At 51.8% G+C, this 140663-nt stretch overlaps 3 protein-coding genes and 3 long non-coding RNA genes across 7 annotated transcripts; 3 read left to right on the top strand and 3 right to left on the bottom strand.

Annotated features, from left to right (window-relative positions):
- Window positions 1–266: 266 nt before the first annotated feature.
- On the top strand, window positions 267–8915 carry ZDHHC22 (zDHHC palmitoyltransferase 22). Its single transcript, XM_045807982.2, has 2 exons — window positions 267–801; window positions 5997–8915. The coding sequence occupies exons 1-2, from the start codon at window positions 276–278 to the stop codon at window positions 6260–6262; spliced, it is 792 nt and encodes a 263-aa protein (XP_045663938.1). The 5' UTR covers window positions 267–275; the 3' UTR covers window positions 6263–8915.
- A 13670-nt stretch (window positions 8916–22585) lies between these two features.
- On the bottom strand, window positions 22586–42628 carry CIPC (CLOCK interacting pacemaker). The gene is made up of 4 exons (XM_045807750.2): window positions 42493–42628; window positions 35798–35985; window positions 29193–29362; window positions 22586–26164 (listed from the first exon to the last, which is right to left on the bottom strand). Exons 2-4 carry the CDS (start codon window positions 35931–35933, stop codon window positions 25271–25273), a joined length of 1200 nt encoding a protein of 399 aa, XP_045663706.1. The 5' UTR covers window positions 35934–35985; window positions 42493–42628; the 3' UTR covers window positions 22586–25270.
- Window positions 42629–62632: 20004 nt separating this feature from the next.
- LOC123798950 (uncharacterized) lies at window positions 62633–73612 on the bottom strand. Of its 2 annotated transcripts, XR_015721829.1 has the most exons (6): window positions 73001–73612; window positions 68985–69218; window positions 68366–68554; window positions 63873–67229; window positions 63501–63726; window positions 62633–62919 (listed from the first exon to the last, which is right to left on the bottom strand). It is a non-coding gene; the product is annotated as an uncharacterized LOC123798950 (long non-coding RNA). The 2 variants fall into 2 exon arrangements; XR_006781459.2 differs by having other exon boundaries at window positions 63501–67229.
- A 17129-nt stretch (window positions 73613–90741) lies between these two features.
- On the bottom strand, window positions 90742–94605 carry LOC148107697 (uncharacterized). Its single transcript, XR_015721828.1, has 2 exons — window positions 93190–94605; window positions 90742–91300 (listed from the first exon to the last, which is right to left on the bottom strand). It is a non-coding gene; the product is annotated as an uncharacterized LOC148107697 (long non-coding RNA).
- A 1795-nt stretch (window positions 94606–96400) lies between these two features.
- Window positions 96401–100713, top strand: IRF2BPL (interferon regulatory factor 2 binding protein like). Its single transcript, XM_045807751.2, has one exon. It carries the CDS (start codon window positions 97507–97509, stop codon window positions 99871–99873), a length of 2367 nt encoding a protein of 788 aa, XP_045663707.1. The 5' UTR covers window positions 96401–97506; the 3' UTR covers window positions 99874–100713.
- An 838-nt stretch (window positions 100714–101551) lies between these two features.
- Window positions 101552–138958, top strand: LOC123798952 (uncharacterized). Its single transcript, XR_006781460.2, has 3 exons — window positions 101552–101773; window positions 132882–133146; window positions 138371–138958. It is a non-coding gene; the product is annotated as an uncharacterized LOC123798952 (long non-coding RNA).
- The last annotated feature ends 1705 nt before the right edge of the window (window positions 138959–140663 follow it).

Below are 140663 nucleotides of genomic sequence, written 5' to 3'. Positions count from 1 at the left end.
CCCTCCTTGTGTCTGACTGCCGGGCTCCAGGGCGTCGAGGTCGCTCAGAAACCGAGGGAGCGGACACCTGGAGGTAGGGCCTGACCCCCAGAGGCCGTTTTGGTCTCAGGGTCTCATACCTGCTTGGTCCTGGTTTAGGGAAGAGAGGAGGGGTGATCCAAGGGACGGGGTGGGGAGCTTGGATTTGGGTGGGCTGGTACCGACGGACGGTGCCCTCCCAACACACGGCAGTGAGTCTTCCTCTCACCCCGGGCCCCTTAGGAATGTAATCGAGGATGCTGGCCCTGAGGCTGCTCAACGTGGTGGCCCCCGCCTACTTCCTGTGCATCTCCCTGGTGACCTTCGCGCTGCAGCTCTTCCTCTTTCTGCCCAGCATGCGCCAGGACCCCGCGGCCGCCCGGCTCTTCCCTCCCGCGCTGCTCCACGGGGCGCTCTTCCTGTTCCTCTCCACCAATGCCCTGGGCAATTACGTCCTGGTCATCCAGAACTCCCCCGACGACCTGGACGCCTGCCAGGGGCCCTCGGCCAGGAGGGCCCTGTGCCCCCCGCCCAGCACGCACTTCTGCCGAGTGTGCGCCAGAGTCACCCTGAGGCACGACCATCACTGTTTCTTCACGGGCAACTGCATTGGCAGCAGAAACATGCGCAACTTCGTCCTCTTTTGCCTCTACACGTCCCTCGCCTGCCTCTACTCCACGGTGGCCGGCCTGGCCTACATCTCGGCGGCCCTTTCCACCTCCTTCGCCCACCCCCTGGCCTTCCTCACGCTCCTTCCCACCTCCATCAGCCAGTTCTTCTCGGGTGAGTGGGCCTTGGCCGGCAGGTTGGGCCCTACATGAGGACCCTCCACCCCCACCCCAAGTTTGTGGGATTTGGCAAAGACAAATACCGGATGCCCAGTTAAATCCTAAGGTATCAGATAAACAACGCGTAACTTTTTAGTAGAAGTCTGTCCTAAATATTGCATGCGGCATGCTTAAATTTTTAAAATCCTGTTCCCGAGGCGCCTGGATGGCTCAGTAGGTTAAGCGGTGGACTCTTGATTTGGCTCAGGTCATGATCTCAGGGTCGTGAAAGCGAGCACCACTTCCTGCTCTGCACTCAGCCTCGATGATCTTCTCCCTCCGCCACCCACCCTCACCCAGCGAGCTCTCTCTAAAATAAATCAATAAAATTTAAAAAATAAATAAATAAAAATTCTGTCATCTGTCTGAAATTCAAGTTAACTGGGCATACTGTATTTTTCCTGGCCGCCTCCCTCTTCACCCCCCATCCTCATTCATCATCTCCTCCTTGCTTGCCACTAACCATTTGTGCATAGAATTTCCTGAGGATCCAGGCAATACACCTGGTCTGTGCCAGGCGGGACCGGGTGCTGACCATGCCTCCACGCAGCTAGTGAGGTACACCCACGCCAAGACCTTCCTCTCCCTGACTCCAGTCCTGCTCACACATTCCCCCAAGGATTTTGTCCTCCAGAGGTCTTGCCAGCCAACCACAGTCAGACCGACCAGGGTGCCAGGCCAGCCCCCGCAGGAGGCGAAGCCCTGCCTTCCTACCCACTATGTTTGCCCCCACCAGGCTGCTCTCTCGCCTGCAGCTGGCTTGGAGCAGGGGGCACCCTGGTTGGAGATGCAGCCGTGTTTAAGGGCGCCATCTTCACATCACAGAGCTGTGGAACTGGCGTGGGATTTGACCCTCCAGGGAGGCTCCGGCACTTGCAGGAGCCAGATATGTGGGCCTTCCCACTGGCACTCAGCTGTGGGGACTGTACTTTATATAGTGTGCCCCAGAGAGAGTTCCTTGGTTCCTGGCCTAGAGGGACCTGGCTCCTGGTGGCAGTTCTTACCACTTTACCTGGACTTGAAATTTCCCGCTACCTCATTTCCTTCCATTCCGTCCCTACCCTGGCCTTGGACTCCAGCTGACTTGGATCTTACAGTTGGCAGCGTCCATGCATGTATGTGTATGTGTGAGATTGTTATCTCCATCTCTCGGATGAAGACAGTGAGGCTCAGATGGGATTAAATGGCTTGCCCAGGATCTTACTACTACTGACCCGCAGCCTCTGTCTGCCCCTCCCAGGTCTTGAAACAACCCAATTCAGCACGTTTCTTTACCTAGTGACCTTTCGGGAACAAAGAAAGACATTGTGGCTACTTCAATTGAGAGCCCAAGATTGTCTTGATGTGCCTAGGCTGGCCACTCACAAAAGTTCTGCTCCACTCTGGGGAAAGCCATCATTTGGGTCTTTGTTGGGACTGCAGCCTGGTTCTTCGCAGGAGTAGAACTGTTGCGCCATCAGACAGTGGGAATTCAGAGGCCCAGGAAAGCCCCAGCTGTAGGGTCGCCTTGAGGGCTGATGTCTAAGCTCGGCCCAGAACTCAGAGCTCTGGGGCCTTTTGGATCCTGGCATGGGCACAGGAGGCTGCTGGGACCAAAATAACCAGGCCGGGGGAGGGTAGGTGGGCGGGCTAGGGGGTGGAGTGTGAGCACAGGCAGGTGGAGGGATGAGGAGAGCCAGAGAGCCTGATTACACTTTCTTTTCCAAGTAGTTTCATCACATCAAAATGAATGGTTCCAAAGGGAGAATCTTGAAATGGTTTGATTTGCGATAAACCTGGGCTTGAGGCCTGTCCATATGTGCTAGGTTTGGGAGACAGGATAGAAAGGAAGAGGGGCTCTTGCTTTGATCTGGGGGAGAAGAGAGCCAGTCAGCGTCTACCTTGGGGCCCAGATCCGTGTTGCAGCAGAAGGATGAGTCCCACCCCTTTTTACCTCCTCCCCATCTCCACCGGAGAAAAGGAGGCCAAGATTTCTAATCTCCAACTTTCCCATCCCATCCATCTTCCTCCTTTGCTGACCTTTCTTCTTCCCCCGGGGCCAGCCCTCCTCACTCCCCACCCACACGTGCACCTCACCCCTTCAGCTTCTCCCTTCCCATCTCCTCTCCCTCTGGTCTCAACCCAAACGCTTGTGGGCATGCCGTCTCTTGTCTGCCCAGGAGTGCAGGTGGACAGGAGGGAATGGGAAGGGACAAGATATTTCGTACGTGGAGCTGTCCACAGCTGCGGGACTGCCCCGAGTCAGATCTGCCAGCAGAGCACAGCATGGCTACAAGCGTGGGCCCGCAGCTCAGGCCACGGAGGCGGGGGATTGGCCAGTTTGATATTGGAAACAGTCTTCTCTTTGGCCTTCAGGGGATTGGTACAGGTTGTGTCACCTCTCTGAGTCTCATTTGTCTCATCTGGGAGACGGAGACACCATCTGACCTGCATCATGGCATTTGGATAAGTGTGTCAGCATGGCGGGTGCCACCAGAATGTCCAGGAAAAGGGAAAGGGGACTAACATTTGCTGAGCACCTATCACGTGCTACCCACCATGCAGGTTTCACTGCATTCAACCCCCTCAACAAGTCTAGGAGGTAAGTATTTCATATCCATTTTAAAGGCTCTGGAACTCAAGGCTCAACAAGGTTAAGTTGCTTCTTTTTTTTTTTTTCTTAAAGATTTTATTTATTTGACAGAGATAGAGACAGCCAGCGAGAGAGGGAACACAAGCAGGGGGAGTGGGAGAGGAAGAAGCAGGCTCATAGCAGAGGAGCCTGATGTTGGGCTCAATCCCATAACGCCGGGATCACGCCCTGAGCCGAAGGCAGATGCCTAACCGCAGTGCCACTCAGGCGCCCCAAGGTTAAGTTGCTTCTAAGCCACACAACTAGTGTGACTCCAACCCGAGATTGAGACTCAGGGCTCAGCCTCTAGAACTCAACCTCCATCCGCTGCACTGCACGGCCTCTCTGGAGCTGCCTCTGAAGCTGCTTTTTGATGAATGAGCCACTTTGGGAGGGAGCGAGGTTCTTGTCCCTGGATGTCTATTAAAGATGCTGGGTGACAATCTGTCAAAGGTGTTACAGATGCTTGGTAGGAAGGAGGGGTGGAAAGATTGGATCGTGTGACCATTCAGGCCTTTTAGGAAAATTCTGTGATTTTCTAAAAGAAGCAGAACTATTATTAAATAATTCAGAGGAGCTGAAGCAGCCAGGCTGAGCAACTTCAAACACTTCAAGAGAAAGCAGGTCCCCAGAATAGCCTTTTGTAGCTGCTGTAAGGGGCCAGGAAAAGGCCACAAGGTCTTTTCCACATGTCTTGATTTGGTGCCAGAAAAAGCCTATGGAAAACAGCTTCCATCAGCCCAGGCTTATCCCTGCGGCTGAGTTGCAAGGCAGGCCCTGAACTTGACAGCTCTGATGTTCTCACATCCCAGCTCGAGGGCCATCTTTGCCGGTCAGCATTCCTGGAGCCCAAAGGGCACCCTGGGCCCAGGATCCTTCATCCTGCACATGGCTGCCTGTGCTGACAAGGAAGAAGTGGGTCAGAGGGATGGAACAGCCCTATGTAAGCCCTGTCCTGCTGCCACCCCCATGCCAGCTGAGGGGCTGCTCAAAATGCCAGCTGGAGTGAGCTTTCCATCCCCTGGGCAGCTGGAATTATTGGTCTCCAACTTTGTAAGGAGAAACTGCTATCCAAGCTCCCAGGGCTGAGGGCAAGAGGAGGCTGCTAATGAGCAAACCTGAATCCGGTCCACATTGTCCTGGCTGCTGAGTCCTCTGCTGCTCAGACTGGACAAGTTTTAAAAGCCCAGACCTTGGGAGTCTGGAAATTGGAGCCTGGGGAGATGAGGGAAGAGGTGGGCTGGAACCAGGGGATGCTGGAGAAGCATGTGGTTGAGATTTGCAGAGGCTGAATAGGTTACAAGGTAGGGTCTCTGGAGTGGGTACCTTCATCTCATTGGAAGGGGTGGTGGTGGGCTTGCCCTACAGGGAGAGAGGGACTGAGGAGGGCTTTTGAGTTCTCTCCTGGACCCACTGCCCTAGCTGCTGGGCAAGTCAAGCTAGGTATCCCTACCATGGCTTTCAAGGCTGCAGCCCATCCAGGACTCCTAGCCCTGGAAAGAAGGAGAAAGCTTGATGGTCTTGGGAGTTAAATGTTAGCCCTTCTTGGATGTAGTCTCCTCATCTGTGAATGACCCTCAGCAAAGAGCATTGCACTGAGTGTGAATCACAATGCTAGTGTACACCATTTCCCTGAATCATGCAGGGATTACTGGAATCCTATGGAATCATTATTGTTATACCAATTTTACAAATGAGCAAACTGCAACTCAGAGAGATTAAGAAACTTGTACAAGACCACAGAGCTGGGAGATTCAAGCTAGCATGGACTAACCATCCCGGATCTGAACAAGAACATGGGATCTCTTACTCAGTGGGTGTTTAAAACCAATAATAGAGAGTGTTGATTTGGAGGGGTATGGAGAGGTCACGCCCAAGGCAAGGAGCTGGACTATGACCTTGGGGGCCTCTTCCAGCCTTAGCAAGCTCTGACTGACAAGACAGCTCTGGCCAAATGCTCTAGTGGACACATTGTCCTCTTGTTAACATTAATGACTGAATTATTCTCTAAGTCAATGGTCTGCACTGCCCTTGGAGCTTGTGCTTTATTCTTCTTGATGACTAGACCCTGTTCTCCATCATGCTGTCACTTTCGGGAGTCCTCCCAGCCAGTGCTCCCAGCTCCATAGGAAGATGGCGCTGCAGTCAAGACAACTGCCCAGGAGCCAGCTCCTTCTCTAGCATCCTCAGCTCACCCCCCTCACCTCCTGAGAAAACTTCTTCTCCCTGGTTCCAGACCACAAAGAGAAGGCAGAGTGAGACGGCATCTCTGACTCTGAGGAAATGTTAGAGTCTAGGCACTGCCCAGAGAAGCTTCCTTTTCTACTGCCCCGTCCCTAGATCCCCTCTCTGGCACTAAGAAAAAGTTAGGTCAACTAGTTCATCCTTCCTCTCTCTCACTGCTGCAGCGCTGAGATTGCTACAAAATAGAGCTTCAGTCTCAATCTCGCTCTCTCCCTAGCGGAAAGCGCCTGCATGGATCGCAGTTCAGTACGTGGCCTGGGTTTAAAGCGAGTCTGGTGTTTCCCCGCCCCCTGCAGGAGCTGTCCTCGGTTCTGAAATGTTCGTCATCCTCATGCTCTACCTCTGGTTCGCCATCGGCCTGGCCTGCGCGGGCTTCTGCTGCCATCAGCTGCTGTTGATCCTCCGGGGGCAGACCCGCCACCAGGTGCGGAAGGGGGTGGCCGTGAGGGCCCGGCCCTGGCGCAAGAACTTACAGGAGGTCTTCGGGAAGAGGTGGCTGCTGGGCCTGCTCATCCCCATGTTCAATGTCGGAGGTGAGAGCTCCAAGCAGCGCGACAAGTAGCAGGCATTCCCGTCCTTTCTCTGTGTGTGTGTCTCGACTCCTCCTGAATATAAGACCATGGCACTCTTGTCTCCACCCATGACCCAGTACAACCTTGAGCTGGTAAGGTCCTAGCATCCACCCCTGGTCTGTGACTCACAGAGAACAGTGTTGGCTGGTGGATCGTGGCAAGAAGGAAAAATGGCCACCCAGGCATTGCTAGGCTCCCAGGAGCCAGCTAACTGTTAGGAGGCCTCTGTTTTTGTTCCTTCCCCTTGGAGCCCCTGCTTCCTCCCTCTGCCTGGTTCATCCATTCTCTCCCATGTCTCATATCATCACTGCTATCAGCTAGAACTCTTGCTCTCAGATCATATTAAGAGTGGAGAATGGATTCTTGCTATTGGTATGATGCTCCCCAGGACCCACAGGCTGGCAAAAATGTTTAAAATTACCATGTGTAAGAGGTAGCCAAGTTGACTCTACCAACTGATTTTGAGATTGAGAAAGGAGGGGTGTGTTCATGTCCTCTCTGTGGAATTGTGAGCAGTGGAAGGGAAACTCAGTAACTTACTGCCCCATCCCCAAACTGCAAGGCCAGGGAGACAGCAGCCAGTGGCCAGGGATGTCCAGGTGCTGTCCCCTGTCCAGCCTGCCCCAGCTGGCCACCCCAATCCAGTCTGGGGCCTGCCTGGATGCTTCCTTTCCCTGACACTCTTCCAGCTTTCCCTGCCTTTCTCTAGCCTCTGGGTCTTTGCTAGGTGCTGGGGAGTCAAGGAAGAAGGAAGAAGGAAAGGAGTAATACTGACAAATGAGAGAAGCATGTGACTACATAACCATACAGACGGGGACGTGTGTGTGTGTGTGTGTGTGTGTGTGTGTGTGTGTGTGCAAGAGAGAGAGAGACAGGGAGAGAGGGGGAAAGATGGTGAGGATTTTTGTTGTGAAATAGATAGAGAATGCTTAGGGGAGGGGAGGAGAGAGGTCACACACAAGTTGGGCACTGGGATATTTGGGGAAAGAGAATGTGAGGAGCAAGTGTGTTCATTTCTGAAGGACATTCTAGCAGCTAAAGCTGTTCAGTGTTTGAATGGCTCCCTGGGGAGGTAAAGAGTGCCCCACCGGAGGTATTCCAGCAGGGACTGGCCAGTCATCTGGCAGGCATGCCATGGAGAGAATTTCTGCACAGAGTCAGGAAAGGGAAGATCCTTTCCCACCCCCAAGATTCTAGCATCCTCTTTGTGATTGCTGGTCTAGAAGCAAGAACTATAGAGATGCCTGTGAATTATTTGGTTTCATGAAGGGGGGAGCAGGCATGGAGGGGTCTGAAAATCATGATGCAAACTTTCAGGACCCTACTAGCTACTAAGGAGGGAATCTCTGAGGAGACAGGACAACCTGGGTATTAATGCTAGTTGAGGGGGTTGGCATTTGAGGAAAGGGAGATGGAGCAGTGTTAGGGGCAGGTGGGGGTAGTGGTGGCGGAGCTGGAAGGTCATGTTCTGCTCTGAGAGGTGGGATTGGGAAAGTTGAAGCTCAGGAATGGGGGAGACCAGAATATAGGGGTGCAGTTGTGAGACCAGCCCTGCTTATCGAATTGGCTCTGGATGGGGACACAGCTGTGCGTTCTGGGACCCAGAGGATCAAATCTCTGGGGCATATTCGGGAGTCTGGACAACACAAGTGCCCCTTCTGACTGGTTCCCAAGGCCAGTCTGCCATCCATGCAGGCAACAGGGCTGAAGCCCACACCCTAGTGTCCAACTGGTGGCCACAGCGACTCCAAGTGTTGCCACACAACACCCCGAGTTCTTGAGCAGAGTTCTGGAGGACTTTACCTTGGTCCTGCCTTCACACCCCCTGTAGGGCTAATGTAGAAATGGCACCCCTGGCTCATACTCCCGTATTCATTCATTCATTCATTCATTCATTCATTCATGCATCCTACATATATTTATTGAATGCCAATTATGTGCCAAGTCTCTTCCAGGCACTGGTATACAATAATGAACAAGACACAATTGTTGTGATGAGCACTGGGTGTTATATGTAAGTGATGAATCACTAAATTCTACACCTGAAACTAATATTACACTATATGTTCACTAACTGGAATTTGAATAAAAACTTGAAACAAATAAACAAAAAATGATGAGCAAGACAACAAGCTCTCTGCCATCAGGGGCATATTGTCACTGCCCCCATGCACTGACTCCCACCCTTTGAAAAATGGTTATTCTGCCATCTTGGTGTCAGCAGGGCAGGTCACTTGGAAGGGAAGGATATTTGCAGAGAAGGCTGAAGAGGAGCCCAGGCTGACTGGACACAAGAGTCATTGGGGAGCATCTTCACCCCCAGTTCTGTCCATATTAAACAGTGGGAGTGGAAGGGACGGGAAGAGAGGCCCTGGGCAATCCAGGCCTTGGCTCTCTCCCAACCCCAGAGCTCAAGCTTGGAAGCTAGCCATGCCATTCCCAGTCTCCTGGAGGCTCAGCACTGTGAGGCTTGACATGGGGAAAGGAAATAAAAGGGAGACCTGCAGGGTTTGACTCCTGGCAGACTGGTCAGTGGGTGGTGATGGTGGGGAGGTTGCCAGGTGTGGGACTGGAGTAGCATTTGTACACATGGCCCTGTATTGTTGATGAAGACATCAATAAAATATGTGGTGTTAAATTGGATTTGATGTGATCACACGGGCACTGTGGTTGGTAGCAGGGCTGGCAAGGCTGGAATGCACCGACGCGGTCCTAATAGCTGTTGAAATACTTTAAGTATTAAAAATACTTCTATTCTAGTAGGTAAATAATCATTGTCCAGACTCCCTGAGTAACCCTGCCCCCCGCTGCCCCAGCTGTTCCTGCCCCTCCCCTCGAACCCCTGGCTCACCTCAGAATCCAGTGATGAAAAAGGCAATGGCTGTTAACCTGCATGGAACCCCCAGGATCCTACTCCAGCCCATCAGCCAGTGTCCTTTGTGACCGAGCAGGGTTGTGCTGTGTCGTTGGTAAATGTGTGGATACTACCCTGGGGCTGGTAGCAGGTCTACATGCTGGGATCTGTGGACCCATGGGGATCAGGGGTAGAATGTGTAATCTGGGAACTTTCCTCCGCTTCCTCCCACTCTTCCTCCTCTCCCACCCCTTCCCAGGTCAGAGGACAGGTGGGGAGAGAATGAAGAGGAGAAGCCACTTGGTTCTCCATCACAGCCGGAGCTGAGCACCCTTGAGGATCAGGCAGGTTCCCTGACCTCTCAGCCCCTACAACACTCGGAGACTCCGGGCTACCCAGTCCTGGGGGCAGCTGAGAGGGGGTTGGGTCCTGCAGGGAGGTAGCAGTCCCTGAGTGGGTGAATGGGCATGACGTCTGATGCATTCTAAAGACAAGCAGGCCTGGACTAATGGAGGACATAATTACAAAGTGCTAGTTCTGCTTGGGCTGGTGAAGAACCTTCAGCCAAGGCCAGTGTTGTACATGGGTCTGCATTCCCTGGACACATGCCAGTGAGCAACCAAGAAGGCAGACCTTAGGTATGATGGACGGGGGGAGGGGGTGGCAGGGAGGGGATAAATGGAGGTGTGGCTAATCTTCAGCACATTCTAGAGCATGGGCTGCTTAAATTCCGCAGGGCAGACACTCTTGCCTTTTCACCATTGTATCCTGAATGCCTAGCAGGGGCGAGGCACATAGTAAGTGCTCAGTAAATATTAACCAAACGAATGCTTAGATTTTTGTGCTCATTTGCTCACTCCACATCTCTTCTGTTCTGTGCACACTGTGGGGCTGGAAGACAGATGAGACAACACTGTCCTCCAGGGGTTCACATCCTGGAGAGGTTCCTGGGAGAGTGCAGAGGAGAAAGAGAGCCTGTCCCAGGGTAGGGACCAGGGAGCTTCCATGTCAACTGCGGAGCCTGAAGAAGTGGATGAGATTTGAGCAGGCAGAGATGGACAAGGGGGCTTTCCAGGAAAAGAGAACAGGACTGGAGCCTTGGAGTGATCATGGGACGGTGAGCATAGGGGACACCACAGAGGGGCAGAAGGAGTTAAATCTAGAGTTGGGACCTGAGCAGAAGGGGCCTTGAACGCCAAACTAAGAGATCTGGAGTGAAGTTGATAAGGGAACCATTGCAGGTTGTGAACAAGGGAGCTATGTGAGTAGAGCTAGATTTCAGGAAGTGAGGCTTTGGTGGGTAGACTGGAAAGGGGAGCACCCAAGAGGAGGCATTTGTTATGAGCCGAGGCTGACTTAATCAGAATTTGGGTAGGAATACTGGCTGTAGGCTGGTAAGGAAGGGAAGTGTCAGAGCCACTTCACAGACATGGAGCATGACTTGGAGGGGTCCAGGGGGAGAAGGCCCAAGATGATCCTCAAGGTTGAGACAGGATGGTCAAGGTGACCTCAAAGAAAAGGCCATCAGGAGCACTGGAGTGGGGAGAAGATCATGACCCTGGGGTTCAGGGTCACCAGGATCACTCACCTCTGTCAATGGCCCATTGTTTTGCGATTGATGGTATCATTCTTAACTAACCGCTCTGTAATCTCGTGTTGGAAGAAAAGATTCAGGACAATCTGCACATCACGGCATCCAGAAGCTCGTGCTGGATGCCAGAGCTGGGGGAAACCATCTGCACGTGGCAATAGGGGTCGTAAGTCCTTGAGAAGACCTGACCCCCCCATCTGCTATAATGAAGAAGCCAGTCTGTAGGTCCCAGCAGCCATCTTTTAGCCAGTGTCCTTTCCCAAGAACATGGTTGTCCTTGTCACTCCATGTGTTGTCACTCCACTCATGCAGCCATGCAGGATACCGTACTCAGTATCCTGCACGGGGCCTCATTGCTCCCCTCATCTCCCTCCTCTGGGAGTGCTCTCCAGGATGTGGGGGGCAGGGGCAGGGAGGCAGCTCCTCCTGCTGGGGAGAAAAGGAGGGGCTGGGCAGGGAGCTAGGATACATTGCCCCTGCCTTATCTGAGATGCTTTAGACATGAGGCAGAACCTTAGACCTGGTCATCAACCAGGGTGAGCCTGTTGGTGGGGTGGGGGTCTGGGGTAGCTCAGTTGCTCCTGATGTTGGTTTCTGCTTCTATCCTCATTCCTCTCTCTGTGGATGGTGCTGGCCCAACTCCTCCATTCATTCCTCAGACATTCATTGATGCCCACTCCATGCCAGGCATGATGCCAGGAACCAGGAATGCAAAGATGAATGAGACCTATTACCTGACCTCAGGGAGCTCACAGGGAAGAGGACCAATTGCAGATAGTTATGAGGAAGAAGGACAGGGTGCTGGAGAAGGAGAGCACTCACTCAGCAGGTAGGCTGGAAGACTTCCCAGAGGAGGCGACGTCAGGGTCATACAGGATGAATGCAAGTTGCCAGACTGGAAAGCGGGGCCATAGGTGGGGGTGAGGGTAGGAGGGACTGTGCAGGGGCAGGGATGCCACGTGATTTCTGAGAATTGGGAGTCTCCATTTAGGAGTGATGGGGGCTTGAGTAAGCATCCTACCATCACAGTCGGAGAAGAGGTTAGTTCTCAAGCCATGTTCCCCGTGGACCGGCCTCTTCCCTTTCATCACTTTACAGGTTGTTCTGCTTGGAAGAGTCGAGCACAAACTGATGTCAGTTTTTCTAATGATTAGCAGGGTCCTCCAGGTTAGAGACCAAAGGCAGAGGGTCACGTTCATTCCCCAGGGGTTCAGTACAAATCTGTTGGAGAACTCAACTGGGAACATCAGAGACCCCTGAGAGGCCATCAAAGAAGAGCCTCTGGGAAGAGCTCCCCATCACTCTTTCCTTCCCACGCAACTCTGGCAAGTGAGTTAGAAGGAAGCTGTTTCTACCAAGATGACTACCAGGGGGCTCATGCAGAGGGGTGAGCGTTCACGACGTACAAGCTCTCATCCTGACTGAAGCGCCTCTGTTCCCTTGGCCCTCTGCAACACCCTCTCTCCACACCGCCACCTAGTGGCCCCCACAGGCCTCTTCCATTAGCCCTGACCAGGTTTGCGGTCCAGCCCCCGCAAACCCTCCCTCTTGTATGGGTTTTGTCTCCCAACTGAACCTTGGAGAGCGGGAATGGATGGTGGAGTCCTCTGGTTCCCCCGGTACCTAGCAGATGGTATAGCGCACTGACACTATTGTTGATGTGTGTGTAATAATAAGTAATAATGGCCAATATTTACTGAGCATCCACTTCGTGCCAGACGCTTGTCGTACACGCTTTACCTACAGCAGCTATTTATTCCTCACAGCAACCCTTCCAGGTATGCTTTATTCATTACCACTATTTTCCAGGTAAAAAAACTGAGGCCAAGGGAGGCCATATCAGATGCCCAAAGCCTTGCAGTTCGTAAGTGCCAGAGCTGGGATTTGAACGTAGGCTATCTACTCCTGAGTTTATCCTTTTACCCCAGGTGCTAGACTGTCTTTGTATTGTGGACTATTGTGGACATCCAATAAATTCCCTGCTGACAAGTAACAGTCAAGTTTTCATTCATGAATTCATTGACTGATTCGTTCATTTAACCATGTACAGAGCTCCTGTTATTCAAGAGGCACTGGCCGACACAGAGAAAGGAATTAGGCTCAGCCTCTGCCTTCACAGAGCCCACAGTCAGCTGCTTAGATGACTCTATGCGAGAGAACAGGCTGGCCGCAGGACCCTGAGAACCTTGAAGAGTATCTGGTCCCTCCCAGACCCATGATTGTGGGCAACTTGCCCAGGATGAAGCAGCTTTTCTAGAGGCTAATCATGGATGTCTGAGGACAGTCCAGGCTGAGGACCCTGCCCCGGGTCTCAAGGATGATGTCTAGACAGGGGGAAAAGGCCTGGGCTATTTCTGGGATGCTGCCCGCCCCCCCCCCCGACAGTGTCAGGGTGCCTGCAGGAGGGGACCAGATACTGCCAGAGGGCTGAGCACAGCCGGCAGGTCTCCACACCCATCCCCTGGAGACCAGGGCAGGGGGGCCACCAAAGACCCGAACATGGAGCAGGCTCTGAGGGGGAAAGCGTCTGCCAAAGCTCATCTATGACCTATGGGAAAAGAGAGGCCTCCGGAGGGGCCGCAGGGAGGGCTGCTGAAGCAGAAGCCTGTGTTAATTCCCCTCCCCCAAATTAGGGCAGCATTAGCACAAAGCTCTGCAGGCAGGAAACAGGGCAGTGACCTGGAACCCTGAGCAGAGAGCCACAGACAACCAGGCTGTGAGGCCTTCCAGGGAGGAAGCCGTCCTGTGTATGGGCTTCTTCCTGAAGTCCCTGTCCCCAAATGCCCCCTTTCTGGCCTGCTTGTGATGCCTGAAATCCCCGCCAGTAATATCTCCTTAAAAATAGCTTTGGTCCCCCAAACTGCTCCTTTCAAATTCTGTGATTTGCTTGAGCTGCCTTCTTTCTCTGCCTGACAGCTAGCTGAGAATTGCAGAAGTGATCTGCATAGGGGATTTTGGATAGAGAGTAGGGGAGCATGGTGTCCCCCCCATACTCTGAGGGGAAGGGGGCCCTGCACCAGCAGTGGGAGGGATGCAGGCCTGGGACACTTCTCTGCAGCACGGGGCAGGAGGAGTGGCAGGAACTAGACCTCCATGGGCGGAACTGAGCAGGGGGCTGCATCTCTCCATACAGGAAGTGGCATCTTAGATCACGGCACCGAGGCCACCTGTTACTCTGAGCAAGTCACTGCCATCGTCGCACACTGGACTCACCCTTAGACTTAACCCAGAATTGGACACTCTTGGCCTTCAGTGGGGCACATTGTTTGAATGACCTCCAAAAGGATAAGCGACTCTATTTTGCCACAGACCCCACCTCTCCCCACTGCCCCACACAGGGCTACCCCACACTCTTCCTTTGCCTGTTTGGCCCCTGGAGGTTTCTGACTTTGTGACTCCTGAGAGGCTCAGCTTCAGGAGAGCGGAGTCTAGTCCCAGCTATCCCCTACACAGGCCGTGTGACCTTCCACGAGTCACTGGGCCGCTGGCCAACCTGCTTAGCGTGTTGTGCTGTGGGCGAGGGGGGAGAAGGCCGGAATAGTACTGAAGAGAAAAAGCAGCGGCGAGAGGTAGGATTCAAAGTCGGAAGGACAAGGGGAGACGGAATGACGCGAAGTAGACTTTGCTGGATTCCCAGCCAGCAGAGGTCACCAGCAGCAGGGGAGGGGCTGTGCCTGCTTTTAAGCAGGCTGCAAGGACGGTTCGCATGGCCCGGGTGGAGAGGGGGTCAGCCGAGCGGGCGGCCAGGTGAGCGAGCATCGAGATCCCTCCACCTGAGCGCCCGCAGCCCAGGCGGAGAATTCCCGCGCTCGGGCTGGGTAGTTTAAGCAGCAGAGGAGCAGGGGAGGGGACGGGCGGCTCGCCGGAGAAAGGATTTATTAGCAACGCTTTCAGGAGAGAAAATTAAATTACAGGAAACAATGGTGCGCTCCGAGGAACACGAAGCCCCTAAACGGATTCCCCGGGACCCCGCGCACGCCGGGGCCCGGGCGGGTGGGCCGGGGCCCAGCGTGAGAGTCGCCGGGCTTCTCGGCACCCGCTGCAGTGACTCAGCGCCTCCGGGAGGGGGCGCCGCCGGGCCGCACGCCCGACTCTCCCGGCGCCCGCTCTCGCACCGCAAAGGTGGGCGCGGGAGCCGACCGGCCAAACTAAGACCGGAACTGGGCCGGCGGCTGGGTGTCTTGCCTCGCCGAGCCGCACAGGGCTTCGGAGAGCAAAAGGGCGAGATCTGGGCTCAGACTCGTCTGCTAACAGTGGTCTGACCCGAGACTCATCCAGGAAAATGGAGTCAGGGAGTACAGGGCAGCCTTGTCCACATGCCGCCCCCTTCCCGGTGCATCAATCCCTGGGAGGTGCTTAGTGCTCACGACCACAATCTCATCCCTGCCGCCCCGTCACCCCACCCCTGCAGGCACAACCTTGGCACCTTGTGCCTCCACCCCACCGCCTCCCTATCACCTGGTGGTATTTTTATTTGTAACAATAGCAACCATTCTTGAGTTCGTGGGTGCCAGATCCAGGCTGGCCGTTGAGTCCTTGGCCTATGGAAATTCGCTTAATCCTGACCACTGCCCCGATCTGCACAGGAGGAAACCGGACCTAAGAGAGGCCCAGCAAGTAGCCGGGGAACACACAGCTGGTAAGTCATGACACTGACATCACACCCCATGGGCCCGTGAGTTGTTGGGCAGCAGGGAAACCCCTGTTCGATCGCCAGCCCCTCGCATGAAGCTTCCTTCACAGGAGGCACTCCGTAAGGATTTGTTGAATGAATGGTGGGCATTTCCTTGTTTGCCAGAGGGGGTGCCCATAGCTGAGGCTGGGAGGCATCAATGAGCTCGCACCACGGTAAGCTTCGGGTGGAAGCTGCTGCCGGTGCTTCTCAGATGTGACTGCCAGCCGGAGCCAGCTGGGGATCTGATCAACACGAAGACCCTGAATCAGCTGGGCCTTCTGACTGGCTCCCCATTACTGGCCACGCTGATCACACTTAGTGCCCCCAAAATGAGCAGCGGGTCAGCTGAGCTGGTCTGGGTCCACGATCAGCCTTTCACTTTCTACTTACGGGCAGTGAGCTGAAAACTGGCCTGCGGCCCCCAGCACAGAGCCCCTCCTTAGCACACACTGGTACACACACTAGTACACACCCTAGTCCCTCCTCCCCCCAGCCCCAGTCTCAACATCAGTCCCATGATAGGAAGTCCCTGAGCAGTCCCAGCCTTGTCTATACTGCACAGGCACCTGAGGAGTTTTACAAATAACTGATGGGGGTGGGGGAGGGTAAGGTCCTACTTCCTGGAGACTACTAGAATTCGGCTGGGGTGTGGCCTGGGCATCTGGATTTGAAAAGCTCCCAGAGGCTGCCCCACACGTGCTGCCAAGGCTAGAGGGCCAGGGCAGTGGGGGTGCCTGAGGGCAGTAGCGGGAGCAAGGCGGTTTCCCGAAGTTTGCTGTTCGCCGGATGCCGGGTGTAAGATTAAGGATCCTGGTGAGGGTGGGGCCGACAGTCAATACTCCAGATTCCTCTCTGGCTCCCCACCCCCTGGCTGTGTGGCTCTGAACAGGGGCGAGGCTTGGGACAGGCTGGGGAGAGCCTGTTTGCCAAATACTCTGCAGGGTGTGTCCTTAGGGAGGGGCTCTGTGCTGGGTGCAGCGGGGCGGGGGCGGCAGCCCGGAGCAGGCCGGTTTGGTACCACTGTTAAGTACAAAGTGAAAGGCTGCCCTTGAACCAGGGCCAGCCCAGCTGGCCCTGTCCTCACTCCTGGAACTGCATGTTTCCCCTGCAGTAACAATCTTACGATTACTGTGTCTCGAGCACCTGCCACGTGGGGCCACTGTACGAGATACTTCATACATCACGGCACGATAATCTTTAAGAGGAGATAGTAACGTAACACATGAGGACACAAAGCCCAGAGAGGTTATCTAACTTGCTAGGATCACACAGAAATCAACTGGATCCAGACCCAAAGCCATGATATTTCCGTCCCACCATGATGCCTCTACTTTTGCTCTGTCCTTCGCTGGCCCTTCTCGGCCCATCCAAGCCCAAGCTGCACCATATGCCAAGGCTGGGCTCAAATCTCAACTCGCCGGAAGTTCCGTTTCTAGTGAGGCCTTGGAGAGCTCCTGGGTCCGCTCTGTAGGCGGCCTCAGGCAGCCGGCCGCACCCCCTGTGCTGCTGCTTTCCCCGGGAGTCCCGTCTCCAGTCTCCTGGCTCAGCTCTGACGGCTCCAGGGCCCGAAGCTCATGTGTCTCTCTGCAGGCCCTGGGCCTTCGTTAGTGTTCGGTGCTGCCGGGGCGGTGCTAGGGTGAGGCAAGGGAGATGCCCACGGTGCAGAACTTCAGAAGGTGCTAGTGCTGGGGGTTGTGCAAACGTTCGCGCCGGCTGCAGCTGGCAGAATGCAGATGCATGTGCTATCGTGGGTGAGCTCAGAAGTCTGGAAATACGGTGACAGATGGTAACCAGACTCATCGTGGGGATCATTTCATAATGTATAAAAATGTTGAATCACTATGATGTACACCTGAAACTAACACTATATGTCAATTATACTTCAATTAAAAAAAAAAAAAAAAAAGCCCAGGGGCGCCTGGGTGGCTCAGTCGGTTAAGCATCTGACTCTTGATTTCTGCCCAGGTCGTGCTCTCAGGGTTGTGAAATCGAGCCCCAGGTTGGGCTCTGCATTCATCCGGGAGTCTGCTTGAGAATCTTTCTCTCCTTCTGCCCTCCCTCATCTTGCTCTCTCAAATAAATAAATAAATAAATAAATAAATAAATAAATAAATAAATAAATCAATCCTAAAAAAATAAAGAAGTCTGGGGTGCCTGGGTGTCTTAGTTAACTGTCTGCCTTCGGCTCAGGTCATGATCTCAGGATCCTGGGATTGAGTCCTGAGTCAGGCTCCCTGCTCAGCACGGAGTCTGCTTCTCTCTCTCCCTCTGCCCCTTCTCCTCACTCGTGCTCTTTCTCTCTCTAATAAATAAATAAAATCTTTACAAAAAAAAAGTGTGGGCACCTGGGTGGCCCAGTTGCTTAAGCGTCTGCCTTCGGCTCAGCTCATGATCCCAGGGTCCTGGAATCAAGCCCCACAGTGGGCTCTCTGCTCAGCAGGGAGCCTGCTTCTCCCCCTGCCTGCTGCTCTGCCTACTTGTGCTCTGTGTGTGTGTCAAATAAATAAATAAAATCTTAAAAAAAAAAAGTCTGAAGGTGAGTCACCAAACAGGTAATCCACTTCTGAGAACTCTCTGCTAGTGTGCCTGGGTGTTGGGGTGAACTTAACTAGTATATATGCCTGTATCAACACTTCTGTTCTCAGCTAGTAGCTTAATATTAAGGACACTTGCCCTACACAAAGGAGGCTAAACCCAAAGATTATCAAAGTGTTAATCTTTAAAATAAAAGTAGGGGGCACCTGGGTGGCTAGGTCGGTTAAGCGTCTGCCTTCAGCTCAGGTCATGATCCCAGGGTCCTGGGATTGAGCCCCGCTATTGCATCGGGCTGCTCAGCGGGGAGGCTGCTGATCCGTCTCCTCCCCCAATCGTGCTCTCTCTCTCTATCTCTGTTGCTATCTCTATCTCTCTCTCTCAAATAAATAAAATATTTTTTAAAAAATAAAGAAGAAAATAAAATAAAAAAGTAGAAGCGAGTAGGACTTATCACCCTGCCCAGACTTACATGCCCAACTTTGGATAAGACCTAGTGAGACCCACGCTACCAAAGGCGTGACTGACTAGTTGATGGTCATTGCTACCCTCCCACGAGAATATCAGCAGAGACCATGTCCGTTTTATTTACCACCCTACAACTAGGTCAGCACCTGGGACATAATTGTTTGTTACTCTGAAGTGACAATGACAATGTCTTGGCTAAGCTTCAGCAGTCATGAAAACTTTTAGGAGAAGTAGAAATGATCAGGCTTTGAGAAGAATACAAATTTGGGGGGAGCGAGGAGGAGGAGTGACAAACGGAGCAGTGAAGACCCCAGGTTTGAGGATTTTTAAAGTTCTCCCAAAGTGGGAACTGCCGTGGGACTGCCGTGTGCTGTCAGTGCCTGTTGGCTCACTTCTGACCCTGGGGGCCCAGAGCCCTTTTCAATTAAGAACAAACAAACAAATGAACTCAGAACATCAGTGTGCCAGACATTTACCACCGAGTGGGAGCTCCCGCGCTGCCTTGGCCCCTGCACCTGGTGGGGCCAGGAAGCCGGTCCCGTCACCGTGGCCCAACCTGCTGGCACAACCAGCGACAGTAGTAGCTCCTAGCTAAAGGCTTCACAGTGGAACCCATGCCCCGAAAACGCTTCACGAATGAAAGCAGCCTAGACTGTGATGCACAACTTCCAAATACATCTCGACTCGACGAGGATCACCTGAAAGGCTTTGGAAAAGGTTTTCTTTCCCCTTCAAGGTGTTCTGGTCCCCAGGTTCGCCGGAGCGTGAAAACTACCAGTGAGAGCCCGCCGTCTACCCCATGCCTGAACTTGGTGGTCAGCGGTGGGAACCCTGGGATGTTTGTTTTGGTGGTTCACTGCCTTTCCTCCGTGTGTTTTGCTTCAGTGAACACTCATTTGCATTTCCTGAGTAGCCCAGTCCCGAGCCAGAAGCCCTGGAGCCTTGCTGGAGAGCAGAGGGGAGCCCGAATGAAACACTGGCTAGGACCCCTAGGCCTCCAGGAACCGTTTGTCAAATTTGATTCACGGCCCATGGACGGTGACACTTTTTTTATTTGTGGGCATCTTTAAGTGTCTTCTCTCCCTGTGACTTTGGGACAGATTATGAATTTGTACAAGGGACGGGGAAAGATGGGTGACTGCCAGCCAGCTGTCGTGGGGTAGTTAGGGTTTTGCCACCCACAGGTAGTCGCGGCTCATGGCTTCTCAGCCTGGACCCAGGAGCTGCCACGCAACCAAAAGCCCCAAAAGGATGGTGGGCTCCAGGCTGAGGGCTCCCATCTGCCCCCGCAGTGGTGAAAGGCTTTTGGGGGGGGTTGAAAAACAGATGCCCACCTGTTACAGAGACCGCTACCAGAAGAAGCGAGCCCACCTCCCAGTCCCTGAAATTCTGAGAGAAGGTGAGTTAGGAACACTGAAGGCCGCTCTTTTCACTCCTGCCCTCCAGCTGCTTGTTGGGAAGGACCGGCTCCCGCACTCAGGCCGCTGCGGGATCCTGCTTCCAGGTTTCAGGCCCCCCTTCCCTTCCTAACGGCTCCCACCCACTCGCTGCGTTAACTTCCTGCTCCACAGGCTTCTCTCGCTCTTGCTCATCTTCTCCAGCTGCCGTAATTTGAGGCAGGAGCCATACAGACTGTTCTTCCAAGCAATTCTCTAATGGCTTGCATAACCATCCTTGGGGCGGGGAGCGGGGAGCCACGTGCTCTAAGAACCAAGCAGGAATTCTGAGTGGAAGAGGCCAGAGTGGTCACAGGACACCAGGGACCCACAGGATGCCTCCTTCCGGGGAACCAAAGGCTGGGTTCATATTTGCTGTCTTCCCTGTAGTTGGAAATGAGATTTTGGTAGAAGATAGTCTTCATTATTCCAAGCAAATGACAACCCCCGGGGGGTTGGTTGCTGGGTGTGTGCGCAAGGGGACTGGCTCGCTGCGTGGAGCAGTTTCAAAACACTGTAGAGGCCTCCCTGTTCCTCACCTCACTGTAATCTCGGGATGCCAAGGGGGCAGCAAGGATCCCTCCCTCCTCTGATAAAGGAAACTGAGGTTGCAGAGATAAAGACTGCTTCCGGCTGCCCCTTTCTCCCGCCCTTCCGCTTGTACTGTATCGTCCAGGCGGACCTCTCTTCCTTCCAGAGCACCTGCTAGTGGTTCCTGGAAGCCTGGGACCAGAACAAAGTCCCCAGAAAGCAGGACCTCGGGGCGCCTGCGTGACTCAGTTGGTTGAGCCTTCGGCTCAGGTCGTGATCCTGGGGTCCTGAGATCGAGCCCCACATTGGGCTCCCTGTTCAGTGGGGAGCCTGCTTCTCCTTCTCCCTCTATCCTTCCCCTTGTTCATGCTCTCTAATAAATAAATAAAATCTTAAAAAAAAAAAAGTAGGACCTCATTTACATGGTTTGTGCCCATGTACCTTAAAAACAATGTTAAGTCAACCAAAAGCCTCCTTCTAACACTCGCAGAAACATCTTCCCTGGTGGGGCGGGGGGAGGAATCTGGACTGGAATGCAAGCTAATTGACATGCCCTCCAACATATACGACCAGTTATCCTTCAGTTCCAATGAAAGGAGGGAGCTGTTTGCAAATGACTGACTAGGAAGGGCGTGATTTGATTTAACCCCAAACGATTCTCCTGTGGGGCTCATAATTCTTTGAGAGCAGGCTTTTATATGGGAATTGGCAAATCCACGTTAGCTGCAGCCAGGAGATCACAAGAAAAGCAAAACCAATATGGACTGGCAAAATGCTTCCCTTCGAGCTACAGAGAAGTTAAAAATCCGACACAACGCTTTCAAATTAAGCACTAGGGACCTACTTTGTAGGTAGACACCCCAGGTTGTTTTAAATCTGCTCACCTGTAACACAGCTAGAGATCTTTCAAATAGTGAGGACTGGGAAGAACCGTGGGAAGAACAAATTCCGATCCTTCGTTATTCAGCCAGGAGTGATGCCTAGAGAGGCTCACTGATTTACCCAAAGCCACCCAGTTTATGAGGAACAGAGAGGACAGGGGCATGCAGGTCTTTAGACCCCGCTGCACCAGGCTACAGTCTGCCGTGATGCCATCCACGGGGTGGATCAAACAGGAGTCCTAGGCGGACAAGGATTTCCCCGTACAGGGATCAGGCCAAGGGGCCGGGGCCACAAACCCAAAAAACCGACTCCCCTTAATCTCTCAAGATCCACTTTGTGTGGTCTGCCTCTCTGGATGCCACTTCTTCTGGGAAGATGGTTCTCGATTTCAGGAGGGGCCCTCCCTAGCTATCTTGACATTTCATTTAAGTAGACTTAGAAAATTGTGTAGGACGGAAATAATGCTGTAAGAATTAGACTCCGACAACCCTCTAGGCCTTTACCTTGGGAAAAGCTTTTATTTTTCCAGTGTCTTAAAAATCGGGGGAGTGGCAGTTGGACTGGCCTTGGGGAGCAGGGAAGAGCAGAGCATTAGGAATCTACTCTAAGAAGCACGGAGGGAGGCCTGGAGTTGCCCTTGCTAAGGACCTCTGTGGTAGGAAGAACTTCATTTAATGTGGCATTAGTTTATCCAGAAGACAACTGTAGTTTCGACATTTGTAAAAGTGTCAGATCTGAAGAAAGAAATCATTGGATTGTATCCGACTCTCAGTCCTCCCAACCTACCCAATGTAAACCTCCAAGACACCAGGGAACACTGGACTATGCGTTTGCCTTAAGATAGCCTGCATTTCAAGTTCATACAGTTCAGTATCTAATCCCAACATTCCCAAGTGACCTGAGTACATATATTCGAAACTTAATTCAAATGCAGCTGAGCCCTGAACAACATGGGGCTTAGGGTTCCCCACTCACCCCCCCACCCCCACCCCCCTGCCGCACTGCCCTCGCAGTCAAAAATCCAAGCATAGGTTTGGACTCCTTAAAACCTTAAATACTAAAAAGCCTATTGTTGACCAGAAGACTTACCAGAACGAAACGGTCGAATAACACCTGTTTTATATGTTCTATGTATGATACACTGCATTCTTAAAATGACCTAAGCTGGAGGAAAGGAAAAGTTATGAAAACCGTAAGGAAGCGACATGTGTAGCACTGTACCGTCCTTCTCAACAGATATCCATGGAGAAGTGGTCCCTTCAGACCCATGCTGTTCAAGGGTCAACTGTCCTACTCTAGATTTCCCTTCGTTTTTTCAAGCACTTATAAAGCAAAAAGGCCGAATAGTTTTCAAGTAAGGGACTTTTATTTTTCTCTGACATTTCACAGTCAATTTCTACAAAACTTCATACTTCCTCAAAAGAATTCACATTTGGTAAATAAATCTCTACCCTAAAGAAGTCATAGCAGGAAAAACACTTCAATATATGCACTAGAGTTACTTTTCTGTTGAAGGAATCATAGTAAAGTCAGACAATACTATAATCAATAAAAAGCCACGTGTAATAAATTACAAATGTTATTAAACTCCGTTCCCATAACCAGTTCCATCAGCAGCTTTTTCTAGACTTGTCTCACCCCCGCCAACAAAATCACAAAAGTTCTCTTTAAGTGTTCGTCTGAACTAAGAATCGCCTCTCACTTCCAGAAAACAGTGGCTCTGCCACGGTACTTCCTACCAGATCGAATCATGCCCGCTAAGACCATCGCTACTTACAGCCTCGTGCAACCCACGGAGCTCCTTCTGGTCTACTCCGAGGTTCCTCCATTTGCCGATCTGGCGTCTGGCCCCGAGTGTCTGGGAGCCTCAGTGGACCTCTTCTTCCAAGAACTAGCTTCCCTATTTGGCTTCATCTGCTCACAGCTCCACGAGGGAAAGAACACCCATGCTAACAGCCTAGAGAGACTTCCAGCACGAAGTCACACGATGAGAGAGGAGCCGGGAGGTGCTGCTTCCCCTGCCACTCAGCAGTGTGGATCAATGGTGGCTTTCATCATCTTTTACCATAACAGGAAGGGAAATGCAAATCTTAATCTAGGAAGAAGAGTCCAAGAGGCTGATAGTTCCACAGAGGGTTTTTCCGATGGAATAAATTTGGTTCTCAGCAAGTATGTTCAGATTTTTGACGCTCAGTAAGACTCATGACTGGCGCCCGGGCTGTTCTGAGTGCACCTGTCTTTGTAGCTTTGCTGCCAAATACTTGCTGCCAAAAAGGAAGCTTCCCAGCATGGTGTGCAGAGCAGAGCTGTCGTAGCACCACACACATTCAGGGCAGGCAGAGGGAGTGGGCCAAGAGGAGAATATTCAAAGGAGCTGAGAGTCTGCTTAAAGACACATTTGCTGGGATTTTGAAACTCCTTCAGAAAGCACATGGCAGATCATCATTCTGCACTGATCAGAGAGTGCAGAGATTTTACCAAGCCAGGTCTGAATTGGTCATATCTAAATCATACATGTTTAATAACAAAGTGGGGGCGATCTGAAGCCCGGAAATCTAAAAACCATGTGACAGTTGTAACTACCAGGTAAATGTGAGCATTAACTTCTGGCCTTGGTGAAACTTCCAGAGCATTTTTCTTTGCAGAAAAGGTGAAACTGGTCATACAGAATTTCTTATTAAGGTAATTTGTACGGAGATTTTCAAGAGGATGACATTGTTTAATGAGATAAAAAGTCTGAAATGGTACTACTCAGAAATCCCATTTACCTTTACCATGAAGCTCAACGAATCGGTATCATCTGGAAATTGGACCACACTCTCCATTTCTAGACGAACTTCAAATAACCAAACCCACACCTCTGGCTTTGCTGCCGACATCCAGTGCACGAAGGAAACGCAGAAGACTCTGCCCCGCCAGTGCTCCATGGCACTGTGACATGCGACAAATGAAAACTTTGGACAGGCAAAGAAAATCAGTACGAAGGATGGTTTCCAACGTTTTGGGCACTTCAACGTCATGACCTCAGGATGATTTTAATTCAAAGTTGATCAAGCTTAGTGATCACTCCTTTCCTCTTTTACAAAAACAAAAGGGGATTAAAAAGGTGGCAGCAGGGTTAACTTACATTCTCAGAAGCCACAAAGCTATCTTTTGAGATTTTCACACATAAAACAGGTTGCATTGTTTCGAGAGAGGGGGGAAAAGCATAAATTTCCAGAATCCTCCAACTCCCAACCAAGAGATGCTGGCCATGTCTACTTTCTTCAGAGTCTAAGTCAAAAAAGCAATTCAGCAATTATAATTCCAGATGGTACTGAATCCATTCCATACTTTACAAATCTGAAGTATTTTGCCTACCAGTTTAAGTGAAGAGAAATCTGGCTTGTGATTAAAGTGTAAGAGTTCAATGGTGCCACCCTCTCCCCTCGACTTTCCAGTTCAGGAAGCCAGAGCGTCACATGATGAAACACTTGCGACCTCGGCCCAACCTGTGCCCGCGGCACTTTAGTGTTTGCCCAGATGGCGCGATGCCTTGTGGAACGAATGCAAGCATGCCTCCTCTCTCTCTGTGACTAAGACATTCAAGGGAAGCTCCACAAAGGGATCCTTCTGTCACCTACTCCCTGGCTTGACAGGTGTCACTCTGCGTGCTCCTCCCTATCACCCACTGTACCCTTGATCACAGTGAGTGTGTGGGATGGTGGGAGGTGACAGCCCCAAGAGCCCCACACAACCATCTCTCCTGCTTCGCCCCGTGACCCATCTAAGCACCTGCAGGCTAAGGAAAGGGGACTCGAGGGCGCTCCGCATCTGAGGTCCTCAGAGGCACGGGGCCATATGTAAACTGTGCACAGACCACAGGTTAAGACAGTGGCCAGGTACTGGCATGTGGCTTCCTAAGTGAACTGCCCAAGAGTTTTAAGTGTGGAAGGAAAAGCTCTTACATAAGCTTTGGGAAACAGGATTTAGAAACAGCCAAAGAGCTAAAAAGAACCACTCAAGTAACAGGAAAATCTGCTCTCTGGGTTACATGTCTGGAGGGTCGGAGAATGCTTCTAGGTCACTGCCCGTATGCCTAGACCCCGAGGTTAAAGACGCCTGCAGCTTGGCCCAGGCCTGAGGAGCCCTGCTCTTGGTGGCCTCGATGAACAGCTGGGTCTGCTCCTTAAGCTGGTCTAGCTCCACCTGAGTCGCCTGGTTCTGGCGAATCAACTCCTTGGTTTTCAGCGTGATCTCCAGCAGACCGGACTTGTGCAGGACGACCAGGGTATTCTGAAAGCGCCTATGCTTGCTCTGCCGCTGCTCTGCGAAGAGCTCGGGGCTGCGGCAGAGGTGCTCGGCGGCCCACAGGGGCGAGCTGTAGCTGGCCGCCAGCGGCGAGAGCGGAGAGCTGCTCTCTAGGCCGTGCAGCGTGCTGTCTGACGCACAGACAGGACTGGCGGGGGAGGCAAAGGTCAGGCTGGGGGCTTTAGCCACGTGGCTGCTGGACACCGGCTGAAGGGACTGTGGACTCCCACCGGCCACCAAGGAGGGCACGCCCTGCAGAGCGGAGTCCTCGGCAAGCTTGGCCCCGGGGGGTGCCGGTGCCGGGGGGCTGGGGGGCACGGCGCCAGGCTTGGTCGGCTCACTGGAAGACAGGCTCGGCTCAAGTCTCTCGGCACAGACTTTCTTCTGCATCCCGCTTTCTCCTCTTTCTTCTGGGCTGAGGGAAAGGCCCCTTTTGCCTGGGTGGGGGGCTATTTTGGTGTAAGAATTTAGAATGGGCAAGTAGTTCCTGGAGTCCGACTTCTTGTCGCCGGCGTGACACGGGCTCACGGGAGACGGCACGGGTGGATGAAGGAACAGGAGCTGCGGCTGCGCCGAGATCACTTCGAAGGAGGGCTGGACGGTCCACGACTGGAGCTGGGATGAGCTGCTGCCCTGCACACAAAGGAGAAGAGCAGCACGCTGCCGTTACCTGCCGAGGAGAGGCGCTGGAAGCTTCTGTCAGGTACAGAGCTTCCCTCACATACGGGTAGTCCTTCTCAAGAACATGACTGGAAAAGTGGCCTGGAAATCCACCTGAGTCTGAAATCAGTGGTTTGGGGTTGTTTTTTGTTTTTAACCTTTCTTAAGGGAAAACTGAAGGAACTCTATTATTTTTATTCAAGTGTTATCTCTCAGAAAGAGAAACTGCAGGAAGGTGAAGTAATGACAGGGTTAAGGTCACAACGGAGGCAATGAAAACATGGACAGTACAACGTCCTGACGTAAGTTGAAATGTGCTCAAGGCTATAAATGTGTCTTTACACCAAAGTCTGTCTTCATTTAGTTGTATCGGGGACCTCCTTCACCTGAAAATGAGGTTCGATCAGAGAGGTACATATTGTCGGGGCCCCTGTTTTTAAGTCGGTGACACCCAGTAACCAGAAAGCCATTCAAGAGAACAGTGCTTACGCGGTGCCCACCACGGGCGGGCACCGGGTGACGGTGCAAGTGCGTGCTCTCACTTCACCTCCCTAACGCCCATGAGGAGATACTGTTTCCTCTCATAAACGAGAAATGGAGGCTCAGTGGAAAGTGGAAATAACCTGCTTTAAGCCTCTAAGCTCCTAAGCGATGGAGCTAGGATTCCATCCTCGGTCTGACTCTCGAACCCATCCTAACCATTCACTATTCTCTGCTTTTGTTACATTACCCCTCGATTACACATTTTTATTCTTAAAGTATTGATTCAGATGGAAGTCTAATAAAGAAGGGCATGGCTACTCGTCTCCAGTATTTAAAAGCCAGTCCAGTTCCAACTCGGTCCCGAAGATATGCACGTAGATGAGGCTAGCAAGAGAGAACCCGACAGAGGTTCTTATCCTCGGTGGGGTCATTTGAGTGACCTGAAGCTAGGGACTCTCTTCCCGCATCTGCACACCATACTGCACACACTTCAGGTTCTTGGATGCCTGGCTAGGAACTTTAGGCCAAGTTCAACTACAGTTCATCTGTACAAAGGCCAGGATGACCCAGAGAGCCCATTCTGGAGGCCGGCTGGTGTTTGAACACACCCTGGGATGTGCATAAGCAGGCAGTGCCCAGCCTCATGACCACACTTCCTTGTCAGAGGCCCCAAATTAGGGGTCTTCTGAAGTAGAGACCAGCCTAGCCCACTCAGTCAGGAGCCAAACTTCGGGCTAGCCCCCTAGTCACTTAGGCCATAACGACAAGACCTACGAGGAAAAAGGATCCAGAAACTATCTAACTCATTGCTCTCCCAAGATGATTTCAGTGGATTGTTCTTAATAATGCTGCTGTATGCCCACTGCCCTCATAGATACTCTGCTTATTTGTTCTAATCATTGGATTTGACAATGTATTATTCACACTGAAATCATGTGAGGGAACACGGGACAGGATTTTCGGCTTGGATAGGCTCTCGGAATCATTTCACATAAAGCCTTCATGTGAAAGATGAGCAAACCGACGTCCACGGTGGTTAAGTAATGATGGGCAAGACCACACGGTTCGGTGGCAGAGAGGGAATCAGACCCTCACAAGAAAACACCTAAAAGCAAGCAGCAATAATCAAGACATCACACAATATGCAGAGATTTTTTTTTTAAGTGTACAATTATTTTAATTTTAGAACGTGCTGGATTCAAGCATGTCTGAAAACACAAAACCAAACTCCTGGACTGCTCCTCTAGGTCAGCCTGCCCCTGAGCCTCCAAGCTCCTGATCGAGCCTAGCAGCCTTCCTTCCCGGAGGTCTTTGTCCTAAAGAACGCCGCTCTGCTGGAAAAGCCTACTCATTCCTCAACTGCGGGCTGCTCAGCCCTCAGGAGCTGCCAGCCTCGCCTCCAACAAAGAAGGCACATAAACACAGACAGACACACAAGAGAGCGAGAAGGGAGCAGGAGACGAAGGCAGGGAGAAAAAGAGCCGGGAGGGAAAAGAAAAAAACCCCAAAACCCAAGAAGCAAGTGGCACCGGGGGGGGGGGGGGGGGACTGGACAATCTCATGTGGGCTCCATCTTGTGTCTTTATTTCCTCTCTTCAACAGGGACAACTATGCTTCCTCTGCCAAGGAAAAATCTTCAAATTCTTTCCCCCAAGTCATTAGGTTGCCTTGGTGAAAATCAGTTTGTGTTCCTCTGTAGTAACGAGGTAAACAGTTCAGACCTTAGGGGTTCCTGTCAGACTTTCGCCAGGTTCTTCTACCTAAGGTGGGAAGGTCAACACCACACAGCCAGATTCCCAACTTCACTAGCTGCAAGCAGCCTCACGCAAGAACCGATATGCTTCAGAGCAAAGAAGGGTAAGGTTCAGTGTTCTTTAGCCAAGTTCGTACGATTGAATTCTCTGTTTCAAATGCTGGGCTGAGCTTACATTTTCATTTCTAAAATCTTCTTTTCTTTCAAATCCAGACAATAATCACATCATATGCATAGTTACATAAAAAAGCCCGAACCAGGGCATTTTTCAATTCCACAACAATGCCGTGTGGACTCTACTGGGATAGCCATACCCAAACCAAAGAGCTGCTTTCTCACTAACAACATGGCTCTGAGAGAACACGGAAGTTGCCTCTGCTGCTCAAATAAATACATCCTACATCTCTCAGTTCAAGGGCAACTCAAAAAGAGATTCTTCTGTTTCTACCCTCGATTCTGTCACATGTTAGAATGTACCATGGAAGTTACATTTCTGCTTCATTCCTTTATACATGACTAAAGAATTCTGGGGTCCCTTTGGACAAACCAGGAATACAGAAATAAAGCAGTCCTACTGTCTGGAAAATGGGAACACGGGTCATGATTACTGCACTCCTTCTGAAAACACTGTACAGAGCATCCATCAGTGTGGTTCCAGTGGTCTGCTTCTAAAATCTCTCCTTGATGGAGAGGGAGAGACACTGCACACAGGGAGCTCAGGAACTTTAACGTGCAGACACATCAGGAGACAGCAGTCCTCCTCACCTGTTTGACCAGTACATTCTTCATGACAACCATCGGGGACAGCGCGGGGAAGGCACTGCCCGCGGTCTTGGAGTTCTGCCTTGGCCTGTCTTCTCGGCTCCAGCCTAAGGCGCTCAGCATGTCCTCGGACTCCATCTGCTCTGCCGAGCTCAGACACTCTGAGCTCCCATCTGCTGGGCAGAAGAACGGTCAGTTTGCATAGGCTCTAGGCTAGGGGCTAAGCAGACCTTCTAAGGAGTTAACGGACTTCTCGAAATGGAATGAACATTTGTGATATATGTTTTTGTGAATTTTTCTGAATGGGTCTTTAGCTTTCACTGTATTCTCAATGGAATCCACCATGACCCCGCCTACCACAAACGATTACAAATCACTGCCCTAGGACAGCAGACTCCCTTTCTACCTCTACTACAGACAAAAGCTTGCATCCATCAGGGTTTATGTGAAAGTGATCATCTTCAGTCTACTGGAAAGACAGGGTGAAGGTTTCAAAGTCAGATCATTACTTTCAAGAATCTGCTGCTGAGAGGGGAGGGGAGCGTGTGTGTGTGTGACCTGCGGCAGGATTTAGACCTCGAGACGCTCTGGGCACCACAAGATATAATAATAAAAACAAAACCAACCTGTAAACTTCAAAACTTATATCCATGCTGAAATTTAAATAGCTCCACCCTATATTTTCTAAGTGCACAATTCTGGGTATGCTCATCAAAGCCGAAATTTAAAATGTGTCTGTTAGCCCCTCCTGCGAAAGAGGTGTTGGTACCCTAAGTGCACGCTGAGGGTGCCTCCTGGGGATCCTACACGATGGGAGATAGAAAGCTACTCTCTGAGGTAAAGAAAATGAGGTTGCCCCATGTGAAATGCATACAAAAAGGACTTAATAAGCCATCTGCTAGAGTAAACTGAGAGACTGCTCTGACCCCGCTGGTGCGGGTCTGGGAGTACACTAAGGGCTCGTCAAGACTCTCAGAGCAGTCTGGCTGAGGCAGAGCGGAAATGGGACTATAACTGAAATGAGGGTAACTGTCAACACTTGCATTTAATCAGAATCTCCAGTGATGTTTTTTAGAATTTACAGATGTGGGCCCCCCCACCTCCATCTACTGAACGACTTATCTGGTGCCCAGGCAAGTGGATTTTTCATAAAGCTCAAGGATTCCGAATATGCACCTCTAGTGAAGAACCAGGGGCAGAGACAAAGGGGCCCAGAAGCAAAATGCGTGTCTAGCGCGTGGATCTTGGTTTCTTTTTTTTTTTAATTTTTTTTTTTAAAGATTTTTTATTTATTTATTCGACAGAGACAGCCAGCGAGAGAGGGAACACAAGCAGGGGGAGTGGGAGAGGAAGAAGCAGGCTCATAGAGGAGGAGCCTGACGTGGGGCTCGATCCCATAACGCCGGGATCACGCCCTGAGCCGAAGGCAGACGCTTAACCGCTGTGCCACCCAGGCGCCCCGGATCTTGGTTTCTAAACGCCACTCTGCACAAAAAGAAAAAACAGGGATCCTTGGAGAACAGGTGAGTTCCAGTCAAGTCCTTGGCAGTGAAAAGTACAAGATGAGCCTGGGCATCTTATTGTCCCAGAAAACAAGGAAGTGCTCAAACACAAATGGGGTCAAGTCGAAAAGACACAGAACTATCTAGAAGGAGCTCCCACTGGCCAAATGTGGGACAATTACATAGGACTGACAAACCGAATTACAAAAGAATTCCATGAATCCACAGTGGTACTCAAGGAGGTACCACAGCGGTACCCTGCTCTACAGAAGTGTCAGCTAATAAAGTGTGCACGGGATGATAAACCAGATCAGCATTTTTAAGCCACGAATGGAGTAACCGATTCAGGTAAGGATCGTCAGTGGTTGCTAAAACCACTGGTCAACAGTTTTTGGGAAACAGGATAGTCACACGGTGTCAAAGTATCATCCCATAAATTATGTACTAATTATAAAGAGAAAAGGGTACTTCTACAATAAAGAAATCCATGCTTACACATTACCTTAACCACGTGATCAGCCAGGGCATCACCAACAACAGACAAATTAGGAGTCTCATTATGTGCTGCGGTGGCAAAGATGTAACATCAAGAGTGTAGTCCTCTGGTCAAAAGAAAATGCTTATCCTGATTCTCGTAATGGGGAAACTACCAGAAAAATCCAGAGTGTGAGACATTCTACAACAGGCCTCATTCATTCAAAAATGTCACCGTCATTAAAGAAAACAAAGGGAAGAAGGGGAGGAAGGAAAAGGCAGGGAGGGATGAGGACACTGTTCTACGGCGTTCTAAACTAAATCAGGCTAAAAAAGGACAATTAAATGAAACGCACAATCCTCAACTGAACAAACTGACAAAAAGACCAACAGTTATAAAGGACATTATGGAGACAAGAGGGGAAATCTGAATATGGACTGTGGCTAATTAGTAACGACATCAATGTGAAAATTCTTGGCTATGACACTGATGTTGTCATTATACAGAAAAATGTTTTTCTTCCAGGAGATTCGTACTGAAGTACATATGTTTATATATAGATCTATAGGTGTGAACAGAAAGAGGTGTGTATGTGTACAGAGAGATGAAGCAATATGGCAAAATGATACCACTCAGTGGGTCTGAATGCAAGACGTCTGTGAAATTCATTCCATCTTGTGTAGATCTGAAATTTCTCAAAACATAAAGTTGGGAAAACAACTCAAGGGGGAAAAACTACCTTGGTTTTACAAACCCCATCACGTTTCAAGGTCGCTGGAATGATAACTCAGGCACTGACGAACGCCCTCCCTGGCCCCTGGCCCAGGAGAGGCCGGAGGCATTCACGGGGGCCGCTTTCTGGGGCAGGACGATGATTTTTAATCCCACCTTATGTGTGAACAACACAGTGCTTCTTAAAGCACTTCGACAGAGAGAATAAGGCACCCGTCAGAAGAACTATCCAGACTTTGGGACATACTACCAAACAAGTGGCCTGACAAGGCTGAGGTCATTGGAAGGCATACCGAAGCGCCAGCATCCTGGCAATAACGGGTGGTAGGATTACGGATAATGTTTAGTTTCTTGTTTACATGTTCCTAAATTTCGAAGCTTCTACAATGAGCACATATTACCTTCGTGATATGAAGAAGAGATGAAAAACAAACATGATATTAAAAGAAAAAAAAGAGACATTAGGCCTACAATGTTTCCCAAACCAGTCTGATCACAGAAATGACCAGACACATGTGTAAAAGGCAACAAAACCCACCTTTCAGGCCCTCCCGGAGACCTTCGCTATCGTAATCTCCAGGAGAGTCTGGTGATCAGTATTTTTTTTTTTTTTTAATTCTCCCTCAGAGAATGAACCCTGCCCCCACCTTGATCTCAGACTTCTAGGCTCCAGAACTGTGGGATGATAAACGCTCTGTGTCAGCCATCCGGTTTGTGATACTGTTATGGCAGTCCTAGCAAACTCATACACCATCCCAACCAATAAAAGTCTGACTACAATAACCTCAGCTTAATCCACGGCAATATTCTTATCATTCAGATAACAGGAACTGCACACGTCTCATGTGCCCCCCTCCCAAATTTCAACCATAATCTTAGCCCAGTCCCTGATGAGTATGGGCCAAAGGTCGGTATATACAGAATGCCAAAGCAAGGGAATCTTGTGGCTGTCTCATAGAAAACACCAGAAAGTGTGGACAGCCACACCAAATGTAGATTTTTTTAAAAAGATTTTATTTATTTATTTAAGAGAGAGAGAGAGCGTGCAAGGGAGCGAGAGCACAAGTGGGGGAGGGACAGAGGGGAGAGGGAGAAGCAAACTCCCCGCTGAGCAGGGAGTCCGACGTGGGCTCGTTCCCAGGACCCTGGGATCATGACCCGAGCTGAAGGCAGACACTTAACCGACTGAGCCACCCAAGCACCCATGTAGATTTATTTTAGTCCCCACACAGAGTATTTTCACTCCAGTGTAACAACTGTGAGTATCTCAGCCAAAGTGTATTCCCCATCACTGACTACTTCTGATAGGTTACTGAACGAATAAATGAGCTGGATCTAAAGAATTTCATCAGAGCTTGCTACTTAAGTACTGGGCTATAGTGTCAACGGTAGGGCCTCTGGAATCACACATCCTGGGCCTCAAATCCCATCTCTACCATTGACCAGTTGCCTGATCGTGGAAATTACGCTTTTTTTTTTTTTTAAGATTTTATTTATTTATTTGACAGAGAGAGACAGTGAGAGAGAGAACACAACCAGGGAGAGCTGGAGAGGGAGAAGCAGGATCCCCGCTGAGCATGGAGCCGGACGCAGGGCTCGATCCCAGGACCCTGGAATTGCGACCTGAGCTGAAGGCAGACGCTTCATGACTGAGCCACCCAGGTGTCCATAATCTTTCTTTTTAAAAAACATTTAAAAAAATTTTTAAAAGATTGTATTTATGTATTTATTAGAGAGAGAGTGTGTGCACGTGCGCGTGAGCAGGGGAAGGAGCAGAGGGAGAGAGACAAGCAGACTGCGCTAAGCGGAGCCTAAGGAGGGGCCTGATGCAGGGTTCAATCCCACGACCCTCAGATCATGACTTGAGCTGAAATCAAGAGTTGGATGCTTAACAGACTGAGCTACCCAGGCCCCCGGAAATCATGTAATATTTCTATGCCTCAATTTCCTCATCTGTAAAATGGGGAACATAATAGTTACTTTCTTACAGGATAGTTGTTATGATTTACTTTCTGTGAACTACTTAGCATGATCCATGCCACGATGTGCTGTGGCTGGTTCCTACCAGCTCATACGGACTAACAGTATACATCTTTTCTAATTCCCTAAATCTTCCCATCCCCACATTTGATAACATGGCATTAGTAGCTTGACATCAATTGGTCCTGGTGAGAGCGTATGCACCACGGAAACGGGCAAACATTATACATCAGGGGCTGGCTTGCCCACCAGCCATTGGTTATGCAGAACTTCTATGGTAACTTCTATATAAATGTTAACATCATTATTATTACTCAGTAGGTACTCCCACTTCCTTGTGAGTTTGAGAAGGCATTCTGCTAATTAAATGAGTAACACTGATGAGATTCCTTTAACAACTGATGACCTCAGGGGAATCAGGACATACCTGGGTGGTGGTGGTTGGTATTTTTTTTTTTTTTAAGATTTTATTTATTTGAGAGACAGAGCACGAGGAGGGGGGAGGAGCAGAGGGAGAGGGAGAAGCAGACTCCCCGCTGAGCGGGGAGCTGATGTGGGGCTTGATTCCAGGACCCTGAGATCATGACCTGAGCCAAAGGCAGATGTTCAACCAACTGAGCCACCCAGGTGCCCCTATTTTTCCCTTTTTATGTCACTTTGCATTTTATTTCTATTGTCAGTTTCCATTGAGAACCTTCTTGGACACTCTTCTAGGTGCCTGGGCTACATCAGTAAACAAAGAGTCCTGCTCTATAGGAGCTTATAAGTCTTTTTTTTTTTTTTTTTTTTTTTTTGGTGATCAGTGTTTTTAACAAGAATCTCAGATGAGCCTTACGATGAGTCAAGCTTGGGGAACAACGCTGAGAGAGAAGAAAAACCCAAAGGGCTAACAAGCTGGCCCTCCTTCCCTGAACTGTCCTTACTCTAATCCTTCGATCAGTTGGTACTCTGTTCCTCTCTGAGCAACAGTCTATTTATAATTTGGCTTCTCATGCAGCATGCCTACAGGGAGAAAACACACCAATCTAGCGAGGAGAGAGTTCTAATTTTCCTAACAGCTGCATTTCTCACTATAAATTAATAAATCAACAAAATGGATTGATTAGTCTCTGTGAAGCAGGATAACATAAATCTTCCTCTAGGAGAGGGGCTCTACTCTCAGGATGCTCACCCAGCCAGAATCCCCTGGCATCATCTCTCTGCATCCTCTTGGCCAAAGACGTTGACACTAGAGCCATATTTAAGCCATTACCCTCAAACCTGGAAATAAAAGCACCCAGCACAAAATTAAAAGATTTGCTGTATAGGCAGCTAGCCCTTTCAGATAAGGTTTAAAATGAGCTAGTGAGGAAACCTGAAAACTGTTCTACTTGCTTGTCTCTAACAGAGCCTCCAGTCTGGAACTGTACTAGGGGTCTCATAGTCCAAATACAAAAATGCACAGATCCTGGCAGGGATGGGTTGTGGGGGGAACTGTTTTTAGACATGGCAAAATTACCTTCTTGGCGAGAACAGTTATCTTAAATGACATGCTACTTTTGTTTCATTTGCTACATGGTGACCCCGCGCAGTCATACTTTTCTTCCAGCAATGTAGCTGGAAAAGGAGCTAAGACAACAGAATGGTGAGTATTTAAGTATTTTTTTCCAGTAACCGCGTGCAACAGTTGAACATGTAAGATTTAAAGCTGAGAGAGTCTGAGTTGAAAAAAGACGGCTGATCATTCCTTCAGAACTAAGCCCCGGTGACTCTGACGGGTAGCCCCCCACATGGCTCCAGAATTACCATTTTGAGAGATCAGGTAGTTATTTATCACGTACATGAAAGCTTCCCACATTTATCACACAAATGAGTTTTAGGGAGGATGTTTTTCAGGCAAATCATTCATTGCAATGTGGAAGGAATAAGGTATCTTTAACCTGAAAATCCAGAGTCCTTATCTGACTCAGCAGCGGCCATGCCGAGTTGACGAGCCACCTTCTTCATCTCTGTGCCTTTGCCCAGCTTGGCCGAGAGTCTTCTGGGGCTCTCTCGGGACAGGTTTTTCCTCTCCATGTTTCACCGGGCTAGAAGTGGCTTCATCGGTCCTCCTTGCATCTGGGTTGCCCTGGGAGAAACAACAATTACGTAAGAAGACAGTGCCTGGAGAGCTGACACGGGTGATCGGCCGGTGAGCAAAGCGAGGGCAGAGAACACTGGCCTCGCCCACTTCCTCCGTATTTTCTCAGAGGCCTCCGCTTACACAGGCTTTAAGTTGGCTACACAGGAGAATGGTTTCCACCCAAAAGGAGGTTCACTGTCCTCTCCTGCCCTCAAATTCCATTACAAATTCAGGGCACACAAACCACGCTCAGTAGAAGCTTTGTAAACTGCTAACAAAGGCACACTTGATTAGGCTTTTTGAAAGGGGTAACTCCCCCCCTCCCCGAGGAAGGGACGAGAGGTGATGTCCATCTTGGACAAGGCTTGCCTTCCCAGCATGCACTGGCAGGCTCCGGACCTGGTACCACCGCCCACAGGAGAGTTGCTCAAACTAACCTTTCACGGCTTCGGATGAGGTACCGAACAGAGTCAACACAGCTCCTCATATGTGCAGGCTACATTTTGGCTTAAAAAGAACTTTTCTGCACAAATAAGATCATGCATAGTAGTGCTTTGATTCTATACAAGTCCACACACAACATGACTGCTGTAAATGTCCTCCTCAGTTGCTATTCCATTTTACAGAGGAGGAAGCTGAGGCTCAGGTTAAGTGACAGTCATTTAGAAATAGTTATCCAAGGGCGCCTGGGTGGCTCACTCATTTGGGCAACTGCCTTCGGCTCAGGTCACAATCCCAGGGTCCTGGGGTCAAGCCCCGCATCAGGCTCCCTGCTCGGCGGGAAGCCTGCTTCTCCCTCTCCCACTCCCCTTCTTGTGTTCCTTCTCTCGCCGTGTCTGTCAAATAAATAAAATCTTAAAAAAAAAAAAAAAAAAAAAAGAGGGGCGCCTGGGTGGCTCAGTCGTTAAGCGTCTGCCTTCGGCTCAGGACGTGATCCTGGCGTTCTGGGATTGAGCCCCACATCAGGCTCCTCCGCTGGGAGCCTGCTTCTTCCTCTCCCACTCCCCCTGCTTGTGTTCCCTCTCTCGCTGGCTGTATCTCTCTCTGTCAAATGAATAAATAAAATCTTTAAATAAATAAATATAAGAAGGAAGGAAGGAAGGAAGGAAGGAAGGAAGGAAGGAAAGAAAGAAAGAAAGAAAGAAAGAAAGAAAGAAAGAAAGAAAGAAAGAAGAAAGAAAGAAAGAAAGAAAGAAAGAAAGAAAGAAAGAAAGAAAGAAAGAAAGAAAGAAAGGAGTGAGTTATACAGTGCCCGCTATGAAGCAGGCATCGTGCTAGGGCCAATACAAAGTGCACAGAAGGGATATGGTCGCTACCCTGCTGGAGCTCATGGTCTAGAAAGCCAGACAGATACTAATCAAGTAATCATACAATTACTTAATCACTATTTTTTTTAAAGATTTTATTTATTTTGAGAGAGAGAGAAAGAATGAGTGGGGTGGGGGAAGGGGCAGAGGGAGAGGGAGAAGCAGGCTCTCTGCTGAGCAGCTGAGCAGGGAGCCAGATGTGGGGGTCAATCCCAGGACCCCAGGATCGTGATCTGAGCTGAAGGTAGACACTGAACCGAATGAGCCACCCAGGCGCCCCACTTAATCACTATTTTTGATAACTGCTATGAAGGGGAGGGGCTAACAGTCTGGGGTGGGGGGTACTGGGCAAGGGAAGGCTTTCCTGAGGAAGTGACATGTAGCTGGGATCCAGAGGAGTTAGCCAGGGGAAGGGGGATGAGTGGGACATGGCCCTGTGAAGGCCCTAAAGGAGCAAAGAATCTGACACATTCAAAGAGTTGAGAGACCAGGGAGGCCAGAGCACAGTGCAGGGGGAGTAGAAGGCCACGCACTTGTGCCTAGAGGGATTGGTGGGGGCCAGATGGGCAGTGCCGTATAACACATGATCGATCACCATTTTCAAAGCATTTTAGATGCTGGACTAAGATTAAAATGCAGAGAGGCAAGAGAGGCACTGGGTTCATTCGGATACTACCACGGTAGCCCAGATGAATTAAAATGGTGGCAGTGGAGGTGGAGAGAAGGGAACAGACTGGAGATATATTTAGAAGGAAGACTTGATGGGGTTGGTGATTGCATGTTGGGAGGTAGATAGTGGGACCATTTCCTAGACTAGGCAGCCCAAGAAGGGCACAGAGGGACTGGGTGGCGTGGTTAGGCCGGTCTAATCTTGGCCATGCAGAGAGAGGTGGCTGTGGTCATCCAAGTGGAGGTGCTGGGGAGGCTGTCACATGTACAAGTCAGGATCCCAGAGAAGCTAAAGAAGCCTAGACTTGCCCCAGTGACACACAACAAGCCCACAGCAGATCCAAAACTTGGCTAACAGTGCAAAGAATGAGACAAATGAACCCTTCAAAGGGCTGGCAGAGGCTGAGAACATTCCAGATATTTTAACAAGGCCATGTGAGTCCCCATGGAATGGCAGTGGCTAAGGATAGCATGATAAGAACACAAAGGCTATTGCAGGGATAAAGAGGACAGGGAAAATGGCAATGACGATGAAAACTGGGTAGGCAATAAGGTCTGAATGTTTGTGTACCCCCAGAATTCATATATTGAAATCCTAACCCCCAGAGAGGATAGTATTAGGAGGTGGGGCCTAATGGGAGGTGCTTAAATCATGACAGTGGAGCCCTTGAGAATGGGATTAGTGCATTACAAGGAGACTCCAGAGAGATCCCGTGCCCCTTCCACCACAGGCGGACAGTGAACACTCTGTGACCTGGAAGATGACTGTGTTGGCCCCGCGACCTTGGACGTCCAGCTTCTAGAACTGTGAGAAATACATTTGTGTTGTTTATAAGCCACCTGGTCTGTGCTGTTTTGTTTCAGGAGCATGAATGGACCAAGATACTCAGTATAAGCAATGCCTGGTAATGTTTTAACTCACAGTCCACTTACGACTCCATCCATTGTCCTTCTGAGTGGAGAGAAACATGAGCGCCCCGCCAAAGGGCACTGTATTTGGAATACCCTGAAATGCCAAGTCTGAACACTTCTCTAGCAGAGGATATAGTGAAGAACATCGACTACTCCAGAAGTAGAGGAGCGATTCAAGATAAAATTAAAGACGAGGATATTTACAAGCATCCTTGAGCAACCCTGTTTTCTTGCTCATACTTTTGCATGCAGAAGTGGACTAAAGGGAACTTATCTGAATGAGATTGAATTTTAAACACAACTCCAAGTAAAAATTACTTGGTAGCCTACCTAACTCATTCAAGGGGACTGGCTTCCCCATTCAATCCATGTCAAACGAAGCACTCTTGGTCACAAGTTAAGTTCTATGTGCATAAAGGATAAACAATGGCACTGCCTCATCTCGCATAGCACAATGGAGAAGCAGTGCCTCTATTGAGTGGCTATGAAATCTGACAGCATGAATAATCCAGTTTAAAAAGGAGACCAAAATGTAGAACTGTATCTCTCATTAAATCAGGATCCTTTTGTATGGAACCCAACAAATGTGCACAGTTTCATCTTCCTGAGTAATACCATCAAAAGGCCACAGGAAGCTTCTTCAAACGGAAGGAGGTGCAGCTGGTGGACGGACAATCAGACTGAGGCAAGTCTGACCCTGCTGTTGACTTAGGTCAGGAAGGTAGCTCTCATGTTCACTGCAACTGATTGAGTGCTTGGCAAAGTTTTCACATTATCTTACTAGATATGAATTATTTTACGGGTATTTTAGATAAAGCATCCCAATTTAGTCTACAGTCCTTTTGATAAGACAACAAAAAAGGTCTTGCTACCGTTACTAAAGTATGGTCAACAGAACTACAGAAGATACACGGGACTTTTCTGGCTCATTGAGAATGTGCATAATTGTGGAATCAAAACACAAACGTTGACTAATAGGTTAAAGGGAGAACAGATGCAAAAATGTTAAACCCTAAATTGGTGGCAGTTGGAAATAAAGAATGCATAATCCACTTTAGAAGAGCAAACAGACTACTTTGGATGTGGAAGTGACTAAAAATATGAAAGCCTCTGTCCGAAGTAAAGTTCTTTTTAAGCAACAGAAAGCCTTAGTGTCTTAGGAAGATGGGATGGACAACGAAGGGCTACATCACCCTGCCTTGACCTCTCTTGTTTGAGAGGAGACACACCGCCTTCCCGGGAGTGGCACTGGGGACATCAATTCAGCAGTGAACAACAGACCCACGCAGGCACAGTGGCATATGAGGCCCAGGACACGAGAAAAGCACACAGTGATGGCATTTACCACCACCGCTCTCAAACCCAGAGCCACGCAAACGGCAGTCTGAAAACCTCAAGATTTTTTTCCTCCTCAATATTATTTGACAATCAAGTTAGATGCTCATAAGCTGACTAGCGGTTGAAAACGGGTTACTAAGCTCTTACCCACCATGCCATCTCCTCCTTCCTGGCACAGACTGGAAACCACTAATGCTGCTTTACAAACATCTGAGATCCTCACATGCCTGACTCTCTGTTGAAAGGACCCCAACTCAGCTCCCCGAGACTGTCAGAATCGACCCTAACTGGGCCTCTTCTACGTGCATATGTGACACATTGTCCAAAACATTCCCAGAGGGAATAGTACACATAAAACTCATAATGGAAAGTGAATCAATAAATAGAGAAGTTTATATAAATAGGTATAACATAAAATTCTAGCAAGTGTTCCACAGCACTTGGCTCTTCTATTTTTACACTCCTTACATGAGAGTCTAGTTATCTATCTCCTCAATCTCAAAAGTTTTTTTTAAATCTTTGCAACCTCAACCCCCAACAACTAATGTGTGACTGCTCAACAGAATAATACATTCCAACAAATCTTCTGTCCTGCTGAGTCTCGCTGACAGCCTAGCAGCTTAGCTGTCACTGAAATACCTGAACAGCTTGAGGTCAAGACTGTGCATTTCCAAACACCATGGTCATCTCAAGATCTAACTTCCAGGTCTGGTCTCTTGCGGGAAACAGGTATCTCATCTACCCCTGATTCTAAGGTGAAACCTCAGGGATAAATCCATCAACCGGAATTAAAGGTTGCTAACCCACAAACAATCTTCATGGAGATTTAGGCTTATGACAAAAGGGAGACCCAAGGTTTACAAGGAAAGGATCTGAAATGCTGCTCTCAGATCTTTCCTTTTATAGACTCTTGGCAACTTTCCCCAGAGCTCAAGTTCCCTTTAAAATGTATCACGTGGATAACATGCGTGCACGGACAGAGGTGTGAGGTGAAAGCCCAAGCAGAGGCTTAAACACAAAAAAGCACAAGGCCATAGAAATTAAGACCTTACCACCCATAAAATCACGAGTAATCCCAGTTAGAATTGGAAATACATTACTAAGTTTTCCTTGAAGCTATTCTGTCTTGGTCTCCATGCGGGAGATACCATTCTGGGGAAATGTCTGTGTGCTTTAACAGAGGGAAGACCCCCCCCCCAAACCTAAATCTCAAATATTCATTTTCCCCTTTGCATCCATTTCCATTCTCCAACTTGGCTGCAAATTTATGCCAAAGATCCTGAACCCCATTTCTATACAATGTCCTCTGTTTGGAACCAGATATGGCTCCCTCCATTTTCCTCTTCCAAAGAGGAGATAAGATTAGAGAAATTCTCCAAATCCCCAGCTTCCAGAAGGGTTCACAGTAACAGTGCCCACCTCCCCATCCGCACTGGCCCACGCTGCATCTGTGCCAGCCAGCAGGAGCACCCTCCAGGCATCCACCAGCCTGCCAGATCAGCAAGGCAGAACTGGGCAGACCCTAGGACCGTGCTGTGACTGGCATACCACCAGACTCCCAGGGCAAACGCCCAGGCAATGGGTAATTGCCAGGACTTGGGCAATAACAAGGAGCCTGACTGCGGCCTGTGCCCCGGGCCTGGAACAGAACTCCCCGAAACGCACCCCCTAACCACTAACTCCTTATTTGGCACTGTGCACACCTTCTCTCCCACCTCCCCACGCCCTGGCACCATACCTGGCAAGCTGGCCACCCAGGAGAAATAACCAGCTAAGTGGGTGACAGCAGGTCTCTACAAAAGACAGCACACCTGCGTCCCGGGCCCAGGACGGGGCACTATGTCCACCTCCAAGCAGGAGGCCCAGGAAGCTCACCGGGTTACCTGCCCCGCCCCCACTCACCTGCCCATTCCCTGCCCCTCTCTCAGAGCCCTGCAGGCCTGCGGGCTCTCCGCCGCTGCCCAGACGCCCAGCAGGGCTAGACCAGGGCTCACCCGCCCTGACTGCGTACCCCACTCGCTCCCCATACAAGTCCCCTCCCCACACACAGCCCCCAGTCTCCCGAGATCCCCTCTCCCACGCAGCCGCGCCCCTCGCAGCAAAAGCAACCAACTAAAAGGGAAACAGACGTACCGCCTCCCGCTCCCACCATTTGGCCCTCTGACCCCCGAAAGTCCTGTCCTCTCTCTTGCCTACGTCGCTTCCCTTCTCTCCCCTACTCCTGCCTCCTTTCTCCACGCTCCCCGCGCGAACCCTCTGCCCACGGGCCCAACCCTCCCTCTCTCACCTAGGGCCGAGGTCGCCTCTCCACGACCGGCCCCGCGGGTCAGGCGGCGCATGCGCGAGCCCGGCCCGGCGGCTCCATGACAACCCGGTCGGCGCCGCGTCTCAAGCTATTCCCTCCGCCAGCTCCCACCTCCCGCCTCCCGCCCCTTTCTCCTCCCTCCGCCTCCGCGGCGGCGGTCTCCGGCCACGTGACTCGGCTCGGATGACCCGGCACCATGGAGACTGTCGACGGTTCTCCTAGAAGGGCCCTCCCCACCGGAAGGCGAGGCAGGCACGCCTCTCAGGGAGGGGCGGACGTCCCTAAGAGGCCTGCGCTCTCTCCGCGGAAGGCGGGCGTCTCTATGGTTGGTTCCCCGGGCTCGCCGCCATTTTGTGCCGGGACCTTGAGCGAAGAGCCGCTGGGGCACGGCTTCGAGGCGGGGTTTTGAGGAGCCACGGGTGGGCGGGCTTCTAGCAGACAGGGTAGGAGGCGTGATTCTGCTGCGGGAGCGGGTGAGGGGTGGCCGGGAATGGCTCTCTCGGTCTGTACGCAGAGACACCCTTAGGGTTGGGGACCGGAACAGGCCTGCTGACGTGCACGTGAGGCCGAGGCGGTGGCGTCCGGCGTGGGACGGCGGGCGGGCACCCTCGCCGCGGTCTGGGCCTGGCGGAGGCGTGCCCCAGCGCCCCGCCGGCAGCTCACGTTTTCGCCACGCCTGCCGCGGCGGTTGGCTGGCATTCCCGGCTACGTCTCCAGACAGCTCTCCACGAGGCAGGGACACAATCAGTATTTCTGTTGGATGGTTTCACGTTCTTTGATGTCTGACTCCCATTGTCCCGTGCGACTGTCCGAGCTGCCTGGTTTAATGTGGATACTGTCTCCCCTGCCAGCTTTTGGTGAAGTGTCACAATGAGCACACCTGTAATAGTTAAAGAAAAAGGGGTTGGGATCAATTCTCTTGCAGCATCGGATGAGTGAGGTTTACTAATTAGGTTAGAAAAACGTCCTTCTCGGGTGAATTTGAAGAGACCGACAGGTGGAGGCAAGTTCTAGAGCTGCCCTGGCCAGTCCGGTAGCCACTAATCACTAGGGGGTATTGAACTAATCAAAATACAGAATTTCAGTTTCTCATTTGCACTAGCCACGTTTTAAACCCTTAATGACCACATATAACTAATGGCTACCTTATTGGACAGCGCAGATTATAGCACATTGTCAGTATACACAGAGTTGTATTCGACCGCGCTGATGTAGATCACGGGATGGGGAAATCGCCCTGTGTTGGTAATCTAAGTCTTTGTAAGCACTGCTAGGTCATGGTTAATCACGTTAGTCCTCTAGACACAGATAATGCTAATGCATTATTGCATATGAATGTATTTATTAGCATAAGCCCCACCAACAAATAATAATCGAATGCCTACAGCTTGTAAAGCTTTTGTTGAGGGGATGGAGGGAATGAAAACAATAGTTAACAATTACCAAGTAATTAAGAGCCAGGCAGCTTTACATGCATTGTCTTAACGATGCTTCTGCAAATTTATGAGGTTGGTGCTAGTATGGTTTGTAGTTGATAGATGAGAGCGCTGAGGTTTATGCTCATGATGACACAAAATACGAAGTCCAAGATCTTAACCATTAACCCTACTGCTTCTTTTGGGGGTGAAATAAAAGAGTTTTTGTCTTCAGATAACCTTAGAATCTGATACGGGAAAGACATGCTCTAATAAACTATATGAGAATGTGGTCAATGCCAGGGGATTCTGAACATAATCTAATTAATAAAATGAAGGAAGAAAAAAATAGCCTTCAGTTTGTTGGAGAAGGAAGAGAGGGTAAAGCTTTAAGAAAAGCTCGTTTTACAATAATGGAAGTAGATGAGGGCATAATGCATACCAGACAAAAGAGAATAAATGAAATAAGCCAAAGCATGAGGACTACTTGAGTCCTATAAAGGTGCAAGTAAGCCGGACTTACCTGATTTTACCTATCTTATGAGCAGAGACCCATGCTGTATCAATAACTTGAACTTCAAAGGCAACTTTGCTAATGGAACCAAGTGCATCAGACCAATTTACTGATAGGTGTGATTTTTATTGAGTATGGTTCTTTATCATTAATGATATAAAATAAGCAATTCATGAAAATGGGTAATTTTTTTAAAATGGGTAATATTTTTATATAGCCATACCAATGTAAAACAATTTTGTTCCTGGCTTTGTTAATTTGCCAGGGTTTGTAAATCAGCATCTTGGTTGATAGTTTCCTGGTGACATGACATCTTTAATCTTTACTGTCGCACCCATGTTCAGGCTAAGGTTCCTATGATGGAGAGTGGGTTTCCAAGCACAGCGTCTTCTTGCTGTAGAGTCTTTTCCATTTGGAGTCCTCAGTACACGTTGTGGTTAAAGACTCATTTTGCCACCACCACTGCCAGCAGGGGGAGACCTGCTCCCTTAAATGGTACACTCAAGGCTTTGCAACTTGGCTTCTTTCCTTTCTCCTGTCACGGAGTGCCACAGTCTGGAGCCAGAAGCTGCGCTTCCACCCAGCCTCTTTCATTAAGTTGTTAACTCCCCCAACCATGCGAGGATTTGCATTTTCAATCCTGCATGAGGGTACCATGAAGAGTCAACCTTGTGCTGAGTTTCATTTGAAGAAATTTTCAAGTATATGATATGGTATATAATTTAAAATACTTATAAATAATTGTATAATACTTATTTTAATATTTAAAGTTGAATTTAAAATTAAAGTTAGTTTAGAACTATTTTAAAGTAATTAAAATAGTGTAATATCAGTGAAAGTATTCAAAAGATCGAGTTTCAAATCCCCGCTTCTTTCAATACCATTTTATAAAAGAAGGGCATTTAAAAAAATTTTTTTTAAACATTTTATTTATTTCTTAGAGTGTGTGCGGGAGAGAGCATGAGCAGTGGAGAGGGGCAGAGAGAGAAGGAGAAGCAGACTCCCCAGTGAGCAGGGGAACCTGATACGGGGCTTGATCCCAGGATCCCAGGACCCTGGGATCATGACCTGAGCTGAAGGCAGACACTTACCTGACCGAGCCACCCAGGCGTCCCTAAAAGAAGGGCATTTTAACGTCTTCCCCCACATATACACAGAAAGGAAGATAGGCCATCACCTCATGACTTGAAAATTAAATAATTTCTCCTTTATGAAAAATTCATTGCATGATTCTTATTTTTCCAGTTTTCCTGAGGACCAGTGAAAACATCACCCTAAGGACTGGCATCAGTTCTTGGACCAGCGTTTGAGAACCATCTGTTTTATTTTTCCAAACCTTAGCCTGGTCATCTGTAAAATAGTTAGCCTCTAGTCTGAATCTGGCAGTATTAGCACTGACCACGTCACAGTGTGTTAAGAGCCTTGCTGGGATGGTAGGTATATGTGCGCTTCGGAGTCCCAGAGCCAGGATTCAGTGAGAGAAGAGGGCAGAGGGATCTACACATCCCAAGCTGGCAGGGGCAGAAGTGGGTGAAAGTGGAATGCATGCTCCTTTTTTCCTTAGCAATCCGGTGACTAGGCCCCCCACAGCCAGCTTGGTTTGGGGCTCACATTCTCAGAGGCTCTGAAAGAGCAGGAGCAGCAAAGGATAACATTTAGGTTGTGATCAGGACAGTAATATATAGGCACGGCTTTGGTTTCAGGGGCAGTGGCAGCCCCTTCCAAATAGCTCTCTAACTTCCCGCCTGTACCTGAAATTCTCATAAGTAAAATTGCTTGACATGCAATTAGTCTAGAACCCAAGACAAATTTTTTTCTCAGGACCACCAACACAGAGTGCTTACTATTTGCCAGACACTGTCTTAAGTGTTTTGCCTAGATTTATTAATTTAATCCTCACAGAGTCCCATGAGGTGGTTGTGGTATCACTAGTTTCATTTTACAGAGGAGTAAACTAAGGTAAAGACGCCATGTCACTTGCCAGGGTGCCTGGTAGTAAAGAGTGGAGCCAGGATTTGAATTCCACAGTCCTTGCTTTTAGCCATCTGCGAGACTGCCTCCATATTACAGTGGAAGTGGTACCACCACACCCTTTCCTGCTGTGCTGAGGAGGAGGCCAGTGGGGAGCCAGAAGGCACTAGGTACAGCCCTTGTGCAGGAAAGGATGCCAGGAATGGAGACTGCACACCACAAAGACAAACTTTGCAGACAACACTTCCATCTGGTCTACTCTGCCCGTGGTAGAGATAGTTGGGGGGTGGGGGCGGAAGGTAATGCTGATTTCAAACCTCTCACCAGCTGTCTTTTACCTGTTAGGTCTACCTAGAATCTTTATAGTGGAAATATTTTATTTTTTAAAGATTTTATTTATTTATTTGAGCGTAAACACACACACACACACACACACGACAGAGAGAGAGAGAGAGAGGAGCAAGGGGAGAGGCAGAAGCAGACTCCCCACTGAGCAGGGAGCCTGACTGGGGGGGGGGGGGCTCAATACGGGACTCTGGGATCATGACCCAGGTGCCCCTACAGTGGAAATATTTTAAAAGTGTCCTCTCCCCACACTGAATATGAAGTTTTTGACATACACTCACAATTTCTCTTTCACTCGATGACCCAGAAAGCTGTTCAATTTCCCCTTTGCGTAAAACCATTTGGTTTTTAACTTGTTGGTTCTCCCGGGCCACATCTCATATCTTGCCTTATGGGCTCCTCTTCCTTCTGTAAATAGCCCTGGGATCTCAGCCGTGTTCCCCAGCATGGGGCTGCCAGCAGGCAGGGAATGCAGGCCAGGGCAGCAGAAAGCCGAAGGGGGCCAGGGCCCTTCAGTGGAACCCGACACTTTAGTGATAGGAAGCTGGCTACAAAGCCCAAGATCAGGACCAGCCTCTACACAGACATTAATTATTCCCCAGATGAAACACGTGCCGTCTCTGGTGGCTTGATCTAGACTGGTTTGCATGGCAATTTCTTGGGTACCTATCTGCCTTCCCCACTGCAGTCTAAACACCTTTAGGGCAGGGATTACATCTGTTTTTCTCCCACAAAGCAAAAAAACACCACACAGTAAGTATTCAACCAAGTTGTCACTAGTGGGACCCCTGCTTCCTGAAAATTTGACCATGCACTCACTCATCACCGACAAGGCTCTAGAAAAGGAAACCTGCACCAGCCTGGGGAGGGGGTCACTTATATGGCCATTGGTGCAAGACGAGACTGGAGAGCTTTTCTTTCGTTAGTTCCCTGACACCCTCTGCTCTGCCCCACCTCCAAACCTTTGGCACAGAACAGTATCTATCACTGCGGCTTGTTCAAAGGCGGGTGAAGGTCGCTGCTGACAGGTTTCCTCAACACTTAGCAATTCTGGCGAAGAAATTCCAGAGCCTCTGTTGTTCTTACCATACCCCCACCCTGCCAGAGTCAAGGTCTCTCCTGTTCTGGGCATTTGCTCAACAATGCCGGTGAATCCTCCTCCCTAACGTTTGATTTGGCTCTATTGGAGTGGCTGACTTTGTTTGGAATTCCGTGAAGAACCTTCTAAAACCCAGTAGTCAAGAGAGGTGACCGATGTAGTGAGTGGCTCTCCTTTGCAGACAGAGACAAGCCCACAACGTCACACATGAGCACTCCTTTTTCCAGCACCGGCTAGGCAGGGCTGGTCCTTGTGACAAGCTTCGCAAAGCACGGTTGGCCAGCTGGGCTAGTTTAAGTCAGCATCACCAGAGGTTGGATAAATGGGCACCAGATGCTCGGTTGAAGCCTTCCCCAACTGCTCATCAAAACTATCTGGTTGATTTCATCTCGATTCAGAATCTGCTCGCTCTCCAGAGTCCAAAATCTCAAAATTCAGTCTCAAACAGGAGACTGAAAAGCAAACAATTTCTGAAGAAGTTTCAAATATATTTATGGGAGTAAGGAGTGGGCAAAAAAAATTTTTTTTTAATCTGGGAGGTGGTCCTTTTAAAACGTCATACGAGAAAGATGAGGACTCTTAGCCTTCCAAATTGGAAGTGGCATTTAAATTTGATTTCCATTTTTCTTAATGTTAGAGAAGCTTTGAGACATTTCCTTTTTCATTCTCCAGCTCTTCGTCGGGTTTTCAGCCTATTTCAAAGACAATGCTGTCAATACCTACAGTTCACTGGAGCCTTTACAAGGCAACTCATTTGCCTAAAATGTCTGGGAAGTCCTGTCCAGACAAAGAAATTACTAAGAGCATTTTCTTCAGGTAGAAAAAAGCGCAGTTTATTCACCCACAACTTTGGTTTCTTTGAGATGTTGAGTGTCCCTTTTAAGACTTAAAAGGCTGCTTTTATCTGGTAAAATCTCATCCCAGCTGGAGTCATGGGACCCGCTGATCTGGAGCCCTTCCTGATCCGCACGCAGAGCTATAGTGCTTCTGGTCTCCTGCTTTCTGGATGGGGATAACAGGATAACCCACAGCATTTACCCACAGGGTAAATCCAAGAGAATTCACCAGGCTGTCTTGAGCTAATAGGTGAACGAAATTCTCCCTCCAGCACTTTCTGACAGGGCATGGGGATTTTCTTGTGTCATCACACTTAAGGAGGGATTGTGTCACCCAGGTGCAGGTGTTCTTGGCTGTCCTTTACCTGTTGTCTCTTCATGTCACACACAGCCAAGAAAGCAGATGACAGGTTCATCTCTATTACACAGGGAATTACCGAGTGGTTGCCTAGCAACGCAGCACAATCAACACGGTGTCTGTTGTGGAATGTAGGGTGGCTGGCTTTCAAGAATGACTGTATTTGCATATTTCTTTTGGGCCTCTAGAAAAATAGGGATGTTTTCCCGGATTTAAGACTATTAGAATGGCCTTTTGTATTGTTTTACCCTAGAATTCCTTTTACAGTAGCCCATTACCGTAAAAAATGACAATTATCTGATCAAATCATTAATACAGCGATTACTTCAATTAAATTCAATTCAGTAAGCATCTTCTGTGCGCTGAATCCTATACTAGAAACTGTCAAGAGTTAAGAGGAAGAACAAGTGTGGTCCCTGTCTCAAGGAACTTCTGTGTTTAGTAGATGTGTATAAATCATTTGTTTACACGTGTGAAACAGACAGCTATGATGTGTATGGAAAATAAAGGTATTTTTATTTGGAAGAGTTCCTTTGTGTTTGATCAAAGGAATTTTTCACTTTTATTTAGATTCCTTCCTTTATAGCTTATAGCCACGATCAGTTCAAAAAGCTGCAATCAGTTCAAAATCACTTCTAAGACATAGCTCTTATTGGAATCTCAGTAATTAGCAGCTCTTACACCGCTCTTGTTGGAGTCTGACACTGCCAGTGTTGTTGGGTGGGGTGATGCTGCCCCGCGTCTATACCACAGGCTTTCTGCATAATTGCTGCCAAGGTGTTCACAGCCTCCCCACCTCTATTCTGCACCTTCCAGTTGAAAAGAAGCCCCTTGCCTTTCTTTGCCTACTTTGCAATAATGTCATCCTCCTCCCTCCACTTCAGGAGGGACTTTAGAATGTTCTAGATCTTGCATTAGGGAGTCTTCCAATCACTTGAGGGGAGTTCTTTCCCAGTGGGGAGATGGTTGCTAGACAGAGCCTGGGGTTTGACTAGCCCCTCTCCCTGGAGTTGATGTGTTTGCTGGATTGGTTTCCCACCTTCCTCGGGAAGGCACCAGGGCATGGTGCAAAGTAACTGTTCCTGACAGCTTTGGCAGACAGTCCCGCGCACACTCATTAGCTACCCCTCCTGAGTGGCCTATATCCGGAATCCACAAAGAAAAGAGGAAGCTCTTGAGGCGCCAGAGTTCTGCCCCACCACCTTCTGTTTGCACGCTTCGGTTTCTCGGCTCACCTTCTCCGGATCCCAGTGCAGGACCTGCGTCTTGCTCATTGCCTCCACCATCTTGTTCCCTCAGATCCTTTGCCATTGTCAAGAAATCATTCAGACCTCTTGTGTTCGCACGGAGCGCCTGACCTTTGCTTTCAGACCCAATGTCAGGCAGAAGAAAGGGGACAGAGGGGACAGGAGGACTGGACAAAGCAGACACTGTGTCGATATTTGCCTTATGCTTCTTTATTCCATCCTCACACCTTCTCCCTAGCTCCTTCTGCCCAGTCCACAGAAGTGTGAATACCTGTCACACTACTGAGTACTAACATATTCTCATCCCAAGGCATCTTGTCACTTATGATCAAACCAACAAACATTGACTATGGGCTATGTGCCTCCTAAGGATTAGAGACACAGTAAAGAATAACACACAGTGTCTACCCCTACACAGGTCACAGATCGGTTCTGTTAAGTGCTGTAATGAGGACTGGGAACACGGACAGAAGAGCAGTGAATTCAGGTAGAGGGGGGGAGTTCAGAACCCAACATGGGGGTTGAACTTAACAACCCGGAGATCAAGAATCCCATGTTCTATCAGCTGAGCCAGCCAGGTGCCCCTGTGTGAATCCATTTATACACAGATTTCTTTTGATAAATGCAATAAAATACTGTAAATATATTTTCTCTTAAGATTTTCTTAATACCATTTTCTTTTCTCTAGCTTATGATATTGTAAGAATACAGTATATAATACATACAATATATAAAATATGTTTTTTTTAAAAGATTTTATTTATTCGACAGAGATAGAGACAGCCAGCAAGAGAGGGAACACAAGCAGGGGGAGTGGGAGAGGAAGAAGCAGGCTCATAGCGGAGGAGCCTGATGTGGGGCTCGATCCCACAACGCCAGGATCACGCCCTGAGCCGAAGGCAGACGCTTAACCATTGTGCCACCCAGGCGCCCCCTATAAAATATGTTTTAATCAACAGTTTATGTTACTGGTAAAGCTTCCAGTCAACAGTACTGCTATTAGTAGTTAAATATGGGGAGAGTCAAAAGTTATACTCATGGGAGCCTGAGTGGCTCAGTCGGTTAAGTGTCTGCCTTTGGCTCAGGTCATGATCCCAGGGTCCTGGGATTGAGCCCTCCGTCGGGCTCCTTGCTCAGCAGGGAGCCTGCTTCTCCCTCTGCCTGCTGCTCCCCCTGCTTGTGCTCTCTCTCTCTCTTTCACAAATAAATAAAAATAAAATCTTTAAAAAATTATATTATACTCAGATACTTTGTGCAGGGGTCAGCGCCCCTAACCCCTCATTGTTCAAGAGTCAAATGTATTTAGGTACAGATAATATAAAAAACAAAAATAGAAATGGGATGGCCCTAAAAGTAGACCTCACTGTGCAGCGGACAGAGCCCAGGGTGTGGCATTAAAGATCTCAGTTGAATCCAGGCCCTGTCACTGACAAGCCAGAGTCCCCTGAGAAAGTCCCTTTACCTCTCCGAGCTGCTATTTCTCATTTATGAAATGGAGTGATGATGATGTCTGCCCTCCTTCCCAGGGTTGTGACAATGGAAGGGGATAAAATAAATATAAATAAAAATGCTTCACAAACTGTAAAGTATCTGTTATTCTCTAGAGGGAAAGCTAGAAGAAATCACAGCTGCTCAGTCCCATCGCTGTGGCTCTCATAGGCTTGTAGCATCTTCCCTGGGAGTGGTTCTGCGCCCACACATCATGACACCTTGTGTCTCCAGCACAAATATGAGGCCTGGGACTGACAGAACCCATCCTGATGTACTACCTTGTCTTAAGTTACAGTGGAAAATTCGGTCTGATGAGACCAGTCCTAGAACCAGAGAGAATGGGCGATGGTGGCTAGATGGATGTGCGTGGGCTCACTGACATCTAGCATCGGTCAAATCCTCTTTGCCATTGGAAGCCAACTCCTCTGAACCACTGCTCATCTTAGAATCATTGCTGAGTTTTCCCCAACAATATCATTCTTCCTACCAAGAGCACTGGTGATGCAGCATATCTTAAAAGAGTGTTTCACTATTATGCCTGGGATTTTTTCCAAGCCATGGACACTTTTCTTCAAGTCTGATGCTGGCACTTTCTTGATCTTACCAGAAGGATCCTTCATATGCAGGGAGTGACAAACAACAGAACTTCTGAAACCAGGAAAAGCAGAGCTCCTGCTCCCGTCTGCAACCCACTCACCATTGGCACAAAAATATATTATGACAACAAAAGGCAGGCTATATTGTGTCATATCCTTGGAAAGTCCAGCGGGTGTCACTAAATGGTCATGACTTTGGCATTAACAATGTTTTGTAGCATGAATGGCCTCCGCCAAAGTCCCAACCTCAGCAGCAAAGACTGCTCTCAGCCTAGGCATCCCTCACCCATCTCCTGAACTTTGGGCCAGATCCATCTAAGTGGGGGAGCTTTAAAGCTCTCTGGGCCGGATGATGATTAGAATTACAGTAGCAGATGGATTGGCTTTCTTTCTTTCTTTCTTTCTTTCTTTCTTTCTTTCTTTCTTTCTTTCTTTCTTTCTTTCTTTCTTCCTTCCTTCCTTCCTTCCTTCCTTCCTTCCTTCCTTTCTTTCTTTCTTTCTTTCTTTCTTTCTTTCTTTCTTTCTTTCTTTCTTTTTTTCAAGATTGGCCTTAAATTGATTTTGATATAAAGGGTCTGTTGACGTGTTGCCATTTCCCACTTAGAACCTTGTCCCTTTTCCTGTTTCAGTATAATATTTATCTCGCACATCTTGTGGCCTATGGCTCACCCATTCATGGCTACCTTGTTGTCCCTCTGTCTCATGGTCTCTCAGCAGCCCCCAAGGTGAAGGTCTTGGCCTCATGGGGGGCAGGGGGCATCACCTCCCATGTTCTGCCAGCTAGCCATACTGTAGCTGTCCTCCATCACACCTCTCCCCTCCCCTCCTGGGCTTTTCTCATCCTCTTCCATTGGCCCTGCCCCGCTGGATGATGTGGACATAAGGGCCTCCGACCTGAAGCACCCAGGGCACTGCGGGAGCAGGGGGCGGGGGAGGGGGGCAGCGAGGACACTCCCCTGCTGCGTGTGCGTGTACACAGGTGTGGCTGGCACAGTGCTCTCTAGGACTGGGGCGAGGGTTGGTGTCTGTAGGCACCTGACCCACACACTGTTGCCTTGGAAAATGGGACTCCTTGGCGATGGGTCCTGCCCAAAGTCTGGAAAACAAGTCAGCAACTCACTTTACATCTTCAAATGGTGACAGAAACTGACTATAGAAACTGACTTTTATGGTCTAAGTATATTTTAAGTTCAAAACCAAATGTTCTGTTACCACTGTTACTTGTTTAAAATCCCTCTTTCGACATTAGCGTTGGCCAGTGAGGGTGCCTGCAGCTGGAAATACATGGAAACTCTATCAAATGAACACAAGACGTCACTTCTACACAATATGCAATTTCCAGAACAGAGAGGAAGCCTCCATAACATCAAGCAATCAACAGTCTGTGACAAAGGCAGGTCAAGGCTGAAGCAGAGCATTGGCATGAGTGTTCTTAAGAGATATGATTAGATGAGGGCCTCAGAGGGGAGGGGGGTGGGGGAATGGGATAGACCGGTGATGTGTAGTAAGGAGGGCATGTATTGCATGGTGCACTGGGTGTTATACGCAACTAATGAATCATCGAGCCTTACATCGGAAACCGGGGATGTACTGTATGGTGACTAACATAATATAATAAAAAATCATTAAAAAAAAATAAAAAATAAAATTACAGGGAAAAAAAAGAGATATGATTAGGTGCTCAGTGTTTAGTCAACGTGATGATACGTTGCTACCGTTTTCTCATAGTGGCTGAGACCAAATTACGAAGAGATGGTTTCTGGGTCTCAACATGAAGAGATGGTGCCCGGCCACAAGGAACCCTCATGTGCATTAATTTAATGAACAATAAACAAACACCTGAGCAGGTCTTCTCTACCCATTATTCTGAATCTTCATTGATAAACCACTATACTGCATATGAACTTATGCATTTTGTAATGCACAGATTCTAAGTTAGTTTGTTATATAGACAGGAGACCCATGACATATTTTCCTGGGGCCTGACTTAAAGTGGTCCCTGATGAGCGCTGTGTATGGCCAACAACATAGTGAATTTCAAAAATATTAGAATATGAAGAAAACTTGATTGTCAAATAGTAGTGACTTAGAAAAGACAGAAACTGTTCTCTCACTTAGGTTACTTGTTCTGGACTGAAGGAGGCTATGCTCCATGCAGTCATTCAGGGATCCAGCTTCCTCACACCCTCCTCTGTCATCTCCTAGGGCATCCTTCTCACTTGTGTGGTCAAAGCTGGGTCTCAGGCAAGTTCATGTTCTGGTTCAAGGGAAGGGGAAACAGTGTTGATCAGGCAGGCCCACCATCTTAAGGCGTAGGTCTGGCCATCCCTTCTATTCATATAGTGCAAACTAAGTCACATGGTCACACCTAGCTGCAACGGAATCCCAGAAATGCTGTCTTCAGCCGGGCAACTGGGGCCCAATTACAACTGTGTTACTGTGGAGGAAGGGGAAGAAGAATCTTGGTGAAACTCTAGTAGTCTCCATTTTAGGAACCCATTTGAATGAACCATATCAGTTGCCACTTTGTCCTAGAGATGTGTAAGAAAGCTTTAGTTTGTCACCTGGAGGTTGATTCCGATGGTTGTGGCACAAGTTTGTACGACCATTCAACAAAGTCCTCCTTACACTGTTACCTCTCACCTTGATGTATTTCACAACAATGAGCTTCTTTTCAGTATGAAGGCTGGTACCTATCTGTTGCTTTTTGCCATCCAGAATCCTTTCTCCTCTCCTCTAGTTGTACCCTGATTCTCCTATCGGGAACTCCCACTTTTCCATCTTCAAGGTCCTATACACAGAGTTGACTCTCTTCCTAGATCCAGAGGCAGGCGCGTGACTATAGCCTGGCCAATTAGGTCATCACCTTCCCCAGTGTATTACTTGGTGATGGACCTGTGACCCACTCAGAGGAATGAAGTGCAATGAAACTTTCACTGGGGATGCATAAAGAAAAACACTTGGCATTTTTTCCCTCCACAAGTCTCAAACCAGAACATACAGGACTGGAGCGCTGGCAGCCATCTTGCCCCTACGCGAAGAGAATGTGAGGAAGAGCAAAGTCAAGAGATAAAGGTACATCCAAGTCCAGATAATATTGTTTGAGTTTCTGGGTCAAACTAGGCCTGATCCAGCACTATGCCTAGGTCCTTGGTCTTCTCAGTTAGGAGAGATGACATCCACCCCCTTTTAAGTCATTTAGAGTTGAATTTTCTGTCACTTAGTGCAACCAAGAGAGCCTTGATACGAGGGCCATGAAGACTTGGTGTAGAGTGAGGAAAATTCTCTTGGGATATGTGTAGCCTAGCTCTGCCCTGGATCCCCTTAGCTGTCTAATTGCCGAATGGACACTGTTCTAGCCAGTGGTTCTCAACCCGGAATGGCTTTGTCCCCCGGAAGGTTTGGCAATGTCTAGAGACAGTTTTGATTGTCACAGTGAGGGGAAGGGGAGGGAGGGGATGCTACTGGCATCCTGTGGGTGGAGGCCGCATCCTAAACATCCTACAAACACAGGGCAGCCCCCACAACAAAGAATCTTCCAGCCCAAAATGTCGTCAGTGCTGAGGTTGAGAAGCCCCGCTAACCCCATGCAGAGTTCAAACACTCTGGAGTTACTCCCCAGTCCAAACACACTTGGGAAACTGAGCTTCCTGAAAGAGCTGTGTTCTCACCAGGGAAGGCCTCACCCTGAGACCCTCCAGGGCTTGTCAGCTCCAGGCAGAGTGAAGCAACTTGGTCCCAATTAAGCTCTTTGGAAAACTGATCCAAGAGGGCAACCATTGCCTAGTGGGGGTTATGAGTGCTTCTTGGCCCCGGGAGAGAGAAAGGGGTGGCCTGTGACAAAGAGATTTATTTAAGGCCTTGGCGTCTTTTAAAGAGTGTTGGAGCTCTCTCTCTAATAGACTGAAAAAACGAGGCTTGTTTAGGTCTGAAATACCACTGTTATCCTTAGCACGATAAATGCTTTTTACTGAAATCTAGAGAACCAGGGGTCCCTCTACTCCCTGTGTCCTCCGTGCTGAGGGAGGCGGGCTTTTCTAGAAGCTCTGACTGTGGAATGCCTCTGCTTCCCAGGCTCCCATCCCCACTTGCATTCCAGCCCACGCCTCAGCTCAGCTGGGTCTTTTCTGAGAGCTTCCTGGTGGGTGTCTGATCTGCAGACCAGTGCTCTGAAGACTCTGGACTTTCTGCAGAACCCCAGCTCCTGCCTGGTCCTGGTACTTTCTCTCCACGGTCTGCCCTCCTCTACAAGCCTGCCTCCTAAAAAGGGACGGAGCTACCCAACCTTTCTGCAAGGACGATGAGAGAGGGGTTGCAGAGGCAACTTGATGATTTTTTTCCCCGATACTAATGAATAAGACCCTTAAAGCACTGATCAGATCACGGCTCCAGCAACCCTGGGGAATTTAGATTTTTTTTTTTTTTTTTTTTTTTTTAGCGGAAATGTCCCCCCTGGTGTTCAGTCTGGCTTTGCCCAGACCCCTCCCCCACTTAGTTGACTGCACAAAGCTTTCGAAAAACAGCTTTTGTTTCTAGGCGGAGCTGTATCCTCCCAGGAACCCGTCCTCCAGCCCATGCAGCCTGCAGACCTCAGGCCTCGCCTCCCCCTCCAAGGGTGAAGTCAGGCCAAGACAGGGTGAAGAATTCAGAGGGTGTGGGTGTTTTGCTGGGGACAAGGAGTCCCTTTTTTTTGTTGTTCTTGGTGTCGCTTCCAGACAGATAGGAAGGAAAAAAGTAGTAAACATTCTTCAATTCTGGACAAAAGCTGAGACAACATTTTCTGCAGGAACCTCCCTGTGGGTCAAGGCTCTGTCATTGGAGGTGGGGGGTGGGAAATGGAAGACCCAACTTCCCTTGAGAAAGTTCGAGTTCAGTGAAGCCAACCCCTTGAATATGGGGTGTAATCAAAATACCACTCAACTCTTGCCTCTCGCCGTCCACGTGAGCTGCTCAGCAAGGGAGACACGCCCCTTCTGTTTAGGCTCAGGTAAGGTCATTTTATGTCACAAAACCCATGATCCATTGAGAGAGGAAAAGCATCCAGTCACAGGGGAGCCTGCCTGGCTCAGCGATTGGAGTCTGCGACTCGATCTCTGTGTTATGAGTTCGAGCCCCACATTGGGTGTAGAGATTACTTAAAAATAAAATCTTTAAAAAAACCCAAAAAAGCATCCAGTCATAGAAATGACACTTGTCTCCCTTCAGAGAGAAGAAATCTTCATCCTCCTGCTCTCAGGTCTGTAGTCAGGGCTGCTGGCCTGCAGGGAGGGGGCTGTGGCAGGCTTTTGTCTTTTCCTTACCTGACCGCTTCCCCTTCCTTGCTGGTTGCTTCCAAGGTCTGAGTGGGAAGGACTGGGGCGGGGGCGGGGGGTATGTGAGAACAGGGGAAAAGGGCAATTCTTTTTTTTTTTTTCTTCTTTTTTTAAGATTTTATTTATTCATTAGAGAGAGAGAGAGCACAAGCAGGAGGAGCGGCAGGCAGAGGGAGAAGCAAGGTCTGCACGGAGCAGGACCCTGGGATCGCAACCTGAGCTGAAGGCAGACGCTTAACTGACTGAGCCACCCAGGGGCCCTGAAAAGGGCAACTCGTATGTCACAGTGGAGCTGCCAGCCCTCTGGGCCCAGCAGATGGTGAAAGCTGTTTCTTGGGCGATCTCCCGATCCCCCCGGCTTCTTCAGAGATCCCCATCTCTGAGGCTCTGTCCCAAGGGTCCCATCTGCATCTCCCTTCCAGGTAAACCGCTGGTAACTACATCTTCGGCCCCTAGGCAATCTGCAACCCCTTCCAGCTTCTTCCTGCTAAGATCTCTTTACTGCTTTTGGAGGCGCTACAGGGCTTAAAATGACCCCACGCTGGACCTCTCTCCCACAGCCTGCATCTCGTCCCTGGGAAGCACTCACAGGGCCCCTGGCCCAGTCCCAGCATAATGCATCCTCTTGGCACAGGCCTGTGGGGGCCCAGGGCTCCGGATGGTTACATGGAAGCCCCCAGCTCGAGGCTGGCGATGACGGTGGTAGGGCGCCCACCCTGTTAAGGGTGGGACTCACAGGACACTTTACTCTTGTAGAAGGTTTCTATGTCCAAACCCTGCTGTTCTCTACACTCTGACTCTTTTCATATCCATGATAGGCTGAGGGGCCCAAGTGCTGTGAGCCGGTTCTCCATTGTTTCCTTTGTAACTGCTGCACATGGGGTCTGCTCTCTGATACGGGGAGAGCCAGCCTCCAAGAGGGCCCCCAATTGTCCTCACCTCCTGATTTTCTCCCCCTTGTGTGGGCTCCTCCCTCCCTGAACAGGGCTGACCCTTGTAACCAAGCACCTGCTATCACAAACACGATGGTCTATGATTCCTAAGCTAGGTCACTGCGTGGGTTTAATTGTGTTCCCCACAAGCACATGTTGGAGCTTTAACTCCCAGTCCCCGTGAATGTGACCTTAGTTGGAAAGTCTTTGCAGGTGTCATCAAGGGCACAGTGGATTAGGACAGGCCCTAAATCCAATGACTGGTGTCCTTCTAGGAAGAGAGACAGAGAGCAGACAGACACAGGGAGAAGGCCATGTGAAGACAGAGGCAGAGTGTGGAGTCATGCAGCCGCAGGCCAAGGAACACCTGGGGTTCCCAGAAGCTGGAAGAGACAAGAAAGGATTCTCTGCTAGGTCCTTTGGTGGGAGAGCTAGAACTAGGATTGAGACTCCCCACTTCTAGTCTTGGATCGTGTTTCCTGCTGACACCCTGATCTCACACTGCTCGCTTCCAGAATCATGAGAGAGAAGATATCTGCTGTGCTAAGCCACCCTGTTGGTGGTACTTTGTCACAGCAACCCTGAGAGACTAAAAAAAAGACGTTGTGATTTCCGCCTTGCTCTCTCTCACCTCACTCATCCTAAGGGAAACAGGCTGCCATGCCGTGAGGACATTCAAGCAGACCCATGGAGTGGTCTGCATGGCAAGGCACCGAGGCCTGTCAACAGCCAGCGCCAACTTGCCACTACAGGAGCGAGGAGCCTTAGAAGCAGGTCCCACAGCCTCAGGCAGGCCTTCGGACAGCGGCAGCCCTGGCTGACATTTGACTGCAGCCTCCCAAGAGACCCAGAGACGGAACACCCAGGGAAGCTATTCTCCAGTTCCTGGCTCCCAGAAACTGTGAGGGGACCAATGTTCATTATTATTTTAAGCTACCAACTATTGAAGTAATCCGTTAAGCAACAATAGATAACTAAGACTGATGTCTATTATACTGGGGCCTTGGGACAACCTGAAACAGGAAGCATGGCACCATGGAAGCCTCATACATTGCTCAGAATGGTCAGGGGCCTCAGTGCCATTCTCTTTGGGGACATTTCCACCCGTGGGCTCTTCAACCATTTGTGGTTAGATGTCCCAGTTATTCCTTTACCAGGGAGCACCTTCCACATGCTGGACACTGTGTTAGGGGCTGGGGCCGTAGGTGGGAACAGTCCTGTTCATGGCCCACCACCATGATGGCCATCCCCCTGCTGGTGGGCAGTTAGGGGCAAGAAAGACTGCCCTCATCTGCAGAGGCCCGAGGAGGAGGGGGCATGGGGACATTAGGGGGAGGAGCCTTCAGCACTGAGATCCTGCCAAGGCAGGAAGAGCACGAAGTTCCAGGGTCCACAGAGTAGTGGGAGGTGAAGCCGGAAGTAGCCTCTCCACCTCCCCCCTCCACTCTCGGTTGTGCTTCCCGAACTGCACAGATGCTGGTTCACAGTACCAGGGTCTCTGCAGACACTTGGAGGCCAGGATTCGAATCCTGCAGGGACCCTGTTGCTTGGATAATAGTGTCTTTGTGGAAAGATGGGAGCCCAAAGTCTCCGGATCTTGTGTCTGCTGTACCAACTTGTCTAAGTCCCTCCCTTTGGGGATCCTTTGAACCATGACACATCAGCCACTCACTCTGAAAAGCCTAAGGGTGAGAAGGCTGGCCCTCCCCTGCCTTAGCCCTCCTTACTGGTATTTTCTAGAACGGTTAGAGCAGATTTTGCCACCTATAGGAGTCAACCGGGCTGGTCCCTCCACAGGTCCACCTGCACACCTTGCAGGTAAGAATAGCCGTCCTTTCTGCAGCATTTACTCAGCAGCAAGTGATTTCTGTAATCTTCACATCACCCTCCGAGGCAGGGGATCAGGGCCCACATTTGGCAGTTCGGGAGAGTGAAATTCAGGACCGAGCTCAAGGTCACAGCGCTAACGACAGGCAGAGCTGGGATTCCAACCCAGGCCTGTCAAACCCTAACACGACTCGTGTCCACTTGCCTCTCCCTGCCCCAGAGGGTGACTCAGGGGGCATTCAGTCTGAGGATTAAAGCCAGGGCCCCAGGAACTGGGGTTTTCTCCAGCCTCAGGGGATTACCATGGTGGGTAGACACAGGCAGTGAGGCTGCAAAGAGTGGTGCAAAGAGAATGGGGTCTGAGGCCCGGCTGCCCAGGTTTGCCCCCTAGCTTCCCCTTATGCTCCTAGCTGCTGATTCCTCATCCAAAAATGGGGATCAGAGCACATACCTCCTTGGGTTGTCGGGAAGATCAGATGAGATAATGCATGGAATTCATGAATGGAGTAAACAGCCCATGATGCTTTTCTTCTCTGAATGTTATTATTGACATCACTGTCCCTCCATGGCCACCAGACTCTTCGATCAGGTCAGTATTTGAAAAGGGACAAATTTAAATGAAAACAGATATAAAGCTGGAGGCTGATGAAATTTGTGGCTGGAAGGTTGTTTTCTGCTTTTGAGAGGGATTCTTTTCCAGCTCCAAGACAGCTCCCTGTGTAAGGTGATGAGTGTGATTAATTGCAATCAGCTCCTCTCCACATAATGAGGGAAGTTGGATGTCACCCTGTGGCTTCCGTCCAGGTGAGTGCAGTTACCCATTGTGTCCACAGGATGTCGCTAACAATCACGCTTCGACTACCTGCCGCCAAACCAAAATGTTCAGGGCATGGAACTCAATAGCAGACTCCCATTCAGGGGCTGAGCAGTCTTCAGCAACACCCTTTGAAACAGTTCTTGACATCGCAACCCAGTGTAAGTAGAAGGGGGGTGTGGTGGCCAGGAGTGACTTGGCCTGGAGAACCCAGGTGGTGAGGTGCCGAGCTCGAGGAATACCAGGGTCTCCTGCCTCCCAATTAGGTGTGCCAATCCCACATCTGTCTAGTGTGTGTAAGAGGCTGGGTGGGGACAGGAGCCTGGTTTCTGGGTCTCTAGGACGGCCCCCTCTGGGAATGTGATTTGAAGATGGAGGTTCAGGGGACCCGTGGAGGGCCTCTGCTCCTTTCCCTTGAGCCCTAGGCCACTCTCTAGGCCCCATAGGCTGCCTTCGGATTTCTGCTATTTTAATGGCAGGAACAATGGAATTAGCAATTCATCCTTAGGCTAGGAGGTGCTCCCAAAGCCAGCCCCTCAGAAAAATGCTTCCTCCTAGCCCCTGCTCCTGAGCAGAGGGGTCTTCCTGGTTCTCGGGGAGCCTGGGCAGTGGCTAACACAGGCGAGGAGAGGCTGTCAGCCAACACGAATTTCTCCATCCAGAATCATGGGTAGGAGCCTGCTCTGATTGGAAGTGAAGCACGAGAGATCTAAGTCCCGGCCCAGGGGTCTCACCTGCACAAAGGGAAGGCCGTTCTGAGGGCTGAGATGTCTGTGGAGGGCCCCCCGCATGTACACGGTAGATGCTCGGGAAGCCCCGTTCCCATCTCCTCCCTTGCTTCCTCAGAGTCTTCTAGAAGGGGCCAGCCTAGCCCCATCCCAAGGCATTGCTCTTTCTTTCCCGATGATCTGGCGCTCTGTGATGTCTTTCCCTTCCCTCTTCATTTTGGCAGAATCACCTCTCTGCAGAGGAGCTGTTTGCCCTGGGCTCCAATCCACAGGACCTGGAGGGCCTGGCCTCCCAGCTCCTTGGCCTCAAGGAAGTCGGCCTCGGCCTGAGAAGCAAGCAATGCGGTAGAGAGCAGAGCATTTCCTCCTCCGTGAAAAGGCAGCAGGAGAGAGGGAAGAGGGCCTCCGGGCACTGTGCATTTGGACTGAGGTGGTCAGCAGAGGAGTCTAGGGAGGGGTGCAGCCTTCACACCTCCCCCTGGTCGACCTGGTGCAGGTAGGAGCACGCCCACCCCTACTCAGATGTGGAAACGATGGGAGGGAAGGGAATGCCCAGGACTAGGGAGTGCGGGGTTTTTTGGAGAGCTGTTGGAGGTAGGGACGGGAACCCAGAGAGGTACAATCAGCCTGGGATTGATTCGTTTTTATTGCTTTTTAAAATATTGTGAATAATCTATGTTCATTGAAAAAAATTAGAAAACACAGATAAGCCAGAGAAGACAACAAAAGTCATTTCTTAGCAACTTGGCAAATATCCCTTTTCTATGCTTTGATACATAGAGAATACTTTTGTTTCATCAATAAAATGTTTTCTTGCTGTACATTGCTTGAAACCTGCTTTCTTGGGACACCTGGCTGGCTCAGATGGTGGAACTCTTGACCTTGGGGTTGTGAGTGCGAGCTCCATGTTGGGCGGAGAGATTACTGGAAAAAAAAAAAGAAGAAGGAGAAGAAGAAGAAAAGAAAAAGAAAAAAAGCCCTGCTTTGTTGCCTTTTTCAATCGAGCAATATACGAGGACATCTTTTCAGGCCAGCAGGTAAGCTTCATCGCTATGGATGTTACCGGCCTGGGGGTGTTAACCGGTGATTGGAACTTGCTCCTGTCACCCTGCCCGGTTCTCCTTGGCAGCAAAAATGACCCAGGCTCCTGCACGAGGCTTGGGACTGGACGTCGGTCCTTGGGTAGTTGGGGGAGGTTGGAGACAAGCAGAATAAGGACCTGCCTTCCCAACAGAACCCTGATGATCTTGACCACTTGAGGCCCTGGCAGAGCAGAGCACCAGGGAAGGGGGGATAAACAGAGGACAGAGCTGCATGGAAGGGGAGTGCGAGTGAAGTAAGTGGGAGCCAAGGTTGCCCAGCACTTCAGCCCAGAGGCTCTGGAGTCTGACAAGGACCTGGTTTCTAATCCTAGCTTTGGCGCTAACCAGCTGTGTGACCTGGATCAAGATACTTAACCTCTCTGAGCCTCTGTTTCCCCTCCTGTAAATCACAGTGGTACCTACCTTATCAAGTGAAAATTAAGTAAGATCACATATGGAAAGCAGTTGGTGCCCTGCACCGCGAGTACCCAGTCGATGGTAGCCGGAGTTATTTCTGTCATCATCAGGTAAGTGGGCCTGGAGAGCTGGGGGACAGCTGTGCATAGAAGATGAATGTATGTTTCTCCAAGTCCATAGCTATGGCTGCGTTTTCTGTGCAGGGCCAGGTGTGGGTGTGGGTAGCTGGGATCTAGAGAGGAAGTAACGGGAAAGGGGGTTAGAGGGTGAACGCTTATCCACAGAGCTCCTTTGAAATCAGGGAAAGGCTCTGGTCACCCTTCCAGTTCAGGAACATGTTGGACCTGTCCATACCGCACCTCCCTCTCCCGTACTTACTGCGCTGGCAGAGGCCCCCCCTCCTCCTGGGGGGTGCAGGGCCAAGGTCTCCAGCGGGTTGTACGAACGAAGTAGTGGTGCCTACACCTGTGTTTGTGCAGGTCGGGGAGAGACGCTTGTATTCAGCTGCAGGACCCCGGCCCCGGGGAATAGGTGGAGAGGGGATGGTCACTGGAGAATCACTGCCTGGCTGCCAGACCACGTCTCCAGCGAGCAGAAGGGGACAGGTACTAGGACCTTGAGCAGCTGGGGACCCGATGGACATCTGGGTCCACCCTTCAGGGGAGCAGGTGCCCCGTGGGCCGCCTTGCCGGCACGCCGGTAGCCTGGGCCCTGGACCAGGCCTCCCCCTTCCCGTGCGGCTGCTAAGAAGGGGCAGCTTCCAAGGGCGGAGTGCTGTGCTCCCCGCAGTTGGGCTGGTGGTAGATGATCAAGAATGAGTGTGTCTGCCTGTGTTCTTTTAACTCCTCCAGAAAGTCACCAAGGGGTCTCCATTACAAGCGGTCTTGAGCCCAGTATGATTTTCTCCTACAACTGAGTCTACTCCCTGGATGGCTTCCAGTGTTCAAGCTGATGACAATCGCCTGTCTTTGCAATTGATTTCCTGGAAGCCGCTGGCCGGCCGGCAGCCACATGATGGATATGTGCTAGGGGGACCGGTGTGGCCAAGCGGGGCACAGGAGGCTGTAAGCCACCCTCCCCACATCATGGCAGGGTCTGTCAAACGTTGGACGCGTGCCCTTCTGCCCACCCTCTCCACCTTGAGGTAGCAACGGCTCGAGAACTATCCACACATGTGCGCCAAGAGGCACGGAAAAGAACCAGAGACACCTTATCTGTTCATGGGGGATGGGAGGGACTGCCGCATTCTGAATGTGAAGGGCGTCCCCTGGAATTGTGTGGGGCCACCATTTACCAGAAAAGACTTTTGATTCGTGCTCCCCAGAGTTGGGTGAGCAATGGGGACCCCGAGTGAGGGTGTGAGTGGAAAGGGCGTGATTGAATCCACAGTGTTGCATCCATGTGCAATATTGTGCGGAAGTTTAAAAAAAAAAACAACCAACAAGGATGCTCCGTATATGTTGACGTGAGAAAATGTCCAGCATGTACTGTTACGGGGAGACAATTGCAGAGCAATGTGGTCAACAGGGTAGTATTTGTGCAAAAGCAAAGAAAAACAAAGCCCCTGGCACCATACCCCTGTACACATGGATGTACACGTGAGTGCGCGTGTGTGTGTCTGTGCGTGTGTGCATGTAAATGCTTGGCAAAAGCCTGTGATGACACACCACGTAGTGCTAGTGCAGGTTCCTGCTGGGGAAAACGGTGATAACTGATGAGAGATGGGAATCAAGGGAACTTTCACTTTTTTCTCTTTACCTCTGCATTCACATTTTTCTTTAATGGAGAGAAAAATAAATAGTGTAAAGAAAAGTGCCCTCCTTTCCTGTGTGCTTCTTGCCTGACTCACTCATACACCACAGCCGTCACCAAATTCCTGTTCCTTAGCCGTAATTCTGGGGACAGTGAGTCCCTCCAATGTCCCTTAGTGTTTCCTCTCCAGGGGGAAGTCCTGGGTAGGAGAGCTGAGTGTTGCCTGGACTCCGTCCAAAGGCCCCTGGGACAAGGGAGAGGGCCAACAGGAGCCCGACATCTGTCCTGGACTTGGGACCCGGGTCTTGCCCTGTGGGCTCATGTTTTCCAGGAGACACTGTGGAGACAACCCGTGGAGGTGTGAAGCCCTCCTCTGCGGGCCGTGCAGCAGGGGAGACACGTGGGGAGGAGCCCAACAAGGCTGAGGGGGTGCGAAGGGTGGAGTCATGTCAAATATAGCTCCTTCCTCTGGGGTGCGGAGTGGGGGGGCTGCCAAGCCAGGCCCTACGTGTCTGCTAGGCCTATCATCGGCCCAACCCCGGTCGCCCGGGAGCCTCTGCTTCCTCCTTCCTGTTCCTGAAGGAGGGACAGGGAATGAGAGCAGGACGCATGGATCACGCAGCTCTTCTGTGCCAGGAGCCTACCTACGTTCTTGACACTTAGCTCATTCACACCTCTGCACCACGCCACCCTGTCGGTGAGGCTCACGGGCATGCGGGTGGGCGCTCCTTGGCCGCACAGCCACAGAGCAAACATGGAGCTGAGATCTGTGCCCTGGTCCCTCTGCTCCCACCACACCCCAGGGCAGCTTCGCAGCTCGGCAGGCTTCAAGGAGGTGCGCTTGTCACTCACTCCTGGAAAGCAGAGAAAGCAGTGATGGGGGGAGCCGGTGGGAAGGACCTAGGCGAGGAGCGCAAGGGGAAACCAGTCTCCAGGGCCTTCTGAGGGCTCCCTGCAGCTCCCTGGCCAGCTCTGCAAGGGGGCTGCCTCCCAGAGCCTCCCGGCTTTCTCCTGGCTTGTGCTGGCTTCACTCACTGAGCTCGGACCCTGCTCTCCTGGAGGGAGGGCCGGCTAGGCTTTGCCCCAGCTCATGGATTTATCTGTCTTTCCTCTGGCATCCCCTCTCCTGTCCACATGGGCAGGACCCCTTCTTCTAACCCTTCTTCTAACCCTGCCAACACCCTTTAGCCAAGATTGGGTTTTCCATGATAGCAAATCAGCAAAATCCGATGGTTAGTACGGCTCGGATCCCAGCTCTGCCATCACCAGCCATGTGACTTAGAGGATGTCTCCGAACATCTCCCCGTGTCAGTGTCTTCATCTGTGAAGTAGGGATGATGATGGCATCGCCACACGCAAGGACCCAGAGCAACTCCTGGCCGGCGGTTCGAGCTCTGTATGTCTTCACCGTTCCTGTTTCTCTTCCTCCACAGGCCTCCTGAAGGGCGGGTCATTCTGCAGACCCCAGCCTGGGAGGAAATCAGAGTGGGCTGGATGGAAACCAGCCCGTGGGCCTGATGAACGGCCATATGGTGCTTTTCTCAGAGCCGTATAAGGGAAGAACAAGTTCATATGCCAGGTGGGGAGCTGATGGAGGCCAAGAGGGAAATAAAAGAGACGTGTTTTTAAAAAATGCTCCTTTTGCTCCCTATCTTTCTCCAAAGCCTGTGGCCTCCCATAGCTCTCTGTCAGGTTTGCAGGACGCCACACGGGGAGGGAAGGCAGGGGTGTCTTTTCTATAGGCAGGGAATTCCCGGGCATCTGTGGAAAAGCCCCCACAGAGAGGTGGGGCAGCAGGGGGTGGGGGAGGCAGTGGCCAGTGGCCAGCCCATCCTCGGAGAGACGCGAAGGGCCTGGTGCACGGCCGAGCTCAACCACCACCAGGGCCCGCAAGGACGCGGGGTAGCAGCTGTGGGCAAAGCCAACGTGAACGTCTCTAGCCAACTGCGTTTTCTTTTGCTTGCTTTCTCCCTGCAAGAGACCCTTAAAGAAATGAAGTATTTTTTAGTAAGAAACAACAACAACAACAACAACAACAATAATAACGCTCAGAACCCTCACAGTTAGCCCTAATTCCTTTTCTGGAACATTTGTATTTCTCCGGCTTCCCCCCAGGCCGCCCCTGAGGATGAGGGTAACTGTCCTGCTCACCACCGTGTCCTGATGCACGGAGCCCGTACAAACGATTGATATGTATTTGTGGACGGGATGATGTAAGGGGGGATCCGAAAACCTGCGAGACCTAATAAGGGCTCTCATGTGTGAACGGGTCTCCCATTATACGCTTTCATGGAACCTGCTACTTCTCATGACTCTTACCACATTTTGTAATTACTAGGAATTTGTGGAAATATTATGTGGATGCCAGTTTCCCTCTGAAGGCCGCGCCTGTTTTGTTTCTCCTTGTCTCTCTTGTGCCTGGTACCGCGCCATGTACGTAGCAGGTGCTCTGTACGTAGCAGGTGCTCTCCAAACAGTAGCCATATGAGTGAATTAATGAATACATGCAAAAGGCACTCAGAGGCTTTCCACGGTTCCCAGGGGCTCAGGGGACTCTGAGCTCGAGCAGAGCACTGAGAGGCAGTGGAGGGGACTGGCTTGGCTGCTGGTGTTCAAACCCAGTCCGTTGTTACTAGCTGTGTGGCCTTGGATGGGTTACTTAACCTCTGTGTCGCCTTGCTCATCTGCACAGTGGGAATAGTTACAGTAGTCACTTCATACGGCTTTACGAGGATTAAATGAGTAATATGTAGAGAGTGCTTGCAGGTGTGACTGGCACATGTGAAGCTCTGCCAGAAACTACGTCTTATTGTTATCAAAGTGCCTGGCAGTGAGGTCCCTCTTGGTTTAACCCTGGACTCTGTCCAGGGATCAGCTTCTGGAGAATTCTCTCTGGTAGACTTGGGTAAGAACTAGACTCTAGGAAGTAGCCCAGGGTTTACATTTGGATTGACTCTCTAGGATTTGCCATCCCCACCTGCCCGGGGGGCCTCAGCGATGGTCCTATGCAGCGCATTTGGGTGTGGGGCCTGGCTCCCACCCCTCTGGCTGCTCCCCACTGCATGGAGCTGGCGTTGCTGGCCTTCCCTCACCGCCCGCCTGGCATGGAGCTGACTCACCGCCAGGAGGGGTGGTGATTAGCATGCAGGGCAGGTACTGGAGGAAAGCTGTCTCCATGCAACAGCTCTTGATGTGTTTCTCTGATTAATGTGGCAGAGAGAACATTGCAGCTTTTTCCTGAATGGTCGCCACGTGGAGCCGGAGTCATTAGCATCACGTCTCCCGCTTGCCATGACCTGCTGACCACCCTAAGTAGATAAAAATGAAAATGGCCAAGACAGCTGCAAGGCTCAGAAACAAACTGCCTGGTGGCTCTGCAGAGTCTTTTATGTGGAAGGTTCCGGAACAGCCCCGCCTTCCCCATCCCCTGAAACCCCTGTAAAGCCGTCCTTTGAGTTTCTGCTTCTCTAACTGCCGGTTCCCGGGGAGGGCAGAAACCCTTTCTCGGGAACGGAGCCCAAGTGTGAGCAGTATCAGGGCCTCCCCGCAGGTGTGTGCCCCAGGTGAAAGAAGATGGGAGGAGGGAAAGGGGATCCAGGGAGAGGGCTGGACGGGGCAAAGGACAGGACGGGGGGGTGTGGAGGGAGCTGGCGCCGAGGGGTCTGCACTGGGGCAGAGGGGGTGGCTGGAGTGAGGACCGGCGACCCGGAGTTTATCCTGAGGGCAACGGGGAGTTACCTGGGATGGAGGGAGGGTATCGTGCAGAGTGTGCAACAGGATGTTATAAAGGTCCCTCTGTTCCCGCGTGATCGATGTTGGGGACCCAACGTGGCGGTGGGAGAAGAGTTAGGAGGCCATTGCCATAATCCCGGCAGGCGATGACGCCGCCTTAATGAACACCGCACATTCCCCAACGGCCTTCCTCCACCCTGGGAGCTGGAGCATCGGTTTGCAATTTCTGTAGGACAAAAACTGAGACAACCAACCACCTTACAGCCTCCCAGGGATGGGAGTGATGATAGGAGGGTATGTCTTTGATTTTGCTTAGGCCCCAGGGGGTTGAAGTCAGGTTGCCATACCATTCTGACTTGTTGGTTTTGGATTTGTTTTTAAAGATTTTACATATTTATTTGAGGTGGGGAGGGGCGCAGAGAGGGAGAGAGAATCACAAGCAGACTCTGTGCTGAGCGTGGAGCCCAACATGGGGCTTGATCTCACGACCCTGAGATCATGACCTGAGCAGAAATCAAGAGTCAGATGCTCAACCAACTGAGCCACCCAGGCATCCCGAGGTTTTGTTTTCTAAGTTGTCCCTCTCCTTCTCTGAGTCTCAGTTTCCCCAGCCAGGCCCTGGGAGTTGGGGCAGGGAGGTAGAGCCTGGCTCCCGGGCTCCCTGGGAAGAATGATGATAGGACAGGCACAGCAGTTCTCAGCAAGCGCGAGCCCATGCCAGCTCCACGCCCCCACCTCTGTGCCTCTGCCACCGCCCCCTCCACCACCCGCCAGCCCCAGAGCGGCCGCCTGCCAGAAAGCAGGCCCATGAACTCAGCCCAGGCTGGAAGGGAATGAGCAATGGCGCTAATTGCGGAGCCGGCAGGAGAGGCTGGGAGGAGGCAGCGGAGAGAGAGAAATCATCTTGCGATGCGCCAATTACTGATCAGCTGGGACATAATTGCGGGGCTGCCATCCCGGCTGCTGGAGGTACCAGGCCTCCCTCTCGTTAATCAACGATAATCCAGAATTACGACCCTTAATGACTTGCAAAGACACTTATGCACACACGCACACATGCTCTCACACGGACACAAGTAATTGATAATCAACCATGTAATTTGAAGCAATAATTCTGTCCGGGCCAGATGACAGGCTCCACCCTGCCAGCAGAACGGAACCCAAATCACAGCCGCCCGCCGCAACGGGGGGCGGCCTCCCTGGAGAAGGGGGGCTCCTTCCTGTCTCCAGAGTGGGTGCCGAGGGGCCTCCGTTGTCTCCAGGCAGTAGGAGCGTGGAGAGTTGTTGTTTCCTACTTCTGCACGTTGTTACTTGCAGCATTTGCAAACCTCATTGCCCACGCTCATCCCTAAACCGAGGGTCTCAAGCCTCAGTATGCATTCACATCACCTGGAGAGATGGTTAAAAATGCGGATTTCTGGGTCCCACCCCCAGGAGATTTAGACTTCGAAACATGTAGGAGGCAGGAATTGCCCGTTGATAAATGCCCCCAAGTCGTTTGGATGCCGATGGCCCACACACCACACTTAGAGAACTAATGCTCTAAACCAGTGACTCTTGACCCTGGAAGAAAACCGAAGGAAATTCTGATGTCTGGGCTCAACCGCAGTGGATTCAACTGGCATCTGTCCTCCCAACCTGTCCTGTTCTCTCTACCTTGGGAACCACTACCTGAGTCCTCTCAAACTGTAACAGGCATAGGAATCACTTGGACATCTGTCAAAATGCCAGCTCTGCTGCTGGGGGGGTGGGGAGGGTGTCCTGCCTTCCTAAACACATTCCCGGGGAGCTGCTCTTCCTCTGTTCCAGGCCCAAGCACGTGAACTCAGGTGCCAGAAAGTCCCGTTTGGGAAGCTCTTCTGGGAAAGGCCCCGTGCTGGGTCTGCAAAGGTGAATCTGACCCAGTTTTGTTCAGGTGGTTGACGATTTGCAAGTGTTAGGTTCTCGTAGGTTCCTGAGAACAAGACAAGCTTAGGCTGGTCCATAGAGTGCACAACTCTTGATCTTGGGGTCATGAGCTCGAGCCCCACATTGGGCATAGGGCTTACTTAAAAAAATGGGGCAACTCTGTGGCACAGTCGATTAAATATCTGACTCTTGGTTTTGGCTCAGGTCGTGATCTCAGGGTCATGAGATCAAGACCCATGTCAGACTCCACACTCGGCATGGAGTCGGCTTGGGACTCTCTCTCCCCCTTCCTCTGCCCCTCCCCCACTAAAATAAATAAATTTTTTTAAAAAAAGAAAAAAAACGAGCTTAGGCTAACTCAGGTGCTGGGGCCCTAGGAAGTAGGAAAAATTGGTGCCTGCCCTCAAGGAAACAAGATACAGTAAATTCTTGTGAATCCAGGCCCAGAACATGAAGGTATCATTGGGCAAGAGGGCCCAGTAAGACAAAGCACGGGCATGGGCCTTGTGGCGGGGGTCTAGCAGGCTTCATGGAGTCCCCGGAAATAAGAGAGCCCTGGGTCAGACCCAGGGCCTGGGTGAAAGGCAGTGAGGAGGCTGGGGGTGGTAGTCTGTCTTCCACGATGGCCACAAATGTCTCCCATTCCAGTATGTGCGGGTTGCCACAGCCTTCAAGAGGAGAAATCTGTTTCCCTTCCTCCTGAGTCTGGGCTGACCCTGTGACTTGCTTTGACCGGCAGAGCGGCTAGCCCCTAAGGAGCCTGACACCTTCTGCTTTCATTCCTTTGGAAACCAGCTGCTATGTTAAAATCCAACTACCGAGAAGCCACATGCTGGCCACCTGGAGAGGCCACGTGGAGGAGGGCTGAGGCACCAGGCATGTGAATGAAGCTTTCTTGGTCCTTCCCTCCCCATCACACAGCCTGCTGAACACAGCCCAGTGAGTGATTCCAGGGAGCTCAACAACCAAGAACCACCCAGCCGAGCCCTGCCCAAATTCCTGGCTCACAAAATCATGAGAAAGAACAAATTATTGTTTTAAGCCGCTAACGTTTCTAGTTGATTGTGACACAACAATAGATTACTGAAACACTTGGGTTCTTGTCTCAGTGCAGACACTCACAGGAGAGATCCGGAAGCTTGTCGGGCCTGTTTTCTGATCTGCAAGATGACGGTAAAGTGAGGTCATGCGTCCAAACCCCTGTGCACGGGGCCCGGCACACCACTCACGCTCACACCAAGAACGTAGGATTGTTAGCAAGGTGGTGGCATGGTTCCCATACCCGGCTCCACCCTGACTAAATGACGGCCATGCGGATCATATTGTCTCAGGTCCTCGCATGAATGGCCGTCATTCTCCTCTAATGGGAATGGCTTGTCACCAGGGTGGCTTCTGAGCCAGACAAGCACGGACACAAGCCCTTCTCTGCCAGTTTCTAGCTTTGTGACCTCACACCAGTTATTTCAAGTCATTGAAGCTTGATTTCTTCACCTGAAAAGAGAGGCAGTGAGGCCAGCTCCTCTTCAGGGAAGCCTACCCTGATTAACCTCTGTCCACGCCATTTCTCTAAGTAGAGCTTTGTCATGCCCTGCCTACAAGACAGGTGCTCATCTCCGAACCTTCAGAAGAGGGCTGAAATCCATCATATTGGCGGGAAAGAGGGTGCGGGGGACCCTCGATCATCCTTTATTAACGAGAACAGCCTCTCTTTATTGAGTGCAAGAGCTGGCTAAGTGCATTGCATGCATTGTCCTCACAGCACGCCTGGGAGGGAGGTCTGGTCAACCCCACTGTTACCTGAGAAGTGGGGCGAAGACTGGCGAGGACACTGTAGCTTGCTGCTTCTCCAAGCATGCGTGTGTGTGAACACTAGTCCCTCTCCCCACACACCTTGTGGACTAATGACAAAATAGGCGAGGGAAATATTTGTACAAATCAAAATGGATGATTTCTCATCTAACTCACCCCCCCCACCGCCCACCACCCTATCTTCAGAGGACCTCCAGAAGCCAACCTCTTCTCACCGACTTTGCCACCATCACCCTGGCGCCAGCCACCATGCCCCTTGCCTACATCCCTCCCACGGCCTGGTCCCCCTGCTCTCCTACCCTTACCTCCTACGGAATGAGCCTATTCAGGGCGCCTGGGTGGCTCAGTCGGTTAAGTGTCCGCCTTCAGCTCGGGTCAGGATCCCAGGGGAGCCTGCTTCTCCCTCTGCCTCTGCCTGCAGTTCCCCCTGCTTGTGCTCTCTCTCTCTGTCAAATAAATAAATGAGATCTTAAAAAAAAAAAAAAAAAAAGAATGTGCCTATTCAAATGCAGGGCAGATGATGTCACTCATCTGCTCAGAACCCTGCATGGCTCCCAGCTCACTCAGAGTAAACACTGGTGTCCTTCCGATGGCCCTCAAAGCCTGACACCCTGTGTCCCTCCCCATTCTCTCTCTGATATATGTCTCATTCCTCCCCTTGTCTCCAGGACAGCCTCTCTGTCAACAGGCACACTCCTGCCCCAGTGCCTTTGCACTGGCTTTTCCCTCTGCTTGGGACTCTCTTCTACAAAGTAACTACATGCTTTACTCCCTCACTTTCTTTAGAACATTACTTATGTGTCACCTTCTTAACATAGCATTCCCTGACCATGCCATTTAAAACTGCCCCCCATCCTGGGGCATACAAAACCCCTTGTCTGCTTTGGCTTTCTCCATAGCACACATAACCATCAAACATGGCTATGCCACTTGTTAATTTACTTTTCTATCCCATGACCCCACCCCCCCCCACACACACAGTCCACTGAGGGCAAGAATTTGTGTCTATTTCATTTACTGCTATTGTCCCAATCCCTTGCAACCATAGCTCAATCAAACTTTGTTATGTGAATGAATGCAAAGGCACATAAACACATCCTCAAAACATAAACTGGAGGGGCGCCTGGGTGGCACAGCGGTTAAGCGTCTGCCTTCGGCTCAGGGCGTGATCCCAGCGTTCTGGGATCGAGCCCCACATCAGGCTCCTCTGCTATGAGCCTGCTTCTTCCTCTCCCACTCCCCCTGCTTGTGTTCCCTCTCTCGCTGGCTGTCTCTATCTCTGTCAAATAAATAAATAAAATCTTTAAATAAATAAATAAATAAATAAATAAATAAATAAATAAATAAACTGGACACAATTTGGATTGTGTTAACACAGGTGTTAAAGCATCTCTCTAGGGGCGCCTGGGTGGCTCAGAGGGCTAAGCAGCTGCCTTCAGCTCAGGTCATGATCCTGGGGTCCTAGGATTGAGCCCTGCATCAGGCTCCCTGCTCAGCAGGGAGCCTGCTTCTCCCTCTCCCTCTGCTGCTCCCCCTACTTGTGCTTTCTTGCTCTGTCAAATAAATAAATAAAATCTTAAAAAAAAAAGGCATCTCTCTAGAATGGTTTCCAGTGTTCACCCTTGCTTTGTATGTGTGTTTGTGTGTGTGTGTGTGTGTGTGTGTGTGTGTGTAGTAAAGACCCCTGGGAGTTGAAATTGCTGATTGTGGTAGTGATGGGAGTTAATAAAAATTCATTGAGAACAGGGGGCACCTAGGTGGTTCAGTCCGCTAAGCGACAGACTCGATTTTGGCTCAGGTCATGATCTCAGGGTCATGGGATCAAGCCCTGCATCTGGCTCTGCACTGGGCGTGAAGACTGCTTAAGATTCTCTCTCTCCCTCTCCTTCTGCCCCTACCCCCACCCTGCTCTCTCTCTCTCTTTCCCTCTCTCTCAAAACAAATCGTTGAGAATGTATTTTCCTATCCTTCTCAAACCCTTGCAGCCATACCAAGTGGCAGAAGTTGTCTGTTGGTCTGGGAGAAAACAGGTAGACAGGAGGGCAAAGTGGGGTGCCTGGGTGGCACAGCGGTTAATCGTCTGCCTTCAGCTCAGGGCGTGATCCCGGCGTTCCGGGATCAAGTCCCACATCAGGCTCTTCCGCTATGAGCCTGCTTCTTCCTCTCCCACTCCCCCTGCTTGTGTTCCCTCTCTCGCTGGCTGTCTCTCTCTGTCGAATAAATAAATAAAATCTTTAAAAAAAAAAAAAAAAAAAGACAGGAGGGCAAAGAGCCCTCAGCCGACTGACACCGAAAGGCTAAGCAGTCCACGTAATTCGAGGAGGAATAACCAGGGGTGGCCTGGAATGTGCAGTGTGGGGACTCGCACGCCTGGGTTTGCTGTTTGTACGATCCTGCCCCATCCAGTCCAATGGCCTCACAGGAGAGGTTAAGGCTCCACTATTAATCTCCAACAGAAGGGCCTGGAACGCAGGCTCTGCCAGGGTACTCGGTGGCTGGGAGAACCTGGGGAGCTTGGCGTGCCACCGCAGCATCACAGGGTCCCTTCCGGGTGAGCCAAATGAGTGACAGCCCAGGTTCAAAGGGATGAGGTTCCCCGACAGAACATCTGACTGCTTTCAACTCCCCTACGACCGTGTCTCCTCCCTCTGGTTTGGGAAGAAGAGGAAAGCAGCCTTGTGTGGTACAGATGAGGACACTGAAGCTCAGAGGGCCTCTATGCCTTGTCCAAGGTCACTCCACACGCAACCAGCCCAAGATGCAAGGAACTTTGCAACTGCTGTATTCAGTACAGATGGTTTCTGGGCGGGGGAGGTGTTGAGCTTGAACCTGTGTCTGGTTGACTCCAGAATTAGTTGGTTCCAGTTTAAACCTAGTTTACCTGTCACTCATCATGCATCCCTCTGAAAGCCTGGTTGGTAACACCTGGAGCGTGTTCTGTGAATATTGGGTCAGTATCCCAGGCAGCAGCCGGTTGTACTAACAAGGATCCCCCTGCTTCACCCCCAAACTCCCTGAGCCCAGAGGCCTGCACCTTTGCTCCCAGCCGGCAGGGGGCGTGCACACATTGTTTCCAGTGGGCTTCCCACAACCTCCCCAGGCGTTGGGCACATTCTGCCCTCCTGGGATTGAGAGCGGTGTGTGAGACATACAGGGGCCCTGGACGAACCAGCCTGTTTAATGTCAAGAGCCTTTAAACTGTGTGGTCTTCCTAGCAGGGAGCCCTCTGGCAATGTACGGGACTGACATGGACTGAGTGGTTCCTCCAGCAGGCGCCCTGCTAGGCACTTGACAAGCATTAGCTCGGTTCGTCACACAAACTACTGAAATGATCAATATTATAAATGAGAATACCAGGTGCTAGTTTTACCTCATTTACAAATGGTAATACTGAGGTTTGGGGCTGGTAAGTAGCTTGTGACCCCCTACCCTTGAGGTCCCCTCTTTCTGTTCCCGGGTGGTGGACTTGGACAGGGGGTACAGGCTAAAGTCTGGGCTTCCAGAGGGAGCTGGATTGGAAAGAATACTTCTCAGAAGAAGAATGGTTTATGCTCCCGGTCTCCCTGGGCTTCCTGCCTCCTTGTGGTTTGTTCCCCAAAGCTCTGGGTGGGCCCCTTGAGCAGGCTGGCCAGCTCCAGGCTGCTCTCAAGGGGCACCCAGGGACATTTCCTCCTAATGTCCCTCCCAGCCTCCTGGCACACATTGAAGACCGTCCTGGGTGGTGACACTGGGCGCAAGCAGCCCCATGGGAGGGGAGGCGTCACAGCATGTCATAGTAGAACCAGCTAGCCCAAACCCTCTGCCATTCTTTGTGCAAGGAGCCCCAGACAGGGGGGCCACGGACCTAGGGTCACCTGGCTGGTAACGAGAGAGCCACGGCTGGAACGGTTCTCTGAACTGCGAGGCTTTCTTCAGGCTTTAGCTGATCGTGTTCTCCAGGGCCTGGAATTGCCCTCTGCCCACCACCCAACTTCCCATGACATCCAGGCCTTGCTCCATGTCACATCCTGCCCACCGTGTTCTGGGCCCCACCTCCTGTCCCTCTTTCCCACAGGCTCTCTCCCTGCAATAGAACCAGGTGCTCTCATTAGCCAGTGGCACATGCCTTCCAGTCCAGGTCCACTTGCCTCATACCCCTGGCTGATCTTTGAAACAGGTGCTGACAGGTGGGGGTCAGTGTACAGGATAGGGCCCTGGGCCAGGAGCTCAGTCACCTGCACTTGAACCTGGCGGACCACTGACATGCGGTGTGTCTCAGGGAGGTTGCTTTACTTATCTGGGCTTCAGTTTCCCCTACAGTCTAGATCAGTGCTTTTCCAACTCTGTCCGTGGGGCCTGCCTCTGGCTACAGTGGACAGGGCCCTGCCCCTGCCCGGATTAGGCTGCAGCTGTCTCTTTTTTTCTTTCAGAGGGGAAGATTGTAAGGTGGTAAAGGTGGTTTGAAAACCATTGTGAGGTCCTTTCTACTCTAATCTTGTTAATGTTTGTACTTCACTCACCCCCCCCCCCCAGCTACTCGCAGGAATATGGCATCTTACAGAGTCTTCTCCATAAGCATATGGGGGATGGGATGGAATGGCAGTGCTGGGAAGCAGAGAAGGGGCAAGCAAGCAGGCAGTAAATGGCCAGGAGGCAGCTGGATGGACTGGAGGCCTGGAACAGGTTTCTGAGGTGAAGACAGTCTTTGAAAAGGCACTGAGGCTGCCTTGAGTCTGTGGTTTCTGCTCCCTTCCTCCTCCAGGTTCCCTCCTGGCTTTCACCACCACCTCTTCCACAAGCCTCTTGCAGGGGCCACAGAGCCCTTGCACAAACTCCGCGCCTGTCCCCCGCTGCCAGGGCCGCCCACGCGGCCGGGTGGACTCGAGTCTGGCGGACATTGGTGTGGCCGAGCTCTCTCGGAACAAGGTTCAAAAGGGCTATGGGGCTGGCACGGAGCAGAACTCTGTGGCCTGGTCCGCGGGCCAAAAGCCAGGTGGGCCCCCCAAGGCAGGTCTTCCCAAAGCCGCGGACGTCTGCAGGCTTCTCTGGGTGCGCTGGGAGGGGAACGGACTCTGTGTGCCTTTGTCAGATGCGGTGCGCGCTTTCCATCGTGTGGGCATGTTCCTTCTGCTTCCAGCTCTTGGCTCCTCCTAGAGCTACAAATTACACTCTAGCCTTCATCCTGCAGCAGGGCTTCCATGCCCCAGGCTAAGAGGGACCACCCCGGATCGTGCAAGTGTGGCCGCCCACAATTAGAAAAGCCTGTGTTGTGCATGGTTTAACTCTGACCGGGGTTAGAAAAGGCCCCAGCAGTGCAAAGCGGAACCACTGTGACAGCCCAGAGAAGTTCCATCAGGACACTTACTAACACGATGTTTGAATTTCATCATCATCTCCATCTTCACTGTCATCCCAGCACCCGCCCATCTCTGATCCGCTCTCAATGTGATTACCATCTGCCAAGCTCCTGGGGCTGCTCATGCATTCACCTCGGAAGGTCTCAGCAGGAAAGCCTTTCATCTTTTTTAAGAACGTACTATGTGCTGGGCACTTTATAAACTTCAGGTACTTTACAAACTTTATTTAGTCAGCACGACAACCCGGGGAGTAGACGCTTTTGGCTGCAAGTAACAGTGACCTCAACAATCCTGGATTGAGCCTGGGGTCCCTCAATGAACGATAAAGGAACTGATGATCGCAGAGAATAGTCCAGAGGTAGATGCCTCCACCTGCTGAATTGTGCTGTCAGGACCCAGGTTCTTGCCATGTTCCCATTCTATCACCTTTAGCGTCTTGGCTTGGCTAGTTATCGTCATCACAAGGTAGCTGCTATTGCTCCAGCCATCATCATTCCAGACATAACATCTGGCTGCAAAAGGACAATTACTGGGGCACCTCGGTGGCTCAGTCGGTTGAGTGCCGGACTCTTGGTTTCAGCTCAGGTCGTGATCTTGGCATCGTGGCATTGAGCCCTACATTGGGCTCTGCACTCAGTGCGGAGCCTGCTTGAGATTCTCTTTCTCCCTCTCCCTCTGCCCCTCCCGCTCGTGCTCTAAGATAAATAAATAAATCTTAAAAGAAAAAAAAGAGTCTCAAAAGGATAATTACTTCCTCTCATGTTTTAAGAGCAAGGGAGTACATCCTAGAACAACGCTCCACACGCACCTGAAAGATCCCTCCTCACATCTCATTGACCAGAATTGGGCTGCAGAACCATCAAACATGAATCACTGGCAAGGGGAATGGCATCCCAAGATTACTTTAGACTGATTAGAATTTCCCCCTCCCACCCAAGGCACCTTCAGGAGTGGGTGGACTCCTGAAAGAAAAATTCAGAGCATTAAGGAAAAAAGCAGGAGTGACCATCAGAGGTCTGCCATGTGGGCAGTTATCACATGTCCCATTTTACAGATGGAAAAACTGAGGCTAAGAGAGATGAAGCAGTGAGTAAGTTACAGTAAGATGCCGTTAGGACTTAACTCCAGGATTGTTTGACTCCAAAGCCCTGGCTCCTTCTACTACAGGATGCACCAAGCATTACTCTATGTGCTTATGAGTAAGAAAGATGGGTAGACTGCATCTACCTCAAATTCTTGCTGGAACAAGGGACGGTGTAAATAGCCACATACACTCATATACTATTTCACTGTCAATAAAATTACATCATAAGAATTTACATTCAGGTATGTTCATTTGACTTGCATTTGTCTAAGGCCTTCTAGAGACTTTGACTTTGGGGACAGACTGGTAAGCCCTAGCCTTGAACTTTAGAGAGTCCCTGATGAGGGATTGTGTGAACAGACAGGTACAAATCTTTGCAATATATGCAGATTGCCATGGAAGTATAGAGCCAGGAAATGCTGGAGGCCAGTATCACAGGACAGGTAAAAACTGAGTGGGGTTTTGAGAGATGCATAGAAGTTTGCTCAAAGAAGAAGAGGGGGCAAACATTTCTCCTAGGCAGAGAAAAGAGCCCCGCAAAGGCATGGGCTTGAAAAGTCATACTGTGTTTGAGGAACAAAGGGGGATTTAATGTGGTCAGAGAGTAATCAAGGGGCAGGAAGAGGCAGAGAGGGGGTTACGGGCAGTTTCCCAGGAGTCTTGCCTTCCTAGCTAAGGAGTTTGCCTGGATTCTGTTAGGCACCTGAAAGATTTTGAAGCAGGAAAGTAAAGTGATCAAATGTGAATGATTTTGAAGACTTGGAACCCCCTGATGAGTCCAAGTGAATGTGAGTGGACAATGCAGAAGGGAAGAACCCACGGCTCAGACACAGGTGTGTGCTCCGGATATGTGGATTCCAGAATAAGAGAAGTCACTGACAAAGAATGATGCCTCCCTGGTATCAGCACCACGTCCAACTGTAATTGGGACCAAGGTGCCTGTATAGGGATGTGCAGAAACTTGCATAGCCGGAGACTATGAATAGCTTGATTAATGTATCCATACTGAACACACGTACTGACTTTGAGATAATTATTAAAAGCTAGCTTCTATTGAGTGCTTGCTACATTTTAGGCGCTCTAAGTCCTGCACTGTCTTATTTAATTCTTATTTAAACCTTGTAAGGAAGGTTTAAACTAAATTATGTGAAATTGCCAATATTTGATGTTTAACTTATGAAAACTGATGAGGAAGCCTGGAGGTTGGCTCAAGTCACATTATCACACGCAGCAGACCAGGATTCGAACCCAGGTCTGATAAGGACTCTAGAGTAAGGCAACCCTAAGTTCCCACTGCGGCTACCACTTACTATCTGTGTGTCCTGGGACAAGTTACTTAACCTCTCTGAGCTTCTGTTTCTTCACTTAGACGATGAGGACAATAACTGAACCCTCTGACTGAGGTGTGGGTTGGAAGAGAGAATGCATTAACACACTCAGCACAACGCCAGACACAGAAGAGGTGCCTGATGAATGCTAGTCTGTCTATCATCGCTGCTATTAATATTCCCAAGCCTGGACTGTGGAGCACCTCTCCCAACCTGCTGGGAGGCAGATGCCTTCTGGAATCAGTGTGTCCCCTGGGTGGAAAGGAGAGATTTTACTGCAGGAACCAGATCAACGTTACTGGTAAATAGTCTTCAGGCTCACAGGGCGAGGAGAGCCAGGAGCTACGTCCTCTCGTTGCCAGCACTGCCAGCCTCTGCTTATTCCTTCCCCTCCTGAGGTCTCTGGGTCCTCATGGCCACAGGGGACCGACCCAGGGGGGAGCAGCCTTCCCACTGAAAGAGTAGCTGGGCCAGCTCTGCTTGCACTCAGGGCAGCCTTCCTAGGAAGCTTCTGCCTCCTTTTCCCAGAACCCAGCCTGAATGGGATGTATTTCCAGGATACCCCAGCTGCTTTTGCTTTCGAGAACCACATCCATCAGCGAGGGATGCTGCGAGTCCCCGTTGCCCTCTGGCCTCATGGACGCACTTTCTGGCTTTGTGTACAGATGTCTCTGATACATGCGTGCACGCAGCTGTGCGTGTGGGTCTCTGAGCCCGAGTGGAGCTGCGCTGGAGCGAGCTGGGGGTTGGCACCACCTTGGCAGCCCCAGCCCCAGGACACCTTTGCCTTATTACATTCCACGCTTGGGTGGGGCTCCCACCTGCCGGGTGGGAATTGACTCCCAGCTCCTCTGCATCTAAATCTCAAGTGTTCGCTCTTTAGACAGAAATTACAAGGGCTGCTAGAAGGAAGTTCAAAGCCTGGCCCCCAGCAGTTCTCAGCATATCTGCTGGAGCTGGGCTACTTCCGAGCACAGACCCACACAGAGGCAACCGTGATAATGAGAGGCTGGGAGAAGTCGAGCACAGGCAGGCCAGCTAAACCACACCTTTGTTGTGGCACTTTCGGACGCGTGCAGATCTTTCCCCACCGTCTGCCCCTTTGCTTGGCTGGACTCTTGTATAAGACCTGGCTGCCCCCAGTTCAGTCTCTCTAAAAAGCATGTTCAGTCCCCTCCAGAGAAACTCAAAACACAGACACTCCTTATGCGTTTTCCTGGAAACATTCTATAGCTCCAGCCTGGGAAAACTTCCAAAAGTTTTCCGAACCAACGATGATAATAATAATAATAATAATAATAATAATAATAATAATAATAAAAAGGAGATAGGGGGAGGAGAGAAGCTTGGGCAAACGCTCCTGTTGATTAATGTTCAAGGGAACAGACTTGGATTGTAGGGAAAGGAAAAAGGAAGGGTTTTCCAGGTCAATTTAAACATTTGTGTGCTGTTTGCTTTAAAGGCAATTTCAAAATAGTTGGCCTCCCCAAAGCGATTTTTTGGAATCTACCCAGAGGGCAAAAACTTACCCTTCCTTCCCCCATCTGGAAAGTTTTCACACCAGAGGCCCCACTCATTCCTGAGCTCTGGCTTCAGAAAGAAGGACTTTCCCCAACCTTCCAAGATTCCCTGCCCTCCCTCACCCTGCTGACCCAGAAGGAGTCATGTTTGCTCCACCCAGCAGCAGCTGCATTCCAGCTGCGGAGCTATTATGAAACATTTCGGAAGCCTCTGGCTGGAAAGGTACATGGGGAATGTGTCCTAATGACACCTGTGTGCCGGTTAACCCTGCAGACAGAAGCAGCAGGAACGCATTTTTTTGACTTGGGGTCCCCTTCCTAAGTCCACGGTGCAGAAGAGCGGGCTGTCAGCTTGCAGCAAGAGTTTTCTTTTTTTTTTTTTTTTTTTAAGATTTTATTTATTTGACAGAGATAGAGACAGCCAGCGAGAGAGGGAACACAAGCAGGGGGAGTGGGAGAGGAAGAAGCAGGCTCATAGCGGAGGAGCCTGATGTGGGGCTCGATCCCAGAACGCCGGGATCACGCCCTGAGCCGAAGGCAGACGCTTAACTGCTGTGCCACCCAGGCGCCCCTGCAGCAAGAGTTTTCAGTGGTCCCTCAGATAAAAGTGCTGACCAGCCTGACCCCCCTCACTGTGAAACACAAGACACCAAATTCAGACATTTCTGTGAAGATTCAAAAATATTTTCACTTACTCATGAGCTCTCGTCTTTTTAATTAAAGCACAACATCTTGCTCAAAACAAGCCTTTGGAACAGCAGAGTAAACAGAACCTTAATTTAGGAATTTGCCAGCCGATCTCGACGACTGCGGGCAGGTTACGGCAGCCGTGGGGAGGCAGAGGAGGGACTAAAAGTCTCCGGGAGGCTCCCTGCCCTCCCAGAGAGGGTGTCTGCCCCTGACCATTCAGATGGAGATGGAGGGGGGGCGCTCAGAGACCAACGAGGATCCTTTAAATCCATAGAAGTTGGCCAGACAGGGCAGGCCTGAGCAAATGGCTTTGCAGGCAGTTGAAGCCCTCAGCAGCTGTCAGAACAACTGCCACCACGCGCTCGCGGCGGCCGGGAGTGTGCACCAGCCTCCGGGGCCTCTCCCCTGGCTCAGGCTTGTCGCCATCATGTGACCTACGGGGGCTACACTGTAGACCCTCGGGTTAATGACACCATCTCAGTACGGCTGGCAGCAGCTGCCTACCTGCTACCCGCTGTCCTGCCCAAACCGCTTCGTTTCCCGGCTCCTGAGATTCTGTACCTTTTCACTAGCGTCACCAGCCGCCACCCAGCCGGACAGCAACAATTAAGCGCCGTGGGAATGCTTTGAGAATCCAGCATCCAGGGTGAGGAACCCCATGAAGTCCTCCATTAATTCCTGGTGCTGAAAGCGGATATGGAAATTGAGCTGGAGAGCTGGTGGCCCGGGTCCCAGGGGGCCACCCAGCTATTGTGAAAGAACCCTCTCCCTTCTTCCTGCTCCTGCGGTCCCACTTCAAACACTCCCTGGGATCCACCTTTTTAACACCTCCAGGGCCACCAAGGCCACCGCCCCCACCCCATTGACCTAACCACCCACTTCTACTCCAAGTCCTTTTAGAGAGCAGCCGGCATGGTTGCCATGGAGAGCGCCCCACCCCCGATACCATGTGGGGCTTTGAGACCCTAGAAGGAAAGCACCAGGAAACCCCAAAGCGGTCTCCCTCCCGAAAACAATGGCTTCCAGGGTCTGTGCCAGACACAATCACAGCACCCGAAATAGACTCATTGTCCTCTTGTGCAATATCCAGGAATTTGGTGAAACTCATCATTTTTCAGGTTACCGATAATGCAAGTCTGGAAACTGAAACAGGAAGGAACACAGGCTGAAAAAGCTTTTCTCCAGCCCACCGCGTTCCTCTCTCCAGATGTAAGATAGGTTTTTTTATTTGTTTGTTTTTTGGGGTTTTTTCCAGCAGTACTTTGGTGGGGTTAAAATTAGCTGGCAGCATTCTGGTCACATGCTAGACAGCAAAACAAAAGGGAGTTGTTCCCCAGCAGCTCCTGAAGCAGCCCCGACAGACCTTCCTAATCCATGGACTTCTGGGAAGCTGGCTCCTTGGGCCCTGGTACAGAGGGGCTGCACCACCGAGTCCCCCTGTCGTCACCCTGCTGTCACAGAGCAGGACACGGGCGGTGGCCAGGCTGTTTGGGATCTCGGAGCTGGCCTCCATCTGGGAAGGCACTCTAGGGCCACAAGATGGCTTTTGCAAATCTTCCCATTTGGAAGAGAGGAAGGCTGAAAAAAAGGAAGAACTTTTGAAGCCAACAAATCAGCAAGCACCACAAGGACATGGAGAGAAAGAGGAAGGGCAGTGTCTGAAATCGTGGAAGGGGGCCTCGCCTTCCGGGGGAATGGGCTGCTCTGGGCATGTTTGAAGCCTAAAAAATCATAACATCCAAGCTATATGTGGCTAGCTTTTTGGGTGGATTCTTTATTCCTGGACCCTGATGATAGAGGCTCATCGTAATCTGCTTTGTTCTTCCAGCTTAAAACTGTCACCAGAAGCCCTGGATGAAAAATGCAGCCTCTGATTCATGCGCACAGTCAGGAAACATCCCTTGCACTCAGTGCAGAAACATGTCCGTCAACTTGGGAAAGGAATCACCGCCACGAAATGTGCTTTTGGCTTGCCAAAGCTTAGCAGCTGCCAGAGCCAAAAACCCAGCTGCCTGGATTGTCTGGGGAAGGTGGTGGCTGGGGTGGGGGGCGGGGAGAGGGAGAGAAAGAGGGGCTTTCTGAATCACCTGATCCGAACCCTACCTCCCGTTTAATTCCAACCCAAAGCCCACCTCGAAATGTCTCGAGGGCCAACTGCTCCTAAAAATCGTGTTTAACACTACCCCTGCAAGCTCTGAGCCCGCTGTCAAGGTGAAGCAGATGGCTCTTATTGATTTATTTATTTATTTGGAAGGGGCTACTTTGAAGTCAGGAGATTCCAGCGAGACAGAGTGCGTTGCCCTGGCCCAAATCGCTGTGACAATCACGAGCAGACACCCAGAGAGAGGTGGGTTAAAAGAAACTGCGGCTAAGCTCCAGGAACTTGGATTTTTCGTCTTTTCCCCTGTCCCGGCCTCCGTGTCAGCTGAGCGCTTATGAAGAAATGGTTCCTTTGGCTCAACATTCTGCGGTATTCAGGGTTTGTGTGAGCTATGTAGGGCCCGCTTTGTCCAAAGGGCTTCATAAACCAAACAGGCCTCTGACTTGGATCTCATCCTGAAGCCTTCCTTATACAGACGGACCCAAACAGAAAATCCCCCCTCACACCCCCGCCCCCGCCCTAACGCCCAGCACATAAAGTCCTCTTTAATAAACATACACCATTTTTCAGCGGAACAGCCTCAAGGTGTCAAAAGTACATAAAGGTCTGAAAGCTGAAACCCTAGATAAACAGTGGGTTGAAATATATTTAGCAGAAAATATTGAAACCCACAGGAAAAATATGTTCTCGTCCTGGGATGGTAACGAAAGGTTTAGGTTCAGGAAACCTTCAGGAAGGAGCAAGTTGGGTTGAGGAGGAATACCGTTCAATGTAAATAAATCCCTAAACCTCTTTGGCCTTCCTGGGCCTTGGCTGGAATGGAGTATTTCATTTTTTCCCCCATTAAACAGGCCACCCGGAGAGTTGGCATTAGAGACCTGAACATGTACCAAATCTGAATGTGCTATTTTGTTTCTGTACATTGAATCAGGCCGTGTTTCAAAGAGCAGCTTGTGCAAAATGGGGAGGGGGGGGCATCCGGACCGGTGCGCCCTCACTCAGTGTCAATGACAGATCGGTTTCACCTCAGTGTCTCGTCCCTGACAGGAACACAGCGACAGTTATTGTTGCCCAAGGTGATGTCATGATCGTTCTTAAACCCGGGGTTCTCGGGGACTCGGTTGTGCCTCTCCTGCAATAAAATGGCTTCAGAAAGACCCACATTTCCTGCCGTCTCAAGGTAGGGGGAGAGAGCGAGAGAGAGAGCGAGAGAGCGAGCAGGACAGGGCAGGCAGCCACTCTCCCTAAGATGGATGCTGCATGATGTAAGCTGCTGGCTAACTGTCTGGCATCCTTGCAGTTTTAAGTTGCCAGCAAAATATTATTAAAAAGATAAAATACACGCAAACCGTGCAGAATGTAAGGCTGCTGTGTTTACATCCGGGTTTTGATGACTCAAAGACTTACACTAGGGCTTGCTGAAAAGCTCTATTAAAAACACAGCTTTGTGAAAGCCCCCAGGGAGCAGGAAGCAGGGCCGGGGTGTGTGGGATCCTAGGAGCGGGTGTGTGTGTGTGTGTGTGTGTGTGTGTGTGTGTGTGTGTGTGTGTGTGACCCGCCTAGGACGGCGCTGAGGCCGGCGGTCCGGCTGCCACTTAGGGCCCGGGAAGTGCTTCGAGGTGAACCTTCTCTCGGCTTTGGAACCAGAGCAGCCAGGGTTAACCTTTTTCCAGAACATTTATTTCACCATCTCACTGACTAGAGGGAGGAGGGGCAGGAGGCAGAGCGAGAGCCTGCCGCGCTGAGAGGCTGCGGATCACAAGGCCATTCTGATAGCCTCCTGTCCCCATGGCAACTGCAACGGCATTTATCAGTTCCTTCTGCGCACAGGCACAGCAAATCTGCATTGCACATGGCAGGCTTCCAGCATTTCAAATGAAAGAGCACTTTGAACGGCTGCCAAGTTTGGAAGGAGCAGAACTGTCAGGGCTGCTTAAAGCTGGCAGTTTATACTGGGGAGGCTTTCGCTTCCCAGAATCCTCCGGGCCTGGCGCGCTGCCAAGTACTTAGCGGAAGCTAAAAAGTAACTCGCTCCCCTCCCTCCTCCCTCCTCCCCTCCCCCTGCTCACACTCCCCCCTCCACGCCATTCACCGCAGTGCTCTCAAAATTTTCCACATGTCCTGTGTCACCAGTGCAGGCTGTACAATGAAAACCAGAACGCGGGCTGCCTACGACCGGGCTTCTATTAATAAGGGGGGTGCGGGGAATGAGGCAGGTCGGGATCAGACACTGACAGTCAGGGCACCCTGTCTCCGCTGTACCTGCCATAACCACTGGGTGTGAGCCTGTGGGGGGGTGGGGGTGGTGTATGTGTGCGCGCGCGTGCGCCCGCGCCTTTCACCCTTAAAAATACATTAATGAAAATAAAAATAAAAGCAGCTTCAGCATGGTAGACACCCTGAGTAGGGGGGGGGTGTAGGGGTGGGTTTCGGTTGGGTGCTTTGGAGCTTCGTTTAGGGTGGAAAATGGAGGTCATGCAGGCAGCGTTGTTCAGATCCAGCCTTTCCAAGAGCCCTGGGGAAGAGGGTTGTTATTGAGAACTGAGCCTGTTTCTGGAGCTTTCCTTGAATCTCTCGGGTGTCACGGTGAAAGCTCTGAGGCCACCGATGGGGAGGGAGTTCGGAGGTGGTTTTCAATGGAAAGTTTACCAGATAACTTCTGACCGTCACGCAGAACACAAGGGCTTCTGCTAGCAGAAACTGGAAATTGGCATAGTGTTCACTGTGCTGAATATATTTTTTTTAATTATAATCTACACTGAGATCAAGGGCCCGGGCTTTATTTTCCAGTACAAATAGAACGAAAATTGTCTGCCGCTTAGGCGGTTGGATAGAGTTCAGGAAAACTATGTCTGGCATTAATTCCAAAGTGGAGGTTTTGGTTCAAGCGAGGCCCATTAATTTCAGTAAACTGTTTTCACTAGTCCAGACCCTGCTGTGCAAGGACTATTTATTACCTTTTGCTAACCTGATGTCTGCAGAGTTGTAAAGCAAAGGGAAAAAAATCCAGGGTGGAGATATCTATATCTTGGATCAAATGGGTTTTGCACCTTCCCTTTGGGGGCCATGTTTTATGGGGCGTTTTCTATCCTTGGTTTTTCTTTATCAGCCCCAGTTTTTTTTTAATCCATCTTGCAGTGAATTAGAGAAAAAAAAAATCCTGATGGAAAGGAATCTGGCGAGAGCAAATACCTATCTCTTGCTTCTTTCAGAAGGGCACCTCCGGGCCACCGGATGTTCTGTGTGCCTGTCGCAGGCTTCCAGGTCCAGTGCAAAGCCCTGACATGATTCACCCCAACGAGTGGGTCTAAAATACACCAAGACAGTCAATTTTGGCATTTGTTCTCCCTTAGGAATTTTACTAGCTGCCTTAGAAAAGCACATAAATTGCTTCCCCCTCCCTCTTTTTTTCCGTGCCTCCTCTCTGCATCCCCCCTCCCCAGTCCATCTTGATGTCATTTCAAAGAGAAGGATGAAAAGGGGGGATTTGTCAGGCGGTCAGGTTTGTGAATGTGTCTTTCCAGCCCCCAACACACACACACACACACACACACACACACACACACACACACACACACACACCAGCTGAGAATGTTAATCAGAATTAAAAGCCAGTCAGTACTATTAAAGCATCAAACACCAAGACTTAGAGGAGGGGGAATATAGGGGGCGAGGGGGGGGGTGTAGAAGGGGTGGGGCTGAAATGCAATTCAGTCCTCTGTACTGACTTCCTAAAAGAAAGCAGGGGAAAGGTAGCACCCATTTGATCGGCTTGTCAAATATCAAAATTATTGGTCTTTTCTTTTAACTACCGCCCCCCCACCCCTACACACACACACACACAGACACACACACACACACACACACACACACCCCGGCTCCAACACAGTCAAGTTTTGTGCCTTTCCCAAGTGTGATTAATCTCTGGCAGAGGCCAGAAACAGGAGTAGGTTTCTTGGCTGCCCATTCTGATAAACAATCTGTTCCTGGGAAGAGTAGGTGAAGGGGGCGTAAATTGAGGGGGTAATCTTGGGGCGTGGTGGCCGCGGGGGCGGGGGGAGTTGAGGGGGGCGTGGAGGAGAGGAGGGGGTGCGGAGGCCAGCCTAGCTAACTCTCGCAGAGGCCCGCCCTCCCGGAAAACGCAAGTGCCCTTCCTCTGGAGCGCGTGGTTTTGGGGTGGGTCAGGTTTCCTGCCCTTAAGAATGTGAGCAGACAGTGAATCCATTCTTGCTGCCAGTTCACAACGTCCAGGAAATGTCGGAGGGACACCGAGGCCTCAGGGAGCAGGAGGCCAGGGGAGGGTGCCCGGGGCGTTGCAGACCACGGGCTCTTGTGCGTCTGGCCAGGGGAAACCGAGGCAGCCGCCGGGAAGGCTGGGCGGAGCCCGTGGTGGTAGGAAGTATTGCAAAGTGGAATAGGGAAAGCCAGAAGATGTTCAAAACAAAAGGAAGGATGATTTGCCTGCATCGGAGGTCGCTGGTACCGAAACTGTAGGCAAGAAAGCTGGCCGTGGATTTTGCAGTGGGTTTAGGGTGTGGGCATCCAGGCAGAAAGCAGCAATATGAGAAAGTGGGGATGGGGGAGAGTCTCCGGGTGAAGAGAAATCGGTGCCGAGAAGGCTGTGCACGGCTGGGAAATGTCACTAAGGAGAGTGCGGTGGCACCGAATACAAGGTGAATAATCGGCTGCATTTTGGAAAGAAATGTAAAAATATTAATAAAGGCAAGAAACCCCCTTCTGTTCAGCTTGAAAAACAACTCTACCTCTCACCTCCTGCCTCTCCTCCCCACCCCAACACAGACGCGCACTTGCGCAGGCACACCCCCCCCCACACCCCTCTTGTCCACCCTGCATCCAAGAAGCCTGGGCCAGGCTCGCTTTCCTTTGGATTTAATCACACGAAAATGCTGGTCCCCTGCCACTCAGGCCCAGCACATTTCCTGCCTAGTTTTGTGTTTTAAAGAAGAGGTCATTGCCTCTTTTCTTCCCAAATTGACCAAAACAAAAAAGTAAAAACCCCAAATAAATCCAACCGCTCCAAGCTTCAGCACACCAGGGATTTGGGGATGGGAGATCCGCGTCCCTCTAGGAAAGATGAGAGAAGACAGCCTGACCTCCTGCTTTCTCACTCTGGCTCTTAGAGGGGCAGTCACTGCTTAATGTCTGCCCGAAGAACAGAGATGCCAGGCTGGCCACCCCAGAAGGAAATCTTCCAGGGCCAGGGTGAAGAGGGTGGGCAGACCTTAGCATCAGGCCTCCAGTGATTTCCAGCTATTTTTCTGAGAAGGGCTTAGAGCTGGAAAAGAGATTGGGGACAACGACTCACCTTTCTATAGCCCTATGCCTTAACATACAGAATTTCATAGGGAGCCCCTGAAGCAGGGAGAACAAATTTTAACATCAACACTCACACTCAATGGGTGAGGCCCCTGAGGCCCAGAAAGAAGAAATAGAATGCTCTAAGTCAGTCATGAGGCCGGGGCAGTGGTGTACAAGCACTGCCTCGGAGGACTTTTACGCTATGACCTCAGGAAACCAGGACATCTTGGAGGAAATGGAGGTTTCTAGATTTGGGGCTGGAGCCAATCAGACTTGGATCATCATTAGATCCCCAGGACTGAGAGAGAAAGTGAGCTCTAACAGAAGAGTTGAATAACGGAACTAATGGCAAATGGAAGGGCGCAGGGAGCTGGAGAATGGGAACCCACCAGGCCATCTGGTGGCCCAGTTTCAGCTTTGAAACAAAAGTAAGTGATGAGAATAGTGTCACACCCGCTGGGGACGTGTCAGGCTGGGATCCTCTGGGTCTGGCCAGAGAGGGAAATTCAAGCATGAGAGTACGGTGGTCCTCTAGATGGATCAGGGTTGGGGGGACCCCTCGCTCCCTCGATTTCTGTCTCCAGTGATGCCTAGGCCAGGTTTGGTTGTCAAGGGGTGTAGACCTCTCCTGGGCTAGAGGTGGGGTTTTTTTTGTTGTCGGTTGTTTGTTTTTTGTTTTTGTATTAAGATTTATTTACTTACTAGGAGTGGGGTAGGAAAAGAGAGAATCCCAAGCGGAATCGCTGTTGAGCGCAGAGCGCCCCCCTCCAGGGGCTCGATCCCACATGATCCCAAGATCATGACCCCAGGAACACGACGCAAGCTGAAATCAAGAGTAGGACACTTAACCCGACTGAGTCACCCAGGCGCCCCCGGGCCAGACGTGTTTTGAGGGCAGCAGCCAGAATCATGAAGCAACCTCTAGCCCAAAGATAGGACAGTACAGGTTGGGTGGGTGTGCACAGTCAGTGTTACCTGAATTAGGTGAGAATAAAGGGTTGTTTCTTGTATGAGATGGCTTGTGGGTCTGGAAGGAGGTTCCTTCCACCATAAAATCACCCTCTCCAGTCTCCTCCTTCCCCTTCATTACTCAGCCTGGGGTCCCTCTCAGCGGTGGACACTTACAACGCAGCTGTCCTCCTTGTAACGGTAGGTAAGGAATATTCAGTAAGGTTCCTAACACTTCGTTGTGTTTTAGAGCTTCACATTCTCCTCCATCACCCCTGCCTAGAAAACCCAGAGAGAGAAAGAGAGAGAGAAAAAAAAGTCTCAGGGGATGCCAGGAAGCATGGTTACACCATTTTGCTCAAAGCTGACCAGCGACTGATTTTACCTCCCAAATTAGTGGTATTAATTTGTGCATCATTTTGCATCTATGGGGACAGCAGTGACATTCTTAACCTGCAAAGTCCTGCGGGGAGAGGCATTTTACTTTCTTGCAGTTTCTTAGAGGCATCTGGGGACTCCCCCCACACCCCCACACCCCCCAAAAAAGCTAGCAACTGGTGGGACAGAATAAGGAATGCTGGGTTTAAAGCCAAGAGAACCTGGTTTCCAGTAATTCCGAACTAGCTCTGGGCCTGCTGTCCTCACCTATACAGGAGGGTGATGAAAGTAACACCTACCTCCTGGGGCCGCTGTGGGGATCGGTGAGATAATGTCTGGGAATGCACTTCAGGGCCCCAGACAAATGTTGGTCATTTTATTGTTCGTATCTCTTACATTTTATGAAGCCCATTATAATACTGCATTTTCCATACCACCGAGGAGGCGGGCAAAGGAGGCAGTGAAATTACTCCCATTTTACAGACTAAGAAACCGAAGTTCAAGTGATTTGCTCAAGGTCAGACAGCTATTTAGGGTCAGCCAAGTCCAAGTTGAACAACATAATGTAAATATGTGCAATGTAAGCGCCCTCTTTTCCCTCCCTCTCCCGAGTTAGGGTTTGACCGCCCCGCTCAGGCAAGTCAACATATTTGCAGATCGTGGCCATCCAGCCCAACCCGTGACAGCAGCGATGGCTGCCTGTCTGAACCAGACTTGACCGTGGGACTGGGAGGCCTCAGGGAGGGCTTCCCGCTCTGAGGCCCCGCCTTCTGGCGGCCCCCAGCAGGAAAGCGGCGGCGGCGACGGGTCTCCGAAGCCGGGCAGTGGAAATCCCCAGCCCGGGTGCGGGCGGTTGGGAACCCACTGGCGCTCCTGCTCCCTGCTGAGGCCCATGCGCACCCGGGGCCGGGTGGAGGGTCCAGGATCTGCGCGCCCGTGGCCTTGGCAGCTGCCCCGCCGAGCTCTCCGCTCACCCTCGCTCTCCAAGCCCTCATTCTCAGCTACTCCCCTTCTTGGGGTGCGGGCGTTTAACTCAAGCGGGTCAGTGAATAGCACCCTTGTCTGGCGCTTCCCCTTTTTTCCCCTCTGGGCCAGGTCCCTAGGAGGCTCATTCCAGGGTTTCTTTATTTTTGGACCTAAACACACACACACACACACACACACACACACACACACACACACACACACACACACCAGCTTTTGCTGAGGACAGCGCTAGGCTCCCCCGTGCCCTGGCACGCTGGCAAAGAGGAAGCGGGGAGGAGGCAGGAACCAGACGCGACTCCCTCTGCCTTTCTTCCCTTTCCTGCTCCCCGCCCCTTCAGGAAGAAAGCAGTCAGAGATCTGATCGCTCGCTGTGGCCGCTGTGCCAGCACCAACCACTACGTCCTCCTTTTCCTTCCACCCAGTTTTGCTCGGGCTGCCCGCGCGCCGCAGGCTGGGCAGGTCCTGGCTGGCGGCGCAGCCTCCCCTCCCCAGGGGTTCTCAGCGAATCACGTTGTTCCTGGGCTTTCACGCTCGAGTGGCTCTTGCGTAACCCTACGCCCTGGCCTAAGTTAATACTTTTTTTTTTTAAATACCAGAATTAATACTTTAGGAAAAGGCCAATACTTCCGCCACAGAACCCGCCCGGGAGCAAATGTGTAAATTACCGTGCCGACCGATTCTCCCACCCTTAGAGCCCGGGGCGGGCGAGGGGGGGGAGGATCCTGGCTCGCGGGGATGGGGGACCTTGGAGAGGCCGGAGGAGGGCCCAACCCAGACGTTTGTTTTCACGGGGTCCTGCTTACCGCCAGGCGCAGCGTTACCAAAAAAGGCTTTTCTCCTGCCAGAGCGCTTGGCCGTGCGGCTTCTGCAGCAGGGGTGACGCGAGGTTCAGCCGGGGCCTCTTCGAAGGCCGAGCTAGTTGGCTGCAGGGATGCCTGGCCGAAGAGCCCCCAGCCCGACCCATCTCTGCCACAAACCGGCTCGGGGATCAGAAGGGAGACTGCAGGAGCTTAGAAGTGCGTGGACACCCTGCGTGCGACCTTCTCACCCTTAGGGTTGTGCTGTAGCCTCTGGAAAGGCCAAGAGGAGAGCTGACCTTTTGCTCCAGTTTGGGGGGGTGGACGGGTTCTCTGAGGGTGCCAGCTCAGATGGCAAGCTGGAGGGAGACATCACCTCAGGAAGGGCATTTTGGGAGGACTTGAGGCGATTCCCCCTTGAACCTGGTTGAACCTCGGGCTTTGCTTGTCTCCCAGACCCCACCTCGAAGAAGAAGCAGAAGCTCTCCACCTGATGCCTTAGGCTGAACACTCCCCACTTCCTTCCTTCCCATATTGTGGACACGGTATTGTCATATGAGATTCGCCTTGAGGGGGAAAATCTACCTCCAAAACATTGATGTTCTTGCCTCTCACAGTCCCTGACATCCCCAAACGCTGACATCTCAGACAAGCAGTTAGGACAAAACTGATCACCATAAACGATGGTGATTCTTGGAGGGGGTAAGGGAATCAAGAGAGCTATGCTTTTTAAAAGTATTATGAGACCGTAATGGAAGTTTGTTTAAATGCATGTTTATTTCTAACTCAGTGTGTCTGAAGACACCCGGCATGTATGTGTATATATATATCTCCTTTAGTAACAGCGAAGACAGAGACAGACAGGGAGATGGAGACATATGTGCGCGCATACCAAACATAACACTGTGACATAGACTCCCAACTTGCTTTCTCTAGCAGCCTGGCTAGATGGTTGGGAATAGGCTGCTGTTCCTCAGTATTTTTGGTTTAATAAAGGGATGGGCTGAATAAATATTAATGTAAAGAAATGGGTGAAGCAGCCTAGCCAAAGCTAATGAGCCTGGAGCCATGGGCTGGTGGGGATGTCACTCCATTTCCCAGCCCTCTGTTTTGACTCACTCCAGGGTAGCTGTGGTGTGGGGAGGGCTGACGTTTGGAAGGGTGAGGCAATGCTCCAGGCAGCTCTTTACAGAGCAATCACTGCTGGGAGCCAGTCGGCCAGGGAAAGTTTATTATTGTTGGGGGGTGCACAGTGAGCTCACTTTTTTGCAATAACAGAAATCTGGCTGCTCTGAGATGAAAGAGGGGCTCCCTAGGGCTCTTCCTTCCCCCTCTCTCCCTATCCTTAAACCTCCCCTTCCTCTGCACCTATGACCCCAGAATGAGTGGGAGAACCGCGTGCTGAGGAGTGCTGGATGGGAGAACAGGCTCTGAAGGTCAAGTGTCAAAATGAAAAGAAATACTTCTTGTTTTTTCAACTGAACTTTATTACAATTAGTAGGTAATAGTGATGAGAGTGCCGATCCTTACATTTTATGCAATTTACATTTTATGCAATTTACAAGGGAGTTTCACACCTTAACTAGCAACAGTACCAACGTTAATATCAATACTTATAATAACCAACACTTACTGTCCTCTTCCTGTGGGCCTGACAGTATGCTCCACACACCCCACGCTGTATTTGTTTTAGTCTGTGGCAGTGACAGATCCAAAACTTCTGTATGTGTAAGAACCCACTGGCACAACCTGTTTGGAAAGGGAAGGATGGGGGCTGGTTCTAAAGGCGTATTTGCATAGCACTTTACATGAGATTGTATGTAACAGAAGAATGGGGGGACTGATGGAAATTTTGAGCACTACGAACTACCTTTGAGAACCTGAGCTTGTCACAGCTACCTCTCAAACCAGATTTACTGCATTCAGATCCCAGCTCCATCTCTAATGGCCATGTGACCTTGGGCAAGTTATTTAACCTCTATTTTGTGAGCCTGTAAAACAGAGTTCATGATAGAATCTACCTTGTAGATAATATTGAGAGTTTAATGATGATGCAAGAAAATCACCTAGTAGTGTCTGGCTCACTGCAGTTCGGTGAGTTACCTCCTATTATGACAAGAAACAAAGTGAAATCTCAAACAATTCTAGTAAGTTGCGAGCTATGATCCCATTTTACAGATGGAGAACAGAGAGAATGCGAAAGAAAGTAACTACATCGAGGTCACAAAGCCGGTAAGTGATAGAGAAGATATTCCAACCTGGTCCACCAAACTCCAGAACCTGAAATGCGATTATATTGCTTCCCCTCCTCCAGCCTTCCCCAGCATTATCTCAATTTTCATGGCGGTGGGGGGAGCAGACCCAGTACATACAAGAATCAGTCGAACTGCCGTTACTACAGCTATGACCAGCGTATCTGTTCCACCATAAGCAATATGATTAGCTGTGGTCCCCTAACGGAAAAGAAATCATGGCCTTGCTCAGCCTTCTGGGGCACCACGGAATGAAATCACAGCACGTGAGGAATAATTTTTGAAAGCTGCCACCCAGCTTTATAAAGAGATAGCAATATCATTAAATGCTGCCCCACCTTCTTTTATCAAACCCGGAAAAACCACTCACCTGTTTGGCCTCTCCAGCACCTTCTCCCTCCCTGCCCCCAACTGCAGCTGTGCGCAGCCAGTAGACTGTTTTTCCTTAAAGGCCTCCGGGTGCTCGTAGCTTCTTTAGACATGCAGCCAAAATTTTTAGAGTGCGACTGGGGGGAGGAGTAGCTCACCCTGAATTCATTTAGCTCTGTCGTTGAAACTCAGGTTCCTAGACCAGAGCACAAAAACAAATCGAAAAGGCAGTTTCTGGGCAAATGGAAAACAGCTAATTTTGCAGGTGCTCTGGCATCAGTGGTAGCAAGGAATGCAACATCCATACCGGGGGGCGGGGGGCAGGGAGGGAGGAGGTTTGATTACAGACGAAATGAGTAATTCCCTCTATGAAATTCGCAACGAAAATCTTGAAACTGGACATTTAAATGTACTGCTTGGGGTGGGGTGGGGAGCGAGATCGGAAATGACGCTTGTGGTTTTTAAATGCGTTTTTACTTGGGAAAACCGGGCGGGGAAAGGAAAGGTCATCGTCTGTTTAATTTCCAACCCCCAGCCCAGGACGTCCAGCATTAGCTCGCCGGGCCTCAGCTGTTGTACACACACGGTGAGGGGGGAGGGGAAGGCGGAGGCGCGGAGGCGGGGCCGACTGGGAGGAATCTGGGCGCCCTGCCGCGCATGCGCCTTTCCCGAGCAACAAGTGGGCTCCACAGACAGAGGAAGTGTAAAGGGGAGGGAGGGGGGAGAACTGGTGCAGAGCATGGCGGTGACGTCAGCGCTCCGCCCGGGCGGCATCCCGCGCGGCCAAGCCGGGGACAGCGCGAGCCGCAGCGCGAGCGGGAGCGCCGAGACGCGCCTCCGGAACGTAGAGTAACAATCACAACCCCACATTCCGGGCGAGTGCGAGCGGGAAGGGATGCGACCCGGGCCGAGGCGCCGCGCGAGCGCCCTGCAGCCAACGTGAGCGCCGCCAGCCGCGGCGGCCCGGGCGCCGGCCAGGCCTGGGGGCGGCGGGAGCCTGCGTGCGTGCGCTCCTCTGCTCTGCTCTCGTGCGTCCTGGAAGCAGTGGTCGCGGCGGCTCCCTCCGGCCGTGCAAACCCAGCCGCCGCCAGCGGAACGGCCGACGCTGCGGAGGGCAGAAGCTCCTCTCGGCTGCCACCCCCTCCCAACCCCCGGCCCTCCGGGGAAGCGGCGACTTCAGCAAGATTGGACCTGGGCACCGGGTGGCACTGAACCCTCTAGCCTTCGCCCCAGGGAGCCTGGCGGGGAGAGGACGCAGCTCGTAGGGGGGCCCCCAGGGGAGAGGAAGAGACAGCCCCTTTCGAGCTTCCAAGCACCAGCCACTTCGGGGAGGGGGCCAAGAGCCAACGGCGGCCAGCACCCGGCACCCTCGCCCCCTCCCCTCGGGCCCGGAGCTTCCAGCCCAGGTCCGCGGCACCAGGAAGAAGGAGCCTGAGCTCCCCTCCCGACGACACAGCCGCAGTAGGAGGTGGGGGCGAGGAGCGGGCTGAACTCGTCCGCCGCCCCGGCGGTGGAGCCCCCGCGGAGAGGCGCTGCGCCGGCGGTGGAGACTCGCGCTCCCTCCAGCCTCTGGGGCAGAACTTTCTCGCCCCCCCTTCCTCCCCCGCAGCCGGACTCCCTCCCCAGCCGGCCAGTCCTCCCGGAGGAGAAGGCGCCGCGGAGACAGCCTGGGCGGGGGCCTACCTTCCCCAGGGCCGGCATCATGTCGGCGGCGCAGGTGTCCTCGTCCCGGAGACAGTCTTGCTACCTGTGCGACCTGCCCCGCATGCCCTGGGCCATGATCTGGGACTTCTCGGAACCCGTATGCCGCGGTTGCGTCAACTACGAGGGCGCCGATCGCATCGAGTTCGTGATCGAGACCGCGCGCCAGCTGAAGCGGGCGCACGGCTGCTTTCAAGACGGCCGCTCCCCCGGGCCGCCGCCGCCCGTCGGGGTCAAGACGGTGGCCCTGTCGGCTAAGGAGGCGGCGGCTGCAGCAGCGGCGGCAGCCGCCGCCGCACAGCAGCAGCAACAACAGCAGCAGCAGCAGCAACAGCAGCAGCAGCAGCAACAACAACAGCTCAACCACGTCGATGGTTCCAGCAAGCCTGCTGTGCTGGCGGCCCCGTCCGGCCTGGAGCGCTATGGCCTGAGCGCTGCCGCCGCTGCCGCCGCCGCTGCCGCCGCCGCGGTGGAGCAGCGCAGCCGCTTCGAGTACCCGCCACCGCCGGTGAGCCTGGGAAGCAGCAGTCACGCCGCGCGGCTACCCAACGGCCTGGGGGGCCCCAATGGCTTCCCCAAGCCGACACAGGAAGAGGGACCCCCGGAGCTGAACCGCCAGAGCCCCAACTCATCTTCAGCCGCGGCGTCGGTGGCGTCTCGGCGCGGGACGCACGGTGGGCTAGTGACGGGGCTGCCCAACCCGGGGGGGGGTGGAGGCCCCCAGCTCACGGTGCCCCCCAACCTGCTGCCGCAGACGCTACTTAACGGCCCGGCCAGTGCCGCCGTGCTGCCCCCACCGCCGCCCCACGGCCTAGGCAGCCGTGGGCCCCCGACGCCCGCGCCCCCAGGGGCACCCGGGGGCCCCGCTTGTCTTGGGGGCGCCCCGGGCGTATCAACCGCGTCGTCCTCTGCGTCGTCTTCGACCTCGTCGTCAGTGGCGGAGGTGGGAGTGGGTGCTGGCGGCAAAAGGCCCGGCTCGGTCTCGAGCACAGACCAGGAGCGCGAGCTGAAGGAGAAGCAGCGGAACGCCGAGGCCCTGGCCGAGCTGAGCGAGAGCCTGCGCAACCGCGCGGAGGAGTGGGCCAACAAGCCCAAGATGGTCCGCGACACGCTGCTCACGCTGGCTGGCTGCACGCCCTACGAGGTGCGTTTCAAGAAGGACCACTCGCTGCTGGGCCGCGTCTTCGCCTTCGATGCTGTCTCCAAGCCCGGCATGGACTACGAGTTGAAGCTGTTCATTGAGTACCCCACGGGCTCAGGCAACGTGTACTCCAGCGCATCTGGTGTGGCCAAGCAGATGTACCAGGACTGTATGAAGGACTTCGGTCGGGGTCTCTCCTCCGGCTTCAAGTATCTGGAGTACGAGAAGAAGCACGGCTCTGGGGACTGGCGCCTCCTTGGAGACCTGCTGCCCGAGGCCGTGCGCTTCTTCAAGGAGGGCGTGCCCGGCGCCGACATGCTGCCCCAGCCCTACCTGGACGCCAGCTGCCCCATGTTGCCCACGGCGCTGGTGAGTCTAAGCCGCGCCCCCAGCGCCCCCCCGGGCACCGGGGCCCTGCCGCCGGCCACCCCTTCGGGCCGGGGCACAGCCGCCAGTCTTCGCAAGAGGAAGGCGTCCCCCGAGCCCCCGGACTCCGCCGAGGGCGCCCTCAAACTGGGCGAGGAGCAGCAGAGGCAGCAGTGGATGGCGAACCAGAGCGAGGCACTAAAGCTCACCATGTCGGCCGGGGGCTTTGCGGCGCCGGGGCATGCCGCCGGGGGTCCGCCCCCGCCGCCTCCGCCCCTGGGACCCCATTCCAACCGGACCACCCCGCCCGAGTCAGCCCCTCAGAACGGTCCGTCCCCCATGGCCGCCCTCATGTCGGTGGCAGACACTCTGGGCACGGCGCACTCGCCCAAGGACGGCAGTTCCGTGCACTCCACCACTGCGTCCGCGAGGCGCAACAGCAGCAGCCCGGTGTCACCGGCCTCCGTGCCCGGGCAGCGCCGCTTGGCATCACGGAACGGGGACCTGAATTTACAGGTGGCGCCCCCGCCGCCTAGCACCCACCCGGGCATGGACCAAGTGCACCCCCAAAACATTCCGGATTCCCCTATGGCCAACAGCGGGCCCCTCTGCTGTACCATTTGCCACGAACGTTTGGAGGACACGCATTTCGTTCAGTGCCCATCCGTCCCCAGCCACAAATTCTGTTTCCCTTGCTCTAGAGAGAGTATCAAGGCCCAGGGGGCCACCGGCGAGGTGTACTGCCCCAGCGGAGAGAAATGCCCCCTGGTTGGGTCGAATGTACCTTGGGCCTTCATGCAGGGCGAAATCGCGACGATCTTAGCTGGAGATGTTAAAGTGAAAAAGGAGAGAGACCCTTGAACCAGGAGACAGCCACCTTCTCTGCCCCTGACCAGCTCCTCTCCGATCCAGAGGGCCCCACCCCCACCCACAGCGACCCTCCCTGCCCTCCCCCCCGAGATGTAGAATTGTGAATATAACAAACTGCAAAAAGTTAGTCTTATGTATAGACATTATTTTCGTCGTATGTTTCTATATTTTGAAACAAAAGGTATGTAACTTCTTCATTTGAAGGATAAGCTGGTTTGTGTTAAGCAGTATACTATTGGTTGGTCATTTGCATCATTTCGTTAGCATTTATTTGGTGGCAGAGTGTTTGCCTAGGTACAGAATTAATAGCCCTTAGCAACGACTGCTGCTGGTGTGTATTTTTGTAAATGTTATGCACTCTCTGAAAGGAAAAGAAAACACAAAAGAAAATGACTTTTTTTTTTTTTTGCCAAGGCCAGTGTTGCTGCCTAAAAAAAAAAAAAGATGCTATAAAACGGTGAAAGCTTCTTTCTAAACAGCCCCAAGAGTTGAAGTCTTCACTTTATTTTGTTCCATTTTGTTCTGTTTTGTTTTTTGTTTTTCTGTTTTGTTTGCAAAATGGTAAGGGGGGGTGTTGGGGGGGCGGGGTGTTTTTTGTTGCAAGTTTGTGAGGGAAAATGTTTTGGTTTGTTTCTACTGACCTGAATGTGTTGGATCTTCACGTGTTGTTTTGTTTTTGCTTTATTGATGCACGGATGCTTTTGAACAGTAGAGCGAAATGCTAGACATGGGGAATCTGCTCTGTTTGTCCTTTATACATTTCTGTAGTTAACAGAACACTGTAATGTGCCTTGGAGCTTAGTAACTTGTAATAAATTCAATTGATATTAATTCTGCCCCGAGTCAGCAAGTGTGTTTTTCTAGAGCGAAGGCCACAAAGTGCCAACACAGGGGACACCTTCCCTACCAGCATAGAACACAAATGCTGGTGCCTTTGCAAACCCTTTGAGGAGGTGGCATCTGTAGAAGGCCCTGGGCTGGCTGACTGCCCCCCCCCCCCCCGCCCAGTACCAGGCTATTTACATTCACCTCTGGGGGGGGGGGGCGCGGGACAGTTGCTGACTAAGCAATTTCTGTTTACTCTTCTGCATCTCTGTTTTCCCCGTTGAGCGCCCCAGCTGCAAATGGCATTGTCAGGAACTCGCCCTGTGGCCTCCAGTATGTGCTGATCCCCAGTGCAGCTGTGACTTGTGCAAGTGGGAAAAACAAAAAACAAAAAAACTAGGATGCTTTGCCTCTTGGATGTGGCAGAAATAACACTTACTGCACATATAAAGCAAAAATGCCACAGAGCTGGGAGCTGTCAGTGGAGGCAGGCGGGGTGTGGGCACCAGGGAAACAAATGCATGTACTGAGCCAGGAGAGTTGCCAGCAGCTTCCAGCTGATGCATTGGAAAAGCAGTGCCACCTCATTCATCACTCACCCCCCCCACTCCTTTATGATAAGTATTTCTTAAGGCAGGACACTTCGCTGGTTGGAAGATGATTGTGGGGAACGGGGGAAGAGAGAAATAAGCCAAACCCAGTTCCTGAGGCAAAGGTCACTTATGACACCAAATAAAACCCATTTCTCACTGGTGAAGAAATTCAAGTATTTGTCTAATCAACTTTTTGGCGGCATTTGTGAGGTCCAGAGGGGTAGGGAAGGGGACCAGGACTGGAATAGTCCTTTAGAGCTTTGAGCCCCCTTGGCTGAAACCACACTGGAGCTCTCCCAGAGCTAGGGCAAGGCAAACAAACCTGGCTTGGACCTTGTACTTTGTGCGTGGCAAGTGGAAGACAGCAGAAAACAGGAGGAAGGTAGCAAAACAAAACCTATCTGAAATTCATTCCTGGTCACACCTGGACTCCCGGGACGGGGGCATGCTGGGCCAGGACAGTCCCCATCCAGGTGAGGATTAAGCGAATAAGGGGAGAGACTTGGTGCCTCACCCTGCTCCCATCAAAGAGGGCGCAGGAGCAGGAGGGTAGGGAGGTGGGTATGGGTGCAGGCATGTTTGGGGAAAAGCAAATCACTGGTTAGCCCAGAACACCGGTGTGGAGGTTGGGTTGGTGTTGGGACTCGCTGTTAATAACACCCTTTTAGTTTCTGTTCCTGCTTCGCCATCACCATCATTGAAGTAGTGGAAACCATGATTGTGTATGTGTGTGTGTGTGTGTGTTTTGGGGGTGTGGATAACTGGCAATTGATGGATCTGCTGCAGCCTCTTAATCCTGGTACATGGGAGGTGCCTGTCTCACCTCTTTAAGAATCTCCCCACATATAAATAGATATGCGTGTCAGCTTCCTGCAAATGTGTCCGTGCATTTTCATCGGCTGCCAAGTGTTGTATTGGTGCTTATGAGTCATGAAACCTATTTTCATCCTCAGGGGTAATTAACTTGGGGGTGATAATGCATAGCAGACTGTAGGAAGAGTTAATTCTAAAACCCATCCTTGCCTGGCTACCAATCACGCATTTCACTTAAAGGTCTGGGTTGGCTTTTCTCATAAGCTCATTAATAAAAACCAAGCATGTTTCGCCTGGAAGATCCTCTGAGGTGCTCCCAACCCCCACTCCCAGCACACACACTCTGAAAATGGGTAAAGCTCAGCAGCCTGAGAATACAGAGATAGAGTGTCACGGGTGTAATTTAACCACCATTGAACGAAGGAGCCTGGGTGCCGCCACAGCACGGAACTGCGCATGTGAACTTCGATGTGTGGATTACCTGTCCGGATGCCGACCCTGCGAATCCAGTCCGGTGGCTCCGGGTGGGAGTTGGTCCTGTTACCTGTCTCTGGGGGCCCCTCCGCGGCTGGCGGCCTGCCACCGTGTCTTCATTGCTGTGGTGTTGTGTTCAGGAACTTTTAGGATTACAAGACCCTTGCGTTAGTGCACAGAGGTAGGAAAGGGGCCTGTGATTAGAAGCTGAGAACAGCCCTTCTTGTTGCTGGATGCATTAGCAGGAGACCAGTAGCTGTAATAATGAGGCATCCAGCAAAGGCGCCGATGAGGCCTGGGGGAGAGGAGGGAGGGAGTGGGAGGGAGAGCGAGGGTTGGGTGGAACTCAGGCTGGAAGTGAATTATAATGGCACAGTTAATTAAAGTTTACCATAGCCGGGGGCCATTTGTTAAATGGCGGCTCTCCCTTCTCTTTTTTGGAACCATGTGACCTTTCTCTCTGCTCTGACCCATTCAGCCGCTAGTCTGGTTGTCATACCGCTCTTGCTTTGATCCCCAAGCTAGATTCCCCCTTCCCCAAGGCTTTCCACATTGCACGCCTAGGAAGCATTTTTTTCTTCTGTACGTGAGGATGCTTATGGATTCAGAGATTCAGACGGAGATCTCTGGATGACCCTAGGTTTCTTCATCGCCCCTGGATGGATCTCCCCAAGTCCTCCATTTCCCATCCATCCCAGTCCCTTCCCCCACAGACCCGAGGTGGCCAACATTTAATAATCTATATTGTATTTACTTATATGTATTGTTTGTACGACTAATCCAAGCTGGATATTTCTTTTAGTGGCACCGGGATCAGGCAAGGAGAGCTTTGAGAGAATGGGCAGATGGGGATCATTTTTTGACCTTGATCTCTGAAGACTACGCCATAGGAGAGGGCCACTGTGTCCCGCATTAGCATATGAACCCACTCTGCTCCCGTGGGCGTGCATGCCCACGTTACCAAGTGTAAGATTTGTGGGTGCATTTTCACGTGCATCCAGCCCAGCCTGCTGATACAATGACTACTGAAATTCACTTTTGTTTTCTCTCAGACTTGATCAAATCAAGGAAACAAGAACTGGAAATGCCCTTACGGTCATCTAGTGAAGTGCTTTCTAAACCTTTCTGAGGTCAGAGACGCGGTAGAAAAATCGGATAAACATTATGGACCCTTCCCCAGAAAGTGCAGGTGCCCTCAAACACATGGATTTGCATACATTTTCTTTCCTTTTTAATATCCATTTTATGTATTTCTTTTAATAGATAAACATTTCTTTGCTTCAAAATTCAGAAGGTGCAAAGGCGAATAGAGCCCTGTAAAGACTTTTTGGTGCCATTGGCCCCTCTGCCACCCAGTTCCCTTCTGCGATGCCACCAGTGTTACTCGATTTTTAAAGGAGTCTGTGCACATCTAAAGCCCAGCCACAGAACCTGAGTTCAGAACTTAGGTCTAGTCTGTCCACCTCGTGAAGTCGAGGCTGCCAAAGAATGGAGAGCGGGAGTAAATTGCCTATGGTCACGCAGTGGCAGAACCTGGACTAGGTCCCTGTTATGGAACAGCTCTAATGGACTTTTCTATTAAAAAAAAAATTAAGGACACTTGGCTTACTCCAACAGTGTATGAGAAAAGTGATGATGAGATGGGCGAAGGAGTGTGAGCACCTGGCGGGGGAGGGCTCAGTGTTTTCACTAATTCTTGGGGGACTAGGAACAAGCATTTGTCCCTTGGTCTCTTGTAGCCATTTCACTTGGGGATGGGGATGGGGATGTTCAGAAGTTTCTAGGTTTCTGGCTGTAAACGTGAGGGGAATCTGAACCAGTGAAGTCTTAACCTTTAAGATGTGGATCTTCACGCCACCTCCCCCCTTGCTGATCAGAAACTTCTGATAATTTAGACAGAGAAGCAACCATCTGGGTACAGAAGTAAATAGGAGAGAGAAAGATCAACCAGGACTCCTCCTGCCTTCCCTTGAGCGAGTTTGGGGCTTCTCTCCTCTCTCCCTGTCACTCTGCTCTGCCCGGCCCTCTCTCCCTGCTGACAAAGAGGGAACCGAAGGAGACAAGAGGCACCCCACCTGCGGGGTAGATGCACACTCGGCCTAGGAGGAAGGCGTGATCACTCCCATTTTACAGATGCGCCAACTGAGCTCAGAGAGGTTAAATACACGAGGCCATCCCTGTTGTGTAATTCAAGTCCAGGGCAGCCTGGAGCCTGGACTCTATCCCTTGATTCCTGGGTTGTTTCATGCAAAAGGCTTCTGACTTCCAACCCTTAGGGCCCAGGAAATCCAGGCTCAGAGCTTACTTCTCAACCCTCAGCCCTCTTTCATCTTCCAGAGCCTCTCTGTGAGCCTGGCCAGTGCCCGTGAGCAAGGATGTGCACAGGAGGGGCTGTTGAGAAATCCCTAGGAGAGGGGCTCTGCGCTGAGCGCACGGAGTCTGTCTCTCTCTCTCCCTCTGTCCCCCCCTCAGACTCTCCCTCTCTAAATAAATTAATTAAATCTTCAACAAAAAAAGAATGAGCCCACCTCTGTCTCAGCTTTGACCGGACAGAGAGGTGGGCAGGAAGCAAACGCGGGTTCTCACTTCTCAGGCACATTGCCCCACTGGGGCACATCAGCCTCATGGGCCACTGTGTTCTCTGTTAGTCTTGCTTGTTTTAGAGGAAAAGAAGTGGCAATGAACCCTTGAGCCTGGCCTGGCTGTCCTGTCTCGTTGGGGTCCCAGATGTGCATCCACCCCATATAAGAGACTGTGCAGTCTGTATGCAGTCTGTGTTTAGTTTTGGGGTTTGGTCCAGGAACACTTAGCTCTCTGTGAGCACCATAATGTGGACCCCCAGTGGTTGGGCCCCCCGTCCAGGCTAGACTCAAGAGAAGTCTCCCAGCCTCCCAGCAGGTCTCCTGTTGCCTGCAGACCCTTCTTGCTCCAGGCCATGGCTCCGTAGCAGTTAGTTCTTTTGCACATCTGAGGAGGTCACATCTTTGCTTAGAGACCTCCCTTGGCTCCCTGTTACCCTACAGGATAAAGTCCAAATCCTTGACTCTACCGTTTCCCTCTGCTGACGGTAGGGTATTTTAATCTTTAAAAAGATATTACAGGGACGCCTGGGTGGCTCATTTGGTTAAGTGTCTGCCTTCAGCTCAGGTCATGGTCCCAGGGGCCTGGGATCGAGCCCGGGATCGAGCCCCCCATCGGGCGCTCTGCTCAACGGAGAGCCTGCTTCTCCCTTTCCCTCTGACCCCCATTTGTGCTTGCTCTCTCTCTCTCTCTCTAGTGCTCTCTCTCAGATAAATAAAATAAATCTTAAAAAAAAAAAGATATTACATATACATGGTTTTTTAAAAAAAAAAAAGATAATCAAAGCACATGAAAAGATAGTGAAAATCTGGTCAGTCTCCTTCCACTTCCAGGCCTTCAGTCCTCCTTTCCCAAGGGGAGAACTGCTGGCAGTTATCTGGGGTATATTTTAGTATTAGATGCACAAAGCAGCTTAGGTTTATAATATATATCCCCTGGGAATAGATCCTGGGACAAGCCAAGGATAAGAAGGAAGGTCCAAGGCAAGGAACTGGACTTGGGTCAGAGCCCCAATCTGGGTCTGGGGTATCTCCTAACCCCATAGCTAGGGACTAGCTGTAATTCTTCATAGGCTTCTGGACAAAGGGTGTGTGTGTGTGTCTTTGGCCCTCACACAGTGCACCTGCATCACTGTGGTATGTTGGGCTCCTTAAGTGAGCCCCTGTGAGGTTTAGGGGGGTTCTCTGGAGGGAATGGGGGTGGGGAGAGGCAGGGCAGTGACCACAAAGCCCAGGTATCCACAGCAGTGTCCAGAGCCTTTCTCCTCAATAGCTGTGTCCCCTTCCTCTCCCAGGATCCACGACAGACAGCTGGGTGAAGCCGGCAGAATTGCTTCCCCAGGTGACAGACCAGGAACCTGTGACTAAAGGAAAGAGCAGGGGAGGAACATTATCGAGTGTAACCTCTGGAGCCGACAGTGGGTCAGGCATTGTCATACACTATTTCTCTTTTATGATGGCTGCTTGTTGCTATCACTCTCCCGTGACAGGAAAATACCCATAGGAGGTACTGTTATTGCCCCCATTTCCCAGACAAGATAACCAAAGCAGAGAGCAGTAAATACCTCGCCCCTGCCTGGCCTCCCTCCTCCTCTCATGCCTGCAGGTGCCGCACTGGCTCCCCAACCCCCCCACCCCCAACCCGGCTCCCACACCTCCCTCTGCAAACCCTTCCAGGGAGACCTGGGTTTTGTTGCGAGGAGTGAGGGGCGGGCCTCTGAAATCCGGGGGCCCCGGGTTAGTCCGGCCGCCTCCGAGAACAGGTTCGGGTTGCTGGGGGCGCCGGGGCGACGCTGGCGGCCAGCACCCAGCCAGAGGCAGCTGTGGAATGCCGGCCACGTGAACGCGGAGGAATTAACTCTGCGCCCCTGGGTCTCGGCCCAGACGGTCACGTGACCACCTCTTACAAACTACCCCCCCCCCACCCCACCGCCCGCCCCTGCTCGTCTGCTCGGAGCCGCAGGCCCGCAGTACTCTGTCTGGCTAGGGCCAGGCCACCCGTTCCTGACTCACGGAGTTGCAAGCATGCCCAATTAGCTAGGGGCAAGGGAGCCCCCTGGAATTAGGATCACTTTAGGGGTGGGCGAGAGAGAGGCCCCTGGGAGCTTCTCAGGATAGGGCAGAAAGGGGTAGAACTGGGGACCCCAGAGCAAGAGCTGCCGTGGAGTGCCCCCCTTACCTGGGATTAAACTGCCGGGCCAGCCCAGCTGCCAACAGGCAGCATCTCGGGCTTCAGCCTGGTTCTGCCCCAGAAGGGTCTCCATGCCACTTGGGTGAACGGGACAACTCAGCTGGGGCTGGGGCAGGCAAGGCCAGCCCTAGCGAGGCTCAGGGAGCTGGCATCCTCATCAGCCTTGGGCACAGCCCATGCCCTATAACTGACTCCTACCTGTGCTCAGCCTTGCCCCTCCCCCGCAGAGGCAGAAGGGGTCAGCAGGTGTCTGCCAGCCAAGTCCGCTGCCTCCAGCACCCTGGGGAAAGGGAGGGCCTCTGACAGCCTGCACCAACTTTCTTAATCCCATATGGTTCAGGTCAAGCCCTTCCCCCTGGGAAGCCGCTGAGTCAGAGCCTGCAGCCTCCTTATATCCCTTCATCTCCCGTCCCACCTGCCAGTGGCTTCTTCCCAGGGCTCTCTCTCCTCCCCACTGAGGCCAAGTTCCTGCAGCAGAGTTCCTGTTGCCTCAGGATGGCAGAGGAGGAGACACCTAGAGCCCAGGTTGTTGCTTGTCTGAAAGGTTGAACCCTCTTCTTTTGGCCCCCCAGCCCCTCTGTGAAAACAAATAATGCAGGTCGGCAAGGCTCTCAGTGAATGTTGGCGTTGGTGCTACCCTTATACTTGCTTGGCTTAGGTGCCTTCTCCCCTTCATGCCTCCACCCCTCTGCTGGGAGGGGGAGGGGATGAATACATGCTCTGACCACGGGGCCACAGGAGCGTAGACGGGGCCTGTCCCATCTGGGGCACTGAGAAAGACCCCTTCCAGAAGGTTGGGACTATAAAGGAAGGAGAGAAAGGGGATGGAGGGGCTAGGAGGCAGGAGATGATGGTTCCACCGGAGAAGGGCGAAGAGTTGGCTTGGTTTCTCTGGTGTGTGGGGAGAGGGGAGGCGGGACCAGCAAGCAAGGCCTCCTGAGCTAAGCTGAGGAGCTTGGAATTAATCTTAAAGGGCCTTTGAAAAATGTGAGCACAGGGACGCCTTCTGATTTGCCATTTGAAAAGATCTTTCTGGCAGTAGCGTGAGGACTAGATTAGCCCGGAAACAGAACCACGGCTGGGAAACCAGCTAGAAGGCAATCGCTGGACCCAGGCAGGAGGTGATGTAGCCGAAGTAAGGAAGGGCTGTGGTGTAGGGAGGGGTGCAGAGGTGTTAGGAGGAAAGAAGGCAGGCTCTCCTGCTGAGACGAGCTCTGGTACAGGAGGGACAGACAGGGAGGAAGGAGGCAGGGCTAACCCTCAGCTTGGGTGCCCAGGGCATGCAGCATGGAAGCAGGTTTAGGGTAAGAGGTCTGGTCCCTTTTGGACACTGGCCTGAGGTGCCATGGGCCAACTGGGGAGAGATGCCAGGTGAGTAGGTGGACATGCCCGTCTGGAGTCTGCAGACAGGTCCGGGCAGGAGTTGAGAGGGGCTGTGTTCCTTGTGGGCGGTATCGGAGGTGTGAGCTTGGATGAGGTCCCTGAGGGAAAGGGGGCAGAATGACAGGTCTGTGGAATACTGGGGACCCTCACCTTCCAGGACTGGGGGAGGAGGTGAGTAGCGGGAGAGGTGGGAGGACAGCCACAGGAAGTAGCATCCCGCCGGCCGAAGAAGATGCTGCAGGATGGAGTTGGGGAAAGGGCTGGGTGTTGGCTGAGAAGGAGGAAGATTAGGCAGCAGGGCGGTTGCTGGAGACCCCGGCCAGCGCAGAATGTGCAGGATGGCGATGGTGGGCCGTGCAGGGGCAGCAGAAGACCCAGCTTGCCCCAGAGTCTTGGCTCTGAAGGGAAGCAGAGAACTTGGCAGCCAGGGGGCAGGTGGGAGGAGTCTCTCTGATGCTGAGACAGAAGCATGTCTATAGGGAAGGCTAGTGGAGAAGGAGGGGTTGAATATACCAGGAGGGGCATGGTAATTAATGAGTGACAGACCCCAAGAGAGGAGCCGTCCAGGAGAAGCAGTATGGGGCTCTGAAAAGTCAAACTAGGAGTCGCCATTTACATAGCACTTCCTACGTGCCAGGCACTGTTCGAAGTGCTTGCCATACGCTAACCTGCTTAGTCCACACGATAACCCTACAAAGTGGGGGCTGTTATTATCCACATTTTACAGAAGAAGGATCCAGACATAGAAAGGTTAAGTAGCTTGCCCAAGATTACAAACCTAGCATGTGATGCCGCTGGTATGCCAGGACTCGAACCCAGGCACGGTGCCTTCAGAACCGTGTTGTGGTCAAGAGCATGGATTCTGGAGCAGGACAGCCTGGATTTGTATCCCAACTCCTCCACTTACTTGCTTCACCTCTCTGTCCCTTGGTTTCCCCACCAGGAAAATGGGCATGAGAATCATACCTAATTCATAGTGCTGTTGGGTGGATTAAATGTGTAAAAGCCCACAAAACACTCAGAGCAGGGCTTGGGCCAGAGAAAGCACAAGGTGGAGGGACTCCCCTGGGACAGAACCGGGTGCAGCGGGAGGAAGCCAGCATGGGGCTGACGGAGGGCTTTTTGTATAGTGTTTTTCTATCTATGGGCCCTTTCCTGGGTCCGACGGGGCTTCTCGGAAGCAGGTTTGGGGGCTGCTTGTGCTAGAGTTGAAGCACTCATCGGGACTTCTTTGCTCTGCTCAGTCACTATGGGACCTTCTTCGTGTCACCGTGAGCCTCAGCCTCCTCCCAGGCCAGAAGAGGCCGTGACACCCACCTGCTACCACATCCGACAGAAGCCCCCTCTACCACCTGTACAGACATGGATGGAGCAGGGGCCAGGACTGTTCCAGAGTGAAATTAGTAGTATTTTTCTTGACGCCTCAGCAGAGGGCCTAGATGCTCACTAAATGTCGGTCAGGTGAGGAGAGAGGGTGTCTCCATGAAGGACTGAGGAACAGGTGAAGGGGGGAGGTGCTGAGATTAATTAGTCAGAAGAAGAATGAGGGTAGAGCCCCCTCTCCCCTTCGCTCCATAACGTGGACCATCAGGTGTCCTCGGGGGCCACTTGCCTCACCCCATCTAGGACAGCACTCGCTCTGGGTTGATGGCAGATCCCTGGTTGTGTGGTCATGTGACCTGCAAGATAAGAGTCTAGGGTGGTGAGTCCCTGGGGGTGACTGGCTGGGCCTCCAGGCCAGTGGAGGGTCTGCTTTCCAAGGCCTGTACTCTTATGGCCCCTTGAAATCAAACCCACTTGACTTGACAATGTGATTTCCCCAGTTAAGGGAGGAGTTTGTTCGGGGGGATAACGTGGGTTCTGGGCAGGACTGGCCTCATGGGCATGGACCTGAGCAGTGACGCCAAGCCCCACTTTAGAAAGGGATGGTTTAATGCTTTGCTCTTGCCATCTTGAAATTCTTAATAATTTTGAACAAGGGGCCCCACATTTTCATTTTGCTTGGGCCTGCTAATTAGGTCGCACGTCCTGGTTCTCGGGCTTGGGGTGCTTGTCTGTATCCTTGCCTGTAATGAGTATCGGAGGGCCCACATCTTCATGTGGCAGAAGCTGAGAGCAGCATGGCCTGGCCAGAGGGGGTGGGGGAGGCAGTTTGTGGCTTTGGCCCTCCAGAGGTCCGGAGCTGGGGTGAGACCTCTAGGATTGAGTAAAGCATGCCGGACAGTGGGGTTTTCATCCTCACGCTGCCACCAGCCAGCCGTGTGCTCTGAGCGGGTAATGGCCATCATCTGTAGCAGAGGGATGGAGTGACCACATCACAGGGCAGTACGAGCGTTCAATCAGCTACTGTAAGGAAAGTACCTGGTTTGCAGTTGGTGTTTAGCAAATGTTTGCTGTCAAGTGCGTGGTTGGGGTAGAAGGCTATTTGGATTGGGAGTAACATGCAGTCTGTGAGAGAAGAGGCCGGAGGCCCCTCTCTGTCATCTTGGGAACCACCTTCCAAGAAATGGGTGGCCAGCTCCCCCTCCACCATCTTTGGCCACTTCTGGCCAAGAGCTTTGCCATTTCCAGAGTGAGCAGAGGGAGAACAAATCCCCCCTCTGGTCCAGTGGTTGGAATTTCAGGCTGCCAGACCTAGTTCTGGGGCCCTGCGGGACCCCACCCCTTGCTCCCCCCACCATTCCACACCCTAGTTTCCCAAGACCCTGTCTGCTCTAACATAGACCTCGCTCCGTGCACAGTGGCGGGGCTAGCCCAGCTTTCCCTTCTCTCCGGAGGGCCTCCCCCTCTAGGGGACAGAGCTATGGGCTGAGGTCACATGCTGTCCCCGTTTCAACCCCCTGGTGTCCCCACCCCTTTTCTGATCCTTGATTTACCCTGAGCTGGATTAAGACCTTTAAGCAGCCCTGAGAGCTGAGAGGTTGAGGTGTACCTTCCTCCCCTGCCCGCAACCCATCTACATACTAACTCAAAAGAAAAATCACTCTAAACCTTAAAATCAGTGTGAGGAAGTCCAACAGACTTCTGATTTTTTTCCCAGGATGACTACTTCCTTGCTATTTTTGAAATACTAGGAATCAGCCCTTTAAAAAAACCAAACCAAACCAGAGCACTGTTGATGCCCTTTTACTGCCAGTGCCTAAGCACATGCTTAGTCTGTCTATTGGGCAACCTGGCCTCGCCTGCCCTCTCCCCTGTGCCAGAGCCGGACAGAGGACTGGGGCATTGGGTCACTCTGCCCAGAGACTCCCCCCTCCCCCCTTACCCCCCAGGGAGAGGGAAGCCCGGGCCAATCAGTCGCTGCTGGGGAGGTGACGTCAGGAAAGCCCAGAAGGTTCCACTTCCGCCCGGGCCACGGGTACACCCTCTCCTCCCCACTAGAGCAGCCAGGGCCAGCCCGGGCCCCTGGCCAGCCCTCCAGCTGGCCAAGGACGGCTGGGCTGTGTTAGTCCCCAGGCCTGCTGCCCTGCACGCCACACCTGTCAGGCAGGTCTCCCAGCCCCAAGCCACTTGCCCTCCCTGTTGGGGCGGGAGCCAGCAAGTGCCAGGACTTCTTCTGCAGACTGGCTCTTCCAGATCCTGCTTGTAAACCCTGGTGAAAACTGAACCCCACATGTCTGACAAGGAGGGTGCAGTGGTGGGAGGTAGAGAAGGCAGGCGGAAAGCTATGCATGGGCAGGAAGACCAGGCCTCCTTAAGCACAATCAGGAGCACCCCCCGAGAGAGAGGCTGATGAGCATCCTAGAAAATTCTAAGTGGGTGGGACCTTTCAGAGCGTTTCATTCTGCAGAGAGAAAACAGGCCTAGAAAGAGAAGGGCAGGCAGTTTCCACATGGTGACAAGCAGACAAATGGCAGGTGTGTCAAGCCTCCCTTCTCCCCGAGTGAGGCAAAAGGATGGTCCCCTACCTCCTGTCTGCTCCTCCACAGCACTCCCCAACGAAGTCAGGGGCACCCTGCATCCCCTGCCTGCTCCCCCGACTGCTCTCTTGCTCAGCTGGCCCCCACCCACTCAGCACCCCACACCCATCCAGCTTGTCCTCCCTCACCTCACCAAGGGAACATTCATTGAGTGTCCAGGCCTGTACGAAGCCACGGATTCTTCTCGGTAATAAACCAAAGCCAGAAGTTCAATGTTTTCTGCGGGAAATTTCACATTCCAGGGGAGAGAAGGAAAGTGGAGTGGATTTGGAGACTTTACAGGTGCAGGGCATTTCCCCTACCCGACTCTGAGCCTTAGAACAGCCCCTTGTGAGTAGCTCTATCCCAGAGACAAGCTCGGAGCCAGAGTGTCAACGCACGGGCTCAAGGTCTCCCCGCAGGCACGCTGGGCGCCGGAGCATGTGTCCCCGCCCCCCCCCCCCCCCCGCCCGGTGTCCTTGCTTTTGCAGCGCTGCCACCTTCCGGACCCGCTTCAAGGCCACGGCCTGAAGTGAGCGGGCTGCATGGTCTCCTTTCACCTGCATGGCGCCCACGGCTACTGCGATCCCGCCTTTTCATAGAGGGAGAAACTGAGGCACAGGGACTCCCAACTAGAAGAAGTGGACCTGGAATTTGAACCCAGGGGGCGCAAGCTGAGCCCTGCCCCACACCTCCAGCCCCTCATCCCCTGGCCTGCCATCGTGGCCGGTGGGTTTCAGGCCAACAGCTCCGAGTCTCCCCAGGGAGGTCAGGGGCTACGGGTCCTCCTTCTGAAGCTGGTGTTGACAGATGGCCACTGTGGTGAAAGGCTTGGCAAGGAGGAATGGCAGATACGGGCTAAGGGTGCAGCTTGACATGTGCGTCTTTTGCTCTCTTGCCCTTTTTTGGAGTTCAAGCGTTGTCCCCATTGCTCCAGGGGATCGATTAGGTTGTATGTTTCCTTCCTCCCTCAGGGCTCCCCCCAGAAAAAGCCGTAAAGTACAGAGATGGGGTGTTTGGAAAGAATTCATTCAGGCTTTGGGATTAGACAGAAAGGGATTCGAAGTTCTTCTGTGTTAGTGATCTTGGAGAAGTCACTCAGAGCTTTGAATTTCTGTTCCGTGAAGCAGAAAGAATTGTGCTTCCTTCAAAGCACGAGGAAGGGAATCAAATGAGATAGCAAATGATTGTGAACTAACTATGAAGCCCTCTCTGACTGTTGATCGTGAGCGTGGGTGTTATTATCGTCCTAAAGGAAGAGCTCAGTGTGGGGGTTAGGGAAGGTAGTTGGGGGAGTGACAAGCTGAAGGCTGATAGGCTGTTGATAAAGTGGATTGTGTCCCAGAGCCCTGAGATGCTGGGCGACAGGAAGAAGGCTGCAGATGGACCGGGTCTTTGCCTTACCTGGGAGCTGTCCCCTGTGCCCTGGGGGAGTGGGGTAGCAAGAAGCTCACTTTGCCTGGGTTGCCGAGGAAGGGAGCAGGTGCTCACACTGCCCCAGGCTGGAATGCACCAAGGGACCCTTCCAGAGTGCAGGGCCCGAGGGCCTATTGCCAGACAGGAGCAATGACATTCCCTTCCCAATGGATTCCACCCCAAGAGTCCCCCCAAAGAGGGGCTCTCTGACCTGTCTGGAAAGCTGACTGGCTGCATGTGTCAAGGGTTTTTGTTTCCAATGAGCCTGGTAGCTGTGGGGCAATTGGAGGATATAAGGAACGTGTCTAAACGGAGCCAGGGATCCGGGGCTGGAGGAGGAGGAATTATGTTACCGTTGACCTCAGCCCCCTGCAGAGGACGCACGAATGATAACCAGAAGGAGATACCAATCTGGTTGAGGCAGGTCATCAAAATGGAATGGTCCCTGACAAACAGGAACGTCCTGCCCCCCTCCGCTGAGCAGATGCTCGGGTTATTTGGGAGGAATGAGAGATGTAATCACGTTCTCAGAGTCAGGAAGCATGGCCTATCCTTGCTTTACTGGGTCTTCCAGTCAGTTTTCATTTATTCAGCTTTCGGCATGTGGTCACAAATAAGCCAACGACATGGGTGTCGAGAGGCTCAGCCTATCGGGGAAGAGTTCCAGAAACACACAACTTGGTAGTGGAGGGTCCACTGTTTTAGGTTGGGCACTTTGGCTTGGGTTTTGACAAGTGAGTAGGAGTTCAATGAGCAGGGATGGGGGACATTCCAGGTCTTACTTGTCCAACGCTTAAGAAGCCACCCTTGTGCAGAATACCAGAGTGCTGGGAGGGGCTCTAAGTTGGCGGGAAAGCATGACTCAGGAATGAAGCCATTCTGGGTCTGATGGTGAATCTCTCCGATACCGCAATGTTGACCTCTGCCGCACGGGTCAGGCCTCTAGCATTTCCCTGGGCTCAGCTGAAGAAAATTTGGCCCCAGCCAAATTTTTCTCTCCACAGAAGCCATCCAGTGCCTCCATAGCTGGGGTGCAGAGGTCAAGGGAGGACATTCTAGTGGTGCTGCAGAGAGTGAATGCTCAGATGGGAGACCCTGACCGCACCTGCCGGGCACCTTCATCCCTCTTACCCTGCTCTTGCCCGGTCCCGAAACAGCCCAGCTGAAGCCTGACCTGCCATTCTAGTTCTTTTGCTCGGCTCAGTGGTTCAGAACCCAGACTCCTACATGGCCATCTTTCCTCATTCCCTAGGTCCTGAGCTCGTACAAACAACCTGATTGATTCTGCAACCCCCTTAGGGACTCTCAGTAAGTCTTCGTGAACCACTGCAGTCCCAGTCCCAGACCAGCTGTGTGCCCACAGGCACATGGCAGAGCCTGGGTTCATCCCTTCCAGGACCAGATGAGCCAGCAGCAGCGCAGAGCCCGGGCAGCAGGCACACCTGGTCTTTTTGTGGCCACAGCTCCTCGTTAGTTAAACAGCAGGGAATGCAAAGCCATGCAAGGGTTTGGTCTCAGCTGAATTTTTTCAGTGAATTAAGGGCATATCCAGTTATCGTGTTTCCCTCTTTTACCTCTCTCCCTCGATATGTATATGTATATATTATGCATATATATAAAATTTATTATTATTATTTTTAAGCAGGCTCTATGCCCAACCTGGAGCTTGAACTCACGACCCCAAGATCAAGAGCCGCGTGCTCTACCCCTGAGCCAGCCAGGCGCCCCTGTGTCTTAGCTCTTTTCGAGTTAGCGTTTCCACAGGTGGCAAGGAAGAGTGGGGCTTCATTCCCTGCTTCTCCAAAGGGAAAGGCAAGACACTGAAGAGTGATTTGCTCACAGTGCCTGTATTTAACAGATCCCTAAGGACTACGAATACCTGCCAATTTCTGGTCCAAGCACGGGGGATTCGGGAGGAAGCAAAACAGAGGTCCCGTCCTCAGGAAGCTCATATTCTGGTGGGCAGACCGACGACAAATAAATATGTCCAAATATGTCAGGTGGGGTAAGCGCCAAGAAGATGGATAGAGGAGGCAGGGGGAGTGATTGACAGGTTGGGGAAGAGTGTTGTCATTTTATACAGGGGGTTCTAGAAGGCCCTGCAGGTGAGGTGACATCAAAGAAGAGACTTGATGTAGACACGAGGCAGGAGTGTTCCAGGCCACTAGACAATGTCATCATAATCACACTGTACCCTACTCCCCGCTTTAACCTGTCTGCCTCTGGCTGCCTGTAGCTAAGCAGTAACTCTTTGAAAGAAGGAATGACATTTACTCATGTTGGACCTTCTGTTCTGAACACAGTCCATACGCTGTTTGCGTGTTCCTGTCTCCCCCTCTAGAAGGTCTTTCGTAATACAGAGTGCCAGTCCAGGAACATTGCTTGGGACAGAGGAGAGCGTTGGTGGACTGAGCACCTTGCAGACAGAATGCAAGAGCAGAGGCCTGGGGCTGGGTGTGCAGCACAGGCCGAGGGCAGAAGCACATCCCAGGAAGGAGGCAGGAGTGATCTCTAATTCCAGCCCCTGCAGTTGATTTGGTGGCTCTGGGTTGGTCTTCGACGGAAAAATAATTGCAAACATCTGTATCATGTCAGCTGCTGTCCTAAGCACGTTGCATACATTAATGCATTTAATCTTCGTCAAAGTCCTAGGTGACAGGTGTTATTATCGCACCCATTTTACAGGCCAAGTTTCTGAAGCATGGAGACCTGAAGTGATTCAGCTATGGTCAACGTGGCTAATACTTGGCAGAGCCAAGATGTAAACCCAAGAGCCCCTGTTCGTATCCTTACCCCAGAGATTTATACTCCTTATCCTTACCCCCCTAGACTGGTCCCCTTGATCTTTCCACTGGAGTGTTTGTGCCCTCAGAGTCTCTGGGATAAGCCAAAGTGTTTTTGAGATTCGACTTCCAGAAAGGTCAACAGTAAGCAAACATTTCAGAAAAAAATTAAACTTTAAGTCATTTAAGACATTTTTATGCAGCCGTATGTGACTGTGAATAATGCAAAAAGCCAGGTGAATTTTTAAGATGAAAAAGGAGGCTTCCAAGAAATGCCACCCTGTTGGTGGGTTGCAGGGTTTCTGTCCCCAGGCCCCCTACCCCTAGCCCCCAGCCCAGGGTGAACTGTCCTCATCTGTGACTGCCCCTCATCTCAGCACAAGTGTGTGTGTGCCCATGCATGCATACACACACACACACACACACACACACACACACACACACACACACGGAGTCCCCAGTCACTGTGACTGTATGGACAGAAGTGAGTCATGGACCATGTCAGGCTGGGAGGCAGTAGGAAGTGTCTCTTTCTCATTCTTCTTCAGGCCTGGGTAAGGGGTAGGGGAGTGCCAGGCAGGGAAGGGGTGGGGCCTTGGCTCTCCATCAGAGCCTGCCCAGGGCTCCGAGAGCTTCCGGTTTGTGCCTGTGGGACAATGTCACACCAGGCTCATCCTACTTAACACCAAGACAGTAAGGCAGGAGGCAGAAGGAGGCCCTTCTCATGCTCCGAACTGGAAAATCCATCCCCACCCCCCCGCCCCAGGCCCAGCATCTAATTTGCAGAGCACATCCTTACACGGTCCCTCCTGCGGGGTGAGAGGCGTGTTCTGTGGCCCTTGTTTTCTGTATGTCCGTGTATGTCAAGCCCAGGAACCGCTGTCCTCACGGCCACGTGCCACAGAACAGGTCTCCCGGGGGAGGTGATGCCCAGGGGACTTTTAGAGGCAGAGCAAGATGAATGTAAGCTCTCACGTCCACCCGCTGTTGACATGGGGCTGACATGCCTCACACAGGACAGGCCTGGTAATTAATGTGCCAGCGTCTTCCTTGACAAAGCAAAAAAGCAAATACACCAGCTAAGGGCGTTCGTCACACAGGGAGACAGCGGTGGTGGAAGGAAAAGGGCAAGGCTGTGTGGGGTGTGTCTGGGGCACAGGAAGGGCTCCGGCAGGGAGAGCGCACAGGGAGCAAGAGAACAGAACTGTCTGCATCTGGGAGGAAGTGTATGTGTGAGAGAGGGAAAACGTGAGAGAGTGTGTCTGAGAGCGAGTGGAGGGGCGGGTGAGGGAAAATGTGTGCGACTGATAGAAGGAGGGAGGGAAGGAGACAGGGGTGCGGGCGGCGGGCCTCTCTCATCCCTCCTTCAGCCACGAGGGCTTCTGGAAAGCCCTGCAGTTTGGAGTGAGGGACCTGCAGGAGAGGTGAGATTTCATTACCTTTCCCTTTGTGTGATATTTTCGCGCTCGGAATGTAAGACGGGAACTATAAATAATCCAGTCACAGCTGCGACGTCCTGGAGATTTACGGTGCGTGCCAATGCCAGCCTGCTCCGGGCCGGGGGCTTCGCTTTACGGAGCCAGGATGAAAGGCCGACTCTCCCGCACTTGGTGCCCCCCCAGCCTGCCCCCCGCCCCAGCCGGGTCCCCCACCCCCAGTCCCTCCCTCCCGACCCACAGAGCCCAGGGGAGAGAGAGGCTCACAAGTGCTTAGACACCCCCTTGTCCTGGGCAGCCTGGGGCTGAGTTCTGAGGAGGCAGCTGGGAAGGTCGGGAAGACCAGTGAGGCAGGGGGCGCAGGGTGGGCAGAGGGGCAGGCCTGGGGGGGGGGGGGCTTTGCTCAGCTGCCTCAGACAAGGGGGGGCCGACAGGCCCAGACACAGACGGGCTCAAGTGTGATGAGGTCCCTGAAGCATGGGCCAGTGGTTCTCTAATCCCCGGTCTCCTTTCTGGGCAGGGGTCTTGCTCTGGGCCCCGTCAGCATACGCCGCAAAGCTGTGCTCCATGCGAGACGAGACTACGGCGGGAGCTAATGGTCGCCCCCCACCTCCCAGGAGAGGGCACACACCCTGTTGGTCTGGGAAGCGGTAACATTCTCCAAGAACCCGGAGGCTGTTGGCCAGGACAGGGACACCCCAGGGAAGAGATAGACAGTGTATTTGGGGCAGTGAGAGGTCAAGAAGGAGGCGTCCTGGTCTCCCCAGGTCCCCTCCCAGGACTCCAACCCTGTTGTAAGGGCAGATGGAAGAGGTGCAGGAAGACGTTTGAGAGCCCGGCCAAGGCTTGTCCTCAGAACCCATGGGACTGGAGGGTCCGGGGTCTGGGGGGAGGAGATGGTTCAAGGCACCCCTGCAAGCCGCCTGTGCTTCCCTGCGGTTGCTCACAAGAGCACTGTGTCCCCCCCAAGCTGTGTCCCCCCCAAGCCCTAGGCTTCCCAGGGGCAGGACACATGGACACACCACCCTCACCGCACCAGGCCCCGGGCTTGGTGCATCAGTTCTACAGAACGGGGGGGGGGGGGAACCCGTGTGCCGACAGCTACGCATGCCCCACAGACTGGAGCCCTGGGAGGGAGTGTGTGCGGGGGGAGCAGAGCCAGCCGGGTCTCTGAACCCCGCTTGGTTCCCTCCTGTTAGTCTTCAGGCTGTCCCTGGGGCTGAGGGTCTCTCTGCCACCCTGCCCCTGGCCCCTCCCGCCTTCCCTGGAACCCCCGGGGCTGGTGTGGCCCAGTTACCACAGGCACCAGCCTGTCACCTCCATGGCTTCTCTTTGCTTTTCTTCTAATTCCCTGAGCAAATATTGAACATCCAGAGAGACATCCGAATCCTAGGCATGGGGGCGGGGGGTAACACAGCTGCTCCTTCATGGGGCAGCTCAGTCAAGATCAAGCTCAGCCCCGGGGCCCTGGCAGAGGGAGGCTGCTGAGGGGGTGGGGGTGTTAGCCCAGTGGGCAGAGAGGGGCCCTTCCCTCAGAGGATTCCTTCAGGGAAGAGGCTCTGTCCTACGACTATGGACCTCCAAAGTGGCCACAGTTGGGTTGTGGTGGGGTCTTTTCTTGGGGCCAGGGTGGTCTCTTCTCCCTCAGCCTCTGAAAGCAAAGCATGTCTGGGAGTGGGGCATACAGGGTAGAATTAAATCCCTGTGGTGTCCCAGACGCAGCTCAGCTGAAAACACAAATGACCTCAAAGCAAGCTTGCCTGATTTCGCTACATTTAGGAGGGGAGCCTGGAGGTTCTGAGGATGTCTCCCCACCTGCTGCACCCCTGCCGCACCTGTTAGGGGGTCACCACTATACGTATCATCACACTGCCCTGCCTGGGTTGGCTGATTGCAAGCAGCAGAAATGGACACTGACGTTTCCCCCCTCCCACTGAGAGAGGGAGAGCACATGCATGCATGTGAGCGGGGTGGGGGTGGGAGGGGTGGAGTGCGGTGGGAGAGAGAAAGGAAGTCTTAAGCAGACTCCCCGCTGAGTGCAGAGCCCCACTCGGGGCTTGTTCTCACGACCCTGAGATCATGACCTGAGCAGAAATGAAGACTCAGATGCTTAACCAACTGAGCCACCCAGGCGCCCCTGGACGCTGACGTTCTTAAGCAGAGATTTAGGGCTGCTCACAGCATCAGCAGGAAGGTGGGAATCCGAGCTGGGAAGATGGGCAGGATCCAAGGGATGCCAGGCAGTCAGCGTCATTGCCAGAGTCACACCATAGGGCAGTCTGCCTCGGATGCCTTTGCTGTTAGCAGCCCTCTACCATCCGTGGTGTGATGACGGGTAATTTGATGTGTCAACTTGACTGGACCACGGGATGCCGATATTTGGTCAAACATCATTCTGCAGGTGTTTCTGTGAGGGTGTCTTTGGAGAAGGTTCACATTTGAATCCTTAGGCTGAGTAAAGCAGATTGCCCTCCCAAATGCAGGTGGGCTTGAATAGAACTAGAAAGGTAGAAGAAGGGAGAATTTTCTGTCTGCCTGACTGTTGAGCAGGGAAATCAGTCTCCTCCTGCCCTTGGACTGGAACTTACCCCATTGGCTTTCGTGGTCCTCCAGGTCTCTGGATTCAGACTGAAACTTCCACTACTGGCCCATAAATACTCCTCAGGATGGGAAACTCCCACCCCAACCCCCCAGACAGGAAAGGAACATTCTAGATGGCCTTCCCAGTGTGTTCCTCCAGACCTCCATCCTTCTATCTTTCCCCCATACTCTGAATTCCAGGATGCTGACCTGTGTGGGCTGCATCAGCTGAACTCCCTTGCCTCTGGCTTCCAGGGTCTCCCGCCGGACGAGACTGGGAAGGTGGGAGGAGAGAGATGGGGCTATTTTCCCCCCTTGTTTCTTTCCTTTGCAGCTCTGGCTCTCTTCAGATTCTAGTCATATCCCTCCCTGTCCCACCAGGGCCTTCAGTACTCCTCTTTTGCCCTTGGCAAATAGTCCCTTTCTGAAAGACTCCTCAAATGCCCTGTTTGAGGGTAACGCCTCTTTCCTGCTGGCACCTCACATGGTACAGGAAGTTGGAAATTGGGAGGCAACAGAGCCCAGCAAATGCCCACCACGTCGTAGTGCAGAGGCCCCCGGGGAGGCCGTGGCAAGAGCCTGGACTTTGGACACAGACCTACTAGGGTCTGAATTTTCAGCCTTACTCTCAGTACCTGTATGAACTCTGTCAAGTTCCTTAACCATGCTGACCCTTCTTTGTTCTTCATCTGGGAAATAAGAGTTAATATTTATCTCATAGATTTCTTGTGAGAATTGAATGAAATAAATTTTTAAGCACTTAAGCACTCAGGAGGCCAGTAATGGCCAAAAGAGGTCCCCCTTATGTGTCAGCTCCCACTGATGGGTAAGGGCTCCTCGGAGCACTGTGTGAGCAATTCTGACATCTCATCCCAGCCTGGAGGTGATGAGTGCACTCACGATTGATTAGTAATGTCTGTCAGGGCGAGGTCTGGAAAGTGGCAGTAGGATGCACTTGCCTTCTCTGTCACAAACACTGACTAAATGATGGCTGTCAGGTTTTATATTTCTGTTGGGGTCGCAAAGGCCAGGATCCTGTCAGATGGCCAGCACAGCCCAGGTCCTGAGTCACTGAGCCACCTCTCCTGGAAAAGCCCAGATTTCTCAGCAGGGCAGGTGCTCTGGCCAGCCTTTTCCTTCAAGAAGCAAACCGCTCAGCCCCGTCTAGGTTGTTGAAGGTCTTCTTTCTCTGGGGACCTTCTCTTGCTTTTTTCATCCCCAAATGCCCTGCCTAATTCTCCCTGCCAACAGATAACACACACCCCTGTGTCCACCACCTTCTCCCTGTAGAATTTTACAGGGAATTATATACATTTCACTTGAATTTCTCCATCCTACGTCACCCCACTTTCCAAATCTCCCCCTCCCTGTTACCTCCCACCCCAACCCAGGGGGCCTGGCATTACCCCAGCAACACACACCAGAGCTGGTTGAGGATACAAGAAGTAGAAGAGAATCATGGCCACAGGAATCCTATGCTGTGAACAGGAGACTTAGTGGTCACCGGGTGGTTCTTGGACTAGCAAAAAAGGCAGAAGGAACAAGGAATCTTTTCCAGAAATAATCTCCTTTCTAGTTTCACTGGCACATAGGAGCAACTTCAGTTTATCTGTTCAAGAAATATTTGTTCAGCACCTACTATGTGCCAGGCAGCAGCGCATCAAGCAGGCACGCTCTTTGCCCTGATGGGGAAGCAGACAAGCGTAACCCTGTGGGTGCTGGGCCGTGCAGTGGGTGCTAGTACGGAGAGGAGCACAGGAGGGGCGTCTACTTGCAAGAACATGGTGGGACAATCAGGGAAGACTTTCCTGAGGAGGTGACTTCTAAGCTGAGTCTGGAAGGATAAGGAAGCTGTTCCCCGTGGTCGTGGGAACAGCATAAGCAAAGATCCGAAGGTGTGTGTTGGAAGAACTGCTGGTTGCTAGCAGGCCACTGTGGCTGGGTCTCAGAGCTAGAACCCGGCAGTGCTGGAATGGAATTGGGGGGGAGGGTGGTGGGGTCCTATGGGGTCTTGAAAAGGTCTTTCTGAGGAGTCCAGATGTTCCCAAAGCAGCTTCTACTCCACCCACCTCACTACCACCACCACCCTCCCACCCCACCCTCACCCCTGTCTGTCTGTCTGTCTTCTGCCTATCATGACTCATGAGGCCCTGAAAAGAAACCTCTCGGGCGCTGCAGGGCTTCTCAGGCCTCAGGGGGCAGACGCCCTCCTCCCCCACCCCTAACCCACCCCCCAGGCCCTGTGAGTCACTAGAAGTGCAGTGAGAGCTGCTGAAAGTCAGGGGTGGGTGGGCAGCTGGGCCACAATGGCTTCAGGAGGAGGAACTGCAAAGTAGGGATGGGGGGGCCCCCCAACCTGATGAATGAAGGCTTTAATGCAGTCTTGCTACTAACTGGCTGACCCAGCCATCAGGTGCAATTTAGGGTAAAGCAGGCGTTGGAGCATTTTCTTTCTCCAATGACTAAGTAGGTTTGCAATGACCTCCTCCTCTCATAAAACCCCTCACACCTTTTTCCCAGCCGCTTCCCCTGCACAGACATGCTTCTCTTTGGAAAATGGGAAATGGTGTATATGGGTAGCTGTGCAGAAATGTGTGTAGCTCTGTGTGTGTGTGTGTGTGTGTGTAGGAAAGTAGCTCATACATGTGTAAGGAAGTGCAGAAATGGGAGTGTGTGTACTTGTCTGTGCGTGACAACGTCTCTGCTGGGGCTGTGCATGGCCCTGTACGCGCAAGAGCTTTCTCTGCCTCTGTGCGTGCGGGGAAACGTGAATGCATGCGTGTGCACGCGTGTCCAGGACAGGCTGTGGGTGTTTGGGAGTATGGGGGACCTGAGGTGTGTGTGGGTTTGCAGTGAGTGTGCCTGGGATTCTGTGCAACTGGCCCTCATGATTGTTTGCAGGGGAGACGCTGTTCGGCTGGGATATTTATATTAACCAAAGCAGTAAAATGCCCAACTGGTCTCCCTGCTTCCCCTCTTGCTTCTTTGTAATCCCCCCTCTACCTAGCAGCCAGAGCAAGCTTTTAAAAATGCAAATCAGACCATATCATGTCTAGGCTGAAAACCCTCCAGTGGCTTCCCACTGCATCTGGAATAAATCCAAACTTCTGACGCTGGCCTACCTCCTCTCCAGGCTTTGAAACTTCATGGCCTCATCTCCTCCCACTCCTCTGGCCCCTTGTGCCTCAGCCACATAGGCAAGAGCCTTTACACTTGACCTTCCCTCTCCTGGACCCCTCTGCTGCACGATGCTGTCCTGGCTCCAGGTTACAGCCCCGCATGGTGACATTATCTGTGGGGCCGTCTCTGACTTCCCAATTTAAATCGGTACCTCCAGGGGCTCCTGGCTGGCTCAGTTGGAAAAGCATACGACTCTTGATCTTGGTGTCATGGAGTTTAAGCCCCACATTGGGTGTAGGGGTTAAATGAATAAATACACTTAAAAAAAAAAAATTGGCGCCTCCAGTCTCTCTGGTCCATCGCTCTGACTTCTTTTCTCCCCAGCACTCGTCAGTTGGGTCTGAAGCAGAGCCTGAGAGTTAGGTCTGCACAGGGGGTGTTAGTGGGAGCAGCCCCTATGAAGGATTGGGCAGGGCCATCAGACAGACCACGTGCAGATCTGACAAGGTCTCCGCCAGCCCCCTGTTCCTATACCGTCCAACCCCTGGGGCACCCAGAGCAACTGGGTGACTGCCCATTGGGGGAGTCCTGAATTGGGTGGCAAAGGCTAAACCCTGTACCACATCTGGCTTGGTCAAGGGCTGGAACCGTCAGCTCAAAAGCTGGGGTTTAAGAGCATGAGAAGGCAAGCCGCAGACTGGGAGAAAATATTTGCAAAAGACAGATCTGAGAAAGAATTGTTATCCAAAATATACAAAAAACTCTTAAAACTCAGCAATAAGAAACCAACCAGCCCAATTTTTAAAATGGGCCAAGCACCTGAACAGATGCTTCCCCAAAGAAGATATGCAGGTGGCCAACAGGCATCTGAAAAGCTGCTCCCCATCCCACGGCATGAGGGAGCTGCAGAACCAAACAGCAGTGAGATACGAGCACACACTATGAGAAAGGCCACGTTCTGGAACACCCATGACACCAAACGCTGGTGAGGAAGTGGAGCAACAAGACCCCTCCCTCGGGGCGCCTGCCTGGCTCAGTCCGTAGAGCATGTGACTCTTGATCTTGGGGTCATGCGTTCAAGCCCCACACTGGGTGTAGAGCTTGCATTAAAAAAAAAAAAGAAGTTTGAAGACAAAAGAACTCTTGCTCATTAGTGATGGGAATGCAACATAGTATGGCGACTTTGGAAGACAGTTTGGTGGTTTCTTACAAAGGTAAACACACTTTCCTATACCGTCCAACCATCGCACTCGTTGGTATCACCCAAAGGAGCTGAAACTTATGTCCGCACAAACACCTGTACACAGATGTTTATAGCAACAACGCTAAGCGTGACCCCTAATGTAAACCATGTACTTGGGGGGTAATGATGTGTCAACTTAAGCTCATGGACTGTAAGGAGTGTACCACTCTGGTGGGGATGTTGATGGTGGGGGAGACTGAGTGGGGGCAGGGTATGTGAGAATTGTGTACTTTCTTTTTTTTTTTTTTTTTTTTTTTAAAGATTTTATTTATTTATTTGACAGAGATAGAGACAGCCAGCGAGAGAGGGAACACAAGCAGGGGGAGTGGGAGAGGAAGAAGCAGGCCCACAGCGGAGGAGCCTGATGTGGGGCTTGATCCCACAATGCCAGGATCACGCCCTGAGCCGAAGGCAGATGCTTAACCGCTGTGCCACCCAGGCGCCCCAAGAATTGTGTACTTTCTGCTCAGTTGTGCTGTGAACTTAAAAACGCTCTAAAAAATAACGTCTATTTAAAAAGGAAGGAAGGAAAGAAGGGAGGGAAGGAGGGAGGGAGGAAGGGTAAAGGAAAGAGAAAAAAAGCAGAGAACAGAACAGAAGTCCTCAGACCTTCTCTCCGGGCTCCCTGCTCCTCCCTGGCCATCTGCATCCTTTCCTTCTGCTGTCCAAGCCTTTTCTGACCTCCTCACGGGAGATGTGTTTGCTAGGCCTGTCTGTCTGCCAGTCCTCTGCTTTTATGGTTTGCCTGGATCCTTTGTTCAAGATTTTCCAGCTCAGGGACTGGGCTGGCTGGGAGCTTCTTCATCTCTGCCATTCCTCTGTCATCCTTCCAGGCGCCCCCAACAGCTTCCTCCCAGCCCACCAACCTCTCAGTCACAATGACAGCCGTCAGCTGCCCTGTAGGCCCCGTCCTGACAGACACTCAGCCCGAGGAGCAGGAAATCCAAGAGTGGAGAGAAGAAAATCCTGGATAACTCATTAGCACCACCTCCAGCCAGGCTTCAGCTCGCCTCCTTTGCTGTCTGACAGAAGCTAGAGGAAGACATTTTCCCTCTCTCTCCCACAGACGGGGATCCCACAGACTGTGCGCCCACTTCCATTTCCCAGGCCTTGATTAAGACTTCTATAGGCCCCAAACTCCAAACCGAGGAGGCCATCCCCACCGCCAGGAGCGGTATAAAATAATACCAGCACGAAGCCACAACGGAGGTGTGAGGAAGCAATCCGACATTTTGAGTTTTCCCGTGATGATTGCTTCGTAGTTTCGTATTTCCAAAATACCAAATACGATATTCTGAAATGTTTTTCTCCTTCTTTGCTGGTTCCCTAAGTGTGGGTTTTGTGCACACGTTGCTCCTGTCATCAGCCTCGCTGACCTTCCTGTCCCCAGCAGGCCTGCCCTGTGCTGAGGCTGCGGACGGCAGTTCTCAGGCTGACCTTGAGGACCTCAGGGTTCCTTCTGTGACAACAGGCCTGGTGTGCAGCCTTGGATGGGTCACATGATCTGGTTCTTGCCTCTATTGCCTCTACACTCCAGCTCGGGGCTGACGGGAGATGAGAAAAATGGGGAGCGGAGGGGACAGGGTCGTGAGTAGGTATTGGGAGGGACCGTTCCCCTTGGCTAGGGTAGCCCAGCATAGAAAATCAAATTGGAATCAGATCAACAGATAACTGCTAAAACCCACATTGTAGGGAAAAAGTTAGTTGGGTTGGAGAGGGAGGCCAGGGTGGAGTCTTATCAGGCCTGGGAGAAGTGGCCTGAGGCTCTCCCGGGGGTGACCCGGAGGTCGAACAGAATGGTCAAGTGTCCACTGTGGTACTGCCCATCAGCTCACGTCCCCGCCCTCCTGTAAAGGCTGGCGGAACAGCCCCGCATTACAAACGGGCAAACTGAAGCCAAGGTCACATGCCTGATGGTGGAGGAGCCGGTCTCTTGAACTGGGTCAGTAGTGAGATTTTGGCTCAGGAGACTCAGGGTCCAGAGCCTAGGGCTCACATTTGTGAATTTTATCATCACCTGGCTCCCTCTGAGGCTGGAGGGGAAGGTGAGCAGCCTGCAGACGTTTGTGTCGTAACTGTATATTTAGCCCCACTATGCACTGGGCACCCTGGTAAATGCTTCAAATATAGGGTCTCATCCACACCAGCATTCCTGCAATGTGGGCATGACGGACCCCATTTTGCAGATGAGCTCAGAGAGGGACAGGGACTTGCCCAAGGTGACCCAGAAAGCATGGGTGGGGTCTTCCAGCCCCAGGGAAGAGGAGCTGCAGGAGTGCAGAGCCGGTCTGGCTTTCAGAAGCTGACCCCAGGTCACAGCACCAGGTGCAGTGACCGGTGGATGGTGGGCAAGCCATCAGTAGCTGGTAAAAGAATGAATAACTCCAGGATGGATTAACTCCCTCTGGCCTCAAATCTGTGTTCTTGCCTGGGTTCAACCCAGTCTGGGGATCCGGGAGCTGAAAGCAAAAGCCTGGGGTCTTCCTGGTGAGAAAGGATCCCAGGGCAGGGGCTGGTGAGAGTGGAGCGGGTGAGGGGCACCCTCGCCAAGGCCCCGAGAACCCATGCTTTAGCCTGGCCCTGCGAGCCACTCCTGGTGGCCACGTGCAGTCCCAGAGGGCTCTGGAAGGGTTCACCACAGAATAAACATCCAGTGATTCAGAAGATCCTGCCGTGCTGGCCTCCAACTCCCCCAAAACCCGGCTATTGCCATGGCAACCGGCCTTGCCAAACCAGAGCTTGCGGAGGGCGTCCCAGTGAAGCCCTTCCTGGCCCAGCAGAGCCCTTGGTCACTGCCAGCTTGCCTGTGCACGTGGCCTGGATGCCCACAGCACCGATGCCCAGGTGAGAGACACAGCCTAGGGACTCTGGTCAGAAAGTGCAGGCTTTAGGGGTCAGATGGCCTAGCTGGAATCTTTGGGTCAGCTGTGTGAGCTTGAACAGTCCAGCAAACCTTCCAAGCCTCAGTTTGCTGCCCTGCAAAATGGACGTAATAAGGTGCGCCCTCGCAGCGCTGCCGGCAGAGCGGATGAGGAATTGCACAGGAATGCCTAGCAGGATACTGGGCACGGAGCACGCTGCCAGTCCATGCTGGTCACAAGAGGAGCTGCTCGGCTCACAACCCCAGATGGAGCTCCGGTTACTGCAGGGCCCCAGGGCACATCAGGGGGAGGGCACACAGAATCACAGGCGTACAGAGCAGTGATTCATCGGGAAAAAAGGAAGCCCACAGCCACTCACACTGTACCAAGCCTGGAGGTTGCCCTGGGAGATTCCCATCAAACAGCCCATTCATTCCACCTTGAACTCAAACCTCTCCAGGCCCCCTGGGCTCTGAGACTCCCAGACTAGAAGCGCAGACAGACAGAAGGAAGCTGATGGAGAAGGGGGAGGGCCAGTGTGCACAGAAAGCAGGTCTGACTGGGTCCGAGGGGGTAAGGTGGGGCTGGGTCCGGCAGCCCCTGCGTGAGGATGGGCCCGCCTGCTGTCAACTCCAATTGAGCAAAAAGGCCCCTAGGGAAAGTGACAGCAGAGCGCGGAGCAGTATTAATGGCCACCATTTATTGAGGGTCAGCCAGGGGCCAGAGTGATAAAAGCAACTAAGGCCGCATTCCCCCCACCCACTGCTCAGAGTGCTTGGGTGACTTCTCCCTGCTGTCCATCCCAAGACCCAAACTCTAAAAAGGGCCTGCAAACCCCAGCCCATCGCTCAGCTCCTCTGCCCCCAGCACTCAGGCTTTCTTCGTTTGGGTTTTCAAATGAATTGCGCCTTTCCAGCCTCCGGGCTTTACATACTCAGCTCCTCTACTTGGATGCTCCTTGGCCGTCTTTCCACAATTCATTTACTGGATACGATCAGTTGTATGAGCCGCATTTTCAAAAGCCAGCATTTGACTCAGAAATGATTTCAGACTACCTAAAAGTTGCAGAAAAAGAGCACCCATCTTCCCATATCCCCTGCACTCAGTTTCCCCAAATGTTAGCATTTGACCGTGTTGACTGTCATACAGGCGTGCTGGATGCTAGAGCCACTCGTGTGACTTTGCTCCCGACTTCCTATTCTGTGACTTCCTGTGGGTCGCTGGAAATCGGCCACGGAGGCACAGTATTTACACCATGGAAATTGGTAGTTGGGCTTTTTTTCCCTGGAAAATGTTTTCCATTTACTACCATGTCACCGTTTTATCAATATCTTTTTCCTCTCTGTGTGTGTGTGTGCGCGCGCGTGGGGTGTGTGTGTGTGTGTGTGTGATACACTTTGTTTCTGAACTGCTCATGGGCAGGTGACAGCCATGCCTCTTCATCCCTAAATACTTCAGCATGTGTTTCTTTTCTTTCTTTCTTTCTTTCTTTCTTTCTTTCTTTCTTTCTTTCTTTCTTTCTTTCTTTCTTTCTTTCTTTCTTTCTCTTTCTTTCTTTCTTTCTTTCTTTCTTTCTTTCTTTCTTTCTTTCTTTCTTTCTTTCTTTCTTGATTTAGTTATTTATTTTTAGAGAGAGAGAGAGCACGTGGAGCGGCGGGGTTAGGGGAAGAGAGTCCTAAGCAGACACCACACAGAGCACAGATTCTCATGCCGGGCTCGATCTCACGACCCTGAGATCACGACCTGAGCCAAAACCAAGAGTCAGACGCTCAACCAACTGAGCCACCCAGGTGCCCCCAGCCTGTATTTCTTAAAAAAAGGGACATTCTCATATAATGAGATAATATAATAATATTATATATATAAATATATATTATATATATTTATTATATAATAATAATATAACAGTACATTTACCAAAATCAGGAAATTTTTATGGATACAGTTCTATTGTCTCATCTACATACCTTATTCAAACATCCCCAGCTGTCCTACTAATGTCTTTATAGCAGAAGAAGAATTTTCTGCTCTGTGTATGTGTGGAAATATATCCTCTACTGGTAGCATCCATTCATGATTCTTTTTTTTTTAAGATTTTATTTATTTATTTGACAGAGAGCAAGCAAATACGAGCAAGGGCAGCAGCAGAGGGAGAGGGAGAAGCAGGCTCCTCGCTGAGCAGGGAGCCTGACGTGGGGCTCGATCCCAGGACCCCGGGATCACGACCTGAGCCAAAGGCAGACACTTAACCAGCTGAGCCACCCAGGCGCCTCTCCATTTATCATTCTTGCCTGAAACAATGAATATCATGGTGATTGGCAGATGATAATTTCGTAATTCCATCATTTTTTCCTACATTTGTTTCTTAGCATTCTTTGTTAAGGAAGGGCGTTCTTTTCTCCCCCATTCATTTGTTTATTCATTTATTTCTTTATATCAGATGGACTCATGGATTGTTATTTTATTCTCTGGCTTACCATCTATAATGCTTATTACTTAGTTCAGTGCTCAAATGATGCCAAAGTAGAAACCCTTTTGCCCTGGCTTCCATCCCTATTGACATGTCCTCATTATTTTTTTTTAGCACACCGTCACATTCTACCACGACAAGATGTTCCAGGGTCATCTCGTACTTTCCCTGAGCCAGCCCTGGAATTGGCTCCCCAAAGTGACCTGGTTTTTTGTTGTTGTTGTTGTTTGTTTGTTTGTTCCCCCCAGTGGAGAATGGTATTTAGAAACCAAGATCTGGGAACTGGGGGTGCTCTGTGTTTCTGGGGAAGATGAATCTTTTAACTCTCTGACAGCAGGATGCATGTTGTCGACTCCCTCGGTTTGGCATTTGGCTTTTTTCCTTCCGCCACTCTTCTATTTCGACCAAAGCGGAGTCCAGCAGGGAGCAGCACACAGCCAGGACCCCGTCCTCACCCTTCCTGCCCTTCTCTGTGCTGACTCCCCACAGCCCCCTTGTCCTGTCTCCCCGCTTTCCGTGGAACCTGCCCCTGGGAGCCTGTCTGCTACCGACTCAGGGGTTTTATACCGGGGAAACTTCCTGCAGAGCACGGTGCCTTTCTCTTAGATTTTACCCCACACTGATTTCTGACGTTACCCTTTCGTTTTATTTTATTTATTTATTATTTTTAAAGATTTTACTTATTTATTTGTCAGAGAGAGACAAAGAAGGAGCACAAGCAGGGGGAATGACAGGCAGAGGGAGAAGCAGATTCCCCACTGAGCCCGATGTGGGATTCGATCCCAGGACCCTGAGACCCTGACCTAAGCCAAAGGCAGACGCTTAACCAACTGAGCCACCCAGGTGCCCTACCCTTTTGTTTTAAATTGGGTGGGAGATTGGAAACCCTTCTGGGACTGAAGGAAAGTCTAAAAGAACTTTCAGTTCCTTTAGTTCTCAGTAAGCACAAAAGAACATTTCTAGGGGTAAGAATGTTCCATGTCATGGTTAATTGGCACACATTTACTTTCTCCCTGTTACCCAAAATAAAAGTATGTCATCAATCAATAGTGTATTGGACTCAGTGAAATAGAACACACCCAGTTAACCTTCAAAACTGAGCTCACACTACTTCCTCATGACTACTATTTCTCCATAGCACTCAATACAACTGGTAACATTGATATTGGGGTCTCAATTGGGTAATACTTGTCGGAAGGCCCCATGAGCACATGCCCCTGTGTGTCTCTCTTGTATTCTTAGCTGTATCCTCAAGGCCTAGCCCACCACAGATGCTCAGTACAGATTTGTTGAAATAAATCACTGAATTAATTTAATCTTCTCAACAAGCCTGCAAGGCAGAGATGACTCTCCCAACTTTGTCGATGGGGAAGCTGAAGCTCCAAGAACCCAGGTTTGTTCCATGTTTTTCCACCAGTAAGTGGTGGGATGGGGGTTCAAACCTGGATTTGTTAGATTCCGATGTCTGTGCAAAGTGTTTCAACAGAGGAAATGGTTTTAGTGAGAACTGAATTGAATTTTTATTCCCCTGATGAGTTTGGTGTCCCCACAGGAGTGTCTAAACTCTTAGAAATTAGGGCAGCACAAATATGACCCAGGAGAGGACCCAGAACAGGGGCTGGTGATGCGAAACCAGCCCCCAGGGCTCCTTTGGGGGGCCACTGCCCTCAGTTCATCCTTTGCCATAGTCCCACAGGGTTGGCCTGGACTGTTCCCCCTCCTCATGCGAGGGCCAGCCAGAGGTCTGCGACAGCGGTAAGCCAACTGGCCGGGCCCCCCACCCCAGCTCTGCCTGACTAGCCCTGCCCCCCACCCCCATGGTGCCTCCTAGGGCAGAGAGCAGGCTTCTCTCAGGGGCCTTCCCCACCTCACCTCCGCCTGCTACACACACCCAGCACTGGGCAGAGCAGAGGCTACACGTTCAGTTTGAAATTAGGGAAACTGAGTCTCAGAAGATGTAAATACTCACCAGTGGGTAAGGCCCCCCGTTTCTCCATCTGCACAAGGGTAGGATTGGGCTTGGTACATCCCAGATTTCTTCAGCTCTCCCCATAGCTGTTTGATGACCAGCCTCCTCCCCCCTCCCCCTCCCCCCACAACCCTAGGGCTTTCCTGCCCTCTTCCCAGGGGCATGGCCTCTCCCCCTATTTCCCTGTGAACTGGCTGTGTCGAGACAGGATCCTTTCTCAACAGATCTGGTCCTGGGAACAGCACAGATTGTAATAGTGGCTCCCGGTACTTCCGCTCGCAGACATCAGGGCCAGGCACTCACTTCGTTCTCGCGGCAGCTCTGCGAGGTTCCAGCTGGGCGTTATTATCTTCCCCTTTCACAGGTGAGGACGCGGAGGCACCAGGAGCTTAGGCACCTGACCCGGCTCAAGATCCGGAACTGGATCTCCCTGAGTTCAGGTTCATAGCCACTGCACGCCACTACCTGAAATTCCATTCTTGGCTATCTATCCTTTTCTGGAAGGCACACATCCAGGAGGAAAGCCTGGGAACACCAGCACCTCAGCGCCCAGGCAGATAGGCCCAGCGGCCGCGGACCAACCTGGATGCTTTCAGGAGCCTGCAGCACCTGCGGAGTCTGAATCTTGGGTAAAAGGACCTGGTGGTGGTTCAAAAGGGCCATTCTCCTTACGGAGCCTCCAGGCCTGGTGATGGTGCCCGGGCAGTCCCTGTGCTGGGGACTGGAACATGCTGGCCATCCGACAGGCCGGGAGGGCCCCGTGGGGTGAGTGAGGCAGGGTGTCCAGCAATGAAGCCATGCCCATCGCTGCCTGGCAACGGGCCCAGCTTGTTGACTGGGGTATCTGGGGTCTGTGATTTGGAGGCTATCCCTCTGGTAAGCCAAGGGTTGGAAGAATTGGCAGGAAGAGAACAAGTAATGCCTTTCACTCCTACATTGAGTCTTGGGAGAAGGTGTAGTACCTGGCTGAAGGGGGGGTTGGTGCGGGTCCCTGGCCCGGCAGAATCCAGGGTCCAGCCCTGGGCAGGGAGGGGCAGTCCTGGGTAGCCTCCAGTCAGAACCACCTCCAGCCTGCCTTCTCCTCTCCTCGCTGCCCCAGGGCCAGCCCCGAGTTCACCAGGAGGCCAGGCACACCTTGGCCTGCAACCAGATCCTCACAGATGAGAGCGGCCGCAGGGAACTTCAAAACACCTCCTGTGTTCAGACAGGGCTGGGGTTCCAGGTGTGATAAAATGTCAAGGGCAGCGCCTCCACTTGCTCTTCCTGGGGAGCTGAGGCTACCGGAAGGACAGTGCGCTCCTTCAAGATGGCTTTCAAACAAACTCGGGAGGGCCTGGCCCCACTGTGCACCCCGTTAAGCACGAAGAGAGCTCCTCTGCTCCCAGGCCTGGGCTCCCCCGTGCTGCATTATCAGGGGCTGCACCGCCTGCCCCTGGGAGCACGTCCAATCCATGTTCGCATCTGCATTTGTACCCCCCTCACACACACACACACAGCTGAGCCCCTCCACCCAGCCAGCTCTCCAGAGCAGGCACCCACAGCCACAGAAAGAGCATCGCATCGTTATCACAAGGTCATCTCCTCTTGGGGTGGAGACACCAGGGAGAGAAATGGCCGGTAGCACTCAGACAGAGTGAGGCTTTCCTTTCTTCCTCACTGTCTCTGCACACGTCCCTGGCCCCCCTCCGAAGGCCACTCCCACAGGGAGCATGGCGGCTGGAGCAGTAGGGCTGTGCAGGGAGACAGAGGCTGGCTCTTCACAGGAAAGGGTTAACCTAATTGGGTCTGAGTCTCCAGAGATACCAGAGCGTAGCCTCCCTCCTGTCCCCACAGACTTACATACGGCTCCCTTCCAGGGGCAAGGAGGGCTGGGCGCCCAAGACCAAAGCTCGCAGTGATCACAGCACAGGCCTGGCTTTGCCTCTGAAATCCCCACTGGTCCCATGGCTGCATCCTAAGGAACTGCTAGAGGTGGGGAGCAGAGGGGCAGCTCAGGAGAGGCGAGGAGTGGGAAGATGGGAGACAGGGAGGATGCAAAGGCTGTGGGAGGCCAGGCCTCAGCTCAGGCCTCAGGCAGGCCTCGGCTGTTGGCAGTGGTTGAGGGGAACATTTGAACCAGGCCTCCAGTCATATCTGACCCAAAGGGACATCCCCTCAGGGCTCCCTCTTCTTCATACATCCCTCTAGAACAAAGGTTCCTTGTTCTTAACCTATTTGGGGTCAAAGACCACTTTGAGGAATTTGCAAAAGCCATGGGCCCAGGAACATAGGCCTACACAGTCATCAGGTACCACGGCCCAGGCCCAGCTGCGAGCCCTTCCTGGGATTCTTCATTACAAACCTTGCCCCAAATGGTGAAGTGTCTTCCAGTGGTTCCCGACCAAGCTTGTGAAAATGCAGGTTCCCAGGCCCAACCTCCACCATACTGAATGAAGCAGGATTGCTGGAGGATGGGTCTGGATGTGTGTTTTATTTAAAAAATTTTTTTAAAAGATTCTATTGATTTATTTGCCAGACGGAGTGAGAGAGGGAACACAAGCAGGGGGAGTGGGAAAGGGAGAAGCAGGCTTCCCCCTGAGCAGGGAGCCCGATGCGGGCCTCGATCCCAGGACCCTGGGATCATGACTTGAGCCAAAAGCAGATGCTTAACAACTGAGCCACCCAGGCACCCCTGGATGTGTATTTTAGACACCCATATTGGCCAAATTTGGGGAGCTGGTTGAGGGTAGTTGTGGAGGTGCAGGAGGGGTCCTCCAGCCTCAGACATTCCGGTCTGGAACTTTGGGATGGGGTTCAGGAATCTGCATTTTAATCAAGCAGCCCAGGGGCACCTGGGTGACTCAGTCTGTTGAGTGGCCAGCTCTTGACTTCCGCTCAGATCATGGTCTCAGGTTTCTCTCTCTCCCTCTGGCCCTCCCTTCCCCCACCTCTCTCTAAAATAAGTAAATCTTTTCTAAAAAAATCAAGCAGCCTCAGGAGGCCTGGGTGGCTCAGTAGGTTGAGCGTCTGCCTTCAGCTCAGGTCATGATCCTAGGACCCTGGGATCGAGCCCGTGTTGGGCTCCCTGCTCAGCGGGGAGCCTGCTTTTCCCTCTCCCTCTGCTGCTCCCCCTGCTTGTGCGCTCTCTCTCTCTGTCAAACGAATAAATAAAAAAATCTTAAAAAAAAAAAAATCAAGCAGCCCAAGGATTTTGATGCAGAGAGACTTTGGGGAGGGGAGGGGGAGCTGTGACTCAGTCCTGCGCGTGCATCAGGCTGGGTGGGGGCACTGGAAGCCCTGTTAATTGATTTATATAACGTTCCAGAAAACTGTTCTAGGGGCACGTGGGTGGCTCTGTCGCTTAAGCATCTGACTTAGGCCATGATCTTAGGTCATGATCTCAAGGTCCTGGGATCCAGCAGCTTCTAGCTCCATACTCAGCAGGGAGTCTGCTTGTCCCTCTCCCTCTGCCCCTCCCCCTGCCCATGCTCTCTCTTGTCTCTCTCTCAAATAAATAAATAAAATCTTTATATTAAAAAAAAGACAGAGGGGTGCCTGGGTGGCTCAGTCGTTAAGTGTCTGCCTTCAGTGCAGGGCGTGATCCCAGAGTCCTGGGATCAAGCCCCACATGGGGCTTCTCTGCTGGGAGCCTGCTTCTTCCTCTCCCACTCCCCCTGCTTGTGTTCCCTCTCTCGCTGGCTGTCTCTCTCTGTCAAATAAATAAATAAAATCTTAAAAAAAAAAAAAAAAAAAAAGAGGTCAGAGAGCTCCCTCACTCGCTTTAAAAAAAAAAAAAAAAAGAAAGAAAACTGGTCTAGCAACTCATAGGCCCAGCCAGGTACCTGGTGGTCCCTCGGGCTCCAGGCCGAAGGCTCTGGGCTGGTGCCGGAGCCCTGCTCCAGAAGGTGGGCAGCTGGGTCTGAGCCCCAGCTCTGCGCTCACCAGCTATGGGGCTCCAGCCAAGTCTCCCGAGACCTCTGTTTCTCTGGCTGTGAAATCTGGGGCCTTTGCAATGCCAGCAGTCTGTGCCCACATCCCAGTGGCCCTGGCCACATGTTGGAGCAGCGGGCAGCCGGCTCCCCTCCCCAGGACGCTGCCCCTTCCCAGGAGAGGCTCTGGGGCCCAGAGCTGCCAGCTCCGGCACGTTCTCCACGGTGGTCCCTTCACCACCGCGGGCCTGGAGGCTTGCCGCTGGCAGAGCCCCTCTCAGCCCTGAGTTGCTCCCTTCCTTGAGGCAGTGGGCCCCCTCTGGGCAGGACACGGGTGGTGGTGGTGGTGGCTGTGGTGTGCTGTTAGGGCAGGATGGGCCATGGCTGGAGGCTGAGGTCAGGAGGTCAGGGTGTGTGGGAATGGCAGACCCCTGAGGCTGGGACAGGCTGACCCTGTGCTCCTGCCATCTGTAGGGAAGTGTTTCCAGGCCCGAGGAGATGCGCCTGGGGGGTTCCCCGCACAGGTGTGGGATGCTGAGTGATAGGGCTTTGGGTCCTCTCCACCAAAGCTCTGGAACAAGGTCCCCGGGAGCTCAGCGACCAGGCGGGGCCTCCCCTGGGCTCTCCCCCTTTCTCTCTGGACAATCAAACAACTTTCAGGGTGCCGGCAGCCCCTGCATGCTCCCAGCACGCTCCTCTTCTCTGCTTGCGCCTCTCCCCACCCAGCCCTTCTTTTCCCCTCTCCTCCAACCTCCAGCCTTCTGGTTTGGAAGGGCAACCATGGGCAGCCAACAGCTTTCCCCTCCCCAACTTACATCCTGAATCCCAAACCCCAAGGAGGTGGAGTCAGTGGGAGGATAGAGAGCGCAACCGTCCTGCTTTCCCAAAGCTCCCCTCAGTGCCGCAATTCTGACCCTCTTCTGTTAAAGAAAGCCACAGACTGAGAAAACTGCGCCCCTCCTGACACAGGAAAAGGGCTGGTGTTTCAAGCTCATCCATACTGGACCCGGGTTCATTGAGCATCTGCTATGGGCCGGGCACTGGGGTGACGGTAGTGACCAAAGGACGTAGTCTTTGCTCTCTTGGAGGCACTGACTACAGAAAATAGGAGGCCCTGTTTGGGAGCCTTTGTATCTCTCGGATGCTGGTGAGCAGTTGTCCCTTGTCCTGCCCTGAGAGCCTGGGGAGCAGAGGCAGAATTCAGGGGCTGCCCTACTGCACATGTGTTTACTAGAAAGCCCCTCCCTGCTGGGCCGTGTCCTCCACCTGTCTCAGAGCCTCTGAGCCTTTCCCCTGGGCAGCTGCCCCTCCCCACCCCTCCCTTCCATCTTGTCTTCCTTCCTCTCTCCCCTACCTTTTGGCACTGGCCACAGCTCTCAGTCCTGGCTGGCCATTGGCAGCCCTGGAAGAACCTTCATGAAGCGTCTACCCCATCCCAGGATAGTCACATTCCACAGGTGTGGACTAGGGTCCTGGCCTCTGGATATTTTAAAGCTCTCCAAGTCTCTCTGAGGCAGGTTGAGATTCTGGCTGCAAGACCTGCAGGGAAGACCTAAGTGCATTTCTCCATGCTATGACTTAGAGCTCTGATGCACTGAGGGGTGGGCCTGGGGGCTTCAGAAGAACATGGAGGGCTTCAAAGCCAGGTCAGAGGAGATAAGACTGAGCCCAGCTGGTCCAGATATGTGCACTCAGTTGTGGGGCTGATAGTCACACAAGGAGCTCAGTGAGAGTGAGGGATCCTCTGCCTTCTTTCCAGGCCATTCCCAGAGCCCTCTGTCCCCTCAAGCCTGCAGAAGGCTCCTGGGTCAGACCCCAGTTCTTTGAGGTCTAGGAGGAGAAGGTGGAGGAGAGAAGGAATGGAACAGCCCTAGCTTCTTTCTCTCCTTTCCCTCTTAAATCCTGCTCATCTTTAAAGGTACAATTCAAATTTTATCTCTTCCAGGAAGACTTCCCTGATTGCCCGGATCAAAATCAACTAATCAGTTCCTCATAGGACTTTCACAAGGTCTTCCTCTGGATTCTCTTTGTGTACCTGACTCATCGAACTTAGATTTGGAAATGACCTGGAAGTTGACCAACTCTCATCTGCTTCAAGCAGACGCACACGGACATGTCATAGAGGTGGGCACCTCAGCCTGCGGCCAGAAACCCAAATACCTGGGGTTACCTGCACATGTAGGGGCGCACTGCCTTCTGTCACACCATTCCTGTAAGGGGGGAGGCAGGGCCCGGAGCTCCCGGAGGACTGGGAACACAGCTCCCCTGGGCTCCTCTGACCCTCAGCCCCGTGCCAGGGCTCTGGGGGGAATCAGGTGACAATCTGCTCTATCCTTCCCTCAGAGGGACTGGACGCTTCTACCAAAAAACCTGAGCACAATTCTGGGCAAAGAGCCCTCTTTGTGGACGTGTGGGGCCAGATCAGGGCTCAGCTGGGAAAGGATTGTAAGGGCCCCTTTCCCGCACGTGTAATACAAGAAAAACCACATTGAGAAGTTAGAAAGCCCAATAAAGATTCTGATCTTTCCCATGATGACCTTTTCATTTTTTAAATATCACACCTTTTTGGGGGTGTCTTGCTTTGCTGGTGACGTCAGCAGCACATGTTACTTTGTGTATCAGGAAATCCAATTTTTCATTTTGTGTGTGTGTCTAGGTTTCCACGCATGGGTTACATACGCATACAGTAGGCGTACACACACACACACACACACACACCACATCACATCACATTAACTAGAGGTTCTCAGCTATGGTTGCACATTGGGAACACCTGGGGAATAATAAAATCCCAGGGCTGAGGCCACCTTCCAGTTAAAATAAAAAAATCACCTCTAGGGGTAGGACCCAGATGTCAGTAGATTGCAAATCCCCCGTCCACCATGATTCCAGCGTGCCGTCACGCCTGAGAACCACGGGTGTAGCCAGCGGCTTGTCTGCTGCAATCCCTTTACTGAGCAGTTAACAAAGTGAGTCTGCGGACTCTGACACTGTTAAGGGACCCCACTTGGAGAGAAGAAGGTGGCAAAGGCTTGGCCTGGAGGCAGCATCCTCGCCTGTCAGGTGAGAGTGTTGGTCAACCCGTCTTCGAGTCCCACATAATTCTTAGAAGAAGCTCTGATAGCACTGTGGGTGTCAGGAAGGAGAGGAAGAAATACATCCTTTAGGGAGAAGCTGGGGCCCATGTCCTGGAGCTCTGAGCATCCACAAGGCCACAGCTGCTCCTCTCTCTCTCATTCTCTCTCTCTCTCTCTCTTTTTTTTTTTTTTCTGCTCTTCTTTTTATGATGGGCGTCAACCAAAGGACTCCTGCCCACCTCCTGTAGGAGACGGCAGCTGGTTTGAGCTGCTGGGGAGCCGAGATTAGGCAGGGATTAGTGCGTGTGGTTTGGAGGGGCTCTGGGGTCTTGCAGTCAGCTCAGGAGTCTGAAGTCCAAAGATAGCAAACAGTCGAAGGAGCAGACAAGACTGTGTGTGGAAAGGAGGGACAGATAAGGGAGTAGGGACAGTTGGCAAGCTGCTGCATGGGCCACGAAAGGGTCATGTATTGTTATTAATTTTTTCAGTGTAATTACAAAACTGAAATATTCTTATAAAAATATGGACAATATTGAAATATAAGATAAAAGCGAAAAGTTCTCCCTCTCCTCCCATTTCCTCTCTAATTCTGCTTCCCACTATTGTCATTTCGGTATATATCCTCTCAGACCATTTTCTATATATACATGTTTCCATACACATTGTTTTTATCGTGTTTTTAATACCCTTGGGTTGTCTCTACATACTGCTTTGTAGCGTGTCTTTGCAGCAGTCTACCACGGGCGTCTCTGCGCCTGCTCCTAAGTCGGGGTTACTTCATTCCCTTTGACAGCTGCCCAGAATTTCACGGCCCTTAACCATTACGGGAATGCTGCCTGCCGACAGCACACTTGTTCGAGTATTTCTGTAGGATACCGTCCGAAAAGTGGGATGGTTAGTTCTGGAAGTATGCGCATTCCTAAGTGGGCTGGGTCATATACAACTGTCCCCAGCGAAAGCACCGCCGTCCCCCCAGAGCCCCCTCTTCCTCCCACCCTCATGGGCACTAAATCTTACAAACCCTTTGGATTGCATTTCCCAAGCTGTATGGGGCATGTGACCAGAGCTTAAGCACGATGCAGTTCGGTGGGGGTCCTAACAGCCTCCAGGTTCCCGTTTTCCAGCTGAGATAAGGGGGTGGGGGGAAGGGAGTGATTTCTG

Source organism: Ursus americanus, chromosome 26 (genome assembly GCF_024610735.1).
Source record: "Ursus americanus isolate L20-20 chromosome 26, mUrsAme1.1.p, whole genome shotgun sequence".
In the NCBI taxonomy this organism is placed as follows: Eukaryota; Metazoa; Chordata; class Mammalia; order Carnivora; family Ursidae; genus Ursus; species Ursus americanus.
Note: the sequence above shows the minus strand (reverse complement) of the source record. Positions and strands in the feature narration are given on the sequence as shown.

What these genes read in the sequence shown, in the direction of transcription:
- ZDHHC22 (XM_045807982.2), top strand. Translation starts at nt 276, where the DNA reads ATGCTGGCCCTGAGGCTGCTCAACGTGGTGGCCCCCGCCTACTTCCTG. An exon ending in CATCAGCCAGTTCTTCTCGG is followed by an intron (nt 802 to 5,996) that starts GTGAGTGGGCCT and finishes CGCCCCCTGCAG; the next exon opens with GAGCTGTCCTCGGTTCTGAA.
- CIPC (XM_045807750.2), bottom strand. Translation starts at nt 35,933, where the DNA reads ATGGAGAGGAAAAACCTGTCCCGAGAGAGCCCCAGAAGACTCTCGGCC. An exon ending in TAAGGACTCTGGATTTTCAG is followed by an intron (nt 29,363 to 35,797) that starts GTTAAAGATACC and finishes TCTGCCCAGCAG; the next exon opens with ATGGGAGCTCAGAGTGTCTG. An exon ending in AGAATGTACTGGTCAAACAG is followed by an intron (nt 26,165 to 29,192) that starts GTGAGGAGGACT and finishes CTTTGTGTGCAG; the next exon opens with GGCAGCAGCTCATCCCAGCT.
- IRF2BPL (XM_045807751.2), top strand. Translation starts at nt 97,507, where the DNA reads ATGTCGGCGGCGCAGGTGTCCTCGTCCCGGAGACAGTCTTGCTACCTG.